This window comes from Erythrolamprus reginae, chromosome 2 (genome assembly GCF_031021105.1).
Source record: "Erythrolamprus reginae isolate rEryReg1 chromosome 2, rEryReg1.hap1, whole genome shotgun sequence".
NCBI classification, from domain to species: Eukaryota; Metazoa; Chordata; class Lepidosauria; order Squamata; family Dipsadidae; genus Erythrolamprus; species Erythrolamprus reginae.
In genome coordinates, this window is record NC_091951.1 from 272,268,996 (window position 1) to 272,407,764 (window position 138,769).

Here is a 138,769-nt window from a genome sequence, read left to right on the forward strand (position 1 = left end):
CTCCTCCCTCTCTCCCACTCCCTCCCTCCTCCTCTCCCTCCCTCCCTTTCTCCCTCTCCTTCCTCCCTCCTCCCTCTCTGCTTCCCTCCCTCTCTGCCTCTCCTCTCTCCCTCTGTCCCTCCCTCCCTCTGTCCCTCTGTCCCTGCCCTCCCTTGCTTCCCTCCCTCCCTCCCTCTGTCCCTCTGCCCCTCCCTTCCCTCTGTCCCTCTCTCCCTCCTCCTCTCTGTCCCTCTCTGCCTCCCTCCCCCTCTCTCTTGTGTTTTGCATAAAGCTCTTATTTTGAATAAAGGAGAAGTTGCTTTCATAGCAGCAAATTCTATTTCAGCCCAGGAATGATTCTAGCACATAATCAAAGAAGAAGTTGAAACATTAGTCCTGGGGGAATGTCAGAAATAAACAACACACTTTTAAAAAGGGTCAGGGCTTCAAGTCTGTGGTGTTGTGGCTACCATTTTGACTCTTTTGACCTCTATGAAGATGACTCTTAAAGCCTCACATCTATTATTTTACAATTACAGCAGTGTAAACCGTCAATAGCATGATTGCAATGTTGTATATTGTTAAAATCTATAATTAAAGGTAACCATAGAATGCCTACCAATGTCTGCCTTTCAAAGCCAACAGGCTTTTATTTCTATTTTCATGGGGACCCAGATTTTATATATTTACTATGTTGGGCACCCCAAATATTTTGAAGAGATTCCTTTTAGTGACCACACCTGCAATGTTGCACAGCTCTAGTAGCTACAATTGCTTCGGAATATTGTGCAGCCTACATTTCCTGGAGTTATATACATCTTATGTTTTCAATTATCGGAATGTGCCAAATATTTACAAACACATCATTAAGGAAGGTTGTAAGTTTATTGCAAACTTGATACAAAGTTTGCCTTGCATGATATGTGGAACAAGTTTTTTTTTTTGCTTCTAATAGCCTGCAAATTACTTTCTGTTAAAGAAGTACATAAATAAAACATTAAACATGTTCTGGCCAACTTGGAGCAGAACTTAATTTGTAAAGATAATAGAGATGAATATGCATTGTCACAGGATGTACAGGTGTGGCTGGGGTTCCAAACAATAATTTGAGCTTTTTAATTATATGTTTGAAATGTAAGTATGCACATGCCGGTAATTATGTCTGTTACAGTATTTATATCTCATATTCTGCATAATAAGGAAGATAAATATACATATTTCTTATATACTCCCTTCAGTGGTTTTTTCCCCCCGATTCCTGCCCAGCTTTTGGTTCTGAAGTCCTGAATTCAGATTTCTAAATAAAAGAATTGATAAAAGCTTTCAGAAATAATGTAGTTCATCCTTCAGGTTAAAGAGAACAGTCCCATGAAGCAGGTCACTCCTACTCAAATCAAAGAGAATTCTGAATTTGCAAGCTGTGTGGGTGAAATTCTCAAACAGATGGTGAAAGCAAATCCATCTGGCCTTCTAGCTTTTTCTCATTGTAACTCTGTCTTTTTCTTTTGTGATAGGTTAATCTCACCTATCCTGAATTCCTTAATCATGTGTGTTTTTAGGTCAATGTTTGGGTAGATGAGGAATAAAATCAGCATATGTGAAAGAAAGATACTGTCTCTTTGATGTTACATGTCATTTTAACTTAATTATAATGTACACATGAACATACATACACACACACACAAAATTACTCGCTTTCCTCAATTTTGATCTTAATTAATATGTAAAAAACAAATCCAGGATTCTATTCTATGAATAAATTCATTTTTTTAAAAAATCATTGATTCTATCATTTTGAATTCTTTGTAAGGGAGTCCTACCAGGTTGATTTTGCTACTATTTTAGCAGCAAATGCCATTACTGTGTCACCAAGCAAAATAATTATAGTCAAGCACTTCAACAATTTGTTGTTGCTGCCAATACTATAGTCTCGATTTCTACCAATACATTGATTAAATGGGCCTAATATGATGGCAGTGACAATATTTCGGTTCTATTCAGCTATAAGTAGTTATCTTGCAATTGACAAAAGTACCAGGGTCGCCCTGAAAGCAACGCACCACATTTTTTTCTCAGCCTACAGGAATGGTATGAATGCAAAACTTTAGATATACATATTTGAATTGTCAGGAGTGCATGTGTAAATTTTGTGTTTCTTCAAGTTCAGACAGATAGTGTAGTTTCAAAATGACGTCTGTAAGTGATGTATTTTACAAGCAGCGTATTGTCATTGAATTTCTCACTGCGAAGAAAGAAACTGTTGGGAACATTCACAAACGTTTGTGTACGGTTTATGGAGAATCTGCAGTTGACAGAAGCACGGTCAGTTGCTGGCCATAGAGGGTGAGGCCATTAGAGGTGATTCGCACAGTGCAGAAATGACTTAGTGACCAGAACAAGGAGTGGTACCGACACCCCCTTGTGTCTCGCTGGAGGAAGGCCATAGAACGGGATGGAGATTACATGGAAAAATAGGGAGTGTAGAAGAAACATAATTCTTTCTTGTGTGTAAGTTTCATTGTGTTCAATAAATAATTGTTGAAGAAAAAAATATGGTGCATTACTTTCTGGGCGACTCTTGTAAAAATGACACATGTTATATGAAAAGGATGCAAACCTTTGAAGTATTGAAACAATTTCAGAAGAAAAGCAACAAAAGACAGTTATAAAAAAATAATATGCCAAAAACCCCAGGGAAAAAGATCACCTGATATGATAATCCAGTCTGTGACAAAATCACGTTTCTGGGAATAAACCTGATGTTAAGTAGATTCAAGTGCTACTGTACAACCTAACAAAATTAAATGAATGCCCCACCATCAATTATACAACAAGAAGCATAACAGAGTGGAGAATAAACTCCACTAATTTAGCCTCAGAAGCAAAATATACTTGTTCTGAGCACCTCCTTATTTATTTACTTAATTATTATTTATAATTTATTAATTGGATTTATATGCCGCGCCTCTCCGAGGACTGGGGCGGCTTACAATATACAGTCATACCTCGTCTTATGAACTTAATTGGTTCCAGGGGGAGGTTCGTAAGACGAAAGGTTCGTAAGACGAAACATTGTTTCCCATAGGAAACAATGCAAAGGCAATTAATCTGTGCAACCAAAAAAAACACCCCGCAAAAAAACGCCGGCGCCCGACTGTCACCTTTTAAAACAGCCTGGGGGCTTCTCGGCGACCTCCCGAACGCCAAACGCCAAACCCGAACTTCCGGGTTCAGCATTCGGGAGGCCGCCGAGAAGCCCCCAGGCTGTTTTAAAAGGTGACAGCCGGGCAGCGGGGCTTCCCAGCAGCCTCCGAACGCCGAACGCGGAAATTCGGGTTTGGCGTTCGGCTTTGGGAGGCTGCTGGGAAGCCGCCCGGCTGTTTTAAAAGGTGACAGCCGGGCTGGGGGCTTCCCAGCAGCCTCCCGAACCCCGAACTTTTGCCGAACTTCCGGGTTCAGGGTTCGGGAGGCTGCTGGGAAGCGCCCCAGCCCGGCTGTGACCTTTTAAAACAGCTGGGGGGCTTCCCAGCAGCCTCCGAACGCTGAACACGGAACTTCGGATTTGGTGTTCGGCTTCGGGAGGCTGCTGGGAAGCCCCCCGGCTGTTTTAAAAGGTCACAGCTGGGCTGGGGGGCTTCCCAGCAGCCTCCCGAACCCCGAACTTTTGCCGAACTTTCGGGTTCGGGGTTCGGGAGGCTGCTGGGAAGCCGCCCAGCTGTTTTAAAAGGTCACAGCCAGGCTGAGGGGCTTCCCAGCAGCCTCCTGAACCCCGAACCCGGAAGTTTGGCAAAAGTTCGGGGTTCGGGAGGCTGCTGGGAAGCCCCCCAGCCCGTCTGTCACCTTTTAAAACAGCTGGGCGGCTTCCCAGCAGCCTCCCGAAGCCGAACGCCAAACCCGAACTTCCGGGTTCGGCATTCGGAGGCTGCTGGGAAGCCCCACCGCCCAGCTGTCACCTTTTAAAACAGCCGGGGGGCTTCCTAGCAGCCTCCCGAATGCCGAACCCGGAAGTTCGGGTTTGGCATTTGTAACACGAAAAAAGTTCGTAAGAAGAGGCAATTTTTTTCTGAACCCCGGGTTCGTATCTCGAGTTGTTCGTAAGACGAGGGGTTCGTATCTTGAGGTACCACTGTATCAAAAAAAACCAGCATACAATATAAATATCTAAAAATCCAATTAATTAACTAATTATTCTAAAAAACCCTGGTTACCATTAAAAATCACTCATTTCCCTTTCAAACAACAGGCATACATCACACTCGTCAGCCAGGCGCTAAGGTCCCAAGGCCCCAAGTCTGGCGGCATAGGTGAGTCTTCAGACTCTTACGGAAGGCGAGGAGGTTGGAGGCAGTATGAATCCCTTGTTGTCTTGAATCACATTGCTGTGTTGTTTTATCACATATCACATTTAAGTCTTTGCCTTCCAAATACACAGATTCACCTACATGTAAGCATTTTACCATTTGGGTATATTTTAAAAGAATCCAGAGTCTCTCCAATTTGCTTTCTCCTATAAATAAATAAATAAAAATAAAAAGGCATATTAGTCAAGCGTAATTCTGCTCTAAAGGCCGTTGGCCTTTAGAAACTCAAAAAGGCAGCAATAGCATACATTAAATATTAACCTAGAATATGACTCTAAGGAGAAAATTTAATCATTATGCTCTGTAACAAGGGGAACATGATAAATGGGATAGCTCTTCTGAGCTAGAAATAAGAATTAGACATTAGATAAGAATACAATGCTGAAAGAATTTTTTTTAAAAAGCTTCCCAGATATGTGTTTATAGTAAGAATTTTAAAATCTTGTATTTTTTTGAGAGCCCCATTGTGACAGAAAAAACCTTTCCTTTTCTGCAAAGAAATCTGGCTTAGATTTATTTGGGACAACAAAAGACATAATTAAATTTACCACATGATGGAAGATAATTATAGGCATGGATTTGTTATATAGATATATATTAATTTTGTGGAAATGGCATCTCTAATCAACTGGATTTCTGTAAGAAGAAAGCAATTGTACAACAAAAAAGGTCCAACAGAGTGGGTCTTCTCCGGGTCCCGTCAACTAAACAATGTCGCTTGGCGGGACCCAGGGGAAGAGCCTTCTCTGTGGCGGCCCCGGCCCTCTGGAACCAACTCCCCCCAGAGATTAGAATTGCCCCCACCCTCCTTACCTTTCGTAAGCTTCTTAAAACACACCTCTGCTGCTAGGCATGGGGGAACTGAGATACTCTTTCCCCCTAGGCCTTTACAATTTTATGCATGGTATGTCTGTATGTTTTGTTTTATAATAAGGGTTTTTAACTGTTTTAATATTGGATTGTTATATGCTGTTTTTATTATTGTTGTTAGCCACCCCGAGTCTACGGAGAGGGGCGGCATACAAATAAAATAAAATAAATAAAATAAAATAAAATAAAATAAAATAAATAAACAAACAAATGTCTAATGCATAATCAAAGAGGAGAAAGAAAAATTCATCTAAACAACAAATCGGATTTTCTGTCAGACATGTGATCAAAATGGCAACTGACTCATATTTATGATTGTTACGTGTCCTGGGGTTAGGTGATAACTTTTTGCAACCTTCTGACAAGCAAAGTTAATGGGGAAGTCAGGTTCACTTAACAACTGGATTACTGGTTTAATAATTTTAGTGATTCACTTTACAACTGTGGCAAGGAAGGTAGTAAAATGAGGCAAAACTCCCTTAACAACTGTCTCATTTAGCATCAGAAATCTTGGGTTCAATTGTGTTCATAAATTGAGAACTATCTATACATTGCATGAAGGGCTTATTTATTCACTCTACTCTACTGTGCTATCTCCAGAAGGGGTCAGCAACCATTTTGCAAATGTAGGAAAAAATGATATTACTCTGTATCCACCAGCCTCCCATCAGACTATAACTAAAAAGTACATCTTCCTGCTAGCGTTTTAAAGTTCTCTTTGCCCTGCCTCTAGTGCAGTGTTTCCCAACCTTGGCAACTTGAAGATATTTGGACTTCAACTCCCAGAATTCCCCAGCCAAATACCTTCAAGTTGCCAAGGTTGGGAAACACTGCTCTAGTGGCTGTTTTGACAAATGAGCATTTGATCATTTATAAGTGGATTCCAGGAATTAATTGGATAGTTCAGAAATCAAATCCACACGGTATCAACTCAACCAAATCACTGGTTACTATCGTCTCCATCATCTTCTAAAATTATTTTTTTTATCAGAAATATTATAATAGGGTAATATTCAAGGATGAAATTCAAAATTTCCCCCTACCGGTTCTGTGGGTGTGGCTTGGTGGGCGTGGTAGGGGGAAGATATTGCAAAATCCCCATTCCTTCCCCACTCGGGGGCAAGCCGGAAGTGGTATTTGGCGGTTCTACGAACTACTCAGAATTTCCGCTACCGGTTCTCCAGTATTCTGAATTTCATCCCTGGTAATATTTTTTTAAATTTAAGAACATTTATATGGCTGTCCAATTCACTCTCAGTGAGTCAGGAATAATTATAACACTTATTTTGTAAATAAAAGTTTGCCCAGTTGAAATCCAGCATACTTTTTTTTAATTTCTACTTTTTTCCCCTCTGACCTACACACCAACAAGCTTGAATTTATGCAGCAAAGCCATTACAAAACAAAAGCTCAGGGTAAGATAAATAGGTCAGCCCAAAAAATATAGAAATTTAAAGATCAACTCAAAAATTCAAAACTGAGCAAACTTTTTTATTTTTAAACTACGATACAACTACTACATACAGTAGCATCCCAAGAAATGCTACCTCTAGAGACATTTGATTAGAGACAAGCTAATAAAGAAGGAAATTTTGTGTCTTTAAGTATGTATACCCTTATGCTTTCATTTAGTCTATATAAATTAAAATATTTACTTATCTCTGTATGTATATAATGAATGTACCAAAAGCCATGCTCCATAGGACAATCACAATATCTTTAATTAATCTTTTTTCAGAGAAAATATTACTGTATTTGGGAATACTTAAAAGTCATAATCAAATGAATGTTTAGAAATAAATGGCAACCAATTCAATCATGTAATTTATATAATTACGTGTCCATAGGACATGACTTTTGTTACAACCTTATATCTCTCTATGCATATGTCTATGTATTTGTATACAAACATGTGTGTATGTGTGTGAGTGAGTGAGAGAGAGAGAGAGAGAGGGAGGAAGGGAGAGGGAGAGAGAGAGAGTACTATGCACACATAAAGAAATATATATTTACAACCACAAAACAACTCTTAGCAACTCCTCAAAGTTACAATGGCACTGAAAATGTGACTTATGACTGGTCCCCAAAATAAGCAGTTACTGTTGGAACCCAGATTTGTTTAACAATTGCACGATTCACTGAAAACAATTGCAGTGATTTGCTTAACAACTAGGGGGGGGGAATCCTAAAATCAATTGTGACTTACTTAATCATCTTGCCTAGTTGAGGTTATAAGGTGAAGACTGACCTGTAAGGCCACATAAATCAGTTGCAGGTTACTTTTCTTGAAGAGAGAAATGGGAAAGCCCAATGACAGGAGGGTAGAAGGTCAAACTGAATTTCTTGCCAACAGTTGCCAAAATGTCTCAGTCCTAACAGATTTTTTTTTAAATGTGACTTAGAATCAAATATGCATGAATACATAATAGGAACAATGTAAAGATGCAGATAAAATATGGGCTTATTTGATTAAGCATGCAGTGTGTGAACCAAGTTCATGTACTTTAATAAATCCTAGTGTATTGAATGCATTATATAAATTTACTCAGTTTAATTCCTTCAATATGCTATAGTTGAACAAATTATAGCTTTGTAGCCATGTCTGCATTTAGAGAAGAAATTGTTCGTTGTCCCAGTAATCATCTTTTCATACTATTTCTTTGGATTCCTCTCATTTATATACTGACTTTATTCAGCCAAAACATTTATTTATAGTAAACAACAGTAATTGGCTGATTTTCTGAATTCATTCTGCATTAAACTCAGTGGGCTGAGTTTGCACAACATCGCATATACCTTGCCAATGTGATTTAATATAACATGGAAAAACAACCCCTCTCAGGCAGGGGCAGAAAAAAGTTACTGGTGACAATGTCCCACATAGAAAATTACAGAAACCAGTTGGGTTGCTACCTGAACTTTATTTCAGCATTGGTAATAAAATAGAATTTAAAAAAAGGTAATATCTCTCTTAAGGCGAACTCTTTAAAATCAAGTTGTGGTCCTGGTAATTTAATGGATAACTGGGGAGATTTTTTGGAAATATGCAAAAGAGTTTTCTACTGTTTTCCTACAGGAAGTTTAGGTTTGTTTTTAACTTCTACGCTATACTTGTCTCATTCTATCTGGATAGTCTCGACTAGATCTAATCCTGCTTGATTTTTTTTATATCAACCAAGGTTAAGTCACCCCTTTCATTTAAAAGAAATATTCCTCAGGATTGTAAATGCATACAGATGTTTATTGGCTGTTAGGTTTGATCTGAATTTTTAATTACATATGAATAATCGTGTTCCAATTATTGTCAACGCTAATTTGTTCTTGTTTTACAATAAATGTATATTGTTGTTACATTATTATACCAATAAACAATCTGATGCCCTCAAGATGTTTAGGACTACAACTCCATGCTATAATTCCTACATACAAATCTAATAAATTATTATTATTATTATTATTTATTATTATTATTATTATTATTATTATTATTATTATTATTATTATATCTTTGTATACCACCCATATGCACTTGACAAAATATCAAATAAATAAATAAAATTAACGTTCTAAGCTACTAAATATATTCTGAGAAATTCTAGGGTGTGTTTACTCTGAATCTCTTCCCCCTGCAGTGATGGAATTCAATTATTTTTTTACTGCCAGTTCTGTGGGCATCGCTTGGTGGGCAGGACAGGGGAAGGATACTGCAAAATCCCCATTTTCTCCTGATCAACTGGAACTCAGGAGGCAGAGAATAGATGGGGGCGGGGCCAGTTAGAGGGGGTATTTGCCAGTTTACCAACCTATTCAAAATTTCACTGAACTATTGAAAACTACTCAAAAGTTTCAAATTCCCTTAACTGTTTCTCCTTTTGCCCCAGTAGTAAGTTTTCCATTCTTCTACATAATAATAATAATTAATAATAATAATAATAATAATAATAAAATAATAATAATAATTTATTAGATTTGTATGCCGCCCCTCTCTGAAGACTCGGGGTGGCTCACAACAATAATAAAAACAAATCTAATATTAAAAGAGAAAAAGACATATAAAACCCTATCATTTAAAACCAAACAACACATATATACCAAACATAAAGTATAAAAGCCTAGGGAAGGTGTCTCAGTTCTCTCATGCCTGGCGATATAGGTGGGTCTTGAGTAGCTTACGAAAGACAAGGAAGGTGGGTGCAGTTCTAATCTCCAGGGGGAGTTGATTCCAGAGGGCCGGGGCCGCCACAGAGAAGGCTCTTCCCCTGGGGCCCGCCAAATGACATTGTTTAGTCAACCGGACCCGGAGAAGGCCAACTCTGTGGGACCTTATCGGTCGCTGGGATTCGTGTGGTAGCAGGTGGTTCCGGAGGTACTATGGTGCAGTGCCATGTAGGGCTTTTGAAAGGTCATAACCAACACTTTGAATTGTGACCGGAAACTGATCGGCAATCAGTGCATCTTAAGATGTTTCTCCATCACCAAATTCCTCTTCTTATTGTTGGGTGTTTTCCATGTCCCCTTCAAATGCCAAGGGCCAGTTGTGTGGCAAATTTAGTCTTCTGTAACTCTATTGCCACTGGGGCTTCCAAACTAAATGAGGCCCATCAATGTCATCTGCCACCTCCCAAGAAAAGGCCATGTTCAAGCATCCCTTCCCATAAATAAATATTCCAGACTCCTCTCCTGCCTGAGAGCCTAAATTATGTTTCAACTTCTACCTCATACCTTCTAAGTAAAATGTGGGAGTGAAGTGGTGAGACTAGATGTGCTCAAGGAGGACCATTCCAGGAGAAAATTGTAGACAATTAGGTGTATTTGGAGCCAGGATAAGAGCTGCAGATAAAAGGTAACAAGATGATCTGTGCAATTGTAGGGAAGGTCCAATAAACCTGATCTCCAGCTTCTGAGTTTTGTGGAAAAGATGATTCCTGCATTTGCTGAGCCTAATCAGTTAATGTAAGACTTCTGACCCACAGAATATCACAGGATAGGGCACATGTCAAAGATTTTTGGTTGTAAATTAGAGATTGGAGAAAGATTGGTTTACGTGATTATGGTCAAACCTGCTTGATCTTGATATTAGGAATGCAAGAGCTAAAAAATGTGAGAAAAACTGTTTAAGTGGGATTCCAGTGCTAGAAATCCTTCTTTTAACAGGCATTTATTTTAGCACCTCTTCTGTCATTTAGATCCTGTTGCCTGATTGCTTGCAGGTTTTATCACAAGAGCTGAGCTTTTACAATCTTATCCATAGCTTGAGGGCAGCTTCTTATCCAGCTCTTTTCTTTTCAGGAATCTCTTTTCAGTTGCAAGGAATTGTGATGCTTCTAGCAAAATGCTCTTGGCCATCAAGAAAATATTTCAGGTTTAGCAGCAACTTCTGTCCCACAAAGATATGGACTGACCATAAGAAGTTGGAATACTTACAAATGCATCACAAGGTCCATGGTTTAAATTAAATTTTAATTCCATCTGTGTTAGTTAATGGACACTTGGTGTTTCATGTGATGACTTTGGGTGGTTCCGATATGTTTATAGAATGGTGCTCTCTGGGTAAATTCTAGAAATATCCTACAGATATTATTGCCTATAATCCTTAACTAAAGATAAGATTATAACAAAATTGGTAAATTAGCATTCAATTACATCTTCATGCTATAAATATATAATTTCTGTAATTTATGTTCCGTATTCTACTTATGTCTTTACGTTATTGAGAAATTCACTGCACTCATTAGTAAAGTTTAGTAAAAAGATCATCCAATTGTTCCTGTAGCAGCAATATTGACTTGAAAGGAGGAGAAGGTATAAACATTGTTTGTGTGTCATACTTATTCACATTGATAGGACCATTAAAATGTTCACTAGAAATACTATTTGGCTCTACCCTGGGGCCATGCTGACCAATTACACTCATCTATAATTAACCAAACAGTGGCTCATTCGATTAATTCAATTTTCCAGCTTTATATAACATACTAGACTCCAAACTAATGGTTAAGTTAAACTGTGAATGTTTGGTTAACATTAGGCCCAGAAATAGAATATGACTATTGGGTAAGCTCTGCATTATGCTTTATCATCTACCTACTACATCTGGTCTGTCCAGGGCCATTTGCAGCCCTGGAAAGCTGGTTGTATGACCCAAGATGACAAAGCTTTAATATAATTATGTGATTTTTTATATACATTCATTATATATTTTATATGTGGCCCAAGACAATTCCTCTTCACTCAATGCAAACCCTAGTAGGCCCAAAGGTTGACATCTCTGTTCCGCATACAAACCAAACAAAACATAACAGAGTTGGAAAGGATCTTGAAGTCTTCTAGTCCAACTCCTCTGCACAAGCAGGAAACACTCTACCATTTCAGACAAATTGTTCTCCAATCTCTTCTTAAAAATCTCCAGTGAGGGAGCACCCACAACTCCTGGAGGCAAGTTGTCCACTGATTACTTGTTCTGTCAGGAAATTTCTCCTTAGTCCTAGGTTGGTTTTTCTCCTTGATTTTTGTTCTGCCTTCAGGTGCTCTGGAGGCTAAGTTGACTCCTTTGTGACAGTCCCTTAGATATTGGAATACGACTATCATGTCACTCCTAATCCTTCTTTTCATTAAACCAGACTACCCAATTCCTGCATCCTTTCTCCATGTTTTAGCCTCCAATCTTTGATGGTCTTCTCTGCACTCTTTCTAAAGTCTCAATATATTTTTTATATGATGGTGACCAAAACTGGATGTATTATTCCAAATGTGGTCTTATTAAGGCATTGTAAAGTGATACAAACATTTCATGCGACTTTAATCCATTCCTATGTTAATGCAGTCTAGGACTGTATTATTATTTTTTGGCAGCTTTGGCTTTCTTAATCCATCACTGTCAAGATATATTAGGACCACCGGTAGATTAGGAAAGACTATTAATGTTTTCTGCTTATTATGATTTTTTTTTTCCTGCCCTACTGTATTGTCTTCATATGGTTAACCAAGTTAGCAAAACATTTCTAAACAAAAAGGAAGTTTAAGAACATTGCCACTACATTAATTTTTTGAACACACCCATTCTAGGACATTTTTATTTACAGAAATATAAATGGCCACTGCTCTCCTATCTGCTGTATATCTTAAGGACATCAAAAACTTTTCACTTGAAAATATAATGAGAGGAACTGCTTTGATGAAATAAACAAAAATATTGCGAACACCGTTTTAGATCCAATGCACAAATTGTTTCTTTCCAAAGCTTTCTCATCAAAATAAGTGATTATACCTCAAAGAAAGAGTGTTTTAGATCAAAGCGCCAGTTTTATAGGCTGTATTTTGAAGTGCCCTTTGTAATCAATTGAACTAAAGAAAATGTTAGCAAGATGCAGGGCCCTTGTCTGAGTCTTTCAAAAAAAGTTGTCTTCCTAACAACTAATGTAACAAATGGCTATCGATGAAAGTGTACAGAACTGTGTCAAAAAGGGAAATTATAACGGTGTGTGTTTGTCTATAAAACCATGTATTAATTTCTAAAAATCCATATATGTAAGGCAAGGAGCCTCTTGGGGTCAAAATGGATAAAAGAAACTAAATAGAATAGAAATTGTTCTTTTAAGCTTAGAACTTCCCCTTGTACTTATCTCTAATTGCTTTTCCTCAGCTCTATGGCAGCAAGAACAAAGTCCAATTATGATAAGAAGCACAAACCTATTGAGTAAACCTTATTAGAATGACTAGTGTCTGATCACTAGAAATAATTACTAAATAACAAATACCCCTGTGGAATCAATGTTAATGCTAGTTTGCTTTGTACAAGGAGCAGATGTGGCATTTACATTTACTTATTTAGTTTCAAATCACTACTTACTTCATAGCTCTCAGGTTCTGTTACTCTGATACAATAAGAATCTGCAAATGCTGCTTAAAATTGCCAAACTTGTATTTCGTGTTAAAACTATGCTTCATAATATATTTTATTCCAAAGCAAGATCAATAGGAGCAGTTCTGTCTTCATGTTTAGGGAGGAAATTTTCCAATACAGTATTCCCTAAGAGGTCTCTATTCTACTTTTATGAAGCTATTGTATATTTATTTGTATATATCTTCTCTCTCTGTGTGTGTGTGTGTGTGTGTGTGTGCACACTCTGTACTAGGGTTTCTCACAATACTTTGGAATTATGCGATACTCCAATCATTCTGGTAATTTTTAAACCATAGCTTATAAATGGCTTAGCCAATACATATCCGGGGTTCATAGTAGGCTCCAATCCAAATCATCACATTGAGAGAGGAACTGCACAAAGCCTTACTACAGTGCTTTAAAATGTATTTATTGATCCTTGGAATTGAAATTCAGAATAACCATTGTAAAGATCTATAAAGAATAGTGCACAATTAAAATACAACCTATTTGAATGGTATGATTTCTGAATATTTATAAAAAATGTTTTCAAAATCATTAAATACTGAATACAGTATATGCAATTTAAGTCATTTAGACTATGCAAAAGGATAATAAGGTACAGGTCACAATGTCCTAGCATTTTATTTTAGGAGTTGATAGTACTATAGGTGGCTTAAGCCAGTGTTTCTCGCTGGCTGGGGAATTCTGGGAGTTGAAGTCCAAATATCTTCAAGTTGCCAAGGTTGGGAAACACTGGCTTAAGCCACTAATTTGCATCCTTTGGCAGCAAAAGAACAATGTCTTTTTTTAAACAATTTTTATGATAGCTATGATCTTCAGTTTCCATTGTAGTATCAAAATCCAGATTGATCACAGTTTGTTTAGATCTTGAGCCATTATTAAAGCATTGAAGAAAAAATGTGTCAGATAAAAGAGATTACATAAAATTGCATTTAAATTTATATACCTCTTCACAGTGCTTTACAGCCCTCTCTAAGGAAGGTTGGAAGGCTGAGTCAACCTTAACCCTACTGCCAATTAAACTGTTCAGGTCCTCAAAATAAAAGATTAAGAGAATGGCTGGGAAAGGCCAAACTTGGCTTTAGATTAAATCTTTTAGTATGTTTCTCTCCCTCACTTTGTGTGTGTGAGTGAGAGGGGGGGGAAGGGGGGGAGAGAGAAAGAAAGAAAAAGAGAGAGAGAAAGAAAGAAAGAAAGAAAGAAAAAACAAACAAACAAACAAACAGATGTATGAAAAGATACACGGGCGGAAATGGTCTAAAGGTTGAGGCATCACAAATTCTCCTTCAAGATACCATTGTGGATTTTACAAGTAAAGCAATCATGGGAGAGCGCAGAGTCCACCTCCGAGACTGCGCCGCCGAGAGCAGAAATCAAGTTGGACCCAACACTTTCCTCAAGCCAAAGCCGGATCCAAACCGGCAGGAGGCCGCGGTCTGAGCGGGGATCTCCCAGGTAAAAAGCCTCGGCGCGTTTAAAGACGAGGGGGAGCCGAGAGGCGACGAGAACCGATGGCGACGCCAAAGAAAGTGAAAGGGGGTGGAGGGGGGAGCAACGAGGAAGAGCCTCGGTGCGGCTGCCGGGCTACGGGAGGGGCCTAAGACGCCGCTTAGTTTTGGGTCGCTGGCTTCTAGTTTTTCCTTCCCTCCTCTCTCCCTCAGAAGCCCAGACTGGGAGCTGGCGGGAGGAAAAGAACTCGAGGCCCGCCGAGCTTCGAGGAGGCGGGCGGGCGGTTCTGGCTTCTCTACGTGGAGATTTCTCCTCCTAACAGGGCCGGAGGGGGAGGAAAAGCAAAAAAAGGGAAGCCCGAGTCGGGAGGAGGAGGAGGAAGAAGAGGAGGAGGCAGCGGCGGGTGCTGCAACCTGGCGACCAAACCGGTCGCGTGCCCGTCGGGAGGCGCTGCTGCCCTGCGGCGCAGAGGCGCAACCGTGTGGGGCAGGACCGCGGCCGCCCCGGGCTGAGCCGTGCTTCGAAGAGCGCCAGGCAATTGGCTCTTGCCGTCGCCGCCGTCGCCGCAACAGCAGCAGCTCAGTCCTCCTCCCGCGCCCGGATTGCTTCGGGAGTCCGGCTCGGCTTTTGGAACCCCGCCGCCTGCGGCAAGCCCGGCTTCTCTCGATTTGCTTTGGAGGTGGGTGTGCGGGAGACTAGGAGGAGGAAGAGGCCTTATTCCGAGCCTGGCCTGCGTTGGTGAGGACGGGAGGGTGGTGTGAGGGAGAACGGGGTTGGCGCCAAGGAGAAGCGGGGAGACTCGTTGGTGAAGGTTGCGCGGCGAAGGGTAGACGCGGCTTCAAGCCGTGGTGGCCGGGAGGGCTCTTTTGCACCCTTTGGTCACATCCAGCCCCGGCTTTCCCGAACAGGTGGAGGGGAGGTTGTCGTCTTTTCATCCACAGCCTTCGCCGAATGATAACCACCACCCCCCCTCTCACACACACAGGCACCCTTCATGCAACTCCCGACCAATAAAAGGCGGGAAATGGGGAAGGGGCCACGGCGGTCGGGAGAGCCTTCTCCTTCAATCGCCTCAGGATGTGTGGGGTCGTCTCATCGCTCGCCGCGCTTTTCAAAGTGGCCGGTTTTGGGAGGGGGGGGAATGAAGTGGACGAGTCCACGGCCGGGGGAAGTTGTTGCGATGGGTGATTTTATACAACAACAACAACAACAAAACAACAACCCCCCAAAAAAGTCGAAGAAATGTTCTGGAACGGTCCTTGTCCGGCTTAATACGCCGTGACGCCACGATTTGTATTCCCCTCTTTCCCTCCCCCACCTCCCCCACAAAAAAGCGAAAAAGTACTCCGGGCAGATTCTCTAGGTGTCCTTAAAACGGGAGGAAAGGACACGAGCCGGGTCGGCTTGCCTGAAAGAAGCCGAGCGTTTCAATGTCCTTTCCCCACTCGCAACCCTTCCCTCCAGTTTTTTGCCTTCTGGTAATTGAGCATCCTGTTATTAATGGGGAAAGAGCAACAGTTAGACTTCTGTTTAGGCTAGGCCGGGACTCTGCTATGCATGCCTGGAATTAAGTATGACTGTGTGTATGTATGGTTTTTAAGCTTATTCCTTATGTATTTTTTAGAATGTTGCTATTTTACTCTAGTTGTATTTCTTTTACTGTTTTTAGTAATTATTGTTAGTCCCATTGGAGTGGGCGGCATAATAATAATAATAATAATAATAATAATAATAATAATAATAATAGATTTGGCATGGTACTGTATTGTTATACCATAAGCCCCAGGTCCTCAGAGAAGGGCTAATTAATAAAATAAATAAATCTAATTTAATAAGTCTAATTAATTTAATAAGTCTAATTAATAAAATAAATAAATAATAACATCAACAACAATGTTATGTTTTCTTTGATATGTTGTGAGCCACCCCAGTCCTCGGAGAGGGGCGCCATACAAATCCAATTAATTAATTAATAAACAACAGACTTGGAAGGGACCTTGGAAGGCTTCTAGTCCAACCCCCTGCTTAGGCAGGAAACCCTACGCTACTTCAGACAGATGGTTATCCAACATCTGGTTAAAAACTTCCAGTGTTGGGGCATTCACAACTTCTGGGGGCAAGTTGTTCCACTGATCAACCATTCTGACTGTCAGGAAATTTCTCCTTAGTTCTAAGTTACTTCTCTCCTAGATAGGTAGGTAGGTAGGTAGGTAGGTAGGTAGATGATAGATAGATAGATAGATAGATAGATAGATAGATAGATAGATAGATAGATAGATAGATAGATAGATGCTGTTGGTTCTTTCTGGTTGCTCAAGCTTATAAGAAGGTCAAGAATCTTTTCTAAAACTTGTAAAGGAATTAATTTATTCCTTGTGCTTGTCCTTTGTTCCAGGAGTAGAATATGCTAACTTGGAAATCCCATTATTGTGTTTTAAAGACAGGACCAGGGTTTGGGGTTTAAATTTTTGTTGAGTGCGGGCAGCAACTGCTTATAATTGAAAGGCATCTGAATCTTAAAGGGCATAAATATATTTGCAAAATAAATGCTAGACCTTTTGCTGGATTTCATAAGACATAAAATATAACTGAATCTGTTATCAGAGGGGAGAATTAGAAGTTATTCTACTATGTAAAGGAATTTGGGATTGAAACATTCAGGTGATTTTTCTGGACTAAGGAGGGATATCCTTAGTTTTACAAGGTTGGGTTTAAAAATGAAATGATGAAATGCAAATATAAACATTATTTGATATTATGCAAATGTTCTGTTCTGAAGGGAAGCTTTTTGCTCAATATACGTATGAAGATTGTATTGCATTATCATAAGATTGTTTACCTAAAATAGCATTGCTTCCTGGAACCAATAACTAGTGCTGAATTTTAGCTAGTGCAGGTAAGTGTTTTATTTCATTATATGCAAACACACCTTTGTGTATTTGCTCTGCATACCTTTGTGCAATAACATTTCTCCATTAAGCAGAAACTTAGATGAAATAAATGGGAACAAAGATGGATACTATTCTCCTTCCTCCACTCCAACTTTTGTAAACGTTGGATTAGATACCTGCATGAACTATAGTCATCTCATATTAAAATATAAAACATTCAGACATGAGGGATTTAATTATTTTATCGAAGGTATAATATTAAGCCTCAGATTAGCCCATACAAATACATTTAACCTTCCCAGGAGTCCCACAATCCATAATTGTTAGTAATTCAGAGGCTTTTACTTCTTATGTTTTGGTCTTGGTACTCTAAAACGTAATGATATTAATAATATAAGTGAAATAAACTATAGTATACAAATACTAATAGATAACATATTAAGATACCATTCATTTAGACATTAAGCAGATCCATGATTAGTCAAAACAATTCATCTAATCTTGAAGCAAATGTGTGAACGTAGGAAGAGGCTAGACCCTTATAACATAAAATAGTAGCTTAAAGTTATAATAACTACTTAATAGGTATACAATAAGTTTTCTGCAATTTCTATCCAGTTTTTTTGAGTTGTGAAAAATAAATATCAAATGCCAAAACAAAAACACATTATTGTTCCTCAATGTTTATGTTGATGAGCTGTGCTGGAGGAGAAACACTATAGGTATTTAGGACTTCGGTTCTCACTGTCCTAATCGGTTGCAATAGATAATGAAAGCCTATTAGATATTTGATTCTTATATTAATTTGGACTAAGGATCTTTCTTAATGCTTGCATGGTTTGTTTACTTAACTGGAATGTAAGATTTTTGAATGCATCATAAGTCTGAATCCTTGCAGTCTGGGGTTTGTTTTTTCCCATTGGTGCTCAGGAGTGAGGTTTGTTTGACTTCCCTCTGTTTTTTGTGTTGCATAATTGGAAGAAAAAACTATGCCTGAGTTTCTTTGGGTACTGACTTAACAAAAACATTAAAGGTCAGTGCAGCTATCTTTTAATCTTTTCACAAAATCAGAATGATAAATAGAGCGCTGTAATAAATTATTAGTACCATGACTTATAAGAATGTGGGCAAAAAAATAGTTTTTCCAATGGAATGCTTTCATCTTTTTTCTTTCACCACTACTTGAGAATGCACTTATTTCTCTACCATTAACAGTTCATCCCTGGATATAGGAATTTATTTCATGCATTCCAGTATAATCCTTTACATGTTTACCCAGGAATAAGTTCCTTTAAGAGTGCATAGGATTAGAGCCGACAATTATTTTCATACAATCATTGAAGATGTTATGAAAATACAAGCATTGCCAAAAACAATTGGTACATTTCCTCTATTATACTCATTTTATATCTGCTAAAAATGCTTTGCATTATCTATTATGTGATGCTGCATGTGAAACTACTGGATAGAAAATACTTGTTTCAGTCAATAGCTGTGTAGAACCATTTACGTCTTATAAAACAAAGTAGGGAAAGTATGCAGAGCATGAATTCTAAAACCCTTTCCAAACTCTCTTCCAAAGGCCAGAAGAGGCACTGTATTTTATTCTGCATAATGAATAATGTGTTTAATTTTTCTGTATTTTGTTTTTCCATTGTGTTACATCTGTGTGTATATAGGGAAACATAGAGCAGATTACTATACTGTAGTACAGTAGTTCATTTTGGTTCTCAAGACTAATAAAGAGTACTTACAATGAGGAGTTATCAATATTTTGAGATGCTTTCCATCTGCCTCTCCCGTAGGGATGCGCTGTAGGAATTTTTCAGGAATTTTTCTCTGTAGTTTCCATCGAGAATTTGTTTATTTTGAAACCTACATTTTCTCTGGCAGTGTCTTTCTCTGTACTGTACTGTACTTTTTATTTTGTCCTACTCTATTTAGCTACAATACAAATAATAGACAGACAAATGGCTAGGTAAAGTCTTAGTCCCCTTTACCCAACTTTTCTGTTTTGATAGTTTGAAAGTTGCTGTACAAATTGTCCTCTTAACAGTTCATTTAGTGATCGTTCAATGTTACAGCACTGAAAAAAGTGACTTGCGACCGTTTTTCATACTTATGACCATTACAGAATCTCCATGATCATGTGATCAAAATTCAGACGCTGGCAACTAACTTATATTTATGACAGATGCCGTGTATTGGGATCATGTGATCACCTTTTGCAACCTTCTGATAAAGTCTATGGGGAAGTCAGATTCTCTTAACCCTGTTACTCATTTAATAGAATAGAATAGAATTTTTTATTGATTGCGACTATAAGGGTTATAAAATGGGGCAAAACTTACTAAACAAATGTCTTGCTTAGCAACATAAATTTTGGGCTTGATTGCATTTGTAAGTCAAGGACTAGCTGTATATCTTACAAGTTTTTTCATCAGTGGAGTTTGACAGCTAAATTTTCATGGTAGGAAATATCCATTAAAAACATCTTTGTTTGGTTCACCCATAGGAAGGACACTGTATTACTACAGTATAACGTAGTAGTAGTAGTTGTAGTGGTGGTGATGTTCTACTATCATGATGTTTGACAAAAAATAAATCAAAAGATTAAAACACTTATTTTATTTTAAAACATTGGAGAGTGTTCGGAATTTGTAACAAAAAATGTTTTTTCAAGAAACCTGAAAATGTGGTATTTTAGTAACCTGAGTTGCATAAACTTAAACATGACGACTAAGGAGTTGTAGGGAATATGGGTTAGACTGGGACAGATTCATAGTTGTCCAATTAAGTGTCAGGACTATGGTATCCTGATTTTTTTTTAAAAAAAAAAATCAGCCATGAAGTTTGAATTCTTAATTTTTCTATGTTATGTGACTTTCCTCTTCTTTTTCCTGGTTTCTTCTGAATCTCTGGCTATCAATTATGGTACTAGAGAGGCAGCATATTACACAATCATCAGCTCAAGGATTGTCTAACTTTGTTGATGGACACAAAATCTAGGTTTGCTTTCATCTGTTAAATTGTATATGTTTCAGAAAAATGATAGGTTTTAGATAATTTTTGCTAGATGTAACCTTACATTTTGTATATTTTTTTCCATTTTGTTCAATGTATGCTTTTATATCACACTGGCCAATAGTCAGACTCATGAAATAACGCTATGGACATTTTATCATCATGACTCCAAATATTATTATTGTTGTTGTTGTTGTTGTTATTATTATTATTATCATTATTATTAATTAGATTTGTATGCCGCCCCTCTCCGTAGACTCGGGGCGGCTCACAGCAATAATAAAAACAATGTACAATAACAATCTAATATTTAAAAATATCTTAAAAACCCATTATTTAAAAAAGACATACACACAAACATACCATGCATAAACTATATAGGCCAGGGAGAGATGGTGGCAAAGGTGGGTTTTAAGGAGTTTACGAAAGGCAAGGAGGGTGGGAGTGATCCTAATCTCCGGGGAAACTGTTTCCAGAGGGTCGGGGCCACCACAGAGAAGGCTCTTTCCCTGGGTCCCGCCAGACGACATTGTTTAGTCGACGGGACCCGGAGAAGGCCAACTCTGTGGGACCTAACCGGTCGCTGGGATTCGTGCGGCAGAAGGCAGTCTCAGAGATATTCTGGTCCAATGCCATGAAGGGCTTTATAGGTCATAACCAACACTTTGAATTGTGACTGGAAACTGATTGGCAACCAATGCAGACTGCGGAGTGTTGGTGTAACATGGGCATACCTAGGGAAGCCCATGATTGCTCTTGCAGCTGCATTCTGCACGATCTGAAATTTCTGAACACTCTTCAAAGGTAGCCCCATGTAGTCGAACCTCGAGGTGATGAGGGAATGAGTGACTGAGCAGTGACTCCCAGTCCAGGTAGGGCCGCAACTGGTACACCAGGTGAACCTGGGCAAATGCCCCCCTCACCACAGCTGAAAGGTGTTTCTCTAATGTGAGCTGTGGATCGAGGAGGACGCCCAAGTTGCAAACCCTCTCTGAGGGGGGTGTCAATAATTCCCCCCCAGGGTAATGGACGGACAGATGGAATTGTCCTTGGGAGGCAAAACCCACAGCCACTCCGTCTTATCAGGGTTGAGTTTAAGTCTGTTGATACCCAATAGATATTTCTAGAGGTTTTAAAGAAAAATATATACGCTAGCCTTGCTAAATCATATGATGTCACACTTTATGTCTGCATTATTTAGTGATAGTAATTTCAGTCCCAATTGCCAATAACAATGGCTACCAGTGTGGTTGATAGTTACTAATATATAACTTTTGCATAAAAGAGTCACACTTCACACAGGAATGTTTTTTCTCTATCTCTGTTCTAAGTTTTACTTAATTTTGTTCCCAATACGATAACATTGTTTTCCAAAGTGTGGAATTATGATCTCAACCTTAGTTTTTGGGCCCTAAGTTCTCCATTGTTAGCATTTGCTCTAGATCAGTAGTTCCCAACCATTTTTTGGCCATGCCCCACCCAAGCATCTCTAATATCCCAATGCCCCCTCCCATGGCATATAACTCTTACTATTCAAAAAGTGAACTCTACACATGCAGAGGAATCATAAAAGGCCATTAACTTGGTTTAAACAAGGCTCCAATTGCCCCCATTAAAAATCAAATTGCCCCCCTGGGCCCCACATTGGGAGCCAGAGCTCTACATATACCTGACTTATATATGTATAGCTCTAGATATGTCTGACTGTGTGTGTATTTGTGTGTGTGTGTGTGTGTTTTCCGTTGAATCACCATGGTATACCCAAATAAGGGAAGGAGCATACTGCTTTCTTTTTGCCACCCGGCCCCTCCAGGGGCTGTTAATTAATTTTTACAGCTGACAAATTAATTAATAATTATTAATTTTATAGCAGACAGTTAATTTTTATAGCTGACAAACTATATTCTATATTTGTAACATATCCATTCATACATACATAGCTCTGCCTTAAGTAATGTAGAAGTCTAGTCTAGTCAAACTTAGGATTCTAAGTTAAACATACATACATACATACATACATACATACATACATACATACATACATACATATCAAGACAAATTCCTTGTGTGTCCAATCACACTTGGCCAATAAAATTCTATTCTATTCTATTCTATTCTATACATAGCTTGACCTCTGTTCAATATAAGACTTATAATTTATTTTTTCAAGAGTAACATAAATTCAGGTAGAACGGAGAGAACGTTGTCTCCTTAAGTCATTGCTTTCCAAACCTGGGTAAAGTACTCAAAACTGGGTAAAAGTGGTTTTTCTTTAATTAATAACACACAAAATCATTACTCAATCACAATGGGAACATTTACATTGACTTCAGTGTTTTACCTAGATTGGGTAAGAAGGACTTTCAGATAAACTGTTTGATAAGGGAAAAATTTGGGAAGCTCTGCCTTAAGTAATGTAGAAGTCTAGTCAAACTTAGAATTCTAAGTTAAACATGATTATGAAAGCAAAAAATTAAGAAGAAATGGAAAATGGTAACTTGTTGGTTAATTCTAACCCAGCTACAGTATGAAGGTTTTCTTTCTTTTTTAATACATAAAGGAATGTAGTCTGGCCACCCTCCAGAATTAGAATTATATTTTTCCAAAGAAGAGAGGAAACGATAAGTGTATCACTGAGAAAAATGTGAAAGTATACATGATTTGATGAGTTTAAGGAAATGATGTCTAATTTTGGCTTTAAACCCAGGATGAGCAACCTGTAGTCATAGGCCCTGAGTACTTGCAGTATGTACCAGAAACATTTAGCAGCAAAAATGACAGAGCATGATTTTTCTCGGTGCTTTCTAAAATTAGGGACAAACATGTACAGCAAGATTTAATGCACTTGTTTTTCTTCTGATTCTCCACATTCTCCACTACTAACCACCCTCCCAAAAATTTCAGCTTGTCCCTGCTGTAGCCTCATTTTTTCATTAGCTACCAGCTTTGCGACCTTGGGAGGCAGAAATATTTAAAAATGAAAGTGAAAAACTGGAAGCTTTAAACTAAGCCTCTGTTATAAAGCAAAAGACCGTCTAACTTCAAGTCTTTGTTAAATCATGGTTCTACATAATTAGCAAAATTAGAAGAATTATTGAAAGGGAAATGACAGCTTTGAAAAAAAATGATCAGTTTTGCTTGCCACCTAATTGGTAGCCAAGATATTGTAAATATTTGCACATCCCTGATCCACAGGTGGCAGTTTGACTGCAGGTTTATTATTGCTGCTTATTAATCACATTTCATTCAAAAAAGCCATAATAAATGTCATTTTCATATTTTAAAAATCGTGAGAAAAATCAATAAACACAGAAAAAAATAAATCATAAATATATCAGTAAAACCTAACTTCCCATATTGACTTCCCATACTTCCCATTTTGTGTTAAAATATGGTCCTGCATTGTGGCTTGACTGATTTTGGTACCTGTACTCCAAGCTAATTACAGCAACAAGTTACAAACTCTTATCTAAACTTTGCTAATAGTACTATTAATATTTTCCAGCTGTAGTAAAGAATCTATATATTTGTACAATATTACTTTTTATTAGTTTATAATATAGCATAGAAAGAAAATACAGGAGTAAATTGTAGGGGAGTTAGGGAAGGAAGAAGGGTAAAGAAAAGTGGGGAAAAGCAATGGGGAGGGAGGAAGGCATTGACTTCTGACTTCCTTTGGTGCAGTAGAGTCCCCGAGTCTTCGGAGAGGGGCGGCATACAAATCCAAATAATATCATACCCCAACTTTTTACTTTTACATAATAGTATAAACTAGTCATTTCTATAGCTATAAATCTTATCTAATCAGTAAAACCCAAAATCAAAGTTTCATTTTTTTCCACCTCAAGGACAAAGTCCAGAAATGGTTTCCAAATAGAAATAGAAGTACAGTATTTGTATTTTTTTCTTTGATCAAAATATTTATCAATTTATCCACCTCTGCTAATTCTATCCGTTTTTGCAGCCATTCATCCATTGTGGGGATTGAGCTGACCTTCCATTCTGTGTATAATGTACTCTTGCTGCTGTCAAAATATATAACAAAATTCTGAATTTTTTCCCAAGTCTTCTTCCATTAAACCCAAAGAAACATTTCTAGTTTTCTTTCTACATTCACTTTAAGAATTTTCTGTACTAAAATATGAATCCTACCCCTACTCATTTGAAATACCTTTATACATTCTTGACAACATATCTGGAGTTAAATATCAATGATACATCATCTTACAGACATTTTCTTTTATAATTTAATGTAAATTTTAAACTTTTATTCCATGTATTCTCCCAGTTTCAAGCATTGCACCATATTTCTATTGATCAGTTGTACCAGACGTCCATTCTAGTAAGGCACTACAGTCATTGAGTTATAATCGATTGCTTAGCAAAATCTGCCCCATAGTGAACAATGGGTTCACTTAATGACCACTGCAAAAAGGTTGTAAAATTAGGCATAGTCACATGGCGACCCACTTTACAACTACCAATTGTAAATTGGTGGCTCAAGTACTGTCATAAGTTAAAGACTACCTATATGTTCTTAGTCCTGATGATATTTATTATTCTACCTGGATATTATCTTATGCAGGAAAATCATCATGTATGAAAAAGCCTTGTGGCATGCTGAAACTTTTTTCTTATGTTAAGCCTACTTTTAAAAAGCAAACAAAATATGAATGAGTTCTCTTTCGACAAAACAGTTGTCAGGGTTCCAAACAGCATCTGAAATTAAATCAAGAGTCTGAGGCATAACACTCCTCAAAGTCCCAATTTATTAACAGAGCCATGTTGGCACATCTGTGAGAAACAGGAATCTAAAGCTACAAGGGTTTCTACACCCAGTTCATTCCTTTGTTCCCACTCCCACAAGTTCATCACATTGACCAGTCGTCTTTTGCCAATGTGTCCATTACTCCCATTAGCTTCTGGGCAGGTACTGAACAAAGGATGACCTTGAGAATCTAGCAGGAATTTGTTATGGCTACATCTCTACATCCCTCATGCAACAGAGCCTCCCAAGTTCCCACAGTAAGAATACATTCTAAAGCAGTGTTTCCCAACCTTGGCAACTTGAAGGTATCTGGACTTCAACTCCCAGAATTCCCCAGCCAGCATTCGCTGGCTGGGGAATTCTGGAAGTTGAAGTCCAAATGTCTTCAAGTTGCCAAGGTTGGGAAACACTGTTCCAAAGCATAAAGTATGGCAGGCCAAAGTCTCCAAGTCAACGATGGTTTCGGCCTGGCAAAAGTCCTGAGAGAAGGACATAGGGAAACTAATTGTTCTACTTAATTATTTTATTTAAAAAATAATAACTAGGAACTAACTCATTATGATACCTCAACTGCTATAATTCCTTCTATGAAAAGAAACATGTAACATGTAATATATTTTTAATAAGTGCAGTTCTGAATTAAACCTGAGCCTGATTATTGTATGAATCTGCTTCCTGCTAACTCGATCTCATTAGTTGCCAGCTGTTGGATAATCTTCGAACGTACCTGGATTTACTGTCCAAGGCAAAAGGCAGTATAGGTAGTGCTTGACTAACAACAATTCATTTAGTGACCGTTCAAAGTTACATGATCACATTATAAAAATTCAGATGCTTGGCAACAGGTTCACATCTTTTACTACGGTTGCAATGTCCTAGGGTCATGTGATCCTCTTTTGTGACTTTTTGACAAGCAAAATCAATGGACAAGCCACATTTATTTAACAACCATGGTGCTAACTTAACAAATGCCATGATTCACTTATCTGTGGCAAGAAAAGTCATAAAATGGGGCAAACTCACTTAACAAATGTTGCAATTAATCACATACATTTTGGGCTCAATAGCGGTCGTTGAGCGATGGTTCTCCACTCTGGCCATTAGTACGTATGAGTGATGACTTTCTGCTGGTTTTATTGGGTTAAATTTTTTCTTGTTCTTAGTTATGAATCTGAGTTACATATTGGGATATTTAATTTTTTTATCGTGTTTTTTTACTGTTGTCAGCTGCCGTGAGTCCACAAGGAGAAAGGCGGCCTATAAATTCAAAAACAAACAAACAAACAAATAAATAAATAAAGGACTACTGTATGCATCACTGTTTGAGGAAACTCAAACATGAATGAAACTGTTCATTTCTACTTAAGTAGTTTCCTGGATAGTAGCTCCTGGAAAGTTACTATCGCATTAATGTTACATTTTCCTCAAGATTGTAAGGAATGTTGTCTCTTGAAGCATCTAGCTGTAATGGGTGCAGTTTGTCATTGTAAGTTATAAATTTGCATTCATATCAGTTTCAGATAGGCCTGTATTTTTGGATATATGGAAATACTGTATATATTTAGATTTTGAATAGAATAGAATAGAATTCTTTATTGGCCAAGTGTGATTGGACACACAAGGAATTTGCTTTGGTGAACATGCTCTCAGTGTACATAAAAGACACATTTGAACTGAACTTAATAAATATTGTATTTGCTCTGGTAGCCTATTGGGATTTTTGTTAATGTTTCCCTTAATGATAGAGCCTTACTATTGTTGTGAATACTTAAAAGCTCTCTGCCTATAAAATAGACCTTAAATGGAAATTTATAGAAAACCTTATGTAACAATGGATTTATTTCATATTTTTTCAAGATGATTTCCAATGCTGTATGTATGTTATTTCATATTTATGAGACTTGCAACATATGAATGCATGCAAAATTCAAGTTATTTCAAAATACAATTTCAGATTTTTAAATTGGATGTAAGATGAGTGCATGGGGCTGTCTCTAAGAATTGTACTAACTCTAAGAAAAGGTCTGTGTTTTGAAACAAGTCCTACTGCTATACGTATTATTGTGTAATTTGTGTAATTCCACCTCTACACTAGTCTGATTTCTTAAGAGAAGTGGAAATATTCCACTATCGTGTTTAACAAGCTTGAACTCAGACCTTTTCCAATTACAGTTTCCTCAAACATTGGATATATGTGGGAATGGAACAGTGTGTGCTTTCTGTGTTACTATTTTATAATTTGTTTCCGGCAAAGCTGTAACTAGCATTCTAGATCCTGTTGAAGATACTAGCACAGTGAAATATATAAATTTATTTGGTTCGTGATTTTATAAGATGCAATTGCAGCTCATAAATATGCACTAATTACTTTGATTTTTTAAAATCTGCAATAACAGTTGAATGGCACTAACAGTTTAATAGTAACAACATGGAATGAATATAGCTTTGTATTTTCTGTAATTATTATTATTTTCCTCCCTAACCTTTGAATACTCACAGTTTTTAAATAGGCACTAAATATGCACTAAAAAGAGCAGGTCTGGTTTTGAAGTAAAAAATGGGCAATGCATTTGTTTCAATACATTGTTGACCAGATTATTATTGATATTAGTTACAATAAAAATATAGCTATCAACAATTATTCCAAAGAAGGTTAAACAAAAGATGTGTCAGTAAAAACTTAAATGTGGGTATCTGCTGTGGTTAGCTCTGGCCCAGCTCCTGCCCCAAGGAATATGCAGGTGGATGTGGGGGAAACATCCACATGCCGCAGGCCTGTTTTGCTCCCGATGGAATCTGCTGATGAAGCCTCCTCTGACCAAGGCAGTATGAGTGACAGGGAAGAGGGGAATTTGGCAGAAAGCCCAGGAGGAGATCAATCATCTGTATCACCTTTGGATTCTGAACAAGAATTAATGACACATCCACGCATGTGTAGAGTGATGCATAGGAGACAACAACTGAAGGATTATTACAAGAGAAAATGAGGCCACCTTTGGTTGGGTGGGGTTCCAGTAATTAGGGCTGCTGCTATAAATAGCAGTGTGTGGGTTTGGCCATTGTGAAAGAGTATCTGATCGCAGTTCGTCAGGAATCCTGGGTTGCTGGTTTCTGGACTTTGCTTGTTGATTTTTTACGCCTTTGAAAACAAAGCAGATCAACGTGTATGTGTGTGTCTCACTTCGTTGTTTTGGGATGAGTGCTCTTTGCAATACAAAAAGAGTGCTTAGTTTATTTTGACTTTTGGGATAAAGAACATTGTTTTGAATTTTCAAACGTGTGTGTGTGTGTCTGAAATTTGTACCCTTGAATTTTCGGGAGGCTCCTACCAGACAGCCCAGCAGAACAGTATCCAAAGCAAAATGTTAGTATTCCTGCCTTTCCTTTGTTTTGAATTAACAAAGTCTCGTATAATTGTTTAACATTTTCAGATCTTTATTATTACATTTTAATAATATATGTACCAATTATCTGTACAAGGTATTTCTCTACACCAATTGCAACTTTTTTATGATTTAATTTTAACTTTAAAATTTAAATAATTTAACTTTGCTTATAATTTAATCTCTTACATCAGGGGTGTCAAAGTCGCATTGTCACGGCGGCATCATGTGACATATCGGAACTTCCCCCCCTTTGCTAAACTAGGTGTGGGCATGGGCGTGGACAGCACATGATGAATGTGGTGGGGTGTGTGCGATTTTGACAGCCCTGTCTTACAGAATCATAGTCAATGTGGTCTAATGCGAAATGCATAATGTATAACAGTAGAGTTTAACCTTTCAAGTGAAGTGAAACCCTCTATCTCAGAAGTCCTCTGTACCTCCTGCCTTAGAAATTCTTGATGCTTACAGAAAGCTTCCCATCACAGTCCCGGCATGTGAGAGAACTTCTGTGCTGTTCTTGCAAATTAAAAGGAAAAGAAGAACTAAATTCCTCAGCATCATCTTTCTTTGAGATGTGAAACTAGGAGAATCAACTTGTTTTTCCTCCCTTCCTTTGAAAGAGAGGCCCAATTTGTGTGAGAAAGAAAGTCAAACAATTTTTATAAAAATGAAAATACAATTTTAGCTTTAGTCACAAATAAAACATTCCCTATCAAAGAATATAAAAATAAGGAAATGCAACTTCAATAAATTCTCAAGTACTTCCATAGAAATACAGTGATACCTTGTCTTACAAACTTAATTGGTTCTGGGACGAGGTTCTTAAGGTGAAAAGTTTGTAAGATGAAACAATGTTTTCCATAGGAATCAATGGAAAAGCGATTAATGCGTGCAAGCCCAAAATTCACCCCTTTTGCCAGCTGAAGCACCTGTTTTTGCACTGCTGGGATTCCCCTGCTGGGATTCCCCTGCAGCATCACAAAAATACGGAAGTCCAGAGGTGGTGTTTTCCATAGAGGGGAACCTCAGGGGAATCCCAGCAGCACAAAAACGGGCGCTTCGCTGGCAACGGAAGTCCGGAGGCGGGGCATCCCAGTGGTGGCAGTGGGTTTGTAAGGTGAAAATAGTTTGTAAGAAGAGGCAAAAAAATCTTAAACCCCGGGTTTGTATCTCGAAAAGTTTGTATGATGAGGCGTTTGTAAGATGAGGTATCACTGTATATACAGTATATATACTATATAATGGGAAGGAAAATGTATGTCTCTGAATAGAGATCTCAATATATTTGTTTCCTACTGATGTAAGATATTGTTGTAAAATAATTGTCAGTTATATAAAACTCAGTTGTAGAGTTTATACAGTGAACCTAAATACTAGAGACAATAAAGCTTAAGCAGCAGTTCAAACAAAAATGTAAAAGTTAATATTGGCTGGTGTTATTTACAGTTCCTATTGCTCAGAGCAAATGAATTCCTAAAACAGGTATTTTGGCTTCTCTGGAATTTTCCAGAATCTTCTGGATAATAGCCTTTAATCCAGAATTTAGGATAATGTTCTTTTTGTCCTATTCTTAATCTCAGTAAAGTACTAGGTAATTTACCTACTATTCAGTGTCTCTTATTCAATTCCAAAAAGACAACAATTTTAAGAGGGACATCTTGAGAGATTTGCTATTTATATATGACAGAGGCAGCATTTTTCTTTGGGAATGTGATAAACAGATGCTGGTGAATATGAGGTGGAAGCGTTACAGCCATGAACAGAATTTACAAAATATAAAATAAAACTAAAATATATGAGAAAATAATATTAATTAGATTTAGTTTTCAGCATAATATAATTAAACACATTTAAACCAGGCTTTTCACCTAGTGCCTCACCCAAGGACTAGTTGTGCCCCCTGGCATGAAAATGTTTGTGGTCCAATGTGTGACATAAACTCAACACTACATTATTTAGTTCAGTTTTGTTTATTACTAACCTATTTCATGAATTCTCTTAATATTTGAAATTACAGTGGTACCTCCACTTACAAACTTAATTCGTTCCGTGACCAGGTTCTTAAGTAGAAAAGTTTGTAAGAAGAAGCAATTTTTCCTATAGGAATCAATGTTAAAAGCAAATAATGTGTGAGATTGGGAAAACCACAGGGAGGGTGGAGGCCCTGTTTCCTCCCAGGAGATTCCTAGAGAGGTCCCACAGAGGCTTCTCCCCACCTTTTCCGGCCCTGTTTCCTCCCAGAAGATTCCTGGAGGCTCCACAGAGGTTGCTCCCTGCCTTTTCTGGCCCTGTTTCCTCCCAGGAGATTCCTAGAGAGGCCCCACAGAGGCTTCTCCCCACCTTTTCCGGCCCTGTTTCCTCCCAGGAGATTCCTGGAGGCTCCACAGAGGTTGCTCCCTGCCTTTTCTGGCCCTGTTTCCTCCCAGGAGATTCCTAAAGAGGTCCCACAGAGGTTTCTCCCTGCCTTTTCAGGTTACAGTTTCGTAGGCTCAGGTTTTAAGTGGAAAATGGTTCTTGAGAAGAGGCAAAAAAATCTTGAACACCCGGTTCTTATCTAGAAATGTTCGTAAGTAGAGGTGTTTGTAGGTAGAGGTGCCACTGTATGACAAAAAGGTTAATCTTGGGCAAAATTTTAATTCTAGGAGCATTTCAAATAGTTATGGAAACGATTGTGTCATTTTTTTATAAGCTGCATGCTTGTTTGCATATTCCTATCCTTATTGAAAATTTGAAAGGATTAAATTTATAATTGCTTTGTTTCTTATCTGTAGTTAATTCAATATACTGTATATAATTCAGCTGTAAAGCAGTATATCTTTCATGAAGCAAACTTGTATTTTCTTATTGTAGTTTCTTTTGCATGCGAAGGGATAATAACTGGAACACCTACTTCCTTTTTTGTCTAACTGAATCTGTTTACCTGTGATGAGGCAGGTCCAGGATAAAAGCTTCTTAGTCTCACCTTTTTTCAAAGAGAAACTAGATGATCCCTCGGTGCATTACCAGTCTATTATAATTAGCAGAACTAATCTTTAAGCCAAAGAAGTGAATCTTTTGAAAAACCATTGTTTTTTCTTTACATATACCTCCAATAATTCTCTTACTACTTATGAAATTTAAAAAAAATATGTTATTTAAAATATTTTCCCACAGAAGTGCATGTAAGTAGCAACATAAACATAGGTAATAAAATACTGTAATACAATGCTGAAAAATGTAAAAGAGAAATGATTATTAAGTTCTTTGCAAGACAGCTACTTGCAATTTATATCAGGAAAAATAGCATTCTAATTTAATAATAAAATTAAAAAAACACATAGTCAAGATAGATACTGTATGTCGTGAAATGTAGAAAAGCATATGCTTTAAATGTTTGCTTGGATTTTACAATGGTAATGTGTGAAATATAATTTCATAAATATATCATCTATTTAGCAATTCTCAAAAGTGTTAATTGTTAACGTATCTTAACATCTGCTGTTGAAACTATATTCTTAAAATCCAAATATTTACAAATGTTTGCTCAGTCTAGGGAAAACTTTTTATTTATTCTTACCTATGTACCGGTATAATTGTGAAAACTGTCAACCATTTTTTATTATGGGTTTTTTAAAAAAATATTTTGTTATCTTGCCAGATAATTGATTCTTAAAGAAAGAAACCACTGTTTATTACTTGATAAAAGTTTTTTAAAAGAGTTCCAGATGTTTACTTAATATTATATTAACATATGATATTATTATATTAGTATATGCTGACTGACTTTTTATTTGAGACTCACGTTGCAAATTTTAATTTTACACATTCTTTATTATAAATAATAAACATTAGAAAAATGTTCCTCAACACTGTATCATACTGAACTACATCTGATTAAATGGGGAGAAATTTCCATCATCAGACTTCTTATCATGATCCTATTGTTGAATTACAGTAATTTAATTCTGTTTTGCCAGGAGCACAAAAGTAGTTAAAACCTTCATGGAGCACTATACTTTACAGTGTGGACCTATGCTTTATTCAAGGAGCTCCTTCTGTAAGAAGTACAGTACATGCATTGTCTCCTATTTACTCATTTAAATTTATTTTTAAAAGATGTTACATTTAGAGTGGGAGGGGAGAAATTTTAAAATATTCACAGAGGTATTGTAGGAAATCCCATTTGCTTCTTGGTTTGCTATCATGTTGTAATTGCATGCTGGTTACCTGATGCCTGAATTACAATCATGTGATTGTGGAGACATTGCAATGGCGCTGTTACAACTTTGAACAGTTGTTGAACCAGCGAGTCTTTAACAAAGTCTACCAATATAAGAGCAACTGTTAAGTTAGCAGGCCCAAATATTTGAGCACCAGGGACTGATTCCGTGAAGAGAGTTTTTCCACAGACCAGAGGGGACGTGGTTCCATGTGCTGTCTACATCCTGTAGATGGAGTTTCGCGTGGCCTGATTTCTGGTATGCCACCGACCAGTGCCAGTTCACGCACCAGAGATTGGGGTCTCCTGCTGTAAGTGTTAGCTAATATTGAAATGGTTTCAGAGACCATCTGATGGAGAAACCCTTGTAATGTTTATATTGGACATAGATAGCTATGTGTTTCTGCCAAGGAACCTACATAATATTTTTAAAGAATGTCAGCTTGTGCCCAGAACATAATGGATTCCTTATTCACGGAGTTTAGTTATTCAGATGTTTTAATTGCATTACTGTATTTCTGTTAGTTGCTTTCTCCCCCCCCCCCCCCTTTTCTTCAATTGTGTTCCACTCTTGGCTAGTACCTGGATAAGTCTCTGCAATTTTCTTAATAAGATTTTTCAGAAATGATTAGCCTTTGCCGCCTTCCTAGGACTGAAATAAAGCCCAAGGTCACCCATCTGGCTTTGTGCCTAAAGTTTGACTGGAACACACAGTCTCCTGTTTTGTAGCCTGATTCCTTAACTACTACACCAACTGAGAGCCATTCAGTTATGTGTGTTCTGCCCTGATCGTACTGCATACAAGTTCTATCACATAGGCTAATGTTCCTAAACCTTAGATTTATATTACATGTCTTTGAAGATATTGGATCTGAGCACTTTTGATGACCATGGACTCTCCTAATTCTATGAGTTTCTCTATTATAAAGCCCTACATGGCATCAGACCAGAATATCTCCAAGACTGCCTCCTGCCGCACGAATCCCAGCGGCCGATTAGGTCCCACAGAGTTGGCCTTCTCCGGGTCCCGTCGACCAAACAATGTTGGCTGGCAGGACCCAGGGGAAGAGTCTTCTCTGTGGCGGCCCCGGCCCTCTGGAATTGACTCCCTCCAGAGATTCGAATAGCCCCCACCATCCTCGCCTTCCGTAAAATGCTGAAGACCCACTTTTGTCGCCAGGCGTGGGGATAATTACCATATTTCCCCCTTTTTTATTATGTTTTTGGCCTTACTGTATGATAGATTCGGTTGAATGTGCATGACTGCATAGTTAGGGGTTTTATTATGTTATTAATGCCTTCTTAAATGGATTTAATTTTTTATTATTAGATTTGTAATGTATTGTATTACTGTTATGCTGTGAGCCGCCCTGAATCTTCAGAGAGGGGCGGCATACAAATCTAATAAACTATAACTATAAACTATTATGGTTTAAAAGTACTATCTACATGCCCTGGTCAAAAGTTCTGCAAGTTCTTTGAAACATTTGAGAAATCTTTAAGATCTGTTTGGTTGTAACAATAACTGTTCTAGCTTGGGTAGAATGTCAGGGTCAGGAACTGAGGCATAGACAGTGATTAGAACGGAACCCCTTTATTAGAACAGTTGTCAACAGGACAAAGCAGCAACTGGCACAGGCAAGCCTCTCAGTCAGGCTGCTATTTATATGGTGGCTATCAAAACTGATAGCCAATAGCAGGGCTGTAATTTTCCTGCTGGCTCAGCTGTCAATGGACAGCCAATAGGAAAATAGCTCTTAGCTGCTAGGTAGATTTCAAGTATGGAGACTCAACAACAGCATTATTAAAGATGGATGCCACAAGAAATCATAAGTAAATTGAAATACTCTGGGGGAGAAAAAAATGAATTGGGCCCCCAAAACCTTTTCTTCCTGAATATCTCTGTTTTCTTCAAAGTTAATTCTGAAAATAGGTTTTGGGGAAGGGGTGGAAGGGAAGAATGTGTGGAATTTGGTGCAGGCTAATATGCCATATTTTTCAGAGTATAAGACATACCTTTTTCCTCCCTAAAAGAGGCTGAAAATTTGGGTGCGTCTTATACTTTGAATGTAGCTTTTTTGAAGTTTTTATTTAAGCCCTAACTAGGTGCTAAAGATCTTCCCTCCAAAGGAGGTTTTTTCCATCCCTAAGTCTTTGCAGGTTTGTTTTAATTCCTATTCTCTCTGAAAAAGACTTTTTTAGCCCAAATAAAAGGTATGTCTTATACTCCAAAAAATACGGTTAGTAGAAGTAAGTTCGGATCCAACGCATTCCATTATATCACCAGGAGTGCTTCCAAATAACGAATACTGGCAGCCTATATTTTTCCATTTAATATTTTTTTCTAAATTCAAAATCATCTTTAGGTAGGAAGAAAATGTGTGCTATAAACATTCAGCTGAAATATTGCATGTTTATAGTAGAAGGAAATACTGTTTTATGAAAAAGAGGTGGTGTGCAATTTAATGTGCTGCAAGGTTAGTTCCTTTCCATGTCCTGAATTTACAAAAAGGAAGTCTTTATAGAACCCAGCAGCATTTCCTTCTGAATCAAAATACAAAAAGATCTGGTGGCAACCTAATCTCTCTATAAATTATAGGAAAGAATTTTGCCTTTTTCTAAATTGATTGTGAAATTGATAAGAAAAATAAAACAATGATTATGAAATTTATTAAGAAAAAGAGCAGTATTTTACAAACATGATCACAGAAGTAAAAGTCACAAGTAGGAGATGAGATTTTGGGAAAATTCCATTGACTGCTGGATCAAATTATATCTAAAAGGCTTTCTGAGTGGAAAATAATCAATGGAAATTCCATTTGCAAAATTATGGGTAATGTTTGGAAAGGCTTACTTGCCCTCCATCTGGAAGAACAAGCTCTTAAAAGATGCACACAGATATTCTACCTATTTGGGCTGTATATTTCGCCCTAAAGGCCTAAAAACATGGCCTGTTCTTAGCAAAAGATCAGTTTTAATTCATTCTGTGTTTCCTTGTTTATTTGGATTTATGGAAAACATATGAGTCATTCCTTAGCTCATGACTGTACCATTGTATATTTTGCTTGTTTAATTTCATGGTGTATAAAATGCATACAATGAGGAAAGGATACTATCTGTACTCAGTGTTTATGTGTCTCATAGTCTTACACAGCTTTATTCAAAAAGACAGATTCAGCTTATAATATCTTTCCCTCCCCACACCATATTTTTTGTAAATATACTTGGAGACTCAGTGTTCTTCTCAAAAGCTTCTGTATGTCAGATGTATGTATAACACATATATTTTACTCAGGGATAAAATCCTTTCATTTAACCAATAGAAATTAAGAATGGTCTCTGGGGGAATTAATTCCTTATGAATGTTTTGTGAGAATTGTTGGGCCTGTGTTCAACATGACAGGTAAGTTTTGCTTTTCCGAATTAAGGCTGCAAGGTTGAAATGGCTTTAATTGGGCTTTCTTTTGAATTAAAACTGCAAGACTGAGAAGGTTTAATTGGTTTAAACGAAAACACCAGGGATATTTCAAGGGCTGTGTGGATTTTCATAAACAGTATTTCCATTATAAAAAGGGCTGGAAGTATGGTAGTCTCTAGTTTCTCTGTGAGCACAGATATTTTTCTATGTTCTGTTAAGGAGAAAGCCGTGGCCTATCATCTATTTCTATTATTAAGGCATCTTGATATTTCGGGATCGGAGCAATAATCCTGAGAATCTCTGATAAGCTGAAAGGACCAGAAGTTGATGGTGGTGACTTGTTAAGCAGAGGAAATGATGGAAATAAGGGCAGAAGAGGTTTTGCAACATGTGGGAAGAAATCTACCTAGAAACTCAAAAATAGAAAAAAACACACCAAATGACAAACCACTTCTGTATTGTTGCCAAGCAAATTGCATGGAGATAGCTGAAACATTTAGACCAGCTTGAATATCAGTTAATGAGACTGCCTAAATCAAAAAACACTTCACTGGTTGTAGGGGGGAAAAATTGAACATTTATGAGTAAATCTGTAGGTGATAACCAGCCAGACAAAACTAAAAAGAAGCTTGATATTCTAGGTGACAATATAGAAAAATGAGCTCGTTTTACAAGGAGAAATGCAATTGGAACTTGGAATATAAAAAATATACTCCAAAGAAAACTTGACACTCTTCTAGTAGAAATGAAGTAAACTAAATCAGACACTAGTGAGTGTAGACTAACTGGAGTATGTTCACCTGTAAGTACATAATAATATTCAGGATAAGAGATGGTGGTATAGCATGGTATAGTATATCCATAGTTGGCATTCATGGTATGAAATTGTGCAAAATAGTGGAATGGAAAGAATATTTGCAGAGGACATTGCTGTCTACATGGTCAAGTCCAACCTAGGAAACAAGAGAATCATATATACAACATTAAATTTCATGAATATCCAGTGGGAGAAAAAAACATTTACAGTTAGTGATTGGTTCTCTTTTGAATAGACCAGTGATGGCGAACCGTTTTTGGTTCACGTGCCAAAAGGGTGTGCATGCGTGTGCTAGCCAGCGTGTGCGCTCCAACATCCATATCCCCTGCACATGTGCACAACCTCTGATGCCCCCTGTGCATGCATATCCCCCCACTACCCCTGCAAATGCGCAAAGGCATCACAATGGACTCCTGAAGCAAAAAATGGCCAACTGAGCCAACCAAAAGTTTGTAAATGAACTTCCAGTTGGGCAGTTTTTTGCCATCGGACTTCAGGAAGCTTCCTGAAGCCCAGGAAGAGTGACATTGGCCAAACCAGCTAACTGGAAGTTCATTTACAAACTTTGGTTGGCCCATTGGGCTGTTTTTTGCCATCTCCAGACTTCAAGTCAGGGGAGAGTGAAAATGGATGGAAAAAAGCCCAAAAATCAGCTGGCCAGCACACACATGCAAACCCTAGAGCTGACCTAGCGGAACACCTCACATGCCCTCTGATATGGCTCCCTCCCCATGTCACCTGTGTCATGCGTGCCATCACGGGAATAGGCCATTGTTATTTAATCTTTTCTTCCTTTGCATGGAGACTAAAATATTACTTTAATCATGTAATGCAACATTCCCCTCAACTGTTCATTTTGGGAAGAAGTGTTTCCTTAGTGACAGAGCACCTGTTTTCTGAATTCAAATTCAGTTTGAATTAGTGCTTGAATCATTGAAGAATCATTGCCTTTTGGAGCAAGTAATTTGGTTTCAACTAACACTAAAGTAGCTTTGATATTATTATATGTTCTACATTGGATGAAAGCCAGCGAAAGGAGGTGTTGGATTCCTATCTCAAATCACAGAGCTTTTTTTTGTGTTTAATCATATCCTATCTTGCAGTACTTAGTTTCAGTTGGTGATGCCGAAGTTGAAGTGATAACCTTTCCCCCCCCCATCACTGTTTGTTGCCCTGTAGCCTTGGAGAAATACTCAGTATCAGTACATGAAGTATAAATATATTTTAGTTTTTAAATATCTTCATCCATCGTAGCAATTAAAATCAGTAGGTCACTTTCTGGGAAAAAATATTATAGTAGCTTTAGTGAGATATTCTTTGGACATGATTATAATTTATTTTTCATAATTTTTTAAATTGTATTTTTATTCTGATATCCACTGCTATTAAATTATCTATATAATATTAAGAAACCTGAGGTGAAATGCTGCTGTTAAAGAAGAGACAAGTCCTTATTTGTAAATTATTTTCTTGAGAAATATAATTTAGAGATTTTGCACATTACAGTAAATACTTTTTGCTGGCTGTACTCACCCATTATTCCTACTACAGTACAGACTTCCTCTGGAAGAAAAAAGTATTGGTCATGAATAAATAAAGAAACAAGAATATTCTTTCTATATTTAGGTAACATTCCTTTCTGCTGAAACATGGGTTTGATTATTCATATGGATTCTTTAAATACAAAAGCTTTTAATGCTCTTAATAATTCCACGTGTTTAAGCAAGAATTGTTTTATTCTGTTTGTTCAATGGCGTTTAATAGGATTTCAGTTGGCATGTTATTAAATGGATGTGTCTGAGCAATCTGGTTCATTCCTGCAACTTATTAAAATGCAGAGGATTCATCCAGAATTTAAGCAAAACAGTCTTTCTCTATAGTGCTTTGCTTTTCAATAAATGCTTGTCTAAACAATGTCTGAAGTAGATCTTCCTAAGTACGGTAGTTTTCCCCAGTCCTCTGTTTTAATTCTTATCTATCTATCTATCTATCTATCTATCTATCTATCTATCTATCTATCTATCTATCTCTATTTATTATCTATCTATCTATCTATCTATCTCTAGCTCATCTATCTATCTATCTATCTATCTATCTCTAGCTCATCTATCTATCTATCTATCTATCTATCTATCTATCTATCTATCTCTAGCTCATCTATCTATCTATCTATCTATCTATCTCTAGCTCATCTATCTATCTATCTATCTATCTCTAGCTCATCTATCTATCTATCTATCTATCTATCTATCTATCTATCTCTAGCTCATCTATCTATCTCTAGCTCATCTATCTATCTATCTATCTATCTATCTATCTCTAGCTCATCTATCTATCTATCTATCTCTAGCTCATCTATCTATTTATCTATCTATCTCTAGCTCATCTATCTCTAGCTCACCTATCTATCTATCTATCTATCTATCTCTAGCTCATCTATCTATTTATCTATCTATCTCTAGCTCATCTATCTCTAGCTCACCTATCTATCTATCTATCTATCTATCTATCTATCTATCTATCTATCTATCTATCTATCTATCATGGCAGCCATTACATAGAAAGCAATTCTGAGTGACATACACCAATCCAACAAAACAGTTGGAAATATAAAGCAGCCATTGTTTAAAACCATTATATAATCATTATTAAAAAGAATTAAAAATGATAAAAACAAAACTAAGACTAAAAGAAACTAATAGGCAGAGGAATGTTAACAATAAGTCAACTATCCCACTAGTTCAACCCTTCCCAGAAACCTCAGGCCTGTTGGCATTGCCCCCATAATATATTTTTCTTGTTGTTTATTCTGAAGTTTATGAAAAGACTGGTTGGCATCATGCTGGGAAGCTCAAAAACTATGGCACTCCAGGAATGTCCTTTTGCTATAATCAAAGAGGTTCTGCAAAGAAGGGACAAGAATTGGTGGACATGCATTCCAACAAAAAAACTATTCTACAGATGAAAAGGGAAATGATCCACTGTGCCAGAGAAGAAATTAAGGGATCAAATTTGGACAAAATGTATACAGTACTTAACAAATACAGAACTCTTGTTAATTTGAGAACCAGGGAGTTTCATCTGTCCTGCTGTTCTGTTCGGGTCGTATGTGACCCGGTGCCAAGTTTGAGTCCCTGTAAAAAAAAATTCCTGCATATCTGAAACTTGAAATTGCCTGACTTTTCATCATTTCAGGGGTTCTCTCTATGACAATTTTTTTGAGGGGGTGGGGGGTTTCTTTCTTGCTGAAAAACAAAAAGTCACACTTGTTGTGTTCCCGGGTCACCCTGACCCGGACCGAAAACTCTTCATTTGAAGTGCTTACGTTTGGTCAATTTGAATACTTTTTTCACTTGGAAAGTAGTCTGAACATTTCTGCACACAATGATATGAAAATTGAAATGAAAAAAGTAATTCTTATTGGTTTATTTTGCTGATAGAATGCGTGCCCCCCCCCCGTTTTTGTGAAATATTTTTCAATTTATGGATAGTTTTGCTTGCAAAATGTGTTCAATTTTACTAACGTTGGTGTGGGATTGGTAGTTTGAACATTTCTGAACATAAGAAAAATATAAATGAACTGAAAGAAATGATTCTTATTGGTTTTTTAAAATCATAAATAAGCCCTCCCCCCCCCCCCTTGGCTGCTTGCAAACATTTTCACTTTATATTTACGCAGGCTTCAAATCCGAAATATTTTTAATATCTTATACATTCATTTACTCAATTTAACATTGCTGATCATCAAAACAATATTTTTGGGGTGGTGGCTAATTCTTTTCTGGGCAAAAAATAATAATCATGTTGACTCTGTTTCGGATAGTATACGACCCGGACCAAAATTATTTTTTTTAGGTACTTGAATTTGGTCTTTTTGAATACGTTTTTCACTTGGAAAGTAGTCTGAATATTTCTGCACACAATGATATGAAAATTGAACTGAAAAAATTGAGGCTTACATATTTATTTTTATCAAAAAGCCCCTCCCCCCATGTTTTCTGAATTTTTTTGTCAATTTATATTTTTTAGGCTACAAATCTCTAAGGAATATTCCACCAAAAGTTTTGATATACTAAACTGAACAATCCTGAACATAAGAAAAATATAAATGAACTGAAAAAATGATTCTTATTGGTTTATTTTTGCCACAAAAGGGCCACACACACACACCCTGGCCTGCTGTGTGCCATTATTTTCAAAAACGGGGGGGGGGGGGAGGACGCACATTTATGTGCAAAATAAACCAATAAGGATTAATTTTTTCAGTTCAATTTTCATTCCATTGTGTGCAGAAATGTTCAAACTTGTTTCCAGGTGAAAAAAGCTTTCAAAAAGACCAAATATAAGTACCTAAAATGATCAATTTGCAGTCCGGGTCAAATAGACCCGGGAACATAAGATTAAGGAGTTTTCTCGAACTGAACAGCATGATAATGAAACTGTTAAGCTCATTTCTTTAGAGCACCCAAAAGTAAAATTTCCAATAGCCGATAGTATCTGGCCACTATTTTCAGAGGTGACACTGGAGATGGATTTTGTTCCAATTCCCCAACTGTGACTGGACACTGTTCAGAGGAAGTGCCACCCAAGGGGACTTAGGGCTTTGGTATGTCCCCATCCTGACTCCTGGCTCCACCCATGATGGAGAAGGGTCATTGACCTTATCTGATACGCTTCTTCTCATAGGGTGGAATCAGCAGTCAAACCCATCCATGGCCAGTCTGGCTCTTTGGCCTCCTCGTGTGAGCCTACAATTATTGGACATTGGCTCAGTTTTGCCAAATACGTCAAAGCTGGGTCTAGCAGGGCAGATCCTGACAATAAAAGACAGACTCAGTCCTCATCGCTGATTGGACGAGGACAACTCCCTCCTGACTGCGGGCTCCACCCTATGAGAAGAGGCATGTCAGGTAAGGCCAACAGTCCTTCTCGTGATAGGAGAATACTTACCAGAGGAAATTTCTCTTAAATAACTTGTGACTCATTGGGTCATCATTGCATCTAAACAGAGAAATGGAATGACCATGGATGGGCAAAATAGCAATGGAAATGGGAACAATTGCTGACTTCCTACTGGCTTCCCCATTGATGTTGCTTATGGAAAGCTGGTAGGGAGTGCCAGAAATCACTCCTCTTTCTTAGCTGTCCTCCCTACTTTGTTGAGGAGAGAGGGAACAAAGGGAGTCAAGAACCACAATAAAAATTCCACCCCCACTCCCGATTTCAACATGTACCTGAGAATCCTCTCCCTTCAGAGAGAAAATTGATTGTTGGTAACCTCAGCGAGACCTACCTCGGAAGCAAGCATTTAAGTCGCTTCCTCGCTCTTCCCTCACAATCCATTGCTTTGTAATTTCATATTTTAGCCTCTGTTCCAAAGCAATCCATTGGTGCCCTGAACCTTCCAGTTTTGCCCAACTGAAGATTAAAAGCAAACACAAGAGGTTTAGTATATACAGTAGTTTGGTTTGTGATTCTTCAGATGATAATGGGAAGAGCAAACATGAATACACAAGTGTTAAATTAGGAAGCATTGTTTTTTTATGGCAGACTGCGTGCATCATTATTCTTTCAAGCCCTAAGATGGTTATCTCACATAAAAACAGAAACATAGAAGACTGACGGCAGAAAAAGACCTCATGATCCATCTAGTCTGCCCCTATACTATTTCATGTATTTTATCTTAGGATGGATATATGTTTATCCCAGGCATGTTTAAATTCAGTTACTGTGGATTTACCAACCATGTCTTCTGGAAGTTTGTTCCAAGGATCTACTACTCTTTCAGTAAAATAATATTTTCTCATGTTGCTTTTGATCTTTCCCCCAACTAACTTCAGATTGTGTCCCCTTGTTCTTGTGTTCACTTTCCTATTAAAAACACTTCCCTCCGGAACTTTATTTAACCCTCTGACATATTTAAATGTTTCGATCATGTCACCCCTTTTCCTTCTGTCCTCCAGACTATACAGATTGAGTTCGTTAAGTCTTTCCTGATACATTTTATGCTTAAGACCTTCCACCATTCTTGTAGCCCATCTTTTGACCCGTTCAGTTTTGTCAATATCTTTTTGTAGGTGAGGTCTCCAGAACTAAACACAGTATTCCAAATGTGGTCTCACCAGCATTCTATATAGTGGGATCACAAATCTCCCTCTTCCTGCTTGTTATACCTCTAGCTATGCAGCCAAGCATCCTACTTGCTTTTCCTATCGCCCGACCACACTGCTCACCCATTTTGAGACTGTCAGAAATCACTACCCCTAAATCCATACACACATACAGACGCGGACACACACATGTGATATTTGACCAAAAGATTGGAGACCCCAGGTTTATTTAATCCAGTTTAATTTGCAAGTGTAGTAGTTCTGCTAAAGAAATCAATGCCTTCTTTACCTTGGCAACATGAATTCTCAATTTTTTTAAAAAAGAATTTTCTCCAAATAAATTGGGAATAAGCGAGCTTCTGTTACATCCCAAATATTCTTCTTGGATGGAATGTTCAAGGATATATGAAGGTTTGGTGTAGTTATTTCAGGATAGCATTGAATTAATCTTTCTGAAGATATTTCTTTTTCAGTTAGTATGTATAAAAATATGTTTTGACAGCCAAGGGGAAAAACTGCATATAAATCCACCTCTATGTAGGCAGAGTGCAAGGATAGATGAGAGAGTCTGCTTGTTGTGTAAACAATGTTGTTCTTTGATGAACATATAAAGGGTGTTAAATGATGATGGTATGTAGAGTTTATTAAGATCAGCATGGGAAAAAAAATCTTTTATGGTGGGTATTCCCTAAGCATTAGGAATTTACTAATATCTCTTGTCAGGGATATTCTGTGGAAAGACATAAAAGTAGTGAAAACTGATATATGGTATTGAGTTGGGGGGAACACTTTTCTTTTTTCTTTTGCTAAGGATTTATTTAGTATCCAATGCAAATGGTTATGTAAAAAGAATTTCAGACAATCTTATATAATTCTTGTTCATAACATACTATTTGCTAGCTTTGTATTTAAAAATAGCTTTATTTTCTTGGAGTATAGTTTCCATAGTTAATTAATTGCTCATTATATATTTCTAATCTATTACTGTAAAAATAAATTATCCTGCCATAAATTATCCTGCCATAAAGACTAATGTATTATAGTGCTGTGATGACTAACCTTTTTATCTTTGCATGCTGTACATGCGTGCCTACTGGCACACACACACACCGCACATGTGCACCCTGCTGCGCATGCAAACATGGCCCACCTGCGCTTTCCCCTCCAGAACTCGGGAGAGACAGTTTTCACCTTCCTGGAGGCTCAAGGAAAGCCTCCGGAGTCTGCAGAGGGTGAAAAACGGACCTATTGGAAGTACCTATGGGACCACCTTCTGCCGCACGAATCCCAGCGGCCAATTAGGTCCCACAGAGTTGGCCTTCTCCGGGTCCCATCAACTAAACAATACTGTCTGGCGGGGCCTAGGGGAAGAGCCTTCTCTGTGGCAGCCCCGGCCCTCTGGAATCAACTCCCCCCAGAGATTTGAACTGCCCCTACCCTCCTCGCCTTCCACAAGACCCTAAAGACCAGGCATGGGACAATTAATGTATCCCCTTTTTTTGACCATTAAGAGTTATCTCTGGTTGTGACTGTATTGTATTGATTGTTTTTAATGATATAGGGTTTTTAGTCAGAGTTTTAATTATTAGATTTGTATTATATTATATTGTTCTTTTGCTCTTATGAGCTGCCCCTCGGAGAGGGGCAGCAAGTCTAATAAATTATTATTAATTAATTATTATTACCAGAAGGCCGGAAATGTGCAAAAAAAATCAGCTGGCCAGTGGGAAGCGCACACACACATCCGGAGTGGAGCTGAGCTGGGCAATGGATGCCATAGGTTCCCCATCACGGTTATAGTGTATAAATAAATTATGTCTAAATTGATTAAAGATACCACACAGTTGTGGTATCTTTAACCAATGTGTAATGGAATAATCCTTGACCTATGACTGTAATAGAGCCTGCCCCATTATACGTTGTGATGGTTATAAAACAGGTCGATCACACGTTTGACACAACTTTATAACTTTTTTCTCAGCGGTCATTAAACTAATGTGCCAGTCATAAGTGGGGACGCTGTGGTCCTCTTAAGCAAATGCCACAATCATAAATATGATCCTGTGTTGGTTTTCAGCAAAACTCAGAAATGCAGTCATGTGCCTGCAGGATGCTCCAAATGGCCATAAATGTGACCATCTATGTTGCCGAGCACCTGGAGTGCAGTCATGTAACCATTGGGGTAGCGGGAACTGGCTATCGGAACTTTAGATCTGGGTCGTAAATCTCCTTTTTCGGGTAGGTTGTAAGTCAAGAACCACCTGTAATTAGAATGATCATAAATAATATACGAATGTAGTAACACATAAATGATTTGTGTGTGTGTGTGTGTGTGTGTGTGTAGGGCTCTGCTTTTGTTTCATTGTTATCCTCTATAAAAATATTCTTAAACTAAATTACCCTGGTTAACAAAGTACTTTTTTTTTTAACAGTGTCCTGGAAAAATTGACAGCATCAATGAAAGGGCTGGTTCCGTCTCTCAACTGCAGGCTCTTTGTAACATAGCTAAGAAAGGTATACGCATTCTAATATTATTAATAACAGTATGTTACTACTTGTTGCTATCATTAAGCCTACCAGTAGGAATGGAAAAAGTATTTGTGATTACAGGTAACCTTTGATTAAATATGGTAATTAGCGGTTCTTGATTAATGTAAATTAATTGGATTTAGGATGTGTTTGTTTGTTTGTTTGTTTGTTTGTTTGTGTCTCCGAGGACTCAGGGCGGCTTACAATATATGACATCTTCAATCCAATTAAATGTAAAATCTAAAAAAACCCAAAATCATAAAAAACAGTCATTCCCATTCGATCAACTATCTCTCAACACATTCACCGGTCAGGGGGCAAGAGTCTAGTGGCCCCAATCCTGGCAGCATAAAGGTGTCTTAAGACTCTTGCGGAAGACGAGGAGTGTGGGGGCAGTACAAATCTCGGGGGGGAGGAGCTGATTCCAGAGCTTTAATTCCATATTGTTCCTTTTATATGTTGTAAGCCACCCCGAGTCCTCAGAGAGAGATGTAAATCGATCTATTTATTTATTATAAATAAAAAAGGGAGGGAGGGAGGAAGGAAGGAAGGAAGGAAGGAGAGGAAGAGAAAGAAAGAAAGAAAGAACTTGAATTTCTGTTGCAATCTAGTGGGAAGTGGAAAATGACACTGGCATCATCTTGCCTGCATTGGATCCACACTCACCCTACCACTTGGGATCTCGAGGAAAAAGGCAGCAAGAGTGACTTATGGGGGTGACTTGTGACTTTCCCCACTGGCTTCCCCATTGACTTTGCATGTGAGATGTTGGTAGGGAAGGTCTCAAATGGCAATGGTGTGGTCATGGGCTCTCCAACTGTTGTAAATGTGAGCCAGTTGCTAAGTGCCCAAATTGTAGTCACATGGCCATGGAGACACTGCAATGGCTACAATTTCAAGGACCTGTCATAAGTCTCTGGCATTCAGCTCTATTGTAACTCTGAAGAGTCATTAAACAAGTGGTTGCTAATGTATGCAGAATCTGCGCAGTTTCTAAACGTCTTGTTTTATGTTCATAAAGTTTAACATAGCTCTTTGGGTGACCAAAAGAACAGATCAACAACTTAAATGAGACATATTGACTAATAACATGTTCTATGTAGGCATCAGCCTGTTAACCAGCACATTTTAATTTCAAAGAAGAGTTTAGTAAAGGAATATTTATAGCATGAACTGTTGAACCTCCATCTTCTAAATGTTGCTTTGCAATCAGCTTGTAAAGCCAGATGAGCTATTTAATTATCTTTCTTAAATTAAGAAGTTATCTAGGAGAGGACATTATGCCCGTTATGTAGACCTAACAGGCCCACTCCAGCATTTTAGTGAGTGCTTTAAAAAAAAAAAGAGCTAAACATTTTGAGCCTACTATAAAGAAAATGCAATCATATTCTCTACCGGTTTATCTATTCACCAAGATACCCTAGAAGTTTTTTTTCACTTTGTCTAGTGGTGATTGAGGCACAGCTGGTTGGGACAAAGGAGACTTTTCAGAAATCCATACTTAATCCATCCATATTTTATGACCTTCTTTCTCTTTGCTCGCCACTGAAATTTTTAAGCTTCCTAATTAGTAGTAAAGTATTAATACTTTCCCCCCCTCCTTTATTTGCTCTTTCATCTATCTCTTTTCAGTGGTAGTGAAGTTCTCCGTACTGAAGGAGCGGGTCCAGCAGTCACATGGGTTGCTCATGTCCAATCCGGTGGAACTGAGCCTAGTATTAAAAAAGCTTGCCGGATCCGCCCCTTCCCCAGAATTCGCTCAGTTCGCATATCCTGCGGTTGTATTGTGATAGCTCGTTCAACATTCTAACACCTTCCCTTCGATCTTTCCTTCAAAAAGTAGTAAGATTTATTGTCTTTATTTAATTACTTGCACTAATTGCGCCAGCCGTTTAAAAGAAAAAAAGAAAAAAACGCGGCTTGGTTTTCTTTCCTTGGGAGAAGTTGCGGTTTCGTTTTCCCCCGGCGGTTTTGCCGGTTACGATTCCTGCGGCCGCTTGTGGATTCTTCTAATCCTTTGGCCTGGAGGTCCTAGTGCAAGTATTTATCCATTGAAATATTGATTATTTATTGTATATAAATATTTAAGGGCTTATAAAATACCTCCTGCGGAGTGAGACGCCTTCTAGTCTCCTGGACTTAGTCGATCGCTTTTCCCTTTAGAAATTCTCAGCAGCGATCTTTTCGGCGCGAAGGCCTTCGCGCCCTTTTTTAAAAATCTAGGCCTCTCGTGTTGGCCTTCTGCCAGCCGCGTAGGCCTCAGTCCACCGCGTGGATCCGGGAGCGGGCCTTGGGGGTCCCAGGCTAAATTCTCCACCGGCTAAGCCTCCAACCAGAGTGCCTTGGTTTACTTAATTACAAAGTTTAGGGAGGCTGGCCCCGCTGGATTTGGGGGCACGAACTCTGGGTTTGCCCAGATTGTCCTCACGTTTCAGCAGCTTCGAGGCCTCGAAGCAGGATCCATTCCTCTTGGGAAGTCCTTGAAATCTTCTCCTTATAATTCAGTTATTGGCTCAGCCTTGTCTTCTGTTAATTGTCAGACTATGGCTACTTTTCCCAAGAGAGGCACAACTAAAGGTCCCAGAGAGGCCAGGCCTACAGGCGATGAGATTACTAGTATCCCCCAGGCCTCTTCCTCCTCTTCTCCAGGGGCCCGCCCCTCGACCAAGGTCACCAGGGCCGAGAAGAGAAGGGACCTAGCCCTACAAAAAATCCATGACAAATCAGCAAAACGTTTAAAAGTGCAGGCCCAAGTAATCAGTAGTCAAGACCCACCAGAGGCCTCTAGTCTGCCTCCCTCTGGGGTCCCTGTGTTATCTCTGGATGAGCCAAACCTAGACAGACCCCAACCTAACCTATGGGGCATAGGTCCAGAGGAACCAGATATTATTGAAGATTCCCCCCAGCCAGGATCCTCCCAGGCCTTTAGGGATTCTTCTGCCATTTCTGCTGATATTTCCAGTTTACCTCCTGAGTTCCAATCTATTTTTGCTGTGTTGTCCAAAGCCATTGATGCCAAACTCTCCTCCATCAATGAGCTTCCTTTACCTCTTCCTCCTTCTCGTTCCTCCCGCCCCTTGGGTTCTTCCCCAGCGGTCAGAGCTCCTACTCAGGATGATTCAGAATCCTCCCAGGATGAATATGAGGATGTAGAGGAGGATGAAGACCCTTTTCAGGGCTTATCAGAGGATGAGGAATCCCAAATAAAAGTCCCTCCTCCAATTACTATTTTTCCTTCTCAACTATTCAAATCTCTCCTCCTCAAAGCTAGAATTTCTACGGGATTAGCGGCCCAGGAGAAACAAGCCTCCACTTCCACTGATCCCCCGGAGGAGAATTTACCTTACTTCACAGAGGAACAGGAGGATAACGAGGTAATTCCTATGCCTAAATTGTTTAAAGATGCCTTACTCAAACAGTGGGATTTTCCAGCCTCTGGCCTTAATCCCTCTACCAAGGACAGAAAGTTGTATAAACTTTCCTCTTCTTATGAAGAGCTTCTATCCTTTCCCAAACCAGATGAACCTGTCAAGATTCTCCACTCGGCAACGGCTGTGCCAGGCGAGGCGGAGGAAGTCCTCCGCCCAGAGGACAAGCGCATCGAGCTAATGCTCAAAAGAGGATTCACCGCTGATTCCTGGTCCATTAAAAGTTCTGCAGCGGCCTCCTTCTTCTCCAGAGCCATGCTGCTGTGGCTTCGCCAACTTCAACAGCACATTCCTCCCGATGACTTGAGAGGTCAACAAGACTTCAACAAGGTCTTTGCAGCTGCCCAGTACGTGGCTGATGCCACCTTGCAATCTACTAGATTTTCTGCTAAGTCTATTGCAGCCTCTACAACGGCAAGAAGACTCCTATGGATTCGCCCTTGGCAAGCGGGAGTTCGCCAAAAGTGGCAGTTATCCCAGGGCCCCTTAAAGCGCGACCTTCTCTTCGGTGATCTTCTGGATCCACTCCTCACGGAGACCACGGACAAGAAGAAGGTTTTGGGTCCAACCACGAAAAAGGTTACCAAAACGCAGTCCTTTCGTCGCCCAGGGCGCCAGCAAGATCAAGCGGCTTCCTATCAGAGATCTCCAGGTCAGTATTCCCCCCGTTTTCGTTCCCAAAGTAGGAACTCCAGGGGTAGAGGGTTTCGTTTCCAAAGGGGAGCTTCCTCTAACAGGGCTTCAAAGAAACCTAGATGGTAATCTTGCCCCCATTCCCATAGGGGGTCGCCTAGCTCATTTCGCCTCTAATTGGCGTCTCACCTCCAAGGACCCTTGGGTCATTGACACTGTTCAAACAGGCCTTCTTTTAGAATTTATTTCTCCTCCCCCTAAACGTTTTATTTCCTGCCCTTCTCCCAGGTCATCCTCAGATTGTAACCGTATGGAGGAGGCCATTTCTCATCTTTTGTCCATCAGAGCCATTCAACCGGTCCCTGCCGGTCAGAAGGGCCTAGGTTTTTACTCCATCCTATTTATGGTTCCAAAGTCCTCTGGAGGTTGGAGAGCCATTTTGGATTTAAAGAAACTAAACCTATTCATCAAATATAGGAAGTTTAAAATGCACTCCTTGTCTTCTATTTTGGCCGCCATTCACTCGGGAGATTTCATGGTCTCCTTAGACCTCACTGAGGCCTACCTTCACATTCCTATAGCCAAATGCCACAGAAAATTTTTACGTTTTTCCTTTCAAGGCAGGCATTTCCAGTATAGAGCGATGCCATTTGGCCTTTCCTCGGCCCCTCGGGTCTTTACAAAGCTCTTGGGGTCCCTGGCGGCCTATATCCGGGCGTCTCCCATCCACATTTTATGTTATCTTGATGATATTTTAATTCATGGGAACTCCCTAGAGAGAGTGAAAACAGACCTTTCTGTCACCATGTCAGTCCTTCAGGACCATGGATTTTCCATCAACTTTGATAAAAGTCACCTCCAACCTTCCACTTCCATTTCTCACCTGGGATCCATTATTGATTCAAAATCCTCCCAGGTTTTTCTCTCTCCCGAGAGAAAACTCAGTATAGTGGAGTTAATTTCTAACATTTTATCTAATCCTTCAGTATCCATAGTTACTCTATCTTCCCTTTTGGGGAAGATGGTGTCATGCATAGGCATCATTCCCTGGGCTCGCCTTCATGCTAGGGAACTCCAGTGGCTACTGTTGCCTTTTCAGAGATCGGGGCACAGCAACTCAAATCGACGCATTGTCATCCCACTGAGTGTTCGCAGATCCTTCAAGTGGTGGAAGTCTCCGGCCATGGACAGAGGATCCCCGTTCAGGTGCCCGGATCAATTTGTCATCACCACAGATGCCAGTCTATCGGGATGGGGCGCCCACGCCCAGGGGATGATAGCCCAGGGCACGTGGTCCCCGGAGGAGGCTTCCAGGCCAATCAATTGGCTAGAGTTAAGAGCCGTTTCCCTGGCTCTGAAGCATTTCTCTCCTCGCATTCCCAACCGGCACGTTCTCATTCTCACCGACAACATTGCCACAAAAAGCCATATCTGCAGACAGGGGGGCACGAGATCCAAGGCTCTCATGAGGGAGGCCCTCAAGTTGGGCCTTTGGGCGGAAAAACATCTCCAGTCGCTCCTAGCCGATCACATCTCGGGGAGTCTCAACGTCCAGGCGGATTGGCTATCCCGAGCAACGATAGACCCAGGAGAGTGGAACCTCCATCAAGACCTGTTCCATCAAATCACCCTCAGATTCGGCCTACCAGTCCTGGATCTCTTCGCGACCAATGCGAACGCCCAGCTCCCTCGCTTCTATTCCAGATTTCCATCCCCGGGAGCGGAAGCAATCAATGCCCTCCGGAGTCCATGGCCTCCAGGCCTACTCTACGCATTTCCTCCGATTCCAATCCTCCCGGACGTGATTCACAAGGTCCTCACCGAGAGGGCCCGAGTAATCTTAATCGCCCCTCATTGGCCCCGCCGGCCCTGGTTCGCGGATCTCCAACAGCTGTCCGTCCAGGACCCTTGGCGACTCCCCGTTTCGGGGGATATGCTGCGGCAGGGGGCCTCTTTCCATCCAGACCCGGAGTAGTTCCACCTCACCGCCTGGCTGTTATCAGGAGAGATTTAGAACTGCGTGGTCATGACCCCGATTCAGTGGAGGTCATTTTAAAGGCCAGGAGGGGCTCGACCAATCGAATCTACGACCACACGTGGTCCAAGTTTCACCAGTGGTGTCTACAGGAAGGTATCTCCCCTCTGTGCATCCCCATTCACAGAATTATTTCCTTCCTTATGCAAGGCTTCCATAAAGGACTTTCCACCAGCACCCTCCGGCGTCATCTGGCAGCCATTTCATCTGTCCTAGGGGGTCCCCGCAGACAGCCTCTCCGATCCTTCCCTGAAGTTCAGGAATTCCTCAAGGGCATAGCCAACCTCAGACCTTCCAAGGTCCACAGGTATCCATCCTGGGATTTGCCACGGGTTCTCCATTCCCTCACGCAGGCACCATACGAACCCCTAAAATCGGCGTCCCTCAGGTACCTATCCTTTAAGGTAGCTTTTCTGGTGGCTATTACCTCTGCCCGGCGCATTTCGGAGCTGGCTGCCCTCTCAATCAGGCAGGACCTTTGCCAATTTCATCAGGACAAGGTAGTCTTGCGACTGGACCCCACCTTCTTACCCAAGGTCAGTTCCATGTTCCACAGATCTCAGGATATTGTCCTACCTTCCTTCTGCCTCCAACGAGACCATCCATTGGCAATTAGATGGCACACCCCTGGATCTCACCAGAGCGCTGAGAATATATATCCAACGCACAGGACCCTTTCGGAGGTCAGAAGCACTTTTTGTAGCCTATCATCCCAGAGTCATGGGGGCCAAAGTGTCTTCAACAGTAATAGGCCGTTGGATCAGAGGGACTATATCTAAGGCCTATGAGTCGGCCTCCCTCTCAGTTCCAAGGAACATCACTGCGCATTCCACCAGGAGCGCAGCCACCTCAGCCGCTTGGGCGACTCAAGCCCCGTTGGAGGAGGTCTGCAAAGCAGCCACTTGGGCCTCGCCAAATTCCTTCATCAGGCACTACAAAATTGATTCTTACGCTTCAGCGGACGCTGCCTTCGGCAGAAGGGTACTCCAATCCGTTATCTCACACGATAGCAAGCTAATCCCACCCTAGGGACCATCTATTGGGTATGTCCCATGTGACTGCTGGACCCGCTCCTTCAGTACGGAGAATAGGCGTTGAATTGCTTACCTGAACGCCTCTTCTCGTACGGTGAGCGGGTACAGCAGTCACTTCCCGCCCTTGTATGTGTCTTCTCTACCTTTTCTATATCTTTCTTCCTCTAACAATGAGAGTTGAACACTACAGAGCTTCACAACTGAGCCTAGTCTATGGATTCGCGAATTCTGGGGAAGGGGCGGATCCGGCAAGCTTTTTTAATACTAGGCTCAGTTCCACCGGATTGGACATGAGCAACCCATGTGACTGCTGTACCCGCTCACCGTACGAGAAGAGGCGTTCAGGTAAGCAATTCAACGCCTATTCTGACCAGTTTTGGAGAACCAGTAGTGGAAATTTTGAGTAGTTTGGAGAACTGGTAAATGCCACCTCTGACTGTCCCTGCCCCATCTATTCTCTGCCTCCCGAACCCCAGCTGATCGGGAGAAAATGGGGATCTGCAGTTACATTCTCCTAGAGTGGGGAGGGAATGGAGATTTTACAGTATCCTTCCCCTATCACGCCCACCAAGCCAAACCATGGCTCCCAAGCCATGCCTCCAGAGAACCAGCAATAACAGTTTTTAATCCCACCACTATATTTGTGTATATTGTTTGCATAAAGAAGTAGGAATTACATTAAATATCTATTGTTGGTTAGATGTAATAAACATTTTCTGATGTGCTCATGATCTTTTTGCCAATGCTATTGGCATTGGCAGGGAGACACCCAAAGCATCCCTCCAGAGCTACAGAATGGGAATGATCCATAGATATTTTATTCATTCATTCATTCATTCATTCATTCATTCATTCATTCATTCATTCATTCATTCATTCAGTTTGTATGCCGCCCAACTCCCTAGGGACTCTAGGCAGCTCACAGCAAAAATATGAAACATCCAAATAGTTCTAAAACCTCTAAAAACAGTTTTAAAAACAATTTACAGTTGTTGTTGTTGTTATTATTATTTGTTAGACTTGTATGCCGCCCCTCTCCGAGGACCTGGAGCAATACAAACAGTTAAACCCTTGCATAAAATTCATGGCCAGACCTCGCTGGTTACCACAATAAGATCAATGGCCCCAGGCCTGTTGGAAAAGCCAGGTCTTTATATCTTTCCAGAAGGCCAATAGGGTGGGGGTAGTCTGGATTTCAGGAGGTAACAGATTCCGGGGCAGCCACAGAGAAGACCTTCCCCGCAGACCCGCCAGGTCAAGGATCACTGAGAATGTTGCATATAATTTATGTATAAAAACTTGTCAGATGTATAGTAGAAGCTAGATACCCATCTGTCTGGAAAGTTTTAATTTGAATTCCTACACAAAGTTGAAGGGGCTGGTTTGCCTAAATAAGCTATGATTCCATAGTTGTCCTCCATGACATAGAACCAGATAAATACACAAGGGTGTATATACTTGTATAAACTCTGAAGCCAAGCAGACCTGAACAGGCGCCCAGCTATGGTAGCCATCTTAGGTTAAGATTATAATTCATCTATGCAACCCATGGGGCCATTCGGGTGAGTGTAGCAACCATGAAATATGATGGCCATCACTGATTATTAAGATAAGATAGAACTATTAGTGAAAAATCTATTAGTGCAAATTTTTGCTTTGTCTTGGATAAGATTCTATAAACAATTTTTCTTATAAAGGAGCTAAGGGTAGCTTGTTATTACATTCCTTGTGGCTTGCTTTATTTATTTATTTATTTGTTTATTTATTTATTTGATTATTTATTTGATTTGATTTGATTTGATTTGATTTGATTTGTATGCCGCACCTCTCCAAAGATTCAGGGCTGCTAACAACAATAATAAGACAGCATATAATAATAATCCAATACTGTACTAAAAACAATTAAAAACCCATTATAATAAAAACGAAACAGACATACAGACATACCATGCATAAAATTGTAACAGCCTAGGGGGAAAGAGTATCTCAGTTCCCCCATGCCTGGCGGCAGAGGTGGGTTTTAAGAAGCTTACAAAAGCCAAGGGGGGTGGGGGCAATTCTAATCTCTGGGGGGAGTTGGGTCCAGAGGGCCGGGGCCGCCACAGAGAAGGCTCTTCCCCTGGGTCCCGCCAAGTGGCATTGTTTAGTTGACGGGACCTGGAGAAGACCCACTCTGTGGGACCTAACTGGTCGCTGGGATTTGTGCAGCAGAAGGCGGTCCCTGAGATAGTCTGGTCCGGTGCCATGAAGGGCTTTATAGGTCATAACCGACACTTTGAATTGTGACCGGAAATTGATCGGCAACCAATGCAGACTGCGGAGTGTTGGTGTAACATGGGCATATTTGGAAAAGCCCATGATTGCTCTCGCAGCTGCATTCTGCACCATCTGAAGTTTGGTTGCTCTGTTGTTGGAGAGACATGGTTTGACCATTACTACTCATGCTTCAGTAATGATCAGATTAGGAATGCATTGCTTTTAGGGCTTCCCTTGACAAGTATTGGCTTGACTCATCATTAGAGGAACCACATTATTTACTAGCACTGATGTTCTGAGCATATTATCAACCTGGTATTCAGAGAAGTACATTGCTATTGATTTGTTTCCAGTCTCGTTGAGGATTGATTTTAGTGTTTAGAACTTTAAAACGACTGGGAGTAATACATTTGAAAGATTACCTTTTACAACATGAATCTCCCAGCAATTAAAGTCTTTATTTACAGGCGCCTTTCTTCTTCTCTTAGTTACTATCTTTCAGGCATCAGATGAAAATTTCCCAGGGTTGTTATTATTGCTGTGCCTTTTAATAGCATTTAGAATATTCTGCGATGCTGTGATTATCCTGAGTTAAATTTTTGCTTAGAAATTAGGACTCCCCAAATTATACGGAGAATGGGGAAATAATAACAAAGTCCACAGTTGTCAATCTATAAAGCCCACTGTCTGGCATAGCTTACCTGATTGATTTTAAACTAGTTGTTTCTTGTACATTGATGTATCATATTTTATGTTTTATTTAATTTGACTATTACCTTTCTGGGAAAGGTGAGTTAGAACACTACAAATAAAACAAAAACATTTGTGCTTTTAATCTTTTCAGATGCAGACTATAGCGGAAAATGGAGACCCCCCTTCTGAAAAACAAAATGAAGAGAAAACGTATAAAAAGGTTTGTAAACCTTCGTATCTTTTTTGAATGATTCAAAATAATTTTATTTTTTAACAGCTAGTTTAGAGTGCTGAAATGGACACTGTTCTCTTTTGTGCTTTATGGTTCTTTGAACGCAAGAAAATGCGTTTGGCTACCTAGAAGATTGTTACTATACAGTTATAGGCAGCAGTTTGCCAGCCACGATCCTTCTGGGACACGAGCCTCAAATCAATGATTTGCTTTGCTTCCTGAAGAAGAAAATTAATCACCACAAAATCACTTCTGAAGCTATGCCTTCTTCCTATTGGAAAAGGGTAGTGCCAGTCTTATTGGCACCAGCTGTTTTGGATGGCTCTTTCTGGTTATGAATGCAGTTAAAAAAAACAACCTGTGCCAGACATTGCGAGAGAGGACAATGGGGAAAAAAATTGCCTGGGCTGAATTGTATCTATTTATTTTTTGCATAAATTGTATTTAATGAAAATATTGTTTGTGTTCTATCTTATCTTTATTATCTTTATCAACAAGTCAAGGCAGAAACATATCTAATCTCCTTTCTCCTATTTCTTCATAACAATAATCTTCTGAGCGCGGCCCAAAGTCACCCAGCTGTCTTTCATGGCTAAGGCAGGACTAGAACTTATTGTCTCTCCCGTTTCTAGCCTGGTGCTTTGACCACTAGACCAAATTGTTTCTTATTATTGCTAATAACATTCATAATAAGGGCTACTTATAAAAAGAATGTCTTTAAGTTGTGGTTTAGATGGGATCTGTCACCTCAAAAGAACATTTTGATTTGGTTTCTTGTCTCCTATCAAAACCTCAAATTCATGTTGGTCCATCTGACCTAAAATAAAGCATTAAATTATTGTAAATGTTTTGCTTAGAATGTCAGTGCTACCTATTTGAAATATATTGCTCCAAAAAATAAAGGGAACATTCAAAGAGTGTGTTTGGGTATGCTAGTATGTGGGCAAGTGCCCGTACCCCATTTCGCCGTACCTTGCTCAATAGTAGTACTTGTGAAAGGGATCTTGGAGTCCTAGTGGACAACCATTTAAATATGAGCCAGCAGTGTGCAGCAGCTGCCAAAAAACCCAACACAGTTCTAGGCTGCATTAACAGAGGTTAAGATCTTCAAGATCACACAATGTGTTGATACCATTTTATAATGCCTTGATAAGGCCACACTTGGAATACTACATTCAGTTTTGGTCGCCATGAGGTAGAAAAGATGTTGAGACCCTAGAAAGAGTACAGAGAAGAGCAATAAAAACGATTAGGGGACTGGAGGCTAAAACATATGAAGAACGGTTGCAGGAACTGGGCATGGCTAGTTTAATGAAAATAAGGACTATGGGAGACAAGATAGCAGTGTTCCAATATCTCAGGGGTTGCTACAAAGAAGAGAGAGTCAAATTATTCTCCAAAGCACCTGAGGTTAGAACAAGAAGCAATGGGTGAAAACTAATCAAGGAAAGAAGCAGCTTAGAACTAAGGAGAAATTTCCTGACAGTTAGAACAATTAAGCAATGGAACAGCTTGCCTCCAGAAGTTGTGAATGTTCCAACACTGCAAGTTTTAAAAAAGATTTTGGATAACCATTTGTCTGAAGTGGTGTAGGGTTTCCTGCCTAAGCAGGGGATTGGACTAGAAGACCTCTAAGGTCCTTTCCAACGCTGTTATTCTATTCTATATACAGTATGTTGCCACCCATGTTGTATGGTTCAGTTTAGCTTCTCTATAGCAAAGAATTTAAAAATGATAGTAACCATAATCCAAGAACAAAATAATAAGTACCGGTAGTTTACTGATCCATAATCATTCCCATTCATCTTTTTATTTCAGTTCAGCCAGTACCAGTGGGTTTGGAATCTGTTTCTCTGATTATATTAAAAACATATTATCTATATCATTATGACATGGAACATTTTTAAAAAACAAATCTCAGTATATTGTAATATTTGAAACAACATGGGATAAAGTAATTATTTCATCCCATGTTATTTCAAGTATTCCAATATTTGTTTTTAGTTTTCAATTGTTACATAGAAACATAGAAGTCTGACGGCAGAAAAAGACCTCATGGTCCATCTAGTCTGCCCTTATACTATTTTCTGTATTTTATCTTAGGATGGATATATGTTTATCCCAGGTATGTTCAAATTCAGTTACTGTGGATTTATCCACCATGTCTGCTGGAAGTTTGTTCCAAGGATCCACTACTCTTTCAGTAAAATAATATTCTCCGTACTGAAGGAGCGGGTCCAGCAGTCACATGGGTTGCTCATGTCCAATCCGGTGGAACTGAGCCTAGTGTTAAAAAAGCTTGCTGGATCCGCCCCTTCCCCAGAATTCGCTCAGTTCTCGCATCCAGCGGAATCTTTGTGAATAGCTCGTTCATCACTAACACCTTCCCTTCGTTCTATCCTTCCAAACAGTAAGAAATCCTTTCTATTGAATTTCGGGACTTGCTAATTAACGCCAGCCATCTGCGGCTCGGCTTTTCTCTCAGGGGAGAAGTAGCGGTTTAGCCTCCCGCGGCTCCTCTCGCCGCTGGCTATTCCTGCTGCCGTTTTGGGTTATTTACAATCCTTCGGCCTGGAGGTCATTAGGCAAGTCTATTTATTTATTTATTACCTTTAAAGGGCTTTACCTCCCGCGGTGTGAGACGCTTCCCTCTCAGTCTCCTGGACTTAGTCGGCCGTTTCCTTTAAAACTTTTACGGAACGGTTTCGTTTTTGGCGCGAAGGCCTTCGCGCCCTGTAATTTAGTACCTCGTGTTGGCCTCCTGCCGGCCGTTGGTGCTTCAGTCCGCCGCCTGGATCCTTGGAGTGGGCTTTGAGACGCTCAGGCTTAATTCTCCACCGGCCAGACCTCCAACCAGGGTGCCTTGGTTACTTTAATTGAAGTTTAGGGAGGCTGGCCACGCTGTATTTGGGAACACGAACTCTGGGTTTGCCCAGATTGCTCTCAAGTCGCAGCAGCTCCGAGGCCTAGGAGCAGGATCCCACTCCTCTTGGGAAAGCTTGGAATTCTTCTCCCCCCCAAAAAAATCAGATTTCTTTTGGCTCTAGCCTTGTCTTCTGTAGATTGTCAGATTATGGCTTCCTTTCCCAAGAGAGGCACCACTCAGGGTCCCAGAGAGGCCAGGCCTACAGGTGATGAGATAACCAGTATCCCCCAGGCCTCGGCCCCCTCTTCTGCCATAGCCCGCCCCTTGACCAGAACCACCAAGGCTGAGAAGAGAAGGGACCTAGCCCTACAAAAAATTCATGATAAATCTGCTAAACGCTTGAAAGTGCAGGCCCAAGTGCTCAGCAGTCTTGACCCCCCAGATTCTCCTAATCTGCCTCTCTCTGGTGTCACTGTGTTATCTCTGGATGAGCCAAACCTAGACAGACCCCAACCTAATCTATGGGGCTTAGGTCCAGAGGAACCAGATATCGTTGAAGACTCTTCCCAGCCAGGAACCTCTCAGGCCATCAGAGATTCTTCTGCCACTCCTGCTGATATTTCTAGTCTCCCTCTAGAGTTCCAATCTATTTTCTCTGTGTTGTCCAAGGCCATTGATGCCAAGCTCTCTGCCATCAATGTGCCCTCTTTACCTCTCCCTCCTCCTCGTCCCCCCCGTCCCCTGAATTCTCCTCCAGCGGTCAGAGCTCCTATTCAGGAAGAATCAGATTCTTCTCAGGATGATTATGATCAGGATATGGAAGAGGATGAGGATCCATGTCAAGGCCTCTCGGACGATGAGGAATCCCAAATCAAGGTTCCTTCTCCAGTTACTATTTTTCCCTCTCAATTGTTCAAATCTCTCCTTCTCAAGGCTAGAGTTTCCACAGGGCTAGCGGCACAAGAGAAGCAGGCCACTACATCCACTGACCCTCCGGAGGAGAACTTACCCTACTTCACAGAGGAACAGGAGGATAACGAGGTAATCCCTATGCCAAAATTGTTTAAAGATGCTTTGCTTAAGCAGTGGGAGTTTCCAGCATCGGGGCTTAACCCCACCACCAAAGACAAAAGATTGTATAAATTATCCTCTTCTTATGAAGATCTCTTATCCTGCCCTAAGCCTGATGAACCGGTCAAAACCCTACACTCTGCGGCTGCAGTTCCAGGCGAAGCAGAAGAGGTTCTCCGCCCAGAGGACAAGAGGATCGAACAGATGCTCAAGAGAGGGTTCACCGCAGATTCCTGGGCTATTAAAAGCTCCGCATCTGCTTCCTTTTTTTCTAGAGCCATGCTCCTATGGCTTCGTCAACTTCAACAACATATTCCTCCCGATGACTTAAGAGGTCAACAGGACTTCAACAAGGTATTTGCAGCCGCCCAATACGTGGCTGATGCCACGCTGCAATCCACCAGATTCGCAGCCAAGTCCATTGCGGCCTCCACAACGGCCAGAAGACTCCTATGGCTTCGCCCATGGCAGGCAGGAGTACGTCAGAAGTGGCAGTTAGCTTTAGGTCCATTAAAATGCGACCTCCTATTTGGAGATCTCCTAGATCCACTCCTAACTGAAACCACGGACAAGAAAAAAGTATTGGGCCCGACTACCAAAAAGACCACCAAAACGCAGTCCTTTCGTCGCCCGGGGCGCCAACAAGATCAGGCGCCCACTTACCAGAGGAATCCAGGTCAGTACTCCCCTCGTTTTCGTTCCCAAGGTAGGAACTCCAGGGGTAAGGGATACCGCTACCAGAGAGGAGCGTCCTCTAACAGGGCTTCTAAAAAGCCCAGATGGTAATCCCCCTTCGGTCCCCATAGGGGGGCGCCTGGCTTACTTCTCCTCTAGCTGGCGCCAATCTTCCAAGGACCCCTGGGTCATTGATACAGTTCAAAAAGGTCTCCTTTTAGAGTTTATTTCTTCTCCCCCTAAACGTTTTATTTCCTGTCCCTCTCCCAGTACTCCCTCTGCTCATACCCGGATGGAGGAAGCCATCTCCCATTTATTATCCATCAGAGCCATCCAGCCGGTCCCCTCCGGTCAGAGAGGCCGGGGTTTTTACTCCATCCTCTTTATGGTCCCTAAGACCTCCGGAGGTTGGAGAGCTATCTTGGACCTCAAAAGGCTGAATTTATTCATCAAATATAGAAAGTTCAAGATGCATTCCCTGTCATCTATCTTAGCCGCTATTCATCCGGGGGACTTCATGGCTTCCTTAGACCTCACTGAGGCCTACCTCCATATCCCCATTGCCAAATGCCACAGAAAATTCTTACGTTTTTCCTTCCAGGGCAGACATTTCCAGTATAGGGCTATGCCATTTGGTCTTTCCTCGGCCCCTAGAGTCTTCACAAAGCTTTTGGGGTCCTTGGCGGCCTATATCCGGGCCAAGCCCATCCACATTTTATGTTATTTAGATGACATTTTAGTTCATGGAAATTCCCTAGAGGAAGTAAAGGTAAACCTTTCTGTCACCATGTCAGTTTTACAGACCCATGGCTTTTCCATTAACTTTGACAAAAGCCACCTTCAGCCTTCTACTTCCATATTGCATCTGGGATCTATCATTAATTCAGAATCCTCCCAAGTTTTCCTCTTCCCTGAGAGGAAACATAATATAGGGGAGTTGATTTCTCGCATTTTACCCCTGCAATCAGTCTCCATAGTCACCTTGTCCTCCCTTTTGGGTAAAATGGTGTCGTGCATAGGCATCATTCCCTGGGCTCGTCTCCACGCCAGGGAACTACAGTGGCTTCTATTACCCTTTCAGAGATCGGGGCTCAGCAACTCAAGTCGTCGCATTGCCATTCCATCGATGGTTCGCAGATCTCTCAGGTGGTGGATGTCTCCGGCCATGGACAAAGGATCCCCTTTCAGGTGCCCGGACCAATTCGTCATCACCACAGATGCCAGCCTATCAGGATGGGGCGCCCATGCCCAGGGGATGATAGCCCAGGGCACGTGGTCACCGGAGGAAGCTTCCAGGCCAATCAATTGGCTAGAACTGAGAGCCGTATCCCTGGCTCTAAAACAGTTCAAGCCTCGCATCCCCAACCGGCACGTTCTCATTCTCACCGACAACATAGCCACAAAAAGCCACATCTGCAGACGGGGGCACGAGATCCAAGGCTCTCATGAGGGAGGCCCTCAAGTTAGGCCTTTGGGCAGAAAAACACCTTCAGTCGCTCCTAGCCGATCACATCTCGGGGAGCCTCAACGTCCAGGCGGATTGGCTCTCTCGAGCAACGATAGACCCAGGAGAGTGGAATCTCCATCAAGAACTGTTCCATCAAATCAGCCTCAGATTCGGCCTACCAGTGCTGGATCTCTTTGCGACCGAAGCGAATGCCCAACTCCCTCGATTCTTCTCCAGGCTTCCATCCCCGGGAGCAGAAGCAACCAATGCCCTCAGGAGCCCCTGGCCTCCAGGACTCCTGTACGCATTCCCTCCAATTCCAATTCTTCCGGACGTGATTCACAAGGTCCTCATCGAGAGGGCCCGAGTAATCCTAATCGCCCCTCATTGGCCCTGCCAGCCCTGGTTCGCGGACCTCCAACAGCTGTCCGTCCAGGACCCCTGGCGACTCCCCGTTTCGGGGGATATGCTACGGCAGGGGGCCTCATTCCATCCAGACCCGGAGTGGTTCCACCTCACCGCCTGGCTGTTATCAGGAGAGACTTAGAACTGCGTGGACACGACCCCGACACAGTGGAGGTCATCTTAAAGGCCAGAAGAGGTTCGACCAATCGAATCTACGACCATACATGGTCCAAGTTTCACCAGTGGTGTCTACAGGAAGGTCTTTCTCCCCTGTGCATTCCCATACACAGGATCATATCCTTCCTTATGCAAGGTTTCCATCAAGGCCTTTCCACCAGTACTCTCCGTCGTCATCTGGCGGCCATTTCCTCTGTCCTAGCAGGGCCCCGCAGACAGCCTCTCCGTTCCTTCCCAGAAGTTCAGGAATTCCTCAAAGGTATAGCCAACCTCAGACCTTCTAAGGTCCACAGATATCCTTCCTGGGATTTGCCACGGGTTCTCCATTCCCTCACGCAGGCACCCTACGAACCCCTAAAATCTGCGTCCCTCAGGTACCTATCCTTTAAGGTAGCATTCCTGGTGGCAATTACCTCTGCCCGACGCATTTCGGAGTTGGCAGCCCTCTCAATCAGGCAGGACCTCTGCCAATTCCATCAGGACAAGGTAGTCTTACGACTGGACCCCACCTTCTTACCTAAGGTCAGTTCCATGTTCCACAGAACCCAAGATATTGTCTTACCTTCCTTCTGCCTCCAACGGGACCATCCTTTGGCAATTAGATGGCATACCCTGGACCTCACTAGAGCGCTGAGGATCTATATCCAACGCACAGGACCCTTTCGGAGGTCGGAAGCACTTTTTGTAGCCTATCACCCCAGAGTCATGGGTGCCAAAGTGTCTTCAACAGTGATAGGCCGTTGGATCAGAGGGACTATCTCTAAGGCCTACGAGTCGGCCTCCCTCTCAGTTCCAAAGAACATCACAGCGCATTCCACCAGGAGCGCAGCCACTTCGGCCGCTTGGGCGACTCAAGCTCCGTTGGAGGAGGTCTGCAAAGCAGCCACTTGGGCCTCGCCAAATTCCTTCATCAGGCACTACAAGATTGATTCTTACGCCTCAGCGGACGCTGCCTTTGGCAGAAGGGTACTCCAATCCGTTATCTCTCACGATAGCAATCTAATCCCACCCTAGGGACCAATCTATTGGGTATGTCCCATGTGACTGCTGGACCCGCTCCTTCAGTACGGAGAATAGGCGTTGATTGCTTACCTGAACGCCTCTTCTCGTACGGTGAGCGGGTACAGCAGTCACTTCCCGCCCTTGTATGTGTCTTCTATACCTTCTATAACCTTTCTTTTCTCTAACAATGAGAGTTGAACACTAAAGAGCTTCACATCTGAGTCTAGTCTACGGATTCGCGAATTCTGGGGAAGGGGCGGATCCAGCAAGCTTTTTTAACACTAGGCTCAGTTCCACCGGATTGGACATGAGCAACCCATGTGACTGCTGTACCCGCTCACCGTACGAGAAGAGGCGTTCAGGTAAGCAATCAACGCCTATTTTCTCATGTTGCTTTTGATCTTTCCCCCAACTAACTTCAGATTGTGTCCCTTTGTTCTTGTGTTCACTTTCCTATTAAAAACACTTCCCTCCTGGACCTTATTTAACCCTTTAACATATTTAAATGTTTCGATCATGTCCCCCCCTTTTCCTTCTGTCCTCCAGATTATACAGATTGAGTTCATTAAGTCTTTCCTGATACGTTTTATGCTTAAGACCTTCCACCATTCTTGTAGCCCGTCTTTGGACCCGTTCAATTTTGTCAATATCTTTTTGTAGGTGAGGTCTCCAGAACTGAACACAGTATTCCAAATGTGGTCTCACCAGCACTTATATAGAGGGATCATAATCTCCCTCTTCCTGCTTGTTATACCTCTAGCTATGCAGCCAAGTATCCTACTTGCTTTCCCTACCGCCTGACTGCACTGTTCACCCATTTTGAGACTGTCAGAAATCACTACCCCTAAATCCTTTTCTTCTGAAGTTTTTGCTAACAACAGAACTGCCAATATAATACTCAGATTGAGGATTCCTTTTCCTCAAGTGCATTATTTTACATTTGGAAACATTAAACTGCAGTTTCCATTGCTTTGACCATTTATCTAGTAAAGCTAAATCATTTACCATATTACAGACGCCTCCAGGAATATCAACCCTATTGCATACTTTAGAGTCATCGGCAAAGAATATGTTCAAGAATATTTTCTTCTAAGCTCAAATAATTTATAACATTCTGCCCTCCAAATCTAAAATTGTGCTCTCTTCCATTGATTTGTTCACATTTGTTCCCGATTAATAACTATTCAAAGTTCATTCTAAGCTTCTTGAATGATTTGGCTGTCCTAATTCTATCATAATTTTGAGGCAAGCAGCGGCTGTTACTGTTAATTTAATGGCATGGACTGAGAGTCATTTCTAGGCCTGAGAGGATGAAGTCTTCTGCTGAAGAGAGCGCCCTTTCATTACTGCTAATCTGGCACTGTTGCAGCATATCCCACAGTTCAGCAAATACGATGCAGTTGCGTACTCTTGTATGGAAGCTAATATTTGTTTAATCAAGTCTGTGTTTACTCTGTAAACTTTAAGGTGGTTTGGAAGAGGTAATTACTTGGAAGTTCGAGTTCTGTAAACTAAAACTAATGTACTGAGCCAGTTTCTAGATTGTTTTATAGAAAACCTGTAGGGAAAACCCCTCTGAATAATTAGGAAAGAAACTGATTTTAGCTCTTTTCTCTCCAGATTTTCTTTTCAATCCTCAAAAAGAATTTTTGACCTAATTTTTCTGGGCTTCTGTCCCCAGAGTTATATTAATGAATATGCAAGCTTCTGAAATTTAAAGTAAAATATGCGTCTGAATTTTCACCTTTAAAAACAGCTGACTAATTTTAGAGTGAGTTGGAATATCAGTATGCAAACCTAAGAGACAGAATGGTTTGGTTCATATAAAATTTTGAGCACATGTAAATCTGTTCCTTTTTATTTCCTGTGCTTTAAAGTTATTGTAATTGCTTTTTCTTTTTAATGATTGCAATAAATTACTTGCTTACAATATACAAAATAAAAGAATTAGGATTCCTCAATCCTGTTTTATAAAAACTAATACTTTTACATCTATTTTAAGATTATTCCTGTTTCTTAAAGGACCTGTTCTCAGCTGGAACACTTTCTAAGTGGTTGCTTATGCTTTAGCATTGTTCTTTTTGATTTATATAAAATGTATTCATTCCACAGTAATACAATCAGTAAGTGAATGATTTAAGGAGGCTTTGTTCTATTTTGAGAATACTTGTATGAAAACAGGAAGGATTGATGGTACTTTTAAATTTTTCATTTAAAATAAAATAAAGCATAATTATATAAAACACATGATATCTTTTAGCATTTTCCATGCACTGTAGTTTAGGAATAATAATAGCCACTTCTCATTATGTTAATGGATGCAGTTTATTGATTTGGGGAAGTCAATCTAAATCCATCAAGTACAAGATGATAGCTTTAAATTTAAATTTTATTTATTTGTATAGCTGCCTATCTCAAACCAAATTCTGGATGATTTGCAATCCAGAAATAAAAAAAAATTGTACCAAACAAAATCCAGAAACAGTAAAGAATTGTTAAACCTTTCAATAAATTTAGCCCAATAATTTAAGACATGGTCGTTTGAAATACATTTGCTATAAGATACAGTACCCTCTGTGTTACTTAGGATTTTGGGGGAGGATTGTTCTAAAATATCAACTCAGTGTGAAAGAACCTGGCTTGTCCTCTTGGGTTTCTTCGTTGCCTTATAAATAATGAAAGATGAAATGTCCACTAACATTTATGACTTCCTGTCATAAATAATACTTACCATGCTTAATAACTACATTGTGAAGCTTATTAGCTTAGCAATTTCATAATTGAGACACTATGTTCTGTAACTGCTGACATATAAGCCCATCCATCGATAAGCCAACTCTAGAATTTTTAACCAAAATACAGTACTATGGGGAAAATGTACTAATACAATCTATTATATTGATAAAATAACACAGAAACCCATTACATATAAGTTGAATCCCTATTTTGGGGGATGGGGGAGAGTGCATGGGCATGTTGGTATCTAAAATTCTTGGCTTCTCCTGTGTGCTGCTTGGAGAGTCCAAGCATGGGTTAACTTAATGTCTCCTTGCCAGATCCAGTCTCCAGTTGCTGACCTTTAAGGGTGTCTTCCTGGTTGGCTGTCACTTCTGCAGAGGAGGATTTGGGAGCTGGCTGCCCTGTTGGTCTGCTCTGATTTGTGCATTTTTCATCCCAATAGAATGATTCTGAGATTGGATCCATCCTTTCTCCTGAAAGTCAATTCATTCTTTCACAGAGCTCAAGAACATATTCTTCCTGATTTTTGTCCAAATCGGGACCATCCTAAGGAAAAACTTAGATGTCAGGAGATATATTTGTAGATATATCAAAAGGATGGCCACTTTTTCCAGCTCTGAATCTTTATTTGTGTCCTTTCAACCAATATCGATGGGTCAGAAAGTCTCACCTTCCACTATGAGTCACTGGCTGAAAGCATGTATCACAAAGGCTTACAAGATCAAAGCTAATCCTTTGCCGGGCCGCATTACTGCTCATTCAACAAGAAGTGCAGCCACTACAGCAGCATGAGCCACACAGACATACATTGAGAACATTTGCACGTCAGCGACCTGGACAATTCCATTGCCATTTATTAGGCACTATAGGCTAGACTCCTTTGTTTCAGCAGAGGCTTTGCTTGGTGGTGGTGGGGGGGTTTCTACAGATGGTTCATTCCACTTCAGGAGCCCTTCCTGCCCTTGAGACTTATGCTTGGGTATATCTCCTGCTTGGACTTTCCAAGCAGCACACAGAAGAATGAACATTGTCTTGCCTGAACCTTCTATGCGCGCTGCGGGAGAGTCTGTGGCTGGTTCTGGTCCAGGGTATGGACTTTGGATTTTACTATCTGCAAGTCTACGTCCTCATAAAACAACTGGCTCAGTGGGGGCCAAGGAGGAGGCGTGGCCAGATATTTCTTACACAGTCCCTGGCAAGCAGACAAGAACTTAACCCATTCTTGGACTCTTCTGCAGCGCACATAGAAGGAATATTCAAGTAAGACAATGTTCATTATCCATGATATGGTATTTCCAAACTTGGTTAACTTAACTGGTTTATCACACCAAATTGGTTAAACGGTTTGCACAAAACTATTATCATCACGATATCTGATTTGCATACATGTTCCATCTCAAGTGAATGAAATTGCAAAGATTTAAATCTTTAGAAAAGCAAGTAAGAGTGTATGATCTGCCCATCTATATAAAAAAATTGTTGGTGGCAAATCCTCTACTACCACATATGGTGGTATTTTTTTCTGCAAATTTGAGATGTAGGAAATTTGTCTAATTAGTTCAAGAGTTAATTTGTTTTGGCTCCTCTTATTTGACTTTTTTTTTTACATAACTGGTTTCAGAGAAAGAAGCCTTAGGCTTCAAGTTGGTCTGGATTTTATGTGACGTTCAATTTCAGTTAAAAAATGCTGACACATCTTGGACTAGAATTTCAAGAGTTGAAATACATGTAGGAAGTCTTTAACTGATACTGTTTCACATGATGGTTACTTATATTTAGGATGATAAGTAAACATACATTTGAGGATTAATTCCTTTATTTCCAGTTTTTCTTCTTCCATATTTTTAGATAGAAATAGTTTGCAAGTTCAAATTCAGTAGTCACTGATTTCTATAATTAAAAGACAAATAGAATACAAAAACTTCCAATCAAAGGCTCCACTTTGTATAACTGCTTTTTGGTTGCTTCATTAACTCAACAAAACTCTTATCCATTTTATGAAACAGTCTATAATCCACTTAAGGTGTCTTTGTAATTTATCATACGAATGCTGAGGAGTGTAATGCAATAGAATGTATTGTCTATTTCAGTGACGGCCAACCTTTTTGTCGTCATGTGCTGAAAGTGCACGCGTGCGTGACACTTCACCTGTGCGCCTGCACCCATAATGCAATGCGCAGGTGAAACCCCCCCCAACGTCATATTCATGCATGACCCCTGTGCATGCTGTATGGATGCCTGTACCACCCATTTTTGGCTTCCAGATTGGGGCAGGAGGCCTCCCAGGCCCAGAACGGGGCACGCATGATGTCCCAAATTACAATGTGAGTATCCCCCATGCACGCACACAATCCTGTGCATGCATTTGTGCGTCCCCCACATGTGCTTCACTCCCAGTGCATGCGCGGCAGAGACCCGAAGACCAGCTGGCTGGCGGGAGACATACATGCATGCACAGTGGAGTTGGGTTGAGCCGATGGCTGGCGTCTCTATAGAGAGGACTTTGCATACCACCTGTGGCACGCATGTCATAGGTTCACAATCACAGATCCATTTCATATCATGTGTCTATTTCATATCATAATGCATTCATAGATTGAGATACTCTGCTACCTGAAATACTGAAGCTCACCAATTAAGTTTTTGCAACCAGGATGTAATAGAAACTTTAAGCAGCAGTTGATAAACTTAAAACGTCTGCCATTTGTTTCTTATAAAAGTTCAATAAAACCAGACTAGATTATGAGAAAAAGACAGAAGGAAATGCCTAGCTCAGTCCTTTCATTTGGGCTTCTGACTTTGTGTTTCTAGAGTTTATGACTCCAGGCTGCCAGAAGTCCTATACAATCTAATTAAGTGTATAATTTTAATTTTGTTGGCTGTAGGTGGAGAAGACACTGCCAGATGCTTGCCATATTAGCTTCAAAAATTTATAATAAAACCAGATTGATTCTATATTAGTTTGAATAGTTAGACTGCTGAAGAACATATGTATTCATCTAGTAAATAACATATTTGTAGTCTGTGTATCATTGAGAGCTTTCTGCGGAGAAATATTGTTTCAGAAGCACAAAGGTGCTTTTTCAAAAGGCAACTAGACTTTCTACCAGAAAGTCTAGTTGTCTCTTGAAAAAGTACCTTTGGGATAATCATGAACTGGTTTACTGAGAATCTCCATAGACGTTTTTTCAGAAGAATTCTGCTTTCTCTCTCTCTTTTTCAAAAGCCATCATCATCACATTCTTAACAGCATCACATTTTGAAAGTCAGACATGAAAAACTATATATTTCCTATATATTGATTTTTTTTGGACTCACAGGAACACAATAACTGGCTGTTTTTCTTTTTTTCCCCTTAGTGCTTCCTGGCCCCTTAACTACAATGTTCAGTGGGACCCTCCATACAGTTTCACTATAGCGTTTTAGCCCAAGAAGTATTTACTTTCTTTACCAGTTATCCAGCCACTAAAGTTGTGGTAATAATTGGCTTACACAGATGACAGTGATGCCCTGTCAGCTGATTCTTTTCCATTAGAAACTGGAGCTGATTCTTCTTCCTTGCCTATTCTTCTGTGGCTGAATAACATCATGGCTGTGAGCATCTTCCTAAACGACAGGCTCTGAGCTCCCTGCAATCGGGCAAGAAACAGTAGAAAGGGAACAAAAAGGAAAACAGAGGAAGAAGTCAGGACCATGATAATTGGAAAAAGTCTGGTTCTCCTTTTTTGCTTTCCCCCCATCTCCTGCTTAAATTATATAATGATTTATGGGAGCTGTTAGAATTCCAGAGCACTTGGAAGATTTCCAGAGTTCTTCCTTTCTGTTGTAGACCATCTGCTTTGAGAAGAGAAAGTGCAGGCAGAGGATTGCTCATTTTTATTCCCCCCCCCCAACTAGGCAGCATTTGAGGTATGAACTTTCTTTTCATACAGTATGTGACCTATGAGTTTCAAATAATTCTTTTTTTATCTTTTTGGTAGACTTGTATGATGTACTGAGATCATTTGTCTCAAAATCTGAGAAATGCCCTCGGAGGAATCAACTTGGTTTTTTAAGGAAGCTAGGACTCTGAAATATTCTTAGAGATGTAGAAGATTATTTTTTTAAAAACCCATGTGTTGCAAGATGACAGTTTTAAACATAATATATCTTTCTTTTTGCAGACTGCATCTTCAGCTATCAAAGGTACCATACAATTGGGAATAGGATACACAGTGGGTAACCTTACATCGAAACCAGACAGAGATGTACTAATGCAAGATTTCTATGTAGTCGAAAGTGTATTTCTTCCCAGGTAAAGGATCAGTTAATTATTTTTTATTTGCCTGAATAGTATTTACCAGATTTGTTAATTAATTTTAGTCTTCCTTCCAAAGTGCTAATACATATTTCTTGTACTCACCTGACTTTAAAAAAACAATGAAAAGAAAATTGTGAGATTTGGTCAAAATTTCCCTGGGCCTATATAGATCTTTCTTTGTTCTATTTGAAAAAATTTGTATTCTTTTGTTAGGTTTTGCTCACATCAATAATAAATTTAAATTTATTCTTAAATTTTAGATTGTGTTATGCATTTATTCCAGACATGACTGTTTTATGAGTACAGTGATCCCTCGAGTTTCGCGATCCCGATCTTCGCGAAACGCTATATCGCGATTTTTAAAAAAATATTATTTTTTTTTAAAAAACCACTTCCGGGTTTGGCTTCGGGAGTCAGCTGGGAAGTGGCGCGGCTGTTTTAAAAGGTCGCAGCCGGCCTGGGGGGCTTCCCAGCACCCCCCCGAACCCCCAACCCGGGTTCGGGGGGGTGCTGGGAAGCCCCCCAGGCCGGCTGCGACCTTTTAAAACAGCCGCGCCGCTTCCCAGCTGAGTCCTGAAGCCAAACGCCAAAGGCGAACTTCCGCGTTTGGCTTCAGGACTCAGCTGGGAAGCGGCGCGGCTGTTTTAAAAGGTCGCAGCCGGCCTGGGGGGCTTCCCAGCACCCCCCCCGAACCCCCAACCTGGGTCTTCCCGGCCGCCCACGCAAAGGGGAAACCCCGGCTCCTCGCTGATGCCCGCCGCTCGCCCCGCCCGCCAGCAAGAGGGGGAAGACCCAGGGAAGGTTCCTTCGGCCGCCCAGCAGCTGATCTGCTCGGTAGCGCAGCAGCAGCGAGGAGCCGAATCGGGGTTTCCCCTTTGCGTGGGCGGCGGGGAACGCAAACTCCACCATCTACGCATGCGCGGCCATAGAAAAAAGGGTGCGCATGCGCAGATGGTGTTTTTACTTCCGCAACCCTACATCGCGAAAAATCGATTATCGCGAGGGGTCTTGGAACGGAACCCTCGCGATAATAGAGGGATCACTGTATTCTATTTATAATAAAAGAATTTAAGTCATGTACGATTAAAATACACTGAGAAATATGGTTTTTTTATTTGACAAGTTATCACACTGTTATTGTATGTATGCATGTAGAGTTTCATCCTTGCTTTTCTAAATAGTCAGAATTTGAATAAAAATTATGGAGGATATTAAAGCAGAACAGAAAATCAACAGTCTTATTACATTTGAGGAAAATGGTGGGTGTTTTATGATGTGAAGTATCTACATGAAAAGATAACAAAATAATATTTTTCTGAAGTCTATACAAAACTAAATTTCTAGTCAATTCTTCATGTGTTTAAGAAAGCTCTATCTCGGTGTTAAGTGATTATTTTTCTTCATGGAGAAGTGACACAGATTACTGTAATTCAGAAATTGGTTTTAACTTCTGATTGAAGAAAATAGGCAAAACCTAGAAACAAGGGGAAAAATCTTTGTAATAAAAGATGAAATTACACTTTGGAGAGTCAACAACTGGTACAGCATTCAGTGTTCTCTTCTTAAAAAGCCTTTTCCAAGCAGAGTTTGATAAATAGTAATTTTTGATATCTGCTACCTGCAGATATAAAAAATTCAACAGCTCAAATAACTTAAAAAAATAATGATTGCCAATGCAGAGACATCTGGATTTTCTGAGGAAAGTAACATTAAACTATAAGAGTTAATCATAAAAATACAATGTGTTTCACATTTTGTACCTTTGAGGCGATTAATAGATTTATAGAAGTTTCATTAATCTCTTTATTTTTAAATCAGTTTGTTTTAAAACTGAACCCAGCAAATAGCTAAAAAATGCTTATTCTCTCAGTCTTTTGCTCAAAAACTGCAGCCTTCCCTTTATAAATGTCTTTTGCTATTAACGTTCTAGGAAGGTAGTACAGTACAGAATTCAAACCTAAGGTGATCTTGGAGACTGAAACTTGAATTTGCATAGTTTTGGGGTATAAGAGTTTATGATTCTAAATGCAACTTTTGGAACAAAAAGAATTTTAGAGCGATTCAGAGCAGTTAGATCTTCTAAGACATCTTTTAATATGTTACATAACAAGCGAAACTGATTTGTTTGCTCTTGACTTTCTGAGATTTTTGAGTCTACCTACTAAAAAAGAAACATAACAAGAAGCCACACATAACATAATGTTACCTAGCACAGCACATAAATGAGGCTGCATTAATAGTATAAATATGGCTGCAGAGTTTTTCTACAACATTTGTATCATTATGCAGTTTAAACCTTTGGTTTTTATTGCTAGGTTTTCCTGAGTTTTGAACCTTTAAACAAACTTGTGCTGACAATCTTTGTTCACGTAAATAGTTTACATTTTCTTCTGCAATGTCAGCAAAAGTTAGAAATAGTAAATAGTTTTATTCAGAAAAAAATGTTGTAACTAAAAGCTTCAAAGTAAATGAGGGTCAGAATCTTATTACTGTAGGAAGAACAGAAAAACAGAAAAGGTGCTTTAAAATAAAAGAAAATGATTAATAGGTTAAAAGCATTAAACAATTACAAGACTAAAAATCAGAAACAATGAAAGAACAGAATGAAAAATAAATTCATTTTGATCTTTTCAAGACATTTTAATAGTATATTGATATGGTTGAAAAAGTGCTGTTTTTTATGCTTCAAACTTCTAATCTATATCAATTTTAATAAATACATAAAGTATTTTACTGAGAAATGTTATTGGGATGCTGATGTTAATAATTAGCTTTTGATGAAAATGTTAGTTGCCCAAAATACCGTATTATCCTGTACACCTTTTAAAAGCTTTGGTTTTCTTCAAGAAGAATATCAGAAGAAAAGGATCCAAAAACATTGATTGGTTGACTGATTGATTGATTGATTGATTGATTGATTGAGTAAAAGATCTTCATATTCTGTTACATTAGTTCATTCTTTAGTCAAGAGAAGAGTCTGAAAAGGCTCCTATTTGAAAGTTAAAATGTATTGTTAATGTAAATAGAGATTATATTTTAAATTTCTCTTTCAACTCAGTGAAGGAAGCAATCTGACTCCCGCTCATCATTATCCAGACTTTAGATTTAAGACCTATGCACCTCTAGCTTTCCGCTACTTCAGAGAACTTTTTGGAATTAAGCCTGATGACTACTTGGTAAGACTTATTCCTCTTTCTCTCCACCACCACCCCAAGTATAGGGAACCCAAAAGCTCTTTCTGCTTTGGAACAGGTGACATCAGTTGCTTTGATTTGTGATTGGACTGAGCAATGCACCTGACATTATAGTGAAGATAATTATTCAGTATTATTTGCTTTAATTCATACATTAAATTCCACTTATCTGTATATCTATTTTTAATGTAGAAAAGGTAGCATTAATTCTTTTAAATATAGTCTATAGCAGATTGGGTCAGACTAAGATCCCTACATTATCATGACATTCTGAAGTGCATAGAGTTGCTAGTTAACCATTTCCATTTTCAGTTTTTAATTGCTTGTCCTAAAATTTGATGTATTAATTGACAATTCACCAACTCAAGTGTGGCTGCTACTCAAGTCATTATTTCTATTGAAATACTATAATTGAACTTAAATACCCCTGTGGGTTTTGCTGATTGAATTTTAGAGAAGACATGTAATTCATTAATTTCCTTATAATTGTCTAACAATGTGTATAAATACACGTTTCCTTAGGGAAACATAAGCTAAGGAATAAGAAAATTAAGCAACCTGTAGAATGTCCTTTCAAACCCGCACAGAGCAAAATATAACACTGAGTGAACCCTGGGACCTGCTGCCATAAGATCCCTATGGAATGCTTGTTCTGAATAGTTGGAAGAGCTGTAGTATATTTCACTATTGCATTGTTTTTGCAGCAGCTCAGTGTAGCGTGCAACTTTTCTCTTTTGTATTTAATGTGGCACTTAATAAATAGTGTAGCATAAAATTCAAAAGCCATCAAAATGATAAAGTTGTTTCATTGTCAGTAAGTTAACTGCTGGCAAAACCTCTGAATCTCAACTTTCTCAAGTCATTTCACCTTTTTTATATAGTCTTCAATTGAATAAAAATACATCATTAAGTAACATAAATATACTTTGTTAAATGCATTAATACAGAGGTCCCCAACCTTTTTTGCACCAGGGACCGGCTTTAAGCTAGACCAGTTTTCCATGGCCCGGGGGGGGGGGGGAGCTAGCTGTCAGCGGCGCCGTAAAAGGGGCGATCAAGAGAGGAATGGGTGAATGAATGGACGGAGGGTGGGAAGGAAGGAAGGAAAGAGGGAAGGGACAGGAACAAAAGAAGGGTGCAAAGGAAGCAAGGAAAAGTGTGAAAGGGGAGAGTAAGAGAGGAAGGAGTGAAAGAAGGGAATGAGGGAGGAAAGAAGGGAGGAAGGAAAAGGAAAGCAAGAAATGGAGGGAGGAAAGGAAGGAAAGAAAGAAAGAAAGAAAGAAAGAAAGGGGGAAGGGACAGGAACAGAGGAAGGAAGCAAGGAAACTTATGAAAGGGGAGAGTAAGGGAAGAAGGTAGGAAGGAGAAAGAAAAGAAGAAATAGAGGAAGGGAAGGTAAAAGAGAGAAAGAAAAAGAGCAAGAAAGAAAGCAAGAAAGAGAAAGAAAGGCAACTTCAAAGAAAGGCTCACTGAGCATCTCTCACTCTCTCTCTCTTTCTATCCCTCTTTCTTTCTTTCTCTTCCTTTCTCTCTCTCCTCTTCCTTTATCTCCTCTCTCTCTCCCTCTCTCTTTCTCTCCCCCCTCTCTCCCCCTTTCCCTCTCTCCCTCTCTTGCTATCTCTCCCCCCTCTCCCTCTCTCTTTCTCCCTCTCCCTCTCTTTCTCTCTCTCCCCCCTCTCTCTTTCTCTCTCTCTCCCGCTCTTTCTCTCTCTTCTTCTCACTTTCTCTCTCTTGTTTTCTTTCTGTCTCTTTTGCTTTCTCTCTCTCTCACTCTTTCTTGTTTTCTTTCTCACGCTCTTTCTCTCTCTTGTTCTCTCTCTTGCTATCTCTTTCTCTCCCCCCCTTTCTCACTCTCTCTTTCTCACTTTCTCTCTATCTTGCTGTCTGTTGCTCTCACTCACTCTCGTTCTCTCTCCGTTCTTCTCAGCGATGACGCGCGCACGCCCTGCCCGCCTCACCTTTGCGAGAGCACTTTCGCCCCGGGCTCTCAGCAAGGGGGTTTGCAGGAGAGGCGGGGCCGGCGAAGGTGATATTGAATGTCGGGGGAGAACGGGCGGTTGCACGCGCTCCCTATCTCCCTGCTAGCCCACTCGGAATATTCAAAATAAGAAAAGCCTTCGCCGGCAAAGGTTTTTCTTATTTTGAATATTCCGAGTGGGCTAGCAGGGAGATAGGGAGCGCGTGCAACCGCTCGTTCTCCCCCGACATTCAATATCACCTTCGCCGGCCTCCGCTGAGGAAAGCCTTTGCCGGCATTTCCTCTCGGCGTCAAGGAGGCGCAGCGGCGGGCGGAGAGAGGGAAGGGGGGGCAGCGGCGTCCCTCCTGGCCTTGGCGGGCCGCCCAACCCTCCCCACCTCCTGCAAACGTGGCGGGCGGCGGGGGAGAGCGAGGAGCCGGTTCTGGCGGGCGTGGGGCTTGGCTGGCTGGCGGGGGGAGCGCCGCTGGTGGTGCGGAAAGGCCGAGGGGGCCCTGGCGCCGCGGACCGGCTGAAAAGCCCCAACGGCCCGGTCCCGGTCCGTGGACCGGCGGTTGGGGACCTCTGCATTAATAGGTAAAGCAAACACATCTGTGTGCAATGTTAAAACATAATTTAATAGGATGTGACAAGCAGGAAAGAGCCTTTAAAGGGCTGATCTTACATATTCCTCTCTTTCCTTTTGTCTTCCTATGTAACCAGTAGGAAGAACAAAGTTTAATTCACTTTTAGCTGTACCATATGCCAAATTTGTTAGTATATATGACGGAAGAATTTCACTTTTTAAAAAATGTTAGACTATTCAGGCAATAACAAAGCTTTCTTCTCGACTTCTTCAGGGGCAGTTCATGATTTATTTTTCGTCATGATTCTTGCTAGAAATCTGCCAAAATACGTTTCCCCTTTATTGATGTTCTAGTTGTGTCAGAAGAATCAGTGAACAACTCTGCAATATCAATGTGTGCTCTTTTTTTTAGAGCACAATGCAAAAAAAAAAGAGAGTAATATTTATTCAATCTGGAATAAAAATCAGTGATTAAGCTGTTGCTATTACCATAACTTAGCATCAACAATTCTTATCTCAACAAAACAATTCTATTCCCAAAACATAAAATATACCAGGTGCAACCTTTATATACTGACTGCAGAATTTAATTTTTGATGAAATCTTTTGACTTCTCATTGTGCTTTCTTTTTAATCTGCCTCTTAAGTTCTCCTTAACTTTTCATAAATTGTGTACACCTGGCAATATGTAGTTATTAAAGAGACAATATTTCATATAGTAACTTCTTCCTAACTTCAATTTTATCAGTTCCTAAGATAAAAGAGCTATGCTGAAGTTTTCATATCTGAAGTATCTCAATAGCCATTCTGGCTACTGAGAATACATTTTAAAATAAATTAGGAAGTATTCATAATTAGGAATACTGTTTAATATTCCCAAAAATATAAAGCAGCTAAAACCAAGGAAATTGAAAGTTCAAAAAGTGTTCTAAACATGATATCGATATAGCATTTAATTTTGCTTTTATTCATTCTCATCAACCTGTATTCTTTGTTATAATTTATTCTTAAATTATGCATTCCAATTATTTATATTGTTTTAATCTCTGTTGAAGTATAATTTGTCTTTGTCTTTTACAAAAGTGCAAATGAGAAAAAATAGGCTTAATCTGGTATCTGTTTTGACTTGAGTTTTTACAGCACCACACACAAAGGATTTAATCTTTATAAGCCTCGAAAACATGGATTTAAAACAAAACTAATATATTTGTCCCAAGAGCTATTAGTTAATTTTACTTTGTCAGATTGTTAGACGTTTCATGTTTTCACTCACGTGATTAATCAGGAGAGTTTTTAACAGATGATCATTGCATATATTCTATGCAGACAATATATACATACCCCTTGCAAGTTTTGTTTATATATTTCAATAAGTTATGCAAAAAAGAAAAATCTCCTAAGAAGCCTTTTCAATCAGCACCAATAACATTTGGTGTGCTAACAGTTGTGTCAGAAGTAACATATCACGTCATGGAGAAAAATTGATGACTGTTTCCTAAAAAAAAATTAGACCTGGCACAATTGAATAGTCTGGATAGCTTCGAGGACCTTGATACCCAAAGCTCTCCTTGACTTCCTTTCTTAAAAACATATTTCTATACAGTATATCCATTTCCTAGAATGTCATTGAATTTCTGTTTGTGTTTTCAGTATTCAATTTGCAGTGAACCATTAATAGAATTATCGAATCCTGGTGCCAGTGGATCCTTGTTTTTTGTCACTAGTGATGATGAATTCATAATCAAAACAGTTCAACACAAAGAAGCAGAATTCCTTCAGAAGCTGTTACCTGGCTACTACATGGTAAAGATACAAATGGCCTTTTTTAATGTGGTTTTTCTGTCTGTCTGTCTGAATGTGTGTGTTTGTGTGTGTGTGTGGTGTGTAACTCCCTTGTTCAACTCTTGCTTGTGTTCTTGTGAATGTTAAAAATGGCTTTTCCCCTCTGAATTGAGGCAAAGCACCTACCTTTCCTCCTTCCTTCCCCCTTCCCTCTCGCTCAGCAGGAATCTTTTGGCTGCACACTGGACATAAGAAATCTTTCTCTCTTCCAAACCCTGACAGAAATGAGTCTTTGTGAGACTTATCATGGCAGCACAGCCTCTCGGAGCCAAAGGGGAAAGATATCTTGCATTCAATGTGCAGACAAAAGGTTCCTTCACCTGGTGCTGTGTCTTTAGTGCACTTTTCTTCCCCCACACATACACACACTGCTGAGAGAGAAAGTGGCGGGTGCATTTGGAAGAGACAAGGAAGCACGTGCCTGGTTGCTACTGCTGGTAAGTCTGGTAGAAGTTTGGCTATCAACCAAATTGACATACCCCCTAGCTTTTACGATTTATGTATGGTGTGATTGGGTTGTGTGACTATTTTAATGATAAGGGTTTTTAATTGTTTTTTAAGTATTGGATTTGTACACTTCATTATTGTTATGAGCCGCTCCGAGTCTCCGGAGAGGGGCGGCATACAAATCAGATAGATAGATAGATAGATAGATAGATAGATAGATAGATAGATAGATAGATAGATAGATAGATAGATAGATAGATGATAGATAGATAGATAGATAGATAGATAGATTATATATATAATATTATATAATATATAATATAATGTATAATATATAATATAAATTATAATTATGTATATTATATATATATATATATATATATATATCACATGTTTTTGCTGAATTTTTAAAATTAAGGGAGCTAGGATAGCGCTATTTCGGCCTTGTTCTGGCCTCATCAGCTAGCCATACCCTTACTGGATTTGATCCCGGGGCTTCTGCCTTGTAAGGCAGAGAACTAACCTCTAGGCCACCAGATCTGATCCCTTCAGCTTTGTACCAGGGAGGGGCTATATGTTTTTTCTGTTGGATCACCCTGGTATATTGAAGGAACGTCACAGGTCCTTTTTGCCTCTAGGCCCAGCCCAGGGCCATTTCAAGGCAGTTAATTTATTCATAGCCAACAAACTATGTTCTGTATGTATCACATGTTTTTGCTGAATTTTTAAAATTAATATTTAGACACATGCCTCGCGGCTCACCCCGCCCGACCTGCCATCCCCAAATTGCACCCCACCGCGAGACACACTCCCTATCTGACACTTGTAGCTCTGTCGCATTCCTCAGCGTTATGTCCAGAGAAGTTTGATTGAACTCGTGAGAGTTTTCTTTTACAATGGGCTTCTCTGGACACAATGCCAAGAAACATGATGGAGCTACAGGTGTCAGGTAAGATGTATATCTCATGGCCCAACATATCCCATCTGCCAAAAATGAGTATCTGTGAGACTCATCACGCCACCTTGTGGAGCAGGACTCTGCAAGGCTTGTGCCGTTGCATGCACGACCGGCAGCAGGACGCCAACTGTGCTGCTAGGAAGCTCGTGGCAGTTCTGCAATTAATTCATGCAATGGGACAACAAGCCTTGCAAAATCTGCATGAGGCGGTGGTAGTGGGCCAGCCGCTTGGCTAGTGGCAAGAACAGGAAGGGAGGTGGAAACAATGGGACATCTAGTCCCATGCTTGCCCCCTACTGTACCCCAAAATAATACCACCACCACTCCGCTAATAAGGCCAAGGCCATATTTCGGGGTTCAAAAAAAATACAAGGCCCTGTTTTATTTTGGGGAAAATAAGGGGAATAAGAAATAGGAGAAATTTAAAAATAAGATTGAGGTTAATAGATAAACTTTCTTTATATAAGTGGAATAATTAATCATAATACTGTTAGATATCTAATTGATAAATCATTTACCCCTAAAGGAACAAATTATAAGTTTGGCTTATTAGATATAATTTTTATTTTCTCTGTTTCAAAGCTTAACATTGTTTCCTTGGTTGCTCAGTTTTTTAGATATAAAAAATCTTTTTGCAAGCTAAAAATTGATGGCAGTACTGCATTTACTGCAGATTGAAAGCTGAAAGCTGATATACCTATGCAACATTTGCTTAATTGACTGTCTTAGATATAATTAAATATAACATGAATGCTACACTGTATTATTTCCCGTTCTTGTTAACTGAATTTGCCTTTAAATCGGGATCTGAAGTTAATAAAAGGAATATATGATTATGGTTCATTCTAATTAATAATCACTGTTCAAGTAATACTTAACCACAGTCCAATAGTCTTCACCAGGATATACAGTGGAACCTCGACATACGAGCAGCTCTACTTACGAGCTACTCGAGATAAGAGCTGGGAGGGGAGCGACATTTTTGTTCGCCTCCCGAGCTCACATTCGGGATACGAGCGCCAAGGAGCTGTCTCCTGAAGCCGAACGCTAACTTCCGCGTTCGGCTTCAGGAGACAGCTCCTTGGCGCTCGTATCCCGCGCGCCGCTTCGCAGCTGTCTCCTGAAGCCAAACGCGGAAGTTAGCGTTCGGCTTCAGGAGACAGCTGCGAAGCGGCGCGCGTGTTTTAAAAGGTTGCAGCCGGCCTGGGGGGCCGGCTTCAGGAGACAGCTGCGAAGCGGTGCGGGTGTTTTAAAATGCTTGCCCCCGAGCCCCCCAGGCCGGCTGCGACGTTTTAAAACACCCGCGCCGCTTCGCAGCTGTCTCCTGAAGCCGAACGCTAACTTCCGCGTTCGGCGGCAACGGTTTTTTTTGTTGTTGCACGGATTAATTGACTTTACATTGTTTCCTATGGGAAACAATGTTTCGTCATACGAGCGTTCCGACTTACGTGCCTCCTTCCGGAACCAATTAGTCTCGTAAGTCGGGGTTCTACTGTATTCCAAAAAAGGGGAAACACATATTATTTACTGCAGATGTTAGTTTTTACCTTTAAGCACGTTGTTCTCCTTGCATGTCTTTTCCAAGCAAACTTACCAATTTGATCCAAAATTTTGAAGCCCTTTTTAAAATTGTTATTCAAATGTGGAGTAATGTGCTTGAGGGCAGAAGACTCCTATATAAAACTGTTGATTTCTTTGCTCAATCCGTGGAGAGAACTAGATGTAAAGGAAGGGAGGAAAGGTATAAGAAGAAAATCATTGGGGGGGGGGGGAACGGATATGTAGGAATAGACAGGAAGCGAAAAAGAAGAGGAACTGTGATTATTATCTTAGGGAGGTTGCCTGCAGAAAGAGCATCAGAAGCAATTTACATCCAGTGTTTTGGAAGCTGTAGTATTTTAAAAAGCAGCGTAAAAGAAGCTAATTTAGGGCAAGGAACTTCCTGGGTATTTTTCCCCTCTCCATTTCTTTGGTTGAAAGAGAGTCACTGTTCTCCACTGCATCTGGAAGGAGAGTCCAACATGGGTATTTAACCAATCCGATTGGTAGAGACTGAGTAAAAATTTACATAATAAAAGTTACCGCCCCCTTGCAGTCCCCCCATGAGCTCAGTTTTAAAAACTCAGTCCCAGAGTAGAGACATACTGAGTTTTGCTGAATAAATTTTAAGGTGTTATTACCAGTTTAATCTTTTTTCTTTTGTCTCCTTACAGATCTGATCAACGTTGGAGGCAGGGGTCTCTGTCCTCCGCGGACAACACCCCCAACGATCTCCTTAGGGGCTGCTTCCCCCCGAGGGAACTGCCCCCAAGAGGAGCACCTCAGCCCGGAGTCCCTGGCCTCAGCGGTCAAACAAGGGCTGCGAGCCGAAGGTGGGGGGGTCCGCCCCCCCCACTGGGAGGCTCGGGGAGAACGGTGACCCCCGGAGGGGTTCGCAGGCAGCGCCGGAGCCCGAATCAGCTGTAAAGCGGCGAGGAATGCCGCAGAGACTTCCGCCGCCGCCGCCGCCGCAGCCGCCAGCGCTGGGATCGCCGCGGCTGGACTGGGCGAGCCCTGGAGGGCAGAGACCGGGCTGGGAAAGCCCGAAGAAGCGGCGAAAGGGGGGGTGAGCGCAAAAGACCCGCGAAAACGCTGGGCAGCGCCATTTTGACTACACCCCCCCCACGGAGCGCAGGAGCGCCATCCGGAAGGGCTTCCGGCAGCTGAGAGGCGCGAATTGGGCTACGGCTCTAATGCGCAGCCGCAAGGGCGAGGCCAGCATCGGCAGCCATTTTTTCCTTCGTGACGAAGCTGTTGAGAGGCAATTTTCTCGTGATACTCCTATTATAACACCGGAGCTGTGAGTACAATGGAAGATAAGCCCAATACCGAGAAGGCCAGCTCCCCAGTGGTGAGCAAGGAGAAGGCTAAGGGGAAGGATAAGGAGAGGTCAAAGCCCTCCCAGTCCCCTGCTTCGGTGGCCTCATTAAAAGAGGCAGAAAAGCGCATAAAGGCGCTAGAGAAGAAATTGGAGGCAGCCTTGCACCCCTCCCCTTCTCCAGTACCTCTGACTCAGAGGCAGCCAACCACGCCTGAACCTGGGACCCCCCAGTCAGCCTTTGGACACCTGGGACCCCTACAGGAGGGTGACTGGTCCCCAGAGGGACAGTTCATGTCATTGCCACAGGCCCCGTCTCCAGCCTTGTCCTGGACTAGACCTGAACCTTCCGGGCTCCCAAGAAGGGGCACCCAGGCACCTTCTGCCACATTTACACCCACAGCGGCGGGGCTGCGCCCCCAGACTGGTTCGTGGCAGCACATGGCTCCAGAATTACAGGAGATGTTTGCAAATGTCTATGCTCAAGGAGTAAATGCCGGGACAGGCCAGCAAGTGAACCGACCTCAGACTCAGGCAAGAAGCCTTTGGCCAGTACCGCCCCCCTCGGGTTTGGGGTCTCTCTCAGAGGATCCGGACTTTGGCGAGGACAGTGATAAAGAGTATGAGTTCTCAGAGGATGAGAACACCCCAGAACAGCAGCCAGTGGCCGGACTGTTTAAGCCCACGCTGTTTCGGACTCTGCTTTTTAAGGCAAAGCAGGTAATGGACCTGCAGGGAGCGGCTAAGACACCAGAAGCAGAGACCGGCAAGACATCTGCTTCCCTTTTAAGAGAACCCCAACCCGAGTCGGACCACATCCCGGCATCGCATATCTTCGTTGAGGGAGTCAAAAAGCCCTGGCAACACCCCGCAGCGGCTCAGGGCCCTTCGAATTTGGAGCGCAAGTTCTACACATTCGACGATGAGGTGGAAAAACTTTTGGAGTTTCCCCCCATTGACCAGCCAGTAGTCACGCTGGTTTCCAGTGCCCTTGTACCGTCAGAGACAGGGGAGAGCTTGAAACCAGAGGACAGAAAGGCGGAAACCCTATTACGCAAGACCCACCAAATGGCGGGCTGGGGTTTCAGAGCGGCTGCTGCGGCCTCCTTCTTCAACAGGGCCTCCATCATGTGGCTCCAGGAACTGCAGTCACGCCTTGGCCCGGAGGAAGCCAGACTTCGCCAGGATATCAGCAAACTACAGGCCGCAGCTGAGTTTTCCGCCGACGCCACCCTACACGCAGCTAAGTTTGCCAGTAGGGGCATGGCCACTACGCTGTCGTCGCGCCGGCTTTTGTGGCTGAGAAATTGGCCAGCGGACTTGAAATCAAAATGGCGCCTGGCCTCAGCTCCACTGCAGGGATCGATGCTCTTCGGTGACATTTTGGATAAAGTCCTCATAGAGGACAAGGACAAGAGGAAGGTCCTCCTTAAGTCCAATAGACGCCAAGACCGTCGCTTTACTCCCTACACCAGACGGCAGAACCCACGTTGGGATGCTTCTACCGGACAAGGACAGGCGCAGAGAGGTTTTCACCAGAATCAGTACTCCCAGCAATCATTCAGGAATGATCGCGGATCTTATCAGGATCGTCCCAGAGGCTTCCAGCAGTCCAGGCGGCCCTTTCGTGGAGGTAACCAGAGGGGATATCGTCGTTCCAAATGACTCCTCCGGGCCCCTACCTCTAGGAGGGAAGCTGCAGCACTTCAGCCCCTCCTGGCTGCTCACTTCCTCGGACAAGTGGGTTTTAGCCACCGTATCGGAAGGACTTCGTCTGGAATTCATGGGGCCCCCTCCTCATCGCTTTGTAAGTTGCCCGAGGCTTCGGGACCTACACAAGAGGCAGCAGATCCGCAAGGAGATTGCCCATTTACTGGAAATACAAGCCATCGAACAGGTACCTCAGCAGGAAGTTGGCAGGGGATTTTACTCCAGGATCTTCCTGGTACCCAAGACTTCAGGAGGATACCGAATGATACTGAATTTGAAACAACTCAACATCTACATCAAGTACAGGAGGTTCCATATGCACTCCTTACAGACTATTCTTCCCTCGGTACGGTCCAGGGACCTGTTGACCTCAATAGATTTAAAGGAGGCCTACCTCCACGTACCTGTACACCCGACACACCGGGAATTCCTCAGGTTCTGCTCAGAAGGCGTACATTACCAGTACAGGGCAATGCCCTTCGGCCTCTCCTCGGCCCCACGGACCTTTACCAAGTTGCTGGACGCCCTGACGGCCAGTCTTCGGTCTCATTCTATCAGACTGATGGCCTACCTGGACGACATAATTATTTTGTCCAGGTCTCCCAGGCAGGCCAGAGAGGACTTAGCCAGAACAATACAGACCTTAGAAGCGCATGGCTTCACTATAAACGTGGAGAAAAGTCAGCTGTCTCCAACAACCAGACTACAACATCTGGGTTCCATCATCGACACCATATCAGGCAAGGTAACCCTCTCCCCCGAGAGGCAGGAGAACATTCATCGTCTGGTTGCCGGCTTGATCCGCCTCAGACGGGCCCCGATGGCGCTATTGTCAAAGGTGCTAGGTACGTTGGTGTCAGCCATAGGTATAGTTCCCTGGGCCAGACACCATATAAGAGGCCTTCAGTGGTTTCTTTTGCCAGCCCAGAGGGCCAGGGTCAGCCACTCGCAAAGGATTATCTTCCTACCAAGGAAGGTCAAAGAGTCGTTGAAGTGGTGGCTCACCGCAACAATTCAGGAGGGTTCCCCCTTTCGTACCCAGGACCGTCTCATTCTGACCACAGACGCCAGTTTATACGGGTGGGGTGCCCACCTGGGACGTCATATGGCCCAAGGACAATGGACAATAGAGGAATTGGCTTCGGTCAATATCAATTTCTTAGAACTAAGAGCAGTGTTCCTAGCCCTGTTGGCATTTGCCCCCCTAGTAGAAGGCAAACACATACTTATCTTAACAGACAATGTAGCAACCAGGGCCCACCTGAATCATCAGGGGGGCACGAGGTCCCAACGTCTTATGGAGGAAACTATGCGGCTCTTCACCTGGGCCGAGACCCATTTGGCGTCACTGACCGCGGAACATATCGCAGGGATCAGCAACTCCACAGCGGATTGGCTCAGCAGGGCTACCCTGGATCCGTCAGAGTGGCGACTCGATCCAGACCTGTTCTACCAGTTGACCCAGAGGTTTGGGGTCCCCCTAGTGGACCTATTTGCCAGCGGCCAGAACACTCAGCTTCCGAGGTTTTTCACACGGTTTCCGGATCCAGGAGCAGAGGGGACCAACGCCCTACTGTCACCTTGGCCTCCAGGTCTCCTGTACGCATTTCCCCCCGTGAATCTCATCCCGAGGGTGGTGGAAAAGATCCTTCACGAGGAGGCGGAAGTGATCTTACTAGCGCCATATTGGCCACGTCGCCCGTGGTTCGCGGACTTGGTGGAACTTTCAGTGTCACCCCCGTGGAGGATTCCAGATCGGATCATCTCGTTGAGCCAGGGGAATCTGAAACACCCAGATCCTCAGTGGCTACACTTGACAGGTTGGCACTTGAAAGGCATAAATTAAAGCAGTTGGACTTACCAGAGAAGGTTATAGATACCATGCAGGCTGCCAGGCGCCCATCGACTTCACGAATTTATCAGGCGACCTGGGCTGCGTTTTGTAAATTTTGCGACAAGGATTTACAGGATCCTAGGGAAGCTTCTGTAATAACTGTTTTAGAGTTTCTGCAAGCCGGGGTGGAACGTGGCTTAGCTCCTAATACTTTGAGGCGACAGGTGGCAGCCTTAGCCACCATGATTCAAACTCCAGAGTCTCGTCCCTTGGCTCAGCATCCTTGGATCAGAGATTTTATTAAAGGAGCCACGAATAAACATTCTCCGCCTGTCAGGAGATTTCCATCCTGGGACCTCACGTGGGTACTTAAGGCTTTAACTAAACCTCCCTTTGAACCATTGAGGTCTATACCAATTAGGCTACTTTCCATCAAGACAGCCTTTCTGGTAGCTGTTACATCTGCACGCAGGGTGTCGGAGTTATCGGCGTTATCCGTGAGACCTGACCTCTGTGTCTTTTATCCGGATAGGGTAGTTCTTCGTTTGGACCCCACCTTTGTACCAAAGGTAAATACAGTGTTTCATAGGAAACAGGAACTTATTCTCCCAGATTTCTGCTCTCACGGGAGTCATCCATCAGAGCTACTGTGGCATAAGGTGGATGTCCGGAGAGCTCTAAAGATTTACATTAGAAGGACAGAGGAATTTCGTAAGTCTGAGAATCTTTTTATTTCATTTTCTGAATATAGGAAGGGACTTGGATTATCGGCGAAATCCATTAGTCGGTGGATTAAGGACTGTATCTCGGAGGCCTACAAGGCTGGAGGACACACAGTTCCAGAAGGATTGACAGCTCACTCAACCAGGAGTGCGGCGACTTCGGCGGCTTGGTCTACTCAAGCATCGATAGAGGACATTTGTCGAGCTGCAACCTGGGCAGCCCCTACAACATTTATTAGACATTATAAGTTGGACTCCTTTGCTTCAGCGGAAGCGGCCTTTGGCAGGAGGGTTCTTCAAAGAGTTTGTGTTTCTCCTAAGTCCCTAGTTAGACCTTCTCCCTCCCATGGGCTTTAAAGATCTTTGGTATATCCCATGTTGGACTCTCCTTCCAGATGCAGTGGAGAAGACCCGTTGTACCTACCTGAACGGTCTTCTCGATGCACTGGAAGGAGAGTCCAAACCCACCCGGTAGTTGAAGTTCAGGGACTCCGGAGGTTGGGTTGGTTCCTGAGTTATTGCATTGGTCAATAAAAGTTGGTTATCCTCTTAAGTGCCTTTCGTTTTTAAAACTGAGCTCATGGGGGGACTGCAAGGGGGCGGTAACTTTTATTATGTAAATTTTTACTCAGTCTCTACCAATCGGATTGGTTAAATACCCATGTTGGACTCTCCTTCCAGTGCATCGAGAAGACCGTTCAGGTAGGTACAACGGGTCTTTTCAGAATGAAACCCAGATTTTATGAATTAATAGCAAGTCTATCATTACAACTAAAATGGTTTTAAACATTATTGAGGGAGATGTTTTGGCTTATTCCCAATGAAGTAGTTTCATTTTGTAAAGTTATAAGGATCTGTTATTGTTTGAACTGATATAAAGATTAAAATTAAATTATTAAAATAATATCTTAATTTCTACTCCAACCCTTATACAAAATCAATTATTAATTTTATTTGAAGAGGTTGCATAAATTTCATTTATAATTTTAGTAGGTAAAATTAGTACTGCAAAGTTTGAGAAATCTGCCTTAGACCTAAGAGTTCAACCACCTAACTAAAGTTTAAAATGCTTGAATTAGCACATAGACACTTTTTAGTGGTCAGTCCAAAAATGATTTGTTGAAATAGAAATGATTTACATATCTATGCTTGCTTTTGTGTGGAACGCTGATCAAGATTATACTGTACTTTACTGCAGAAATATCAAAACTTTGTATCTTTAAGACCTGTGTGCTACAGCTCCCAGAATTGGCCGGCTGGGGAGTTCTAGAAGTTGAAGTTCTCAAGTCTTAAAATTGCCAACAATGGACACTGCTGTGTTGCGGTATTGCAAATGTTCATTAGTATATTTTGTGTTTCTTTTAAGAATCTCAACCAGAACCCAAGGACGCTCCTACCCAAATTCTATGGGCTGTATTGTGTTCAGTCTGGGGGTATTAATATCAGGATAGTTGTGATGAACAATGTTTTGCCTCGAGCACTGAAAATGCATTACAACTACGACTTGAAAGGGTCTACGTACAAAAGAAGAGCATCCCGAAAAGAACGGGAGAAGTCTAACCCCACATTTAAAGACTTGGATTTCTTGCAAGAGTTGCACGAAGGATTATATTTTGATTCGGAAACCTACAGCGCATTGATGAAAACACTACAAAGGGATTGCCGAGTAAGTGAAAAATTTTTGAATTCAGCCTCTATTATCAAGCCATAACTCTCCTGTTAACAAGGCATTATATCAATATTGTATGAAGATGGATTGTCCTGTAGTTTATAAAACCTATGCCATTATTGAATAACTTTTGCTGAAAGTAGAATGCACTTGAGTTGGCCTTCAAATTAAACTGAAATTTACTTACTTTTATTTCATTTTCTTCCTATATTGATGCTTTTTATTATTCCCTAAGGCTGTACATTGTTTGTCTTGGGCTGCAAATTAGTCCACACCAAACCAAGCGCAAATCCCATTAAATTCAATTTTACATATTTATAGACAAACATAAATAAAATTGCACCTTTATTTAGTTTTTTGATATGGGTTAAGATACATGTGCTCAAGAACCATCGTCTTTTTTACCTAGATTATATTTTATTTTGTCATTTTCTCTATTTTTACTTAGCTGTTTGGTTACTCTTTTGAGACCAAATATTTTTACTGACATTATTTGTTGTGTTCTAAGTAGTTATTGATCATAATAGTATTTCTCTGTCTTGTCAAGACAAAAAAATAAATAACCCTTTTGTATAAGGGTTCGAGTAGAAATTAAGAAATTAACTTAATTCGTTCCATAACCAGGTTCGTAAGATGAAGCAATTTTCCCCATAGGAATCAATGTAAAAGCAAATAATGCATGCAACCCCATCCCAAAGGTCACCCCTTTTGCCTTGCGCTGCTGGGAATCCCCGCCTCAGGACTTCCATTGTCAGCTGAAGCGCGGGTATTTCCCTGAGTCTCCCCTTGCTGGGAAACGCCACCTCCAGACTTCCGTTGTCAGCCGAAGCGCGGGGATTCCCCGGAGGCTCCCCTCGCTGGGATTCAAAGCAGTGCCGCAAAAATAAAGGAATTTATGTAAAAGCAAATAATGTGTGCAAATCCATTAGGAAAGAAGTAAAAGCTCGGAATTTGGGTGGGAGGAGGAGGAGGAAGAAGTGGAGGAGAACAGTTGTGGCCCAAGGAAGAAGGTGAGGTGAGGTGAATCAAAAAATTCCAAAACTTTAAGGCTTAAAAAAAAAAGAGGGAGTCTGAGGCGGCAAGGAGGAGCATGTGCCTCCCATACACCCGGCATGAGGCTGCCTCTCATACACTGTGCCAGAGAGAAAAACACAGGTGGGCGAGAGGTGGGATCCTCCCACTCCTGTGACCGAATGGCAGCAGCTGCTGCTGCTACCTGCTTCCTCTTCCTTCCCATGCTGAAGGGCTCCCCTCTCCTCTCTCTCACTCGCTTTGTAGCCGTCGCTTTTCCTTCACTGTGGTGACTCCTCGGTTTGGCTGAAGCCAAGTTGATCCGGCCGGAGCGAAGCACCCCCTTTTGCCTTTCCACGCCCAGATGCTCCGGGAGGCAACCTCGCACCGGGTGTATGGTGGGCAGTGCGAGGGAGTCACCACAGCGAAGTGGTTTATTCCCTCTCCAAGCTCCCATAGAAAGGAAAACGCTCCATTTGCTCTGGGCTGCCCAGAGCAAAGGGAGCGTTTCTTTTCTCTGGGCTCTGGCAGTGATTTATTCCCTCTCCAAGCGCCCAAAGAAAGGGAAATGCTTCGTTCGCTCTGGGCTGCCAAAGCCTCCTCCGGCAGCCCAGAAAAGTTTGAGATGGCCGGGATTAAAGGGGGAATGGCAGGAAACTGGCTAGGTTCTTAAATAGAAAATGGTTCTTAAGAAAAGGCAAAAAAATCTTGAACACCCAATTCTTATCTAGAAAATTTCTTAAGTAGAGGCGTTGTTAAGTAGGGGTACCACTGTATATCCAGGGTGTGTGTGTGTGTGTGTATATACTCTCTCTCTCACACACACACACACACACACACACACACAGTCATCACAATTATGACAAATCAGGGCTTGAAGTATCTTGCCCTGCATGTAATGAATATCTCTCATATTAAGTTTCACCTTTTAAGTTACATTACTGAAATAAATGGACATTTGCACTATATTCTAATTTTTCATGTTTTGTGTGTGTGTGTGTGTGTGTGTGTATACAGGTAAATTATATACACATACACATACACACGCACACTGATCATATAAAGATCTATGAACAAAAACAATCTGAAGACAATTATTTTGAACTACATTTTTTGTTGAAATTTCACAGAAAATGGCAGATTTTTAATAAAAATCTAGATGCTTAAATACTCTCTTGCTTTTCCAAATTTAAATTAATGAGCATAAAATTCACTCACGCTTTACATTTTTTTCTCTGTGGAAGAGAAAGAGCCTTAAAAGTCTGCAAAAAACTTGGGTCTTGCTTTTCAAAGTACACCTCTGACTTGCTGAACCAAAAGCAAATTTAGCTTCATGTATTGTATTCTTTACACTTTCTTTGGAATTAACATGAAGCCAATGACAATATTAATTATGGATGTGTGTATCCACGTATCTGTGGTTGTGTTGAAAATAGAAACTTAATGGCAGCCTCTTGAAGCTGAAATAATTTGTTGTTGTGGTGGTTGTTAGTTGCGAAGTCACCATACATCATGACCCCATGGACTCCCATGGTTCCTGCAGGCCTTCCTTCCTGTCCTCTACTATCCCCCAGAGTCCATTTAAGCTCATGCCGACGGCTTCAGTGACTCCATCCAGCCACCTCATTCTCTGTCGTCCCGTTCTTCCTTTGCCCTCAATCTTTCCCAGCATTAGGCTCTTCTCCAGTGAAATAATTTAATATGTTTCTATTGATTTAAATGCTGTGAGAAAATAAAGTGGCAGAAATGGAGTTATAGGAGCAAAAAAGCACCATTTCTAGCAAAGTCCCATGCTTATTAGCACACTGTGGTATTGTGTCAAGTCTTATTAGTGAGCATGAGGCCACCTTTTGTTTGGAAATCAAGCGTGAAGTTGATGATCTAATAATCAGCTGCAAGCTCATCAGATGTTCATCCTAACAAAGGACATTGTTTGTCAGTGTATTTTCTGGAAAGGAATATTCCATGAACTCAGGCAACTAGTGATTATGTGGAATGCATAGACGTGTCTACTCTGGGAAGCGATATATCAATACTCTCTTATAAATGTCAAAGGTTTCATTGCAATATTAAAATTATAAGAATGTTTAAAAGTTCCTTACATTAAAACCAAACTATTTTGAAAGATGTAAAATGTGGTTTAAATGCCTAAAATATATTCCTTTTAAAAGATTGCATATATACACACACTTTAAAGGAGCCACCCAGTGTCTTTTGAATTGAATTGAAATGAATTCTATGATGAACACTTACTCAAAATGTATTTTCACTATTTGGATATTTTTTAGTCATTCGTCTTTGAATTCCTAAAATGTTAGGAGGATAAGCAAGTCTAGAAGTTGTGTTTTAGTATGTAAGTGACCTTGAAGAGTATCTAGAAACTTCAGCTCCAGTTGTGTGAACAGGAAAATATGTGTGTTTCTGGTAGAACACATATATTTGTTCCCTAATCCAATTCAAGGTGTTGGTACTGACCTTTAAAGTTCTTCATGGCATGAGATCAGTTTTTTGAAGGGACTGCCTGGTCTTGGTCTCATTTATGTGTCCTGTCAGATTCAGCAAAGATCACATCAGAACCAGTATTACAGGTTCTGTCACCTAGGAAGCTACATTCAGTAGGCCTAAGTGGTGGACTTTTTCTGCTATGGTGTTCCCACTATGCAATCTTACACCTGGAGGTTAGGTTGCTCTAATCATTGTTGAACTTCTAGAAGTCCTTCAAGACTTGGTTATGCCAGCAGGCCTGGGGACTCCAGGAGACAATGATCTCCCTCTGCTGTTTTAAATTTCCTTTTTTTCTATTATTTGTTTTAGCTTGGGTTTTTATATTTGTAATGTATTTATTAATTGATTTTAGCTCTGTTGTACTTTGCCCAAAGTTGATTGTTTGTGAAATGGCTGACTATATAAATTGGTATTAAATAATAATAAAATACATGGATTTAAGTGCATGGAGTCAATTTAGATGCCCATGCTATTTTACAGTGCCTGACGGCATCGTATGCTAAAATGTAGAGTGTAAATCATTATTTAGTGATTCCAGAGAGCTCTTAGGTTCCTGCTAGTTGATGCTCATAATTTAATAAGATTGCTTCCTAGTAAGAAGCAGTAATGACCGTAGTCCTTAACTTACAATCATTCATTCAGTAACAATTCAAAATTATGGTGTCACAGAATGAAGGCACAATATTGCCCCCACAGTAATGTGATCAAAATTTGAGCCTTAGCAGTCTGGCCACACTTAAGAGATGGCATAAGTACATGGCGACAAGGGTAACTGTGGCTAGGATTGGACTGGGCTATTTGCTGTTTCCTGGGACACCAAGAAATCCCTTCACACCATGCTGCTTGGCGCTGGGCTCTGGGGTGTCTATGGCTCAGGACTTCTTGCAAACTCAGAGCTGCAACATTTCAATAAGCCCATTTGTGCTATGGCGCTGGCCTAACCTGGGACTAGATTTCACATTGCACTGTGATTGAGGGTGCTCTTGAGCCACTATGAACACTTTGCTTGGCCTCCCTGTGCTTGCGTGCATGCATTCTGCACAATCTTTCCTTCACCTCCTTATCCCAACTTGTATGTTGCCTGCAACAGGCCACCCAGCTCTTCCTGTGCTTCTTTGCAACAACTCCCGCTCCGTACCTGGGACCTGCTTCGCTTCCTATTTAATGACCCATTCATCAGATTATAACGGCAACTGGGACTGTTGATTGCTAAGTGATATGGACACATCATCATGTTACACCAACACTCCGCAGTCTGCATTGGTTGCCGATCAGTTTCCGGTCACAATTCAAAGTGTTGGTTATGACCTATAAAGCCCTTCATGGCATCGGAACAGAATATCTCCGGGACTGCCTTCTGCCGCACAAATCCCAGCGACCAGTTAGGTCCCACAGAGTTGGCCTTCTCCGGGTCCCGTCAACTAAACAATGTCATTTGGCGGGATTCAGGGGAAGAGCCTTCTCTGTGGTGGCCCCAACCCTCTGGAACCAGCTCCCCCCAGAGATCAGAATTGCCTCCACCCTCCTCGCCTTTTGCAAGCTCCTTAAAACCCACCTCTGTCGTCAGGCATGGGGGAACTGAGATATGCCCTTCCTCCTAGGCCTATACAATTTATGCATGGTATGTTTGTGTGTATGTTTGGTTTTTTAAATTAGGGTTTTAAAAATTATTTTAAATATTAGATTTGTGATATGTTGTTTCACTATTGTTGTTAGCCGCCCCGAGTCTGCGGAGAGGGGCGGCATACAAATGAATGAATGAATGAATGGGTCACATTGCTTAGTGACAGAAATTCCCATCTCAATTGTGGTCGTAAGTTGAGGGCTACCTGTAGAAGGCTTTGAAATAGCCTCCTTTTGGCGCTAGAAGTGATTGTGCTCCTCTGTTATAACTTGCTGGGAGCTAATTAATGCTAAATCAATTAGATGGCTTGTAGGAAATTAATTGGGATGTTGCCATTGTATGGGTGTTCTTACTTTTATTTTCTAATTTTGTATTGATTAATTGTGGATGTTTTAATTGTTATGTTATAGATCTTATTGTTCCACTAACCGCTGGCAGTTCCTGTGAAACAAGAATATCTGTCTAAATAAATGTGTATAAGATAAATCAGATAAATGAGTAATAAATAAAAGAACAGATTACTTCCCCTCTGCTGTTGCTCACCATTCTGTGGTGTAATTGATAGAGATAAGCTCTTTCTCTATAGAGTGATCCCTCTATTATCGCGAGGGTTCCGTTCCAAGACCCCTCGCGATAATCGATTTTTCACAATGTAGGGTTGCGGAAGTAAAAACACCATCTACGCATGCGCGCCCCTTTTTTCTATGGCCGCGCATGCGTAGATGGTGGAGTTTGCGTTCCCCGCCACCCACGCAAAAGGGAAACCCGATTCGGCTCCTCGCTGCTGCTGCGCTACCGAGCAGATCAGCTGCTGGGCGGCCGAAGGAACCTTCCCTGGGTCTTCCCCCTCTTGCTGGCGGGCGGGCGAGCGGCGGGCATCAGCGAGGAGCCGGGGTTTCCCCTTTGCTTGGGCGGCCGGGAAGACCCAGGGAAGGTTCCTTCGGCCGCCCAGCAGCTGATCTGCTCGGCGCAGCAGCAGCGAGCAGACGAAGATCGGGGTTTCCCAGCCGCCCACGCAAAGGGGAAACCCCGGCTCCTCGCTGATGCCCCCGCTTGCCCGCCCGCCGCCCGCCGCCCGCCAGCAAGAGGGGGAGAGATAGAGAAAGAGAGAGAAGGAAAGAAAGAGATGAGAGAGGGAGGAAGAGAGTGTGAGAGAGGAAGAAGCAAGATAGAGAAAGAGAGAGAGAAAGAAAGATGAGAAAGGAAGGAAGAGAGTGACGTCATCGGTGGAAAAATCGCGTTATAGCGTTTTGCGAAGATCGAGATCGCGAAACTCGAGGGATCACTGTACAGTATATAAATCTTGAAGAAGTATGAATGTGTGATTTTCCCTTCCCTCTTCCTACCAAGTTTCCAAATTTGTTCATCTGTCATTCAGAATTTTGGAATTTTATTTATGTCCTGTACTTGAGATATGATATTGTGCAGATTTTATCTGGAGTATTAGTTTTCAAGTTGGAGGAAAAATAGGAACAGACTAGGATAGATAGGAATGAAAGTCCAATGTTCAAATTCATTAGGAAACAGAAATTGAATAATTATTATATAGAGCATAGAGAAAACTTATAAGGTTCCTCTCCAGCCTACATTTTTCAAACCAGGACTTCCAAAATATGGTCATTTTCTGTACTTTAAAACTACTTTAAAACACCACAAAAACTACTACATTTATTCTCCTGTGTCTTTTTCTTCATTCCATTTATATATCATTTTTGATCCCACTCTATGGGAGAATGAGGCCAAATTCTCTTTTCATTAATATTCTAGGTATTAAGGGGAAGAGGAAAAGCAATTATGTTTCAAACCCTGAAGCAATTTTGTGTCAGCAGGAAACTCAAGTTTACCCAGATTTTAGTTTCATAGTAGATTTAATTGATTATATCAACTCCACCTCTCAAAAGAGGTTGAAGAAAAAATAAGATAATAGTTCCTTTCCCCCAAAAAAATCAAGTTAACATCCAAGCCAAATATTAATCTATGTTATAAATCAAAGCTTTCTCAGACTTTAGAATTCTTAGTTTCTGGCTTTTGAAATTTAGGGGCGATTTAAAACAACTGAGAACTCAAAATAACTATCTGAAAAAATATTCCATATAGTTTTCTCACTGCCAGGACAAAAACATGAAATATATGTAATTTCCTTAAATTCTATATTAAATTCTATATGTAATTTCCTTAAATTCTATATTTACAACAGAATTGTATTTATTACTGCAATATATGCTTTATATTGAATTTATTTATTTTAAATCATTATAAATTTCATCATTTTATGTTAAATAGCATACAGTTTAAAACAGAGCCCTTCTTACTCCACTAGTCACCTGCTTCCACTTTGACACAGAGTTAGTGATATACATTTGTAAGTTTGTTCAGCCAGCCAGCTGTGTATCTTTATAATTGTATTGCAGGGCACTCCACATTTTGCCACCTTCACTGTTGGGCTTTGTATGCTAAAGGTATATTAAAGGAAGAAAACTAATATTTTTAGACACAAGGAACTCCTATTTAGTCTGGCAAAAGAATTTTAACACTTAAATTTAGATGTGATCGTTTTTATTGGGAGGTCAAATTCAAGTAATTATTTTCTCTCTGTTCAATATGCTTCATTTATCTTTCTTGTAAACTCTTCCACCATTTGCAACATAACAGATTTCAGTCTAAAACATCTGATCCTAGGTGCTGGAAAGCTTTAAAATCATGGATTATAGTTTGTTGCTTGGCATCCACATCTTGGACAGTTCAGCAAAGGAGAGAGAAGGGGAGTTTTCTCAAAACAACCCTGATTCTAAACGCCCAGGAGGACAAAGAGTTCTTTATTCAACTGCTATGGAGTCCATTCAAGGTCCAGGAAAATCAGGGGACTGTGTCATCACAGAAAATACCAATACGTAAGTCTCTCAAAACCAGCCTTTTGAAAACAAAGAATTACTGAATTTTTAAAATACTTTCCTTCTGTTCTGTGTACTACATTTAAAGTGGGTCAAACTATCCTTCAGCTGATGAACAATAAAAGTTAAAGTCTAATGGACTTAGAAAAAACAAATGTTGCCTAGGAAAATGCTAACAAATATAGTACAGAGTAGATTTCTTTATCAGTGTTTCCCAACCTTTGCAACTTGAAGTTGTCTGGACTTAAACTCCCAGAATTCCCCAGCCATCAAATGCTAACTGGGGAATTCTGGGAGTTGAAGTCCAGACAACTTCAAGTTGCTAATGTTGGGAAACACTGCAAGTTTAGCCTTTGAGGATGCCAGACATAATTTCTGGCACAGTGTCGGGATCCCGACTAATTAGATCATAGCCTCTTAGTTCATCATCACTCCATCCCCAAAAACGTTGGTCCCAAAAATGATTGATTTATCTATGCACATTATGTATACAAAACCACAGAAATATATCCTTTAAATCCTTAAATCCAGAAATATATCCTTAAATGCCTAGTACCATGATGGTGAACCTATGGCACGTGTGGCACACGGAGCCATATATGCCAGCACATGAGCCATTGCCCTAGCTCAGCTCCAGCGCATGTGTATGTGCCAGAGAGCTGATTTTCGGCTCATGCAGAGGCTCTGGGAGTGTATTCATATTGTTTGTATTGCATGTGAGTCGCTCCAGGTCCTCCGAGAGGGGCGGCATACAAGTCATAATAATAATAATAATAATAATAATAATAATAATAATAATAATAATAATAATAGAGGAGAAGCAGCTAGAGAAATTAGTGAAATACGAAGATCTAAAAATCGAGCTGCAACGACTCTGGCATAAGCCAGTGAAAGTGATCCCAGTGGTACTTGGCACGATGGGCGCAGTGCCAAAGGATCTCAGCGGACATTTGAAAACCATCGGAATTGCCAAAATCTCCATCTGTCAATTGCAAAAGGCCACTTTACTGGGATCGGCAAACATAATTCGACACTACATCACACAGTCCTAGGTGCTTGGGAAGCGCCCGACTGGTGATGAAATATGAAATCCAGCATAGTGATCTCATTTGCTGTCTTGTACTGACAATAATAATAATAATAATAATAATAATAATAATAATAATAATAATAATAATAATTTTTGCCCTCCCCAGGCTTTAGGGAAGCCTTTGGAGCCTGGGGAGGGCAACAAACGGGCCCACCGGAAGTCAGGAAGTGGGGTTGCAGGGGAGTCATGCAAGCATGCACGGGGGGGGGTGCATGGGAGGGATTGAATTATGGGTGTGGGCACGCGTGGGCACTCAATAGTTTTTGGCACCCGAGGAAAAAAAGATTCGCCATCATTGGCCTAATATTATTAGAACCGTGACGCAGCTGTTTGAAATAGAATACACTACAGGAATGCATAATCCTAATTTTCAGAAATGGAGAAAAGTACTCAAACTGAGGAGGAAAAGAGACTTGATTCAATCCATTTTTTGACGATTGTATAGCCCTTACCAAATGGTGCATATCACTTCATATATTAAGAAGGCCATTATATTTCTATGGTTACTTTAGAAAGTAGGCTTTAAAATGACTTGCCATTATTTGCTTGCTTTTGTCAGAATGGGAGGCATTCCAGCTAAAAGCTACAGAGGAGAAAAACTGCTGCTATTTATGGGCATAATTGATATCTTGCAGTCTTACAGGTAAATTTAAAGTAATATTCATTGTTTTTCTGTGCAATGATTCAGTTAAAACAGTATTGTTGCCAAAAGGGAGGTACAATTGTTTATTAAACTCCTTTTTGTGATATATCGTCATCAGGTTAATAAAGAAGTTGGAGCATTCTTGGAAAGCCCTTGTTTATGACGGAGTAAGTTATTTTAATGGTTTTTGGAATTATGCCAATGGTTCATGTAAGGTGGAAAGCTCCTTTTTTGCCTCGTCTTTTGGCTGTGTCAGGAACTAACAAAACCACAGAGTTGGAAGGGAACTTGGAGTCCTTTTGGTCTAACCCCCTGCTCAAGCAGGAGACTCTATACCATTTTAGACAAATAGTTGTCCAATCTCTTCTTTAAAACTTCGAGTTTTGGAGCACCCACAATTTCTGGAGGCAAGTCTAGAAAAAAGCCACTTTAGTAACTTTCTAGAATTGTTGAATGTTAGTTTATTTATAATTTAAGAAAATATCCTTCAAATTGCTTTTGTAATTTTTTAAAAATGGATGTAATATTTTCTATTAATCTACTTAATAAATTGTATGCTAAACAAATAGTATGCTAAAAATTTGCTGGTGAAAAGAAAGCACTAAATTTTAGTTTCATGTTCTGTTGTTGACTCTGTACATCCTCTCCTCTTTTCTTACTGACAAAGCTTTTGTGTTTCTTTGTAGGATACAGTTTCAGTCCACCGACCAAGTTTTTATGCTGACAGGTTTTTAAAATTTATGAGTACCAGAGTATTCAAAAAAAATCAGCGTAGGTACCACCATATTCTGAACTAACTCAAGCCACTCTTAACATTGTCTTGTTTTTTCTAGCGGGGCCACACTTGCATGATTACTAAATCTCTGAGGTTGGACTGACAGAACAGAATAGAATATAAGAATAGTACAGTAGTACAGTACAGAAGAGAATATACTACAGCCTGATATTGTAAATTGCTGCCAAGGTAGTAGTTGGATTACACACAGCCCCTTGTGTCTTAATTCTAGTGTTTTGTGGCTGTATTTTCTTTAGTATTCTGATTACTATTTTGAAAATTTATGGTTGGAGCAATTAATAGTGTGTGAACTTAGTTACAAATCTTGTAAGTACACCTAGATATAGATGCGTATAATATTCAGTGTAAGGGATAATATAAAATGTGGGAAACATTCCTTATTGTCTTTGACATTATTTACACACAGACAAGATTCTATAAGAATTATCCTTAAATTCTAAGGAATTCCTGTGTTACTCTATGATATTTATATATTGATGATATGGGCAGATATTATTCTAGTCCAGGGGTAGGCAAAGTTGGCTCTTCTATGACTTGTGGACTTCAACTCCCAGAATTCCTATGCCAATCATGCTAGCTCAGGAATTCTGGGAATTGAAGTCCACATGTCATAGAAGAGCCAACTTTGCCTACCCCTGTTCTAGTCAGACTGATAAGGAAAATAATCTTGGTTTATGCCATATCCATGTCCAATCCTTTTAATGGAGGAGCATGCGCTTGAACTTAGCATTTCTTTCCTATGCAGGAGATAAAGGTTGGTAGGGTTAGGGAAGAACCGGGGCTCAATGTCTTGTCAATATCACTTAACATTCATTGGGCTGCTTTATCCAGAGAAGCAGCATCTTATCAACTAGTACAGATCTTTAGGTGTGAATCTTTAAATCTTACTATAAAAATGAATATTATAATTCATCATATTAAATTACACATTGCAGTTCTTAAATTTTAGTTTGGATTATATTTGAATCTGTTCCCCCATCCCCTTACGTTATATGCAAGAACTTTTTTGGCTGTACTGCCATAAAGTTGTTTTTCTTGTCCCAGATACAAAAATTGAAGAAATGCTATTCATTGTTATATAACCTATACTTAGCCTCTTAGTAACGCCTTGCCATATAAAAGTTGAGTTCAAGTTATATTAACCTATAACTAACATCTGCTGTTTCTCACATTTATACTGGCACATACTATGGATTTTTCTGAAGACGAATGATTGGGTCACATTTATGGCAATGGCAGTTATTTGAGTAAAATCTGTTCAAGTCTCTTTTGGGACACCCATTGAAAGAAAGTGTTTGCGTAATAATGGAAAGTTGGCTATAGAAATAATCTCTATTTACATTACTTTCATTATCTCCCTTTTAAAACCCCAGTTTTGAAATCATCTCCTTCCAAGAAAAGATGCAATTCTATTGCTGCTCTAAAAGCTACTTCACAAGAATATGTGTCAGTAGTTAGCCAAGACTGGAAAGATGAAAAGCATGACTTACTCACAGAAGGACAAAGTTACTGTAGCCTTGATGAAGAAGGTAATTTTCAGTAGAATAAGATGCTTTAGAGTCCAAAACTAACATTCTTTCCCAAAAGGAAAAAGCGATAGTTTTAGAACAGAGGTGCACATTCTGATATTCCAGAATAGTAAATAATGACGCTCCCTAATTCCTACCTGACCCTCCAAATTCCTTTCAAAAACTGTCAAATTGATTTTAAGTCTGCTGAAAAATAATATTAATTTTATTTAATTATATTTGCATTTAATCAAATTACATTAAATTCAACTTTTATATTAGACTTGCTTACTTCTCTTAAATGAGCCCCCTGCTATATCAACCTAAACTCAAATGCAATCCTTGACCTAAAATAATTGTACACCGCTCGTTTAAACAAGTCGGGGAAAATGTTTTAAGCTTTTCTGAAAAAAAAAGAAAGAAAATAATAATAATAATAATAATAATAATAATAATAATAATAATAATAATAGCAGATTACCTAAAACAAATCCAAACTTAATATTCATTAAGATTGAGCATTATCTTAACACACTGTAAATCAAAATCTTTGATTCAAAGGTAGAAATGCAATAAGGGATTTAAAGGCACCCCCAGCCACAATATTCATCCTTAAATTAATTTATAAACACCTTTAATGAAGCTGTGGACAATCACATAAACACAGCATTTTTATATCTCATAGTATGTGTATTTTCACAGCAAGAAAGACCTTTATTTTTATATACACTAATTTCTATGCAGAAGTGACTTTTTCTCCTTTTTCCTCCCCTATACAGTATTAGCCTCCCGACATCCAGATTTAGTGCCAAGCACAGCATCTCTGTTTGAAGCCTCTTCTTTAGCAACCACAATTTCTTCCTCTTCTCTCTACGCAGATGACCCTTACCAACATGATGGAATTAGGTTTTATTCTAACAGGTAATTTGAATATTCAGTTTTTATTATACTACGGAAGGATGGATTAGTTTCTACTCACCTTGCCAATCAAATTATAGGTGGTAGATCCAGGTGACACAATTAGGTAGTTGAGGCAGCATTACAATAGTAGTTAATATACCTAAGAAAATTTAAGAAATAAGCATAGGTATGGATACAGAGGAGGGGGGGACGAGTTTAAGAAAAGCACCTACAATTAAATGGGATTGGGGATATAATTACCTGTTTGTTAACTTTAAGATGGATTGTCATTAGATACACTCAGGGGGAGGTTAAGTGGGAGAAAAGGACGTAGAGAAGGAAGGGAAGAAGGAGAGAGGACGGAAGTAGGAAAGTGGGAGAGAAGGAGAAAGAGAGAGGGAATAGTGGGAGGGGAGTGATGTGTCATAAAGGGAAAAACAGGTGGGTAATTAAAACATAAAGGGTGCAAATTAAGACATGGATTTATTTTATGTCAAATAGAATTGTGTAATTATGTGTATTTTTTAAAGAATTAAGTTATATGTATTGTGAAGAAAAACCATTAAAAACTATTTTTAAAAAGCACAAATTACAGCTAATCCTCGACTCACAACCATTTGTTTAGTGAAGTTACAACAGCACTGAAAAAAAAGTGAGTTACGACTGTTTTTCACATTTATGATCATTGCAGCATCCCCACGATCGCATGATTAAAATTTGACTGCTTGGCACCTGGCTTGAATTTATGCTGGCTGTGGTGTCCCAGGGTCATGTGATAGCAAAAGTACTTAAGATTTACATGCTGCTTCACAGGGATTTAATAGCACTCTCTGTGATCTTTTTTGTGACCTTCTGGTACGCAAACTCAATGGGGAGGCCAAATTCACTTAACAACTGCAAGGATTTACTTAACAACTATGGCAAGAAAAGTTGTGAAAAGCAGCAAAACTCACTTAGCAATTGTCTTGCCTAGCGACAGAAATTTGGAGTTCAGTTGGTTCGTAAGTCGAGGACTACCTGTAGCTGTCATACTGTTCTCCAGGCAATCTAGACTGGAAACAGTTAATCCAAAGTCTCTCAGAATCTGATTCATAGTGTTTATTAAAGATCTAAGGTTACAACTCAAATGTTCCAGGGAACACTGCTCTTTTAGAGGACAAACTTTTAAGCAATCTTGCTGCAAATCTTTGGTCTTTTTGTGCATTCTAGGTGCAAATGAGTTGAGGTATGTCAATTTTGGGAAGATAGCTGATAGTTTTGGTAATAACTGCTAGATTTCTTATTCTCACAGCAGCTTTTTAAACTCGGTATCGCTTCAATCAGTGCAACTGTTGGTCCTGTCTGGGCTTTTTGGAACCTTATTTAAATAATCCCCACTAAATTCAAGAATTTTTTTCCCAAATAAGTGTGCATAACATTGCAGACTATATTTTATTTTGTACCCTGTATTGGTTAATATCAAGTTCCCTTTTTTTGTCCTCCATCTAGCTGTTGTGCAAAATGCTTTGGAAATCCCCTAAACTACAACTTAAATTTAGCTGTTATTTTCAGAATATAAAATAAATAAATAATTGAATATTAATAATAATAACAATAATAATAATAACAACAATAACAATAATAATTAACAAATTCAGCTTGGGAATTAAGAATTAATATATCATTAAAATATACTTAATGTATAATTAAGAATATTCTACTCCATACTTCAGTGAATGGAAACCTTTTAATATGCTATATATCCCTGTTGAGAGATAAGCTAACTTCAGCGATAACTTTAGCTGCTTACATTTAAACTTGTTCCTCTAAATGCTGCAATAATTTCTGGAAAGCTGCCTTTGAAAAGCAACAGCAGTGTTAGTTTTGGATAAGGAAAAAATGGTCCAGATAAATGTTATATATTAAACTATATTGTTGACTTTAAAGGGAAACTCTTTTCTACTATATAATATATTACCAATGTAAAATAAACTATATATATATATAGTTAAAGCCTTCTGAAGAGGCTTGGTAGGGAATAAAAATTGTGTAGTCTTCATAACCATAGCTTGTTTTCTTTATCCACCCTTTTTTTCTTTAAAAAGTGAGGTCAATTTAAGGCAGCAAACACCATTCAAATTTCTGTTTCCTTTCTCAAAGTGGACAACTTGGTTGGGTGTTTCCACAATCAGAATTACTTTTCTTTTTTTATAAAATTGGCGGTGGTGGTGGTGGTGGTGATATTCTGCCAAATAGACAACAATGTGGAATAATTATAATAACTTTTAATCTATTGTCTGTTAGTTAAAAGTGGCATTTTCTAAATTAAATAGCTTTAGAAATTATAAGAAATTAGAAAGAGACAGGGCTGGTGCAGTGGCTCAGTGGTTAAGACACTGGGCTTGTCGGCGCCACATGATTGAGTGAATTCCTGTTACTTGTCCCAGCTCCTTACCACCTAGCAGTTCAAAAGCTGTTTTGGCCCAGGTTTCCTGATAAATAATAAAGCACAAATGGAGTCCCAAAAATCTCCTTTTATTTTACTGGCTGTGAATTATGTTCATCCCCAGCCATAATAAGCCTCAAACAATATTAACGAGTCTGATATAAGTTTTTCAGATGAAGGCTGATGTCACCAACTTTTACCTCTCCTGACACTCTGTCAAAGGCTTAATTGGGAAGGAGCTTTGCAACGCCAAACAGAAACATGGAGTCAGAACCAAAATGCTGAGACATGAACTGAATTGCTTCCTGTAATACACACATCTATTTGTTCAACTTTTATATCCTATGGGAGGGGCCAATTATCTCCAAGCCTTACTCCCAAGTAGGCCTTTTCCTCCATAACTGTTCTTGTCTTCTGGCAGCTCTGCACATGAGTGCATTGGGAATAGGCTCTCCCTGTTCCTCTGTCTTGCTCATGTCAGCCTCTGGAGGCTCTGGAGTCAGCACAGACCTCCCAGATGGTCCAGGCTGGATCTCTGCCTTTGGCCATAGTTCCCTCTAAGCTGAGCAGTGAGCAATCGCTCACTTAAAAATCATCATCAACTCAGAGTTTTCCAAACCTGCCCAGAAGCCAAGAGGGAAAGAGTGAGAGGAAGGAGAGAGAGAGGAAGAGAGAGAAACAGATAGAAAAAAGAGAGGAAGAAAAAGGAAAAAAATGGGAGTAAGGAAGAGAGAAAGAAAATCAAAATCTAGTTTGAAACTAGCTCAACTATTTAAGTGGCATTTTGATATTGATAGAGTTGCCCTATTATGAGCTCACTGTTATAGACACACAGTACAGTATTTTATTTTGAAATTCTCTGAGGCAAAACAGTGTGGGTTTTTTTATCTGTTTGTTTGTTTGTTTGTTTGTTTGTTTATTTATTTATTTATTTATTATTTCTGTGCCGCCCAGTTCCGAAGGGACTGCCGCTCAGACACTATACTTTTCCGCCCCCCCCTCCAAAAAAAAAATTAGAGGGAACACTGCCTTTGGCACCAAGCCTTCTCCAGAATTCCAGGCCAGGCTTATGTTCCGCCCCAGCCTCTTTACTGTCCGACTTTGCTGCTAGCTCCATAGGCCACTGGCGGACCAGAAGCAGAAGGGAGTGGGGAAGTAGATAGATCAACTAACGGTCAAAAGAAAGTTTTCTTGGGGGAACCAAGGTCACCTCAACAGTGGCTGTTGAAGGAGGGGAGGAAGTGACCAAGCAGCCTGCTAGATGTTTTCATTGGACAATGTGACGGGTAACATCTGTGAGAGGGAACTTTTGCTCTTTTAATTAGGTGAAAACCAAAAGAACTTTTAGAGCTGGTTTTCACCGGCTGTGCCAATATAATGTATCCAATAAACATGTTCTTTGAGGAAACTACTTGCCTCAGAGTTCTGCCTTTGGTGGCTGCGTTCCTCAGAACACTGACACCTTTGTTATGTATCTCCAAGCTATTCTGCCTATAAAAACTAGAAAGTAAATTCATTAGTAGAAGGTAGGGGATCCTGGCTTGGGATTATTACCATACGTGCTGTGTACAGGTTGAGACAAAGTCCCTGTAACAGCTACAGGGATTTCAGGGCTGACAAAAGGTTGAGATGACAGCCAAACAAGGTGCCGAGAAAAGATATTCACACATTTTGGGGGGTGGGGTTGGCTGGATGTAACATTTCACCTTTAAGTGGGGCCTTCCTTCAATATCACAATGGATGACAGAACAAAGGGAACTGATTTAATCCAGAACAAATGAAATAATTGGCCTTGTTTATTGTTGGAATAGGAAGCCCATAGACCCATAATTTTTATTTATTCGATTTTTATGCTGCCCTTCTCCTTAGACTCAGGGCGGCTTCCAACATGATAGCAATAGCACTTTTTAACAGAGCCAGCCTATTGCCCCCACAATTCGGGTCCTCATTTTACCCACCTCGGAAGGATGAAAAGCTGAGTCAACCTGGAGCCGGTGATGAGATTATGGCCCAGGTGCCACAGGGGGCACACAGAACCATATCTGAGGACACACGAGGAGTTGCCCTATGTCAGCTCCAGCACATATGTTTGCGCTGGCAAGCTGATATTCGGCCTCCCGGAGGGTGGGGGGAAGTCATTTTCACCTTCTCAAGGCTTCACTACAGACTCCTGAAGCCTGGGGAAGGCAAAAAACAGCACAATGGACCTATCACAAATTCAGAAACAAACTTCCAGTAGGGCCATTGGGCACATTTTTTTGCCATGCATAGGTTCTGAAGGCTTCAGTAAGGTCTGCGTGCATATTAGATTTGTCATGAATTGTTTTATTGTTGTTGTGAGCCGCCCCGAGTCTACGGAGAGGGGCGGCATACAAATCTAATAAATAAATAAATAAATGTGGTGGGGGGAAGCACAGGGGAGGTTGTGCATGCATATATGGGAGGGCATTGCACTATGGGTGTGGGCACGTACATGCATGGTATTGTGGACATGAGCACCCTTTTGGCACCTGAGCAAAAAAAGGTTCACCATCACTGCTATAGACAGTGTGCAGACTACACTGGGAAATAAAAACAGCATTTCCATATTATTGCCAATATCACAACTTCTGTACATCTGTGTAATCACAAAAATAATTATTTTGCATTCCAGAAAGTGAAAGCTTCTATCTAAATACCAGTTGAGCTTATTTCTAAGCTTGTTGTACTGGAATCTTGCTATTTTGTGAGTTCTTACAGAAATGCCTGCCCAGAAAAGGAATAAATCTATGAATAAATGATAATGCCACTTCAGCACTCTGTTGCCAAGCTTAAAGATTTGTAAAGTATTTTTTTATTACAAAAGAACAAAAGTTGGTGTTAGATTTTAATTACCTTCTCTAGGAATTATGTAAGATTTTTATATTAGTTTAGTTCTATAATACGCTTGGTATAAAATCCTGCACATGTATTTTCTGTGGAATTACTGAAGCAAATCTTCTTAACATTTCCCCGTGATACTCATTCTTAACCCTGTGTAATTCATTAGGAACTCTTTAATACAAGTCTAACTTTCCAGATGCAAAAAATCCATTTTAATATGCAAAACCTGCACAGTTATAAATGTGAGTCCGATTTGAATGAAATCTAAATATAAAACCATGAAGCATCAGGCATAATTGGACTGCCAAAATTAAAGCAAAAGAGCAGTTTCTAAAATTTCAAATCCAAAGCAATGGTTGCTAACATCTGGAGAGAGGGGTAGAAGGAAGCTACAATACATCCTGAAAATTGCTTGTATCCTTCAAAGGCAAATAGCTTTGGTGATATTTGTTAGGGGAAGAACTGTCCTTCACCCTACATTTCTAAAGGCTCAAGTTTATTTTCCAGCTTTTATGGCTACCTTGAACAGCCCTGTGAATACTATATACAGTGATCCCTCGATTATCACAAGGGTTCCGTTCCAAGACCCCTCGCGATAATCGATTTTTCGCGATGTAGGGTTGCGGAAGTAAAAACACCATCTGCGCATGCGCGCCCTTTTTTCATGGCCGCGCATGCGCAGATGGTGGAGTTTGCGTGGGCGGCGGGGAAGACCCAGGGAAGGTTCCTTCGGCCGCCCAGCAGCTGATCTGCTCGGCAGCGCAGCGAGGAGCCGAATCGGGGTTTCCCCTTTGCGTGGGCGGCGGGGAAACCCCAATCTTCATCTGCTCGCTGCTGCTGCGGCCGCCCAGCAGCTGATCTGCTCGGCAGCGCAGCAAGGAGCCGAATCGGGGTTTCCCCTTTGCGTGGGCGGCGGGGAAACCCCGATCTTCATCTGCTCGCTGCTGCTGCTGCGGCCGCCCAGCAGCTGATCTGCTTGGGAGCGCAGCAGCAGCGAGCAGACGAAGATCGGGGTTTCCCCGCCGCCCACGCAAAGGGGAAACCCCGATTCGGCTCCTCGCTGCGCTGCCGAGCAGATCAGCTGCTGGGCGGCCGAAGCCCACCCGCCGCCCGCCAGCAAGAGGGGGAGAGATAGAGAAAGAGAGAGAAGGAAAGAAAGAGATGAGAGAGGGGGGAAGAGAGTGTGAGAGAGGAAGAAGCAAGATAGAGAAAGACAGAGAGAAAGAAAGATGAGAAAGGAAGGAAGAGAGTGACGTCATCGGGTGGGAAAAATCACAATATAGCGTTTCGCGAAGAACGAGATCGCGAAAATCGAGGGATCACTGTATTACTACTGTAAGTTACCACATAGACATTCACGAACCTTCAGAAAGTAGAAAAAGCAAAGCTGTCTTGGATCCAAAATCAAACAAGCTCAAACTTGTACGGTTCTACCCAAAGTGTGTCTTTCTAGCCAAAATGTGGATGCAAAAATATTTTCCTCTCCCCCTATACACTCCTAAGGGGGTTATAAAGTCAAATATCTTGGTTAATATTTTATATACAGAAATATTTCATAATGACTGGGGTTTCCTTCACTAAAGAAATTAATTAAATTGAGATAAATGCTGGTATGTTTATTTTTCTCTGGCTTCACATTAACTTTCACAGGGTGGTTGTTCTGCATTACAGTATTCTTAGTGCTTTAAAAGGTTTAATATCACTATTAACTGATAAATAATAGAAATTCTTGCAACTAAATAAATGTTTTATCATTTTTAATCAAAACCATAATTTTTAAAATAGAAAATTTTAGAAAAGTTAAAAATACAATTAAATTTACAATTAATTTTTTTAATGACCAGATACTTCAAACAAAAGGGTAATTACTGCAATCAGTTGCTCATTCTAGATAGTTTTGTGTAGATTCTGAAGTCAACAGGGCATCAAGAGAATGCTTATGCTAACTATTTTGAATCAGTTCTTAATACGAGGAATGCCAAAATGGCAATGCAGAACATGGTTCAAAGTATATGACCAATATAGAACAGAGGAAGTATTCCACCTCTGGAATTCCTGTGCATTAATTTCTGAACCATTGTAATCACCAGAAGATATATTAATTAATCAAAATAGCTGATATGAGTTAAAAGCAGGTACTTAGCAGAAGCAACAACTATTATCAAGGCTCTTGTAAGGTTTTTTTTTTCAAATATTTAAGCCATCAGAAAGATGTTCAAAGAGTTTTAGCATTCTGCAAATCAGTGTATTGTCTATCCATAAAATACAACACACATACAAAATTAGTATAAGCTAGGGCTTTTAAGTGAGTTTAGTTATGACACAGATCAAATAACTTGAAATTACTCCAATTTTACAAATTCTGTGGACTGGAAAGTGACCCAAGATTGTTTAACACATTTCTATCCCATTGCGATCGGACTGATTCTTGGTGGTTTCTATAGAATGTAAACAGAAAAAAATTAAAACGTTCAGGGTTTATTTATTTATTTATTTATTGGATTTGTATGCTATTGCATTTAAAACCGATGGAATGTAATTAATGACATCAGCAAAAGCACAATCCCAAAGAACAAAAATAAAAGTAAAGGATGCCATCATAAGCTCAGGAGAAAGTTCTCTGAAACAATTCAGTTTTTAACCATTTTTAAAATTGGTATAGTTTGATATCCACTGGGAGACTGATTCAATATATGCTACTTCCTCAGGTCAGCACCACCCTCTTCTTGAAAATGCATTATGCAGTAGTTTCACCTTTGTAGTTCAGGCTAGTATTGCTTGGAGTAGGCCGTATCCCCAATAAATATCAGTAATGCAGATATGTTTCTGCCTTAATCTAAATTTGGTAACACAAAAGAACTTCTAATTGTAATCCATTTTGTTCCAATGTAGAGAAGAATACAGTATATTGAAATGTCAATTCCGCATGTGGCTTCTGGTAAAAACTGTAGTCTTCTGCAGAAGAATAATTGTAACATAAGCTGTTCCAATGACATAAATGACCATATTATATTTTTCTATGTAGAACTTTTCATATGATTTTATAATGCAGGATTCTGGTTTGCATTTAAGCATTTGGTTCTATGTAAAAATTCCTTCTGCAGACAGTATTTGTATGAGAAGCCTGCCTTTTTATTGATGTTACAGTATAATTTTACTTAGGACAGCAATTTCTCAATATTCCTTGCACGCTGAAATCTAAATATATAAATAATTCACTAGGAGGTTTGAGTGGTGTTTTTGTAGTTGACAATATATCATGCTAACATTGGGAGGGTTTTATTCAGTAAAGATTCAATTTTCTTGTGTTGGGACAAAAAAAAAATGTCCCTAACAATGGTTGGGTGTTAAAAACTCAGAGTTAGCAACAGTTAATCTTCCACCAGGTTATTTACATCATATTAGACTAAAACCACTGAAGGATTGTTTTGCTTTTATCTTTATTAGGTATCAAATTGAAAAGGGGAAATAGTATGTTTTATTTTCCATGTGCAATATGCAACTGTATGTTTGAGATACTTCTAAAAATCCATAATTGCAACAAAATACATTTTTCATGATTTCTAAATATGATTGGGGCTATAGATTGTAACTGAATTTATATAACTTTTGCAGAAGAGTCATGGATGGTACACAAAAAATAACTCTAACACAGAGGTGTCAAACTCTATTTCATTGAGGGCCACATCAGGGTTGTCTTTGACTTCAGGGGGAGGGGTGGGGTCCAGGGGATGTGGCCAGGATCAGCATGGCCAGCTCAATGTCGGGAGTGCACTTACGCTCTATCGGTCAAAACAGAGCTCAGGAGGGCCTTGTGCATTCATAGTTTCTGGCCGAGGGTTGCAGGACGCCTTCGCAGCCGAAAACAGAGTTCACAACCCTCCCAAGCTCTATTTTCGCTGGCAGAGGCACAGCAGTCTGGTCTTTCACTGTTTCCAAGGTAGCCCCGTGGGCCAAATCTAAGCCATTTCTGGCTTGCGGGAATTGAGTTTGATACCCCTGCTCTAAGGGAAATAGGAAAGTTGGTAAAATCTCTAAGACAGATTTTACCAACTATACAACCTAAAATGGCTTTGCCTGAAGAGCGCCATCTATACCACAAAACTGTGTTATGTTTATTGGAAAGCAAGCAATTGTTTTATGTAAGGAAGCATAGAGTTATTTTCAGGGCAGTGTTCTTCATCCATCTTACTACTCTTTAATGGTTTATTGTTCTTTGCTCCTTCACTGTTCTAGGGTCTAGTTTCTTTGTGGTATATACATGAGGATGATCAAAGCCATCAAAGCCAAGTGAGGCAAGAAAGTTAACACTAATTTGAAGCTAGGTGCCAGTAGTACGATGGTGCACTTGAGAGCAAGTAAGATCAATAGGGATAGATGGTTTTAAAAGGAGTGCTAAAATGTCATTTGGAAAATGAGGTATTTTCAGCATTGTAAAAAATATTTCCCGAAACCCTCTGAGTTTATCTTCTTTCATTTCAGCAGAACATCAATTTTCAAATTTTCTGGGAAAAGCAATTGTTGGCAAGCTATTTCCAGGAAGAAAAGTTAATATTTTTCTGAAATAAAAATAATAATCTTGGAAGAGCCAGTTGCCATTAGTGTAGAATTAGTCTCAGCCAGTCTTCGGAGAGGGGCGGCATACAAATCTAATAAATTATTATTATTATTATTATTATTATTATTATTATTATTATTATTATTATCATCATCATCATCATCATCCTGGAAATATAAATGCATATTTTGTTAGTTAAACTGAACTGAACTGGATGGATTTGATAGTTCGGTATTAAATGTTGTAAGAAGTACTAGTAATTTATGTCTTGCCATGATGTGCAAGATTTATTTGCATGATGCGATGGAATATATATTTACACAACGTGATGGAATTCACACTAATTTATCATGCAAATTTAAATTCTGAAACTGAACTCTGAACGTGTCTGCTACAGGTAGATAATGAAGCCTAGATATTGTCCATTATTATGGGTTTTTTTTAATCTAATTTGGCACTCCTTATAAAACCATCCATCTATTTTGATCTCACCTGTTCTCAAAAGAAACATATACTGGCTCCTAAATTCAAATTAATATGGTTTTCATCATGATCTTATCTAATCCTCCTACAAAGGTTAAAAAAAGGGCAAAGAAGTCAATGCAGGAGTTGACTGTTAGTTGCTGCTAACTATAGGGAGCAGTGGTCATCTCCATTTCAAGGTCATTGAGCTAGCACTGTCTGAAGATATTTCCATGGTCATGTGGCTAGCATAACATTATGGAGCGCTATTACCTTCCCACCAAAGTCGTGCCTACCGGTATTTATATTTGTCATTTACGGTACATCTTTGACTGTATACGTGATGAATTAAATACACTTGACTGTAAGAATTAATTTTGATTAATCTGTGCTTGGAATAGACTGAAGATCATGGAGAATAGTAGTGCTAAGATCTTATGAGTCTTCGAAATCCAGATGGACAGGCAGGTACTGGCAACACAAGAGGACATTACAGTACTAGACAAGGACTAAAAGACAGTGATGGTGATAGATGCAACAGTGCCAAATGACAGCAACATCAGAAAGAACTAGTATGAGCAATTGGAGAAGTACCAGGGTCTGAGGAGATTTATTTATTTTATTTATTTATTTATTTATTAGATTTGTATGCCACCCCTCTCCGTTGATGTGGGAAGTAAAGGCCAAAGTGTTCCCAGTGGTTGTAAGGCTATGACTCCTAAGTTGGGAGAATGGCTTCAACAGATCTCAAGGAAAACATCAGAACTCTTTACCCAGAAGAGGGACTAGGAACAGCTAAGATGTTGAACCCTCAAACTCTCAAGCCTATGGTAGTGCTCCGAGATTGAGAACATACAATCCATAGGGAAATTTTAAAAATAGCTTCACGTCTCCCTTAACTGTTAGATGGCTATTTAATGTATTCATAACATATTGAGCTTCTTAATGGAGCTTTTTAGGAGGAAATTTACAAATGACTTTAGGATTCTTGAAATAGACATTTCTATTTAGATTGATCAGTAGCTTTAAAGCTACAGATAGCAAAATCTGTATTGTAGATTACACTGTAGATATCCTGTATCCTGGGATATAACCAACAACGGTATCAAATCTGGCTATCCATTTTAATCATCTAGAGCAGTGTTTCCCAACCTTGGCCACTTGAAGATATCTGGGGAATTCTGGGAGTTGAAGTCCAAATATCTTCAAATGGCCAAGGTTGGGAAAAATTGATCTAGAGAATATCTATTGAGAGTTCTCTCTCTCTCTCTCTCTCATACACACACACACACACACACACACACACACCTTCTTGTGATTTACTTCAGAGGATTTTGACTACGCCTCTTTTGATTGAAAATATCTGTGGTTTGGGTTTTATTGCCAAGACTTTTTTTTCTTTTTTGCATCTTTTAGTATTCATTCCTAGCCTTTAGGGATTGGGGCAAATTATAATTTGAGTCAGTTGAGAAGGGTGGCATAGAAGTCTAATTAATAATAATTAATTAATTAATAATAATTGTTAAATAAAAATTTAAAAAGATGTCCAGCACCATGTGAACACCTAGGCTGAAGGTTTTATTTAGTGATCCTAAATAACTTTGGATGAGTCTCTAGCTCTTAGGCTAACCTATTTCAAATAGTTGTTGTATGGGAAGAAATGTGGAGAAAAAAGAGCTGTGGCTTATTTTGGAAAAAGTGGGATTAAAAAATGAATGTAACTGCTTACGATGGTGCCATAATTAATGTGGGACTCCCAACCCTTTTAAAGATATGAGTAGAATATTATGAAGATAATGAATAAATAACCTGAAATACCTAAAGCCAATAATTCACAATAAACGTAACAGTTTATTAACAGTCAGGCCAATATTTATGGAGATATCCAGCAATGAGCAGCTGAAGAAGCCAAAACTTCAGCAAACAATGGCAAATCAGAAGCATGGGTGGTAGAAGGAAAGCAATATTTCTAGCAAAGCCTTTCTGGATAATTCTGGATCATAATGGTTTCTAAAGCTCACTTATGTCACAATTGTTTGCTTTTAGTCCTGGGAAAACTTTAGGTATTCCTTGCATCATTCAACTTGAGGCTATGAACCCTAACTTTCTTGAGGCATGATTCTTCAGGCCTTCTCTACTGATATGTTAATGAATAAGAATCTTGCTTAAGACACAATAATTTATCTGTGACGCAAATCCAGTCTTGTGGATATAGAACAGCACAAACTGCCTTTGTGGTCGTTCATAAATGTGTATATATTATGTTATGGGAGTACAGTGGTACCTCTACTTAAGAACGCCTCTCCTTAAGAACTTTTCTAGATAAGAACCAGGTGTTCAAGATTTTTTTGCCTCTTCTTAAGAACCATTTTCTACTTAAGAACCCGAAAAAATTTCCCATGAAATTTAAGAGCGGCATGAAAGCCCAGCCAGTTTCCTGCCATTCCTCCTGGGTTTCTCTCTCTGACACTGTGTATGGGAGGCAGTCTCGCGCCAGGTGTATGGGTGGCGCATGCTCCTCCTCACTACCTCAGAGTCCCTCTTTTTTTTTAAGCCTTTTAAGTTTTGGATTTTTTTGATTCCCCTCACCTCACCTTCTTCCTTCAGCAACGGACTGTCCTTCTCCTCTTCTTCCTCCTCCTCCCACCCAAACTCCTAGCTTTTATTTCTTTCCTAATGGGTTTTCACGCATTATTTGCTTTTACATTGATTCCTATGGGAAAAATTGCTTCTACTTAAGAACCTGGTCACGCAACGAATTAAGTTCTTAAGTAGAGGTACCACTGTACTTCCTTTCCTATTTTGATAGAAGGGTAACTACTATACAGGATTTTATGGAAGTGTTACTGTTTATTTTTCCTTCTTTGAATTACAAATCATTTTAAAATCTGTGCAAAAACACATGAATAAACTCTTTAATGTTACAGATTATTTAGTCACAGCTGTAATAATATATTTATAGCATGAGATGAATAAAACAGGAAAAGCCACAACATATCACTCACTCTGGAGTCTGGCTCATTCTATGGGTGTATCAGTTTTGCTTTTCCTGTTTCTAAATAACCATAATAAATTAACAGCTCTTAGGTTGTGTGTGGATGTTGTGTGTATAAACAGACAAAGAATGCAGAAATGCCTTTAGGCTGCTGACTTCTGGAAATCATAGTGTATAAATACATTAAGTTTATTTATGACACTGCCAACAACAATTTATACATGACCGGTTTTTCCCTAATGTAATGTTGGGAAGTTGTTTTTGTAGCATTGGAATATAATGAGGATATATAATTAAGTGGAGATGTTTAAGTAATTAATGAATATTCCTATTGTTCCTGTTAAGTACCATATTTTAACATATTGCATGCTAGGAATATATAGTAAAATCACAATTCAGGAGATTATGTGTATAGAGAAAATGCTTGAGAACAGCTAGTATATTGTAGCATTGAGGCCTGGCAAGTTTCTGGATGCCAAAGTTTTTGATTAAGTAATATTTTGGTAGAGTTGCATGGCAATCCAGCATTAACCAGACCTTGACAAATGTGAAAAAAGCTCTCTAATAGGCCAGGAATGGCCAAATCGGTTCTTCATTTTATGAATTCAATTCAATTCAGTTTATTAGATTTGTATGCCGCCCCTCTCCTTAGACTCAGGGCGGCTCACAATAGTAATAACACAGCATATAACAAATCTAATAATTAAAAGTCACTAAAAAACCCTTATTAAAAGAAAACATACATACAACATACCATGCATAAACTGTATAGGCCTGGGGGAGATGTCTCAGTTCCCCAATGCCTGGCGGCAGAGGTGGGTTTTAAGAAGTTTACGAAAGACAAGGAGGGTGGGGGCAATTCTAATCTTTAGGGGGAGCTGGTTCCAGAGGGTCGGGGCCGCCACAGAGAAGGCTCTTCCCCTGGGTCCTGCCAGATTACATTGTTTAGTCGACGGGGCCTGGAGAAGACCAACTCTGCGGGACCTAACCGGTCGCTGGGACTCGTGCGGCAGAAGGCGGTCTCGGAGATATTCTGGCCCGATGCCATGAAGGGCTTTATAGGTCATAACCAACACTTTGAATTGCTTATTACGGTATATATTCTTTTCCCATCCAGTAAAGGGTTGCCTTCAAGTTCAACATTCACTTTAGAAGACAGTGCCATCTGCTTGACTTCAGAACAGAGCACGGTGGAAACGGAGACTGATAATGCTTCTGTCCTGGATGTATATTTAGTAAGTGATCCAATCATGTTACTAGTGTTACATTTTTATTTTTTTATTTTTTTAAAAAAATTAATGTGTTTCTTGCCCCTAATGATTATAGTTTAAGAAATGAAATATACATTTTTGGGGGGGGAGAAAAAAAACCAGATTCTATGGAAAATGAAACTGTTAGGAATACAGTCAGAGTACCTTCCGGCAACTGCCTGTGTCGGCAACGCCTCTATATTCAACATGGCAGGTGTCAGGATATTTGAATCCTTTTTAAGTTTTTATTAACCATAACAGCTTCCTGCAGTGGAACTGTAAAAAGATAGCAATAATGCAGTCCTCTCCTCAGAAATTTTTCTTTAATGTTCTACTTTTGGCTGATTGTAACTACCATATTCAGAATAAATAGTTTGTAACTTAGCTGCAAATTCATTCTATCAGCTGCTAAAATTCTGGGCCTCTCTCATTTTATATGTCTCTGTGTGAATAAATAAACACATTTCTTTTTTTTTAATGTATATTTGTAGGGGGGGGGATAGAGAGATATTTTGTCTGTATGCACTGAAAGACCTGTGTTGATACCTCATTATTTCATCTTGAGAAGCAAACTCTGTGTGAGTCTCTTACCTTTGAGACTAAACACAACAGCCTCTTCTTGAGTCAAATTTTGTCTGTAGCAAACTAACAAAAAGTGGAAATCACCAATAAGCAGTCTTTGTTTTTGCTCTTTTGTCCAAGTGTTAGCATTCATATACACAGGCACCCTAGTTACTCTGAATGAAAAGCTTGATTCGAGCAGCCAACATCCTGTTTAGAAACCCTGCTTTCATTTTAAAGTGAAACATTATCCTAAGATGATTTAGTATCTTTTTATTTTGACTACCTTTGTGCACGAGTACAAAATAATTCACAATAAATTCAAGGCATACAGGAAGGGAGAAAGAACATGAAGTAAAAAAGCTGAACAAAACAAGTCAACATTTCCATGCCATTAGATACGTATGGCCAAACATAGAATCTCAAGGTCATTTTATCAGGTTCTGTCGTCATCTGATGTGATATGCATCACTACTGGAGGTATTGATAAGTAAGAATGAACAGAGCTTATTTCTAGTGATTACTGGCTCCGAACAGTTTTCCAAGCTTGTTTCTTTGTGGGATAAGGTCAAATCATGCATGCGTTTAATAATTTCATGCAGAGTATAGAATAATTCAATTATAATGTTCCCAACAATCTCTTTAGCAGTTATTGCTCAAGATTAAAATCAGCATTGCAGCTGTTTTGTTAAGTGAATTAATGCTATTGCCAAAACTAGAACCTTCTAAGTCTTCAAAGAAACAGTAAACAAGTTTCAGTGTTGACTTTCAAAACACAATGCTGCCACCTATTGCTGATAAAATAGCATAGGCATCTTTTGACTTGACATGTCATTTGTATATAGGTGTGTATAAAACATCTACTGTAACTTACTATTTGCCAGGGGAGTTCAGAACAAAACAATAATGTACTACATAAGTTCATTAAAAAAAAACTGCACTACAATATTCAACTATATGGTTGTTCTTCATAAAGCTTTGTAAACCTTTTAAACATAAAATAGTTGCTTGTTTTATATTTAAATGGAAAAAATATGGGTCATAAATATAATTCTATTTTTAAGTATTAATTACAAACACGATCTACTATAATCTACTACAGGGGTGTCAAACTTGATTTCATTGAGGGCCGCATCAGGTTGTGTTTGACCATGGGGGGGGGGGAGGGCATAGCCCGCTCAATGTCACTTGTATTGAGGGTGCTTACCCAATGGGGGTATCTATTGTCTCCAATGGAGGAAAGTGAGATCAAGGAGAGCGCCAAACCCTTGTCCTCCAGAGGAGCCAGGCTACGCAGAGGGCAGCACAGGCTGCCACTCCCACTCTCAGATGGCACCCTCAGATGTCCAGAGCCCTAGGCAGCAGAGCCCAAACTGTCCCTCAAGCTCCCAGGGCTCCAGCTGCACTTACCTCTTCGAGGCTACTGCTGCTATTCTCACTCTCCTTGGCCAGGTTTCTGTGTGGGAGGACAAAGTGTTTCGGTCAGAGAGAGGCCCACTCCCTCTCCACACAAGGAGACCCAGCTTTGTAACCAAAGCATCGTTAGTGATAGGATGGACGATCACCAGAGAGTTCAGGAGGAGAATACAAGTTTTGGGCTGTGATGGCCCTCTGCAGTGGCTCTACCAGCAAAAATGGAGCCTGGAAGTTCCTCACGTGGCCCTCCCGAGCTCAATTTTTACTGGCAGAGGGTTGCTAAAGCTGAAAACAGAGCCCAGAAGATTCTGGGTTATTTGCTGGCAGGAAGACATTGAAGCCAAAAACAAGCTCCATTTTCACTGGCAGAAGCACCATAGCCCTCCTTCACTTTTTCCAGGGCAGCCCCATGGACCAGATCTAAGGATCCCTTGGGCCAGAGGCAGCTAGTATTCCCCGTGGACCAGAATTGTGCTAGTAGGTCAGGGGTATCAAACTCAACTTGACCTACTAGCACAGTCCCAGCCATCTTAGCCTTCATATAATTAATAGGTGATACAAAAGGAAGAATTCCAATCCTAAAGAACATAAATAAATCAATAAAAACAGCATAATACATTAATTTATTAAATCTATGCACCCCTTAATAAAGCCCCTAAAAGTGTAGAATTTTGTCAAAGTTAATTCAAGTAATGTGTAAAGCACATCCAACTAATAAGGCCTTAGATTTGAACAGTAAAACAGCTTCATTTTCTTTCATACATAACAGAATTCTCTTTTTATCTAATTCCTTACCTGGCTCAAAAATATATACATTCTCACTCAGAGCTTTCCAGGTTTCATTCCTTTTTTGTTTATGTAATCTTTATTTCCTGAAAATGCTGAGGTAAAAAAACTAGATATGTGTTTTCTGATACGTATCTCAGCTGCTTCTCTTAAGATAGAAAGGCTCTTTTAAGATCCATCTCTGGTACTGCACTGATGTTTAAAATACTGATATGCCACCTGACTTTGGATACCTGAATTTACAATATAGCGTATTGTGCATTACTTGAAGGATACTGATAGCTTCTTCAATCTATTCAGTACTTCCATAGCTAATGCATGTTTAATTAATTTTAAGCACAATTCTCTACTTTTTATAAAATTTTATGACTTTCATAGATTTATTTCTATGACTGTCATAGATTTATTTCTTGTGCTGTTTTTTAGATGTTTTCATTGTTCGATTGGAACCTCCCAGAGTTCAGTATAAGATGGGCATATAAATGCTTTAAATAAATTATGTTTAGTCTCCACATATGTTAGGAATGCATTTTCTATGAATTGTAGGACCACCATATCTGAAGGGTGCCAGGCTGGGAAGGGTTATTCTAGTGTATTGGGTATCAAAATCCTACTATTCAAGTGTAGTTAGTAAATAATGTATTGTTTGGTATCATCAGTTATCTCATATATTATCTAATTATGCTGCGTATTATGTACTGTGTGACTCATTCCAGAAAACATGGACAGTTACCAACATTTTCAGTATAATTGAGTATAATTTATAGTTGCTGGGTATATTTTTTTCTGAGCAGCATTAGATTTCCAACATGCTTCCCAACATTTATTTTTCGGTTGGATTGATTCTACCATAAATACTAAGTTCATTTAAGGGTATAAAAATAACTGGGGTGTGTGGGTAGGTTTGGTTTTGTTGTTTGGGAGGTTTTTGGTAATGTTTTTTTAAAGATAAAGTGGTTTTAAATAGCATCACAATTTTTAAACAAATATTAGACACCTGAGCAAAATTTAATTTAAAACTGAATATGGTAATGTAGTTCATACCAATATGACAAAATTAATGTGAAGTCACATAGTAAAATGTTTGAACCTCACAGAGTTTTAAGTTTAATACAATATATTTTGAGCGGAAAAGAAACTTGGAACACTGACTGAAAAAGAGTTAGCGGTAAGGAGAGAAAAGGAAGACTATTATTATTATTATTTATTTGTTTGTTTGTTTGTTTGTTTATTTGTTTATTTATTAGATTTGTATGCTGCCCCTTATGTGTATAAGACATAAATATTATGATAATAATACAATAAATACTGTATTATTATTGTGCCACAGGAGATTTAGCTCTAACTGCCAAAGTATTACTCAAAATTAATTTCTAATTTGTATCATTTTGTGTTTTTAAAAGAAGATAAATAGATCATTACAGCAGGGGCTATCATTATTGTACAATAAACATGCAATATTAAAACGTGGTTTGGTTACTATAGAAAAGTTGATCTACATCTAACTTAGGACAAAAAGTAGCATGCAAAGGTAACAAAACATATATACTTTATACGTGTAAGAAAATAAGACTCCTGAATTTTGTTCTTTTGTAAAATCTTTTTTTTTCTTTTGACAGTAACAGAAGATGAAAGAAAATGAGTATATTTTAACAAATGCACTTTCTGCACTCCAGATTTATGAGGAAAATTTTTGTTAATCCTGATAAATGAAGTCTTAATCATCAGAGCTCTACAGAAATCATTGAACAGTTCTTGAACTATAGACATCTCATCCTAGACTCAGCAGATCAGATGGGAAACATTCCACAATTAATCATGGCCTGCTGTTGCCTGCTCAACTGTGAAGCCTTGCCTCTTCCATCCTTTTAGCTGCTACTTCTACTTTCCTATTGTCTTTTCAGGACTTGAAGGTGGTATTTTCATTTGCATGTATTCAGTGATCATGGACAAAAATATCTAATCCGCCTTTCCTATTTAAAGAGCCATCTTCACAGTGATGACTATTCTATAAATCAATTCTGCTTTTCTCCCTTTCCCCCAGAATTATGATTGCTCATCTGTTAATTTCATACAAGAGGTAGTATGTCTGCACATAACTTTATGGAAACTATCTTCTATAAAGAAATTTTCACTGTTTATTAGTGAAATAAAGAAGCTATTTATAACAAAGCCTTATGTTGTGTACATATATTGTCTTTAAAATATTTGTGATTAGATATATTGCTTGTAAAGGATAAATTACATAATTTATTTAGAATATTCTACTGTAAACTATAGTTTTATTGACAAATAAAGTATTTTGTTCTCAAAATAAATTGTTGAGAGTCTTCAAATTTAATAGATGCATTATTTGTATCAAATTCCATTTTTTAGACTGCTATGGTACATTACGCAGGATGAAAAAGGGGAATTTCTATAAACTGCTTTTTATACAGAACATGGTTGCAAAGCAAAATGCTAAACCAAAATAAATAAGATTTCACATTTTATTTCTTTATGGTGAAGTGTGTAATTGACATTCCATTTGAGAAAATAATAGGTTTAATGTTAAATAAACTAGCACAACCTTCAGATATCTGAAAATACTTAAGTATCTGGATAGTGAAATACAATATTTGAATAAATTTAAAAATATCCATTTTAAAATGCATGGAAACACATAGGATTGCTGTGTTTACAATGTGTATTCCAGAAACCTTCCTAATTTCATATATCCTGTTTCCCCAAAAATAAGACATCCCCTGATAATAAGCCCAATCAGAATTTTGAGTGTAGGGCAATAAGGCCAAGCGCTTATTTCAGGGTTCAAAAAAATATAACACAGGTTCTTATTTTCAAGGAAACATGGTAGCATACACACATGGCCTAGACAGGTTTTTCCTCCTAGCTACAATACCTCAAAAACAACATTTATGGAAGACTACTGGGAAACATAAAACATTAATTAATAGAACAGATTGTGTGTAACCTTTTCTCCGTGGCACTTTGATCTATAGTTTCATGGTTTAGAAAATATTATTTCATGTAAGTGGAAGAATTTCCGTTTTTGCTAACTGAAATCTTGTCTTCAAGCGAATTTTAGGTTTGTTTATTTATTTCGATCTGTATTTATGCATGAATAAAGAAGCCATAATACATTATTTAAAAGTTCACATTAAGTACATTAAGACCCAGGTTTGCCTCCTAGTCCATGGAATTTAAGCTTGTGCATGTTTGTGCACATGTGTATATGAAAATTATCAGAATAATCATACTTGATACTGATCTAAGGTTATTCTAAAAATCCTAAAAAAATATGATATTTTGTAATTCTGTTTTTCCATGAGCATGATGGCACAGTGGTGGAGCATGGAATGCAGTATTCCAGGCTAACTCTGCTCACTGCCAGAAGTTTGATCCCGGCTGGCTCAAGATTGACTCAGCCTTCCATCCTTCTGAGGTGGGTAAAATGAGGACCCAGATTGCTGGGGGCAATAAAGCTAACTCTGTAAACTGCTTAGAGAGGGCTGTAAAGCACTGTAAAGCTGTATATAAGTTTAAGTGCTTATTGCTGTTACTTGGATTCATTCTGTCTACCTCTAGAAATATTCACACTCCAAGACTTTTAAAATGTGGTTTATTGATTTCAGCAGATGATACATCTGACTTGCAGAAAGAACAGCTGGACAACAGAATGTCCTTTCTGAAAAAAAGTACTTTTTGCACTGAAGTACTGATTAATGTTGGTAATGACCTATAAAGCCCTACATGGCATCGGGCCAGATTACTTGCGGGACTGCCTTCTGCTGTATCAATCCCAGTGACCGGTTAGGTCCCACAGAGTCGGCCTTGTCCAGGTCCCGTCAACTAGACAGTGTCGCTTGGCAGGACCCAGGGGAGGAGCCTTCTCTGTGGAGGCTCCAGCCCTCTGGAATCAGCTCCCCCAGGGATTAGCAGTGCCCCCATCCTCCTCGCCTTCCGCAAGAGTCTCAAGACTCATTTATGCCGCCAGGCTTTGAGCGATTAGATCTTAGCTTCCTGGCTGGCGAATGTTTTGCATGTTTGTTGTCTGAATGGGTATGATCGATTTTTAACATAATTGGGGACTTTAGATTAGTTTACCTAGTTTTAATTGATTTAGCTATTGTATTTCATTGTTTCCTTTTATATGTTGTAAGCCGCCCGAGTCCTCGGAGAGGGGTGGCATATAAATCCAATTAAAAAATAAATAATAAAACATGCCTGACTAGTTTACAGGTCAGTGCTTTGTATGAACTCAAGGGCAGCAGTTTCTATCTGTTACAAAGCATCCAGGTTATTTCGGTAAACCCTAATTCAGCTTGCTATAGTTTTTTGTATATTTTGTGAGCATGGCCATACAGATGGCTGTTGCAAACATTAAAGATTGCTTTCAAAGTTGAGTTGCATGCATTTAGACCAAAAGCTTGTGTTACAATTGCTGGAGTTGGAAAAGGAGGCTCCAGGGCATGCATCTCTGCCTGCATCTCTGCAAAACAGGTATACAGTAATACCCCGGTTATTGTGTCCCCGACCATTGCGAACAGGGTAATTTGCGATTTTTCAACCCGGAAGTCAAAACACCATCTGCGCATGTGTGCCCTTTTTTTCTATGGGGCCGCATGCGTAGATGGCGCCCGGCAGATCAGCTGCTGGGCGGCTTCCCTGGGTCTTCCCCCTCTTGCTGGCGGGAGGGCGAGCAGCGGGCATCAGCAAGGAGTTTCCCCACCGCCCACGCAAACTCCTCGCTGCCGCCCGCCCTTCGCCCGCCCACGCCGTTCATTCTCGCCGCTTTCGAGCTGAGTCCCGGAGCGAATTCGCTCCGGGACTCAGCTCGAAAGCGGCGACAGCCAGCGCGGAGAAGCCGTTCGCTGGCGCTGGCTGTCGGCGCTTTTGAGCTGAGTCCCGGAGCGAATTTGCTCCGGGACTCAGCTCGAAAGCAGCGACAGCCAGCGCGGAGAAGCCGTTCGCTGGCGCTGGCTGTCGGCGCTTTTGAGCTGAGTCCCGGAGCAAATTCGCTCCGGGACTCAGCTCAAAAGCGCCGACAGCCAGCGCGGCGCGGCTGTTTTAAAATGTCGCCGCCGGCATGGGGGGCTTGCCAGCACCCCCCGGATCCCCAACCCGGGTTTGGGGGGCTGCTAGGAAGCCCCCCATGCCGGCGGCAACATTTTAAAACAGCCGCGCCTCCCCCAATCTTCGGCTCCTCGCTAGCGCTGCGGGAGTAAAAACACCATCTGCACATGCGCAGATGGTGTTTTTACTTCCGCAGCGCTACTTCGCGAAAACCCGCTCGTTGTATTATCTCTTTTCCCCAGGATTGCACTGCAGCTGCAAGTCTGTACAATACAAGAGGGGGGAAATGCAGTGGCTTGAAGAAGTTGCAGACAAATGTCTTCGTGTTTCCTGTTTTTAAACACAGGCCAACCTCAATTAGAATTAAAAAGGAGAAACTGAGTGTTGTGTCTTCTGTTTTTTTCAGTCGTGACTCCCCTGTTCTCTCTGGTCTTACCTGGTTCCCTCAAGGTATTGCCAGAACTCAAAATTCAAAAAGCACGAACCAGCAATCTGCTGAGTCATTCATCCTCATATTTCAAGTGAGAAGAATATGATTTTTATCCACTGCTAAATATATATCAGATGGCTGGATTTCCGAGCACAAGAGCCCAGTGAGATTTAGAGGGGACCATATTGTATAGTGGTACCTCTACCTAAGAATGTCTCTACTTACAAACTTTTCTAGATAAGAACCGTGTGTTCAATATTTTTTTGCCTCTTCTCAAGAACCATTTTCCACTTACAAACCCGAGCCTCCGAAACTGTAACCAAAAAGGGAAGGAGAAGCCTCTGTGGGACCTCTCTAAGAATCTCCTGGAAGGAAACAGGGCCAGAAAAGGTGGGGAGAAGCCTCCATGGGGCCTCTCTGGGAATCTCCAGGGAGGAAACAGGGCCTCCACCATCCCTGTGGTTTCTCCAATCACACACATTATTTGCTTTGCTTTTCCTATGGGAAAAATCACACACATTATTTGCTTTGCTTTTCCTATGGGAAAAATTGCTTCTTCTTACAAACCTTTCTACTAAAGAACCTGGTCACAGAACAAATTAAGTTCGTAAATAGAGGTACCATTGTATGTCTCTCTGAAACATTTTAGGGCAGAAGATGGACGGTGGTGCTGTCACACTGTAACTCCAGTAAATCCCAATCAAAGCTAAAAATGCTTTTGCAGATGTAACAGTGAAATTGCATAATATATTCAGTTTACTCAGGGGTGGGCAACTATGGCAGGTTTATGTTATAGATTGGGGTCTCCAACCTTGGTAAATTTAAGACTTGTGGACTTCAATTCCCACAGTTCCTCTGGCTGAGGAACTCTGAGAGTTGAAGTTCATAAGTATTAAAAGTTGCCAAGGTTGGAGAGCCCTGATTTCTGCTGTGGCTCCTGCCCTCTGGAATATCTTGCCCCTCCCTGATGTGAGGTTGGCCCAGCTCTCCTATCTTTCAATAAAGGCCTAAAGACATGGCTTTGTCAGTCGGCTTGGGATCTCAGTGGAGGAAGAGCGCAGTGGAGGTGGTTGAGTAATAACAGATCCCACTTCCCCCTCCAGTCCGCTTCCATCCTCCCCATGCATCTTTAGTTTTAAAGTTTGATTTTAACTTGTTATGTTTTAACTTATAAGTAACTGTAAGCCATCCAGTGTTACTTTATGGGCGGCCAATATATTTTACACATAAACAAACTTCCGGAATTCCTGAGCCCTAGTGGTCTGCTCTGCAGGTCATAAAGTTGCCATAGATGCCCATCTTTGAATGATTAAATCATAGAAATAGTTTGATATGAGAAGTCTTCCTATGTTTTTGGACTGTTGGAATCATCAACAGAACAAACCAACATGTTAACACTTTAAAAGAAAGGCAGTTGTGTCTGTCAGCTATCTAGGATTGGCAAGGACTCTCATGATTCTGAGGCCCTCTGTGATAGTCCAAACAAGAAGCCCAACCGGGAATACCTGCTCTATCTTTCTTGTAAGGTATGAATAGAATAGAATGGAGTGGAGTAGAATGGAATGGAATACAATTCTTTTTCGTCCAAGTGTGATTGGACGCACAAGGAATTTGTGGTGCTTATGCTCTCGGTGTACATAAAAGAAAAGCAATCAGGTCGGGCGGTAGGAAAAGCAAGTAGGATGCTTGGCTGCATAGCTAGAGGTATAACAAGAATGAAGAGGGAGATTGTGATCCCGCTATATAGAGCACTGGTGAGACCACATTTGGAATACTGTGTTCAGTTCTGGAGACCTCACCTACAAAAAGATATTGACAAAATTGAACACATCCAAAGACGGGCTACAAAAATGGTGGAAGGTCTTAAGCATAAAACATATCAGGAAAGACTTAATGAACTCAATCTTTATAGTCTGGAGGACAGAATGAAAAGTGGGGACATGATCGAAACATTTAAATACGTCAAAGGGTTAAATAAGGTTCAGGAGGGAAGTGTTTTTAATAGGAAAGTTAACACAAGAACAAGGGGACACAATCTGAAGTTAGTTGGGGGAAAGATCAAAAGCAAATGAGAAAATATTATTTTACTGAAAGAGTAGTAGATCCTTGGAACAAACTTCCAGCAGACCTGGTTGGTAAATCCACAGTAACTGAATTTAAACATGCCTGGGATAAACATAGATCCATCCTAAGATAAAATACAAAAAATAGTGTAAGGGAAGACTAGATGGATCATGAGGTCTTTTTCTGCCGTCAGTCTTCTATGTTTCTATGAAACAATATTAATATAAATTGTAAGAATACAAGCAACAATTTACAGTCATACAGTCATAAGTGGGAGGAGAGGGATGATAGGAACAATGAGAAGACTAATAGTAGTGCAGCCTTAGTGAATAGTTTGACAGTGGTGCGGGAATTATTTGTTTAGCAGAGTAATGGCATTCCGGGGGGAAACTGTTCTTGTGTCTAGTTGTCTTGGTGTGCAATATTCTATAGCATCGTTTTGAGGGTAGGAGTTGAAGCAATTTATGCCCAGGATGCGAAGAGTCAGTCAATATTTTCACGGCCCTCTTTTTTTAATACAATCTTGCATGTCTGAAAGCATTTTTGTCCTCCTTTTTTCTCCAGGAAACTAGGGAAGGTCCCTTCCAAAATGCTTCCCACACTTCCTCTCCTTCCTTTTACATGCTGAATGTCCAGTATTTGCCTCCTGTCTCCCAAGACCATTCCCACATATCATTAGTAGTGGTGGTGGTGGGGTCATCCTGGAGGAAAATCCCTCAGTGGAAAATTCAGGTGCCTGCCCATGCACAGAGTTTGCCTCTCAGAGAGAACATGTGAAGGAAAAATGTGCAAGAGAAAAGACTTTACTACTAGCTGAGTCTTATGCTTTACTGTAAATGTATCATTGTGACACACTATAAATACAGATGAACTCAGGTGAGAACTAGACCAGGTGTTCTCTACACACTGTTTGGGAAAAGATCCTTGGGGTGTGTTGTGGTTAGCGCTGGCCCAGCTCCTGCCCCAAGGACTGTGGATGTGGGGGAGACATCCACATGCTGCAGGCCCGGTTTGCCCCTGGTGGAATCTAAAGATGAAGGCTCCTCTGACCAAGAAGACATGAGTGTCAGGGAGGAGGAGAGTGTGGCAGACAGCTCAGAAGGAGATCAATTATCTAGCTCCTCCTTGGATTCAGAACAAGAGTTAATGATACAGCCACGCATGCGGAGAGCGATGCATAGGCAACAACTGAGAGATTATTATCAAAGAAAATGAGGCCACCTGTGGTTGGGACTGTGGTAATTAGTGAGGCTGCTATAAAGAGCAGCCTGTGAGTTTGGCCATTGCGGAGGATTATCTGATCGGTGTGTTTCATGACTGCTTTACTGACTGACTTGTTGTGTGCTGATTTTTCCCCGCTTTGAAACTAAACCAGAGCAAAGTGTGTTTCACTTTGTGAAAGAAGGACTGTGAATTGCCTCACAGCTGCAAGTTAAGTATCACAGGACTGATAAGGGACTTGTACAAATTACCAGTTTGTTTGGAGACCAGTGCTCTTTGCTATACCAAAAGAGGGCTCAGTTTAAGTGAATTTTCATTATAAAGAACATTGTTTTGAATTTTCAAACGCGTGTGTGTCTGAAATTTGTACCTGTGAATTTTTGGGAGGATTCTACCAGAGAGCCCAACAGAACAGGGTGGGGAGACGAATGGCCAGGAGGATATGAAACTTTTGGTCTGGTGCTTAATATTTTGGGAAACTCTGACAAGGTACTTAAATTAAACCAGTCAAACTATTTACATTATGCCTTTCCAAAAATAATAAGCATTCATCATTTAAATAATTGGTTTCCCTGAATAATAAGCATTTTATTTTTAAAAAATACACCGATTAAAGGTGGGAAGATTTCCACTTATTGTGTTTTATTTTTAAGAACTATTTAAGTTCTGAATTGAATCTCTTCCTGACCAATCCTGCATTTTTAAGCTGTGTAATTTATTTATTTATTTATTTTATATGTTTATTTGATCTTTATGCCGCCCTTCTCCTTAGACTCAGGGCAGCTTACAACATGTTATCAATAGCACTTTTTAACACAGCCAGCATATTGCCCCTACAATCTAGGTCCTCATTTTACCCACCTCGGAAGGATGGAAGGCTGAGTCAACCTTGAGCCGGTGATGGGATCTCAACCGCTGACCTACAGATCTACAGTCAGCTTCAGTGGCCTGCAGTACAGTACAGTAATTGGTTTTGGCAGCAGCTAGATAAATTTATTTGGATATAAAAGCGAAACAGTTTCAAGACTGATCAGTTTGTGATTGGGAGACCATTGGGAGGTCTTAGGGCCACAAGGCGTAGTAGGCTCAATAGGTAACAGAAAACGCTTCTGGAAGGAGGGCAAGCTGCTTCTGTCCTACAGACTGTGTAGTTATCAGGAGTTGAGATTACGAAAAGAGTCTTTAGCTTGCATTTGTATGATTCTCAGAACCTGTTCAACTTGATTCTCCAGAGTCACAGCACATTGTTTCTTCTAAGATAATCTCTTAAAGCAGTGTTTCCCAACCTTTTTTGAGCCGCGGCACATTATTCATATTTTCAAAATCCTGGGAAACATTGAAAGGGGGGGGGGGCTAAAGAAAAGTTTGGACAAAAAACCCTCTCTCTTCCTCCCTTTCGCTCTATTTCTCCCTCTTTCTCTCTTTTCCTTCCTTCCCTTCTTTCTCTCTCTCCATCTCTCTTTCTTTCTTTCTTTCTTTCTTTCTTCCTCTCTTTTTTTCTCTCTTTCTCTCTCCCTCCTTCCCTTCCTCTATGTCTTTCTCTCTCCCTTGCTCTCTTTCTCTCTCCCTTGCTCTCTCTCTCTCTCTCTTGCTATCTCTTTCTTGCTTTTTTCTCTCTTTCTTGCTCTCTCTCTCTTTCACTGTCTCTTGCTATATGTCTCTTTCTTTCTCTTTGCCTCTCTTGCTATCTCTCTTTCTTTCTCTCTTTCTCTCTCTCTGTCTCTCTTGCTATGTCTCTCTTTCTCTTTCTCTCTCTCTCTGCCTCTCTTGCTAAGTCTCTCTTTTTCTCTTGCTATGTCTCTCTTTTTCTCTTGCTATGTCTCTCTTTTTTTCTCTCTGCCTCTCTTGCTATGTCTCTCTTTCTCTCTTTCTTTCTCTCTCTCTCTCAGCTGACTGCAAGCGGGAGCCCTAACGGCGGCAGATGGACGTGCTGCTGGACACCGTATATGCCAGGCCCGCAGCGCCAGCATATACGACGTCCAGCAGCACGTCCAACCGCCACCGTCAGGGCTCCCGCTTGCAGTCAGCTGAGAGAGAGAGAACTCCCTCTCGCCGCCGCCTGGAGCTCCCTCTCGCCGCCGCCATCTCCCCGCGACTGCCTGCGGCCGCTGCAGCCACCCCCCCCTCCCACCGCCGCCGACGCCAGGGAAGCTCCAGCTGGGCGGGGCGCTGCCGGTGCCTCCGTCCTGGGGCTCCCACTCGCAGCTGTCCCCCGACTCCTGCCTGATGCCGCAGTTTCTGGCGCTCTCCTGCTGGGCCCCAAAGAAGGAAGGTGGGAAAAAGGCGTGAAGAATGAAGCTCTCCTTCTTCCTGCCTTCCTTCTTTGGGGCCCAGCAGGAGAGCGCCGAAAACCGCAGCATCGAGCAGGAGCCGGGGGACAGCTGCAAGCAGGAGCTCCAGGTCGGCACCGGCAGCGCCCCGCCCAGCTGGAGCTTCCCTAGGCGCTTCGCGGCACACCTGGCCGTGTCTCGCGGCACACTAGTGTGCCGCAGCACACCGGTTGGGAAACGCTGTCTTAAAGGAATACTAGATGACCCACGACCTGTTTCCTTACCTAAAAAGAGAAACAGGAATGACCACTAACAGCTAAGAAAATCATATTGCAGTAGTCAAAAAGAGGGCTGTGAAAATATTTACAGACCCCTCACATCCTGTTTCAACTCCTACCCTAAAAATTATGCTATAGAGTTCTGTACACCAGAACAACTAGACACAAGAACTATCTATCTATCTATCTATCTATCTATCTATCTATCTATCTATCTATCTATCTATCTATCTGTTAGCTTTTTATGAAATTTATGTTTTTAAGTAATCTTCACGTCACTTAGCAGAGTATTATCATAGCAGAATTATGCAACACAATATATATTGGGCACACAAATACGCTGACTCCAATATAAACTTATGTGTTTTATTTCTTCTTGATAGAACGACAATTTGACATCAGAATTATTCTTCTCAAGTAATAATATATATATATATATAGTTCTTGTACTTCATTTATATCCTATCCTGATCCTAAATATACTATCTATGAACTATATATATATATATATATATATATATATATATATATATATATATATATATCTCACATGTTTTTTTGCTGAATTTGAAAATAAAGGGAGACTAGGATAGATCTATTCCGGCCTTATTTTGGCCTCATCAGCTAGCCATACCCACTGGGATATAACGTTCAGAGATAGAATATTTAGGATATATATATATATACTCTGTGTGTGTGTGTGTGTGTGTGTGTGTATAGCTGAAGGGATTGGATACTGTAGCCTAGAGGATAATTCTCTGCCTTACAAGGCAAAGGTTGCAGGTTCAAGTCCCAGTGGGTATGGCTAGCTGATGAGGCCAAAATAAGGCCGAAATAGATCTATCCTAGTCTCCCTTAATTTTCAAATTCAGCAAAAATATATATTCAGTAATGGGCAGCCAAAATTTTTACTGCCACGCTGTGTGGCTTATTTTGTGGCTGTGGCTTAATGGTCGTGTGACTGGGTAGGAGTGGCTTGCCGGATATGTGATCAGGTGGGAGTGGCTTGAATGATGATCATCATTCAAGTGAACTGTTAAGTCCTTGATTTACAACCTCACCAGTGTTGCTTGCTGGGGTGACAATTTGCTTTGCATTTCCCGCATTCTCCTTCCTGGGTCACACACACACACGCCTCAGGCTGGGTAGTAGGAGAACGGGTGCTGTCAGAAGCATAAATGCTGCCAGTGCCGCCTCCACCCTCAGGCGGGAGGTGGCCACATGAGGCTGGAGGGGAGCTGGGCAGGAGAGAGGGAAGGTCATCCAAGGCCAGGAAGGAGGAAAGAGGAAAAAAGCAAAGAGTGCAGACGCAGCAGCAGCGGGGGGGGGGGAAGGAGAGCCGAGTCGAGAGCAGTAATCCAGGAAGTGACAGCCGCCGATCATCTGGAGCTGGGCACGTATCTTCATTTCCGCCAGTGGAACTGCGTTCCACTCTGTCCTGCCTGCTGCCCACCCCTGTATATATTCCCTCACGAACACTTTCTGTGATGCAAATTCACCAACAACCAACAACATACAAATGAAAAGAATTCTCCCTTCCAACTGCCAAAATTGACTATATACCAGTATGCAAATTACCTCTCATGTATCATTCTATTTCCCTTTTTCCATGCTGCATGCTAACACTATCTATCTATCTATCTATCTAATCTATCTATCATCTATTTATCTATCTATCATCTATCTATCTCATCTATCTCATCTATCTATCTCATCTATCTATTTATCTATCTATCATCTATCTATCTCTATCTCATCTATCTATCTATCTATCATCTATTTATCTATCTATCATCTATCTCATCTATCTATCTATCTATCTATCTATATCTCATCTATCTATCTATCTATCTATCTATCTATCTATCTATCTTTCCATCCATCCATCCATCCATCTAATCTATCTATCTTTCTATGTCACCCTTCTCAACTGACTCTATACCATCACTCTGCTAAACAACTAATTCCCTCAACACTGTCTCACTATTTCCTGTCTGCACTATTATTTAATCTTCTCATCCGTCCCATCACCTATCTCCTCCCACTAATGACTGTATGATTGTCACTTTGTTGCTTGTATCCTTATGATTTATATCGACTGGTTCCTATGATTTGATTGCTTATTTGTACTGGGACTATCATTAAAGTGTTGTACCTTATGATTTTTGATGAACGTATCTTTTATGTACATGAGAGCATGCGCACCCAGCCAAATTCCTTGTATGTCCAATCACACTTGGCCAACAAAGAATTCTATTCCTTCTATTTTCTGTTCTATTCTAATTTTCTATTCTATTCTGTTCTTTATTCTATTCTATTCTATATTCTATTTTTATTCTATGCTGAAAACTAGAGTTGATGAATCCTATTCCCACCTTAGTCATGAAAGCCAGGCAGATGACTTTGGGTCAGTCACCTCTCTTAAGCCAAACCACCTCACAGGGTTGTTGTTGAAGGGGAAATGATAGGAAGGTATGTAGGACATGTGGTTTTCCACCTGAGTTGGACACCTGAGGTCTTGAGTTATTTGTAAAAAACAAAGGTGGGGTACATTACAAGTAAACACATAAAATTGGGATAATTTCTTACATCTTTCCCCCTGCACTTTTGCTTTGTTCTTTCTTCACTTCCTTCTCGTGTCAGTTTATTAGCTTCTTGTGTTTTTAATGTAAAAAAAAAATCCAAAACGTTTTCTTTTTCTAAAAAAAATCCCACTTGGAAAAAAACCCAACGGCACTTGGGATCCTTCTCAGGCACCGCCAGAGGGAAGTCGCGGGCTTTCCTCAACTTCCACATAGCCGCCGTTCTCTGTGATTCGCTGGAAGGCGTCGCCACGACCAAAGGCGGGCCTCTCCCACAGCAGCGGCGGCGGCGGCCTGTCAACATGTGGAGCCGGGGAAGAGCCTGCGTCTTCTCGGCGGGACTGTTGCTTGGGGCCCGGCGTCTGAGCCAAGGTGCAGGCCGGAGGAAAGAGGCCCCGGCGACCACCGCCGCCGCTTCTTCCTTCTTTCTCAGCCAGTCGGTGAGCGTGCTTAGCTTGCGAGGGCGGAATGAAAGAAGACCACCAGGATACGTCCCGGTCGTCTTTTGGGGGGAGGGGGAGAGCAAATCTCGCCTCAGGATTTGAACTTTTATTTCCCGCCATTTTCGACGAGAAATGGGCGTCTCCTCCTCGGTTGGGGAGGATCTGCCCAGGGCCTCGGAAGTGCAGCCGCGGGGTCTTTGCCGTCCCTTCCTTCGAGCAGCATCGCTTTATCGCTTCTCCAGGGCTGTCCGTTTTACTTTGTAGACTTCAACTCACGGCATGCATAGGGTGGGGAATTCTGGGAGTTGAAGTCCACAGTTGTTGCTAAGGATTCGACAGCCCTGACTCGAGAGCTTTTGATAGGCTGAGGTAGTAAAAAAAGGACACCTTAGTCTAGGTCAGGGGTCTTCCAACCTTGGCCATTTTAAGACTTGTGGACTTCAACTCCCAGGAATTCTGGGAGTTGAAGGCCACAAGTCTTAAAGCGGCCAATGTTGGAGACCCCTGGCCCAGGCAATGCAATGGATATACTGTAATGCAAAGGGGTGTTAAAGCTCTTGGAGGCCACATTTGATGCCTTTCTAAAAGGCTGTTGAATTCTCTCCAGCTGGAAAGTTGAAAGAGGTGTGGCTACCTCAGATGCTAGAGATGTACCTACTACTTGCATTCCGTGGTGATATTTTTGCCAATCCAGAGGGAGGTTTTGAATGATTTCTGAACGCAAACAGATTCTTCAGCCTTCAAGAAATGCCTTTGTATTCTGTGCAAACTATGCATTGTTATCGCTTGCACTTAATCTTAGTTTGCACAAGGGAAAAAAACCCCAGTAGTTTATTGAGTCCTCTATTGAGTAGCATAGATTATTGAGTCCTCTAACTTGTTTAGAATAGAATTCTTTATTGGCCAAGTGTGATAGGACACACAAGGAATTTGTCTTGGTGCATATATTCGCAGTGTACATAAAAGAAAAGATACATTTGTCAATGTCAACAGTGGACAGTTATTGAGTCCTCTGAGTAGCATTGGTTATTGAGTCCTCTAACTTGTTTAGAATAGAATTCTTTATTGGCCAAGTGTGATAGGACACACAAGGAATTTGTCTTGGTGCATATATTCTCAGTGTACATAAAATAAAAGATACATTTGCCAATGTCAACAGTGGACAGTCTAAGGGTAAAGTTTTGGAGGCTTGGTGACGAAACTACAGAGTCAGGTAGTGAATTCCAGGCATTAACCACTTGGTTGCCAAAGTCATATTTTCTACAATCATGTTTGGAGGGATTCACTTTGAGTTTGTATCTGCTGTATGTTCATGTATTGTTGTGGTTGAAGCTGAAGTAGTCGTTGACAGGGAGGAAGTTGTAGCAGATGATTTTATGAGCTTTGCTTAGACGTAGTTTTAAACTTTCTGAGCCTAGGATTTTAAGTCTGGTTGTGTATAGCATTGCATATAATGAGACTTACTACTGAATGCATACCCATGGTAGTTTGCTTTTGTATTGGCTGAGGGGTTGTTCCTTTGCTTTTTTCATTCTTAGGAATTTATAGCAGTTTTCCAGTTTGTATCTCAAACCTTAATATATTTAGCGTTCTATAAAAGAAACAATAGTTCAATTAATGACCCCCTATGAGTGGAGCTTTTCAATAACACTAGTGTTTTAGCTGGTGGAGAGTGCTCTTCCTGCCCTTCTTCAAGTCACATTCACCCAGGAGTAAAGGCTGCAGTCCCTTTAATATGTGAGCACAGAGATAGTATCTGTAAAGTGATTCTGGGTGTTTATGGTATTAGAAAAAGAATGAGTGTGATGAGAACACATTGATCTCAAAAGACCAGTGATGCATGCATAAGTAAAGGAAAAGCTTTTTATGTTTTAACACAAAGTAATGATAGCAGAATAAAGGCACTGATACAGATTTTCATATACTGTATCAGTGCCTTTATTCTGCTATCATTACTTTGTGCTCTAAACTAAGCTTAGAATTAACTTTCTCACAAACAGTAGTAACTCAGGAAAGGGTGACCTCCTTAGCTTCAGCTTCAAAAATGTCTGTAAACTTTTGTGTTTATTCTCCTCCTTTTCTGTGTAAAGAACCAGGTGGCCTTTGAGGGTATAAGGAAAGGATGGAGTTAATAATCCCATCTGCTGCTTCTCCATGGCCCAGTTATTGGGGTTGTGACTTGTTCTAACTTAGCTTGATCTAAATTCTATTTGGATTTTGATAAGAAATTGGAGAAATAGTTGTAGGAATGAATCAACTACATGGGTTGTAATCGGTATTGTTATAGGTAGTCCTTCACTTATGAGCATGATTTTGGTTGTAAGTTGTAGTGATTGTAAATTCAATTGTCAGGTGATTAGGCTTGATTTTAAGGTCATTTTTACAACTATCACTAAATAAGTCGTTATGGCTTTTAAGTGAATCTTCCAGCACAATGATATTATCCAGTTGGCAATGAAATGTCTGCAAGAAAACAACCAAGGGTGAACCAAGAACAGTATAGGAAGTTTTAAATACACTTATATTTGAAAGTATCTCCCATGGCATGAAATTGAGTTGTGCTCATTTATAGAACTCAGTTGTATGTCATGGCGTCATGGCATTTGCTTCTAGCCTTCTTTAAAGCAGTTTTTCTCTAAATGTCTCAAAAATATAATTCACACAATTCTTTTCAGCCACACAACCTGAGAATTCTAGAAAATTTATTCATTCGTTCATTCAATTTCTACAACCAAGTGATTCTGGATGCCTTACAATTCTAAAATTATAAAACAATTTAAAATATTAACTCAATTTTAAAAAATCACAAAATAATTAAATTATAGTCCCAACTCATCTATAGGTCACTATTTTGGCAAAAGCTTGTTTAATTAAGTTGAAACTTTTTTTTTACAGGATGTTCATGTGCACTTTTTAGACCATGTTCTTGTAAACAGAATCAAGTCTATTCAACTTATATTTGAAAGAAGAACAGGAACTCTCATAGACAAAAGGTATGTCGTATGCATAATTGATAGTGTACTGTGTTATTTTTCCCCAAAGGTTAAATTATAAGCAAGGCAGAACTTGATATCTGGCCCTCAGCTAACCAGATTAGCTATTAACCAAAGCTACTGCCCATTGTGATTAAGTTTCACCAAGTAGGTGCTGACTCTTAGCAACCAATAGACAAACTTTGTCAAAAATTATCTGTTATCTACCTGGCCTTTTAAGTCTGCCAGTAGTGAATTAGTGAATTTCCTCGCATGCATGCGCACAACACCCATGCGTACAACACCCATGCTCTGCCCTGCGCATGTGCACAGGCCTCACTGAAGCCTCCAGACTTCGGACAGGCCCGTTGGGCTGTCTTTGGCCGTCCCCAGGTGTCAGGAGCAGTGTTCCCTCTAATTTTTTTCCAGTGTGGGCAGGAAAGTATAGTGTCTGAGCGGCAGTCCCTTCGGGACTGGGAGGCATAGAAGTCTAAATAAATAAATAAATAAAATGTGGGCGCACACTATCACGCGTATGCGAGTTCTGACATCCATAATTTGCTCCTGCTCCTTTCTCTCTCCTCCTTCCTCTCATCTCTTTCCTTTCCCTCCCTCTTTCTCTCTATCCTTTCTATCTCTAAATCTTTCTTTCTCACTCCATCATTCCCTCTTTTTCACCCTCCTTTTCTCTCTTTCCTTTCTCTCCCTCCCTTTCTCTCTATTTTTTATATCTCTTTCTTTCTCTCCCTCCTTCATTCCCTCTTTCTCTCCCTCCTTTTCTCTCTTTCCTTTCTCTCCCTCCCTTTCTCTCTATCCTTTATATCTCTCTTTCTTTCTCTCCCTCCTTCATTCCCTTTCTCTTTCCCTCCCTTCTTTTCTCTCCCTCTTTCTCTCTATCCATTATATCTCTCACTCTTTCTTTGTTTCTCTTCCTCCTTCATTCCCTCTTTCTCTCCCTCCTTTTCTCTCTCTTTCCTTTCTCTCCCTCCCTTTCTCTCTATCTTTTATATCTTTCTTTCTCTCCCTCCTTCATTCCCTCTTTCTCTTTCCCTCCCTCCCTTTCTCTCCCTTCCTCTTTCTATCCTTTCTATCTCTCACTCTTTCTTTGTTTCTCTTCCTCCTTCATTCCCTCTTTCTCTCCCTCCTTTTCTCTCTCTTTCCTTTCTCTCCCTCCCGCTTTCTCTCCAAGGGCTGCCTGTGCCTGCCCTGCCCGAACGGACCGCGTTCGGCATTGGCGCCCCTTTGGCAGCCTGTTTGGTGTCCCCCCCACAGACGGACATCGGGCTGGCGGCAGATCCACCCCGCCAGCCCACGCCCCCCCATGGATGGACATTGGGCTGGCAGCGGTTCCACCCTGCCACTCCCCCCACCCCCCACGGACGGACATCAGGCTGGCGGCTGATCCACCCCGCCAGCCCACACACACACCATGGACGGACATCGGGCTGGCAGCGGTCCAGCGGCTCCACAACCACCCCCTTCCATGGTAAGGGACTTACCCATCCTAGCCGGAAGGAGAAAGGAACAATTGATAAAGACAGACAGACTGTTTTAAAAAATTAAAACACTTAGTTAACAATCACAAGCCCCTGATGTAGAATGTTGCCCTCGCCATGGCCAGGGAGCAACCTTACTCCTATAGATAAATAAATAAGGACAAATCACTTATAAAGATAAATCACTTATGATGTTACCTTTACTTGATCAAATACAGGAATGAGATGACCTTCACATCTTAGTGATCCTCCTGGGTCACTCTGTTACACTGTAACTGTACACTGCCTGACGACCTCCTTCATCTGTCCCACCCAAAAAAACCCTACCATGTTGAGGCAGCACAAGCTGAGGAATGTTGGAGTTAAAGAATCCTTGTCGTCCCTCATTTAGTGTATTAAGTCACACTTTCTGGTGGCACTGATACTGTTAACTGAGCTGCATCTAACATTTATCTGACAGGCAGGATTAAATAACTTTCTTGTAACCTCTAGATGGCAGAAGAGAGCACCTTGGTAGATTTTTAAAATCCTGTACTGTACTATGGTCTGACTCCATAGGAGTTCCTTGCTAAATGTTACCCTTTCTTTTCTATCTTCTGCTTCAGGATAAATCTGTTATTGTTTACTTACAGGTGTTGGAGGTATCCTTAACTGTTGCCTTAGTTGTTGTATATAATGTTGCATTGAAACATTAGGGATATCACTAATTTAGCAGCATTACCGATCCATTGAGCCAGTTAGGTCTAGTATTTAAAGCACCAGGCTCCCAACTAGGAGATTATGAATTCTAGGCCCACTTTAGGCATGGAAGCCAATTGGGTCACTTTGGGCCAGTCTCTTATCAGCCCAATCCACCTCACAGGGTGCTTTTTGTGGAGAAAATAGGAGCAAGAGCTAATATGTTTGCAGCTTTGAGTTACAGTATTTGTAAAAATAATAAAGACAGGGTACAAATAAATATCGAACAACTTGTCCTTATTTTATTCTCACATGAGACAATGCAGGCTTAATTTACAAATCTCATCCAGAACATTTTTGGCAGATGTCCTTCCAAATGGTGATTCTGTTTTAGTAGTACTGAATATAATCTCTTAACTAGCTAGAAGACAGTTCTTTATTGAAATTATTTATTTCCTTATGTGCTAGGAAAGAAAATTAATTGTTCCTCCTGCATGGATAATGAA

General features: G+C 40.4%; 3 protein-coding genes across 5 annotated transcripts in view; all 3 read left to right on the plus strand.

Moving 5' to 3' along the window:
* The first annotated feature begins 14,409 nt into the window (after positions 1–14,409).
* Positions 14,410–121,074, plus strand: PIP5K1B (phosphatidylinositol-4-phosphate 5-kinase type 1 beta). 3 transcript variants are annotated; one of them, XM_070742635.1, is made up of 15 exons: positions 14,410–14,571; positions 45,610–45,691; positions 55,937–56,005; positions 70,563–70,693; positions 73,758–73,875; positions 78,085–78,237; positions 88,171–88,470; positions 96,293–96,504; positions 98,154–98,237; positions 98,356–98,404; positions 98,924–99,008; positions 100,407–100,562; positions 101,321–101,462; positions 115,861–115,978; positions 120,376–121,074. In XM_070742635.1, exons 3-15 carry the CDS (start codon positions 55,937–55,939, stop codon positions 120,376–120,378), a joined length of 1,620 nt encoding a protein of 539 aa, XP_070598736.1. In that variant the 5' UTR covers positions 14,410–14,571; positions 45,610–45,691; the 3' UTR covers positions 120,379–121,074. The 3 variants fall into 3 exon arrangements, with proteins under 3 accessions (XP_070598736.1, XP_070598735.1, XP_070598738.1); XM_070742634.1 differs by lacking the exon at positions 14,410–14,571 and adding an exon at positions 14,578–15,244; XM_070742637.1 differs by lacking the exon at positions 14,410–14,571 and adding an exon at positions 14,940–15,303.
* Positions 84,204–86,945, plus strand: LOC139162362 (uncharacterized). Its single transcript, XM_070742633.1, has 2 exons — positions 84,204–86,651; positions 86,834–86,945. The coding sequence occupies exons 1-2, from the start codon at positions 85,368–85,370 to the stop codon at positions 86,864–86,866; spliced, it is 1,317 nt and encodes a 438-aa protein (XP_070598734.1). The 5' UTR covers positions 84,204–85,367; the 3' UTR covers positions 86,867–86,945.
* An 11,825-nt stretch (positions 121,075–132,899) lies between the features above and the next one.
* FXN (frataxin) overlaps positions 132,900–138,769 on the plus strand; it is a 16,995-nt gene continuing 11,125 nt past the window's right edge. The window contains exons 1-2 of the mRNA XM_070736270.1: positions 132,900–133,114; positions 136,013–136,110. Coding sequence (XP_070592371.1) covers positions 132,977–133,114; positions 136,013–136,110 — 236 coding nt within the window. The 5' untranslated portion in view covers positions 132,900–132,976. The remainder of the gene's footprint in view (positions 133,115–136,012; positions 136,111–138,769) is intronic.

Excerpts from the sequence above, each read along its gene's own strand:
- PIP5K1B (XM_070742635.1), top strand. The coding sequence starts at position 55,937 with ATGCAGACTATAGCGGAAAATGGAGACCCCCCTTCTGAAAAACAAAAT. Across the intron at positions 70,694-73,757 it reads GAAAGTGTATTTCTTCCCAG|TGAAGGAAGCAATCTGACTC; the intron begins GTAAAGGATCAG and ends CTTTCAACTCAG. Across the intron at positions 88,471-96,292 it reads CACTACAAAGGGATTGCCGA|GTGCTGGAAAGCTTTAAAAT; the intron begins GTAAGTGAAAAA and ends ATCTGATCCTAG.
- LOC139162362 (XM_070742633.1), top strand. The coding sequence starts at position 85,368 with ATGGACAATAGAGGAATTGGCTTCGGTCAATATCAATTTCTTAGAACT. Across the intron at positions 86,652-86,833 it reads ACCCCACCTTTGTACCAAAG|GAAGGGACTTGGATTATCGG; the intron begins GTAAATACAGTG and ends TTCTGAATATAG.